Below are 104,875 nucleotides of genomic sequence, written 5' to 3'. Positions count from 1 at the left end.
CCACCCTCGGAGGTTGGGTGACCTTTGGGCCACCCTTAGATCTGGCCAGGGATGGCTGGCCATCCCTAGGCCATGGGGTGGCACATGGCCAACCCCCAACTGGATCTAGGCCCCACCTAGATCTAGGGTGGCTGCGCACTAACCCCATGGGCCGAGGGTGGCGGCAAGCCACCCCTAGCCACCTCCACCAATAGGGTGGCTGCCCTTCTATTTTATTTAAAAAAATATATTAATTAATTTATAAGTATTTTTTTAGTTTATATATTTATATATTTAATTAATTAATTTATTTTTAATTAAGAATGACTTATATCATCATTCTTGGTGATGGCGTGATACACTAATAGAATCTGTCAAGAATTTTGAAAGAATTTGATTACAATGACTAAATTGTTATTTTGGCCTATCCCAATAATCTCTAAATTATTTATTTATTTTTTATATATCACATGGATGGATTTATAATTTAGGCCAATCACAAGGATTGATTTTGCATTTATATATTTTTTACTCTAAGTCTTTTTTAACTGTTTTTAGTTTTTTTTTAAAAATAAAATAAAAAAATTATATTGACTTTTTTATTTGTTTAAATTAATTTTTAAGTGTTTTTTTTTTTTTTGTATATATATTTCTATTTTTTGTTTTAATTTTTATTTGGTTTCTTATTTTTGATTTTTTTTATTGAAACTGGTACTGGTACATTAATAATATAATTTTTAATTTGTTGAATTTTAAGGGTATTATATGTAATTTTTGTTTATAAAGTTAAAGTATTTGGGTAATTTCAAGTTTTTTAACTAGGCTGACTGATGGAATGAGATTTTTGGTAAGTAAATCGTAGTTTGATGTGGTCGGGTAATGAACGTGGTAGTTTATGGGGGAAAAAAAATGTAATTACCTCTTAATTTTTAAATATTTAATCTAAAAATTTATTATATTAATATTTAAAAATTAAAAAAGACTCCATTTTAACTTTTTGCCTTTAAGAGTTTGTTTTCATTGAGACGCCCTGCTTACCTTCCACTGAGCCGCCCTGCTTGACTCCACTAATGATGTTCGGGAGCACATGGAATTGAAAGTCGCTACCAATTCCATTTGTTTCTAAAGCAACCCAAGATTTGGGTTTGAAACTTCGGTCAATATTAAGATTTTGGGTATTGGATTTAACAAATTTTTGGTGATTTGGTGCACATATATATATTAATTGAATAAGGAAAATAGTTATAATGGAGTGTACAGTCCTAAAAACGAAAAAATGATGGACTCTCCTACAACAGACCCAAAATGAAATATAACAATGCGAAAATACATACAAATTATAGGAAACATGCCAAATAAGTGATTTGGTTATCCTAAGGGACCGCACAGGGCAATTACATAAATAAAAGGCACACAGATTAAGACGATTCTATTTAAACTCTTACTTGGAAACAACTACCATAAGGAGGCCGAAGCTGAAGATGCACTGTTATAGTCCGATGCAGGGACTGAAAAGTAGATAGGTACCAACACAAATCCGGCTACAAAAGTCTCCACAGAAAGATAAAATCGACAAAGAGATTGGAGCCAGTGACTCACAATACACAAATTAAAGTAGCTAAATACAAATAAAGCCGCAAAATAAAAGGAAAATAAATATAAAGGGAAAATAAAAATAATAGTAATAAACCCAACTAAGCAGCAACTTCAACAAAGAGCGAGGTGGAGGGAGACCGGTGGGAGAGCTTCTGGTAGCTCGGACAACATGCGCCAGCATGTGAGATCCATACGCATCCGCGTGGTGGCCGGATCAAGAAGATGGTAGCAGCGGCGAAAAGCTGGGAGGCTGGTGAACACAAAGGTGTAATGCGTCGGAGCTATGGAGGAACAAAATGCGATAGATCAGGCTTGAAAAGATCTGAATCTGAGATCCACCGTAGAACCATGAATGATGTGACAGCTGGGGATGGAACACAGCTAGATGACGTCGACCAGGCGGAGCGAAGAGGTCTGGTGAAGGACAGTGGCCAAAACGAAAGAAAAAAAAGAAGAAGATTGGTAACGGAGGGGGAGAGGAGACACGGCCACTAAGCGGAAGGGAAGAAGCTCTTCCCCCGGAAAAAACCGAACAGAAAGCGGTGGAAGGCCCTCACCAAGAGATGGAGAGGTTTCAGAGGAAGAGGAAAACTTCTCTAGGGAGAGAGAAGCAGCACGTGCTATTGTTTCCACGCTTGTGTGTTTGCACACTGGTCAAGTGATTAACTCATTCACAATATTTGTAGCAGATGGCTGGTCCCCTAACTGACTAAAAACACAACAATCTTATGCAAAAACACGTAATTCATATAAACTATAATAAGCTTAATTATGGAATAAAATGCATATATATATATATATATATATATATATATAGTTTCATCAAATCTTTTACTCTTCGCATGTGAAAGATTGGTGAGAAAAGTTGTTGCTCGAGTTCTCTTGGCCGTGTGGCATGGAATCTTCAAGAGGAACGTATGAAATTTTCTTAAGAAAATGGGGGTACGTAGCCGATCGAATAAGCTTGGGTTTTGGTGTTTGCTGTTTATAGAATTTTAATAAGGGGCCACAAAGATCCATCAAATAGTTGAACAATTATGGTACCCAACGACCTGTTTGTAAGAATTAATGATTCTCGTACACTTAATCCTCTTGGATCTAGATCCCCTCCAATCTTTTAAAAAATCGAGTTTTTTAAATTTCTAAATTTTGCTGTCCATTATATTTTAGAGTTAAAAAAATGTCACTTTTTTTTTTTGTCTTATTAAGGAAACAAAATAACTCATTTTCTTTCCAGAATACCCAAAAAAGAAAAAAGAAAAAAACAAGGCACAAATAAACGACAAACACATTCATGTCGAGAAACAAAATCATTCGTAGGGCTAGGTGAACAAGAACTTACCAGATTTGAAGTTGGATGGCACTTGAGCAAACGTACGTATATTCAGCTTTTTCAAGAAGAGGATTGTATAATAGTACTTATTTCCAAATTTTTTTTTTTTTCCTTCAAAATTTCTTCTGCAAAAATGGTTGGGCGTTCTTGAGAATACTCTTTAAATGTACGTATGTACAAGAAGAGGATTGCTTAATACTCTATTCTAGATTTTTATTTTTATTTTTTAAATTTCTCCTACAAAATTCTAATCTCCAAACATATGTATTCAGCTTTTTCTAGAGGAGGTTGCAAAATCTAGGATTTTTTTTTTTTTTTTTTTTTTTTTTTTTTTTTTTTATCCACTTAGACATGAGGAAGAAGAAGCATTGTGAGTTGTTTTTGTTTTGGGAGGGAAACGAGTTGTGCGTTGTGTTAATTTTCTTTTGACAAGGAAACAAAATAAATACATCACTTCTAAAAGAAATGGGAAGAAAAATGAGTTATTTTGTTTCCTTAATAAGACCAAAAAAACATGTGGATTGATTTTTTGATTTTTAAAGGATTTGGTTATTATCCGGTGTTTTGAATTTATTTATTAAAGTGTACCAGGCGTGGTGTGAGTTTGTGCCAAAACCCCATAGAAGCAACTCTCATGACCATATATACCACCATCACATTAATTAAGTCATTAATGCACACAATTCAATATATATATAGTCGCCTTCCTCCGCTTCTATGCCCATTTGGATCCATTTGGAGTTGTGAGCATTTTCGTGCTTCCTTTTTCCGGCTCAACAAATGTAGCAAATACGTGGCCAAAACGTCCTGAACCAGAATAGAATGCTCTTTTATGAGGAAAACGGTCCCGCAACCAAAAGGACAGACGAAATATGAGAAATGGGTTAGATTTTCGGACCGGATCCTCTTTCATTACTCAAAAAATGATCATAGCCGTCAAAAGCATATAATAATAAGGGTCTAAGGACAAACGAACCATCATAAATGGGTCAGATTTTCAGACCCAAATTCTTCCCTCCTATTACTCAAAAAATGATCGTAGCCGTCAAAACATATAAGAGTCTAAAGACAAACGAACCATCAAAAATGGGTCAGATTTTCAGACCCGGATCCTCTCCCATTACTCAAAAAATGATCGTAGCCGTCAAAAGCATATAAGGGTCTAAGGTATGTCACGTTTTCACGAGTATCAAAACCCAAAAACAAACACTATCACACTTGATTATATCAAATCTGAATTAAAAATTTTATTTATTTATTTATAAAAACAAAGGGGAAAAATTATAGTTTATCCTCTCAAAGTTGACAGCATTTTTCAATTCGAATATCAAAGTTTCCATTTTTGTAATTCACCCCCCACAAAGTTTCAATTTTTTTCAATTCGACCAATATCATTCCAAAATTCTCTTATTCATGCCCCTAATTTTTATTTTTTATGAAAAAAGAAATTTTGGGGTGCAAAAATGGCTAGATGGCCAACCACCCCAAAATTATTATTATTTTTTTTTTAATTTTTTATAAAAAAATAAAAATTAGAGGCAATATGTAAAGTTTTTGATATAATTTGTCAAATTGCAAAAAATTGAAACTTTAGGGGGTGGATTGCAAAAATTGAAACTTTGGTGTTCGAATTGAAAAATGTTGTCAACTTTGGGAAATAAACTGTAATTTTCCCAAAAAAAAAAAAAAAAAAAAAGAGAGAAGAAGCCACCCCAGTAGAGTGGCTCGCCACCACCGCCACCCATCTGGGATGGCTGCGCGCCACCCCCACATCTGTTGGGAGTGGCAATGTGCCACCCATTGGATGGGCAGCGGTGGCGGCGAGCCGCCCCATAGGGTAGCTTTTCCTCTTGTATTTTAAAAAAATAAATAAATAAATTTTTTAATTCAAATTTGATATAATCAAGTGTGGTTGTATTTGTTTTTGAGTTTTAATACAGGTGGAAACGTGGTATACCTTAGACCTGTAGATACTTTTGACAGCTAAGATTTCAAAAAATGAAAAACTCATTTTTTGAGTAATCGGAGGGGATCTGATCCCAGATTTTCAGATAGCATGGAAAGATCCATCATCCATATATATATATATATATATGTCTTGATTCATGCCCTCATTTACTTCGTATATTTCAGAGATTTTCTCTGGTGTGATTATTTGAATGAAAAGAAACCTTTCCGGGTGAAACCAAGAAGAAAAAAAGAGAGGAAGAAATCCAGGAAAAAAAAATCTCGGTTGAAGAAGAAGAAAAAAAAAAGTGGGAGAAAGAAAAATAAATAAAAGACAATGTTGATCATTTTTTTTTTTTTTTTACTATTTGTTAACTTAATTATTATTTGATTTTTTTTTTTTTTTACATGTCCACACAAGAGGGAGAAGAAAGATTCGAAGTAGTAACCACTGCTTCATAAGATGCGGTCCCCAGTCGATTGAGCTATCCCTTGGGGACTCAAACTATTTTAAAATAGAATAAAGGAAAATAGAAGGATAATTTGGGTTTTTTAGGGTTTTCCGTTAGGGTTTAACGGCAAAAACTAATAGAATGAGATAAATTGCATCAAATTAAAAGTTCGAAATGTGAAATTGTGTTTTTTTTTTTTTTTTGACATGTCCACACAAGAGGAGGGAAGAGAGATTTGAACTAGTAATCACCGCTTCATAAGGCGTGATTTTCAACCGACTGAGCTACCCTTTGGAGACTCAAACTATTTTAAAATAATTAAAAGGAAAATAGAAGGGTAATTTGGGTTTTTTAGGATTTTCCGTTAGGGTTTAATAGCAAAAACTAATGGAATAAGATAAATTGAATCAAATTAAAAGTTGAAAATGTGAAATTAAGAGTTTTTAGAATTTGAAAAAGTCTTCTAAACACAAGTAGTTTCGGAGTTTTTGTTCTCCAAAATAAAAATAAATAAATAAAAAGAAAGAAAAGTTTGTCTCCTGAACCCGGTAGCTATGACGTGTCACGACACCATTCATAGTTGACAGGTCATGGTTGATTTGCATGTAGCACACTTGCAAAAAGCCGACCCATATTTGGTGCTGAAATGGGCAGGTGATCATAAAAAAGGTGCAAAATTCTTCAACAACCTTTGTCCCTTTTCACAAATCTAGCATGCCATGCGTCCTTCAGGCCATGCACGTCTCCAAAGCAAGCCATTTGCCTGCAGAGCTTCACAAATCCTATAATTATATATATATATAATATCACTCTTTAAGCACAGATACACATGCAGAGAGAGATGGGCAAGGGTGGGGACGCTTTGGTGGTTTGCAGCGACAAGAGCTTGGGAATAGGCATAACAATATGGGATGTGGACACAGGGGATCATCTCCTCCACATTCCAACCTGCGCTTCCCCTTCTCATGGGTTATTATGCCTGAGAAAGCAGTTCCTTGTAGCTTCCCAGATTCACAGACATGGGTCTGTTGGTGGAGGAGCCATCTTCATCTGGGCATTGAATAAGGTAAATTCCCATCTGATCATTAATTGGGTTTTTTTATTTTTCTAGTAAAATTGTATCCTTTTCTCACAGATTGATCATTAGCCTTCCAATATGAATTTATTCAGTTCTTATGCATGTAATCCAATCCAGTTGGAATTTATGGTCGGTTTTTATCTAATCAATCGCATTCAGTTTCATATTTTGGTGAATGATCAATCTGAAACTGAAATCACCAATGTATGTGAATTATTCTTGCTGTAAATCGATCCGTATTCATGTTGTAGATTACTTATTAGGGTAATTGGAAGTAGGAATTGATCTCTAAAATGGGTTATTTTAATTCTCTTTTTCTGTACTTTTATTCTGCAAATACTTATACGCTTTCCGATATGCTTGAAGTTTTGGTCTTCCCAGTTAACCATTTTTTTACAAGTTGTTGGCAAAGTCTTGGCATGTGATTGAAGCTACATCAAACACTAGAAAAAAATTTAACACCCTCCAATCACGTGCCGACACGTGCCAACAAGTTGTAAAAGAGTTGTAAGTATAACATTTTTGCCAAGAAAAAAAGAAAAAAAGAAAAGGCATGGCTTAGTTGAGACTTACTATCCATTTCCAATGAGAAAATGCATCATTACATCGAGGCAAACAGTTAACCTGTTTGGATTTGCTAGAGATTTATCTGTCAGTCTGAAGTTTTTCATTTAAGTTCTGGCTGGACTTGTATTTTACAATCTTCCATATTTGTAATTCAATTTGAAACCTCAAGTGAGAAAGAGAGAAACTAAAGAATAACCAACTGAAGGTTTTTGTGCATCTTGCCTTTAAAACTCTGTTTTATAGTGGGAAAATTGCTTGGTTCACTCAAATTTTCTAATCTTCAGCCTCAACTGCCTCTTCGGAGTTATCCGGTGGAGGCCATTGTGCCGCTTTCTTGCACAAAGGATGGCATATATCTTGCTGGAGGGGCACTTTCTGGAAATGCTTATCTTTGGGAGGTTAGTTTATCAAATTGCCTATTCGTATAAAAATATGTTCTCTCCTGGTAAATGAGAAGTCAAAAACCTAGCTAGTTCACAATATCAATTCCTTTACATGGATATTTAAGCTCAGCAACTGCATAGTGATCTGCATATTGTGATATCTAGATATATTATGTTGCCCTTAGATTCCATATTTCTTAATTTTTGTTGTTTTTGGTGCAATGAATGAGTCCACTTCATTGTGGGATAAGAGGTACTAAACACTGTCCCTCCTTAGATTCTTATATGGTTGAGGTAATCCACAGATTGCTAGCGGAAGATTGCTCAAGACGTGGCAAGCTCATGACAAATCTTTGAATTGCTTGCTGTTTTCTAATGATGATTCTCTTCTAATTTCTGGGTCAAATGATGGTATGATCTGTGTGTGGTCTGTAATTAGGTAAATGGTGAATTCCTTTTCTGTTGACACTAAAATTAGATTTAAAACCTTTGTAATGATGCATTGTTCTAATTTATTTGATGGAAGTTTGCTAGACACGGCAGATTCTGGAAGCTTGCCTTCTTTGTTGCATTATTCATCAGAGCATAGATCCTCTGTTACTGGTCTGTTAAACACATCAGGCAGCTCAAGTTCAGTTCTAGTATCAAGCTCCCTTGATGGCACATGCAAGGTGAAGAAACTATGTAGTATCATATTCCTAGTATCTATATCTTTGAAATTTCTTCTTACTATAATGGATAATATTCCATATCTCGTAGGTTTGGGACTTTGTCTCAGGAAGGCTTATACAAACTCAAGTTTATCCAGTGGCGATAACTGCAATTGTTCTTGATCCAGGGGAGCAGCTCTTGTTCTGTGGAAGTGTGGATGGAAGAATTTTTGTCAACAGGCTTGATATTGGACTATTAGAGGACCCTTTCTTTGTTGCACAAGCCCAACCAGTTGTGCTAAAAGAACACAAGTAATGTATGGTGCTTGAAGTTTCCTGTTACTCAATATTGGAGATTGAATCTCCTTCTGTCACAGTAATAAATTGTTGAAAAACCTAGCGATCACTTTGACTCTCTTTTATATGAGTTAGCATCATTCCTGATTATAGTATAATACCTTTGTTGATTGGCAAACAGATTTTTATGTTGATTTGGCATTAAAATTTCCATGGAGATTGAATCAGTGACAAATTGGCTCCTGTTAGCTTTTTACTTAACTAGGTTCGTTGGCTTTGAAACCCATATTTGGAAACTTCACTGCAAATACTGCAGATTTTAGATAAATACTCACACACATAGGCAGAGAGATGCAATGACCATTGGGTGTTAAACTGTGATCCTCTTTATTTTTCTTGGCTAATTTGTAGAGACTTTTATTAAAATATTTGTGCAGTATAATCATTTTAAATTCCCATCATCCATGCAGTGGAGCCATAACTGCATTGGCCTTCAGTGAATCAGGCCTGATATCTGCATCTGAGGACTGCACCATCTGCATGTGGGATGTAGTCAATTGGGTGATCATCCGGAAATTCAACCATCGAAAAGGTAAGTGTAATTATTTTGTCTTTTATTTCTTTTTTCTGGAGAGAGCTTGCTCTTCACTTGGGTTTTGTATTTTCCAAACAACATAAGAAGTAATTTTCAATTTTCCTTTGTTTGCTCTGTATTTATTACTAACCAAGTAGATTTCTCACCCATTTGCCCCATCATATAAGAGAGTTGCATGTGAGAGACAAAACTACATGCAAACGTCTATATATAAAACCCAAATTTGAATTGATTCATTTGATAAAATACATATATATACAAGCATAAGATATCATACATATCTTCTAATACAATCTCCAATTTCACATCATCAAGATTGTTGTTTTCATGTATAAGCAGGGGCAGTAACTAATATGACAGTGATTCCGCAGTCCTCACTGCTTTCTGTATCAAACCATCAGAGAGTTTCAAACCAGCTCCAAGTTTCTATGCTTGACAAGTACCCTCAGCCAGCCAGCTCATCCAAGGAAAAAATTACTCTCCCTTCCTCATGCTGTTCCCTTAAAGAAAAGCAGATTTCCCTTGATTTCCGAAGTACTGATTCATTGAACCAGCATATATCTGATTTCCAGGTCTCTCTCTCTCTCTCTCTCTCTCTCTTGAACGGCATGCAATTGTTGACTCATGCACAAACTGTTAAAGGGTCACATAGAGATAAGTTTAGAACCTTATCTGTGAAGAAGACTAATGAGTCGCTTTGCCTAATTATATGGTGTCTGTCTAATGACTGCTTACTGCAGAATCACAGTAGGGAGGATCCTCTCCATTTCATTTTATGGACAGGATCTAAAGTTAGTGCATCTAACCGTGTGCATAATGCCAAGTTATTTAGATTTTTTTAAAAAGTGACATCATATACACTATTACATGCACCGACTTTAAATCCTAACAATGAAATATAAGAGAATAGAGTCATATCCAAATCTTAGTTGATTCAATGTTATGCTTTAGAATTTCCATTTAATAATGCTATGGTATATGCACAAGCAGTTGCCAAGATTCTCTTTCTCTGTCTTGGAATATGGGCAGAAAGATGGAACTCCAGCAGCAATGCAAATGAAGGTGGAAACTAGCATAGAGAATCGGATTTGGGCCACAAGAATGACAAAGCACGTGATGGAGATGAATAAGCATTTGCAGTCACGTTTGCTTGACTTGATGCAGTGCAGATTATTATGGCCTACTGAGATTGACACCCCCTCATCTAGAAAAAGAAAAATGCTGAAGATTGAGAGTCCACTACTACAGGGGGAGGAGGAACCACAATCCTCAACTTAATTTCTTGTTTAGATACTTCTTTTTTATTCTTCTTCTTTTATCTTCTTTTTTATGGTAATAAAGTAGAAGTCCTATTGGCAGAATCATTTCACAAAACAAGCAAACAGCTGGCTGAAAGAGGCCTTGTAAGAGAAGATGGAGGATTAGGTCTACATGAAGGTCTTATTAGGGCCTATAACCATTGATCCAAAAGTTTTAAAACTGTTGAATATTAATTTGGTTAAACCATTAACCCTTAAGATCGTAATATTTCACCACGCTTTTGAATTTAACGTTCACAAAGGCCTACCCTATCATAAGTAATCTATAATAGCCTTTCTCTTTTTGCAGCTTCTCTCACCTGTTAGTATTCAATAACTTAATTCTACTACTCATACATAACACTAAGACATTAAGGGTCCAATCATTGATTAAAAGCCCTAAACGGTCATGGATATTGATTTAGTAAAACCCTTGACCCTTATGCTATCTAAAGATGATTCCATGGGGTTGGGGAATCAGTGTCCACTATCTCTTGCATCTTAAATTTAACTTCAGCCTGCAGAAGCAAGCTCCTCTCTCAGGTTCATATCTGCAACTGAAAACAGTAGCATGTTGGACCCATTTACCAGCTTTTTTTTCTTTCTAAATATCCTCTTTTTTTCAAAAAAAAAAAAAAAAAAAAATCTTATTATTTCATCTTAAAATTGACCATTTTTTTATTAGTATTCAGTAAACCGATTCCCATGGTTAATTATAGACTAATAGGCCGCCATTCTCAACTGCCCTCCACCAGCCAATTGACGCTCTTTTGACAAGGAAAGGCCGACCCAACTTTACTGAGCCGTCCTTCACTGAGACTTGAGAGGCAACTCTTTTTTCTTTTTTCTTTTTTAATTATTTTAAAATTTTGTTTTTTATTTTAAAATAGACCAATTATTTAATGATGCATAGGCAATTGACAATGACATGAATTCGTGACTGATCTAACCTTTCTTGTCAAACAGGCAAGAGACAATCCCCGTGAACCAGAAATATATTTTATTCTTACAAAATATATATATATAATATTTTTGAAAAGCACCACACTTTTGAATTTGATACCACACACTTTTCATGTATAATTTCTCAGCCTGGTCAGTATAGGTCAAATTTGTGTCTTTCGGCTCCTCCTTAAGGTAATAGATCATCTCAAGTTCAAATGAACTGAATAACGCTCTGTTAGTTATAATATAAAGGTATTTTTATCTTTTTACTTTTTTAGAAGACAAAAATACCTTTTTATTATAACTTACTGAATATTATCTACTTTAAATAAAATTAAAAAGATCTTAATTCCCTTCCCTGAGGCTACGTCTCTAGGGGAAATAATAATAAATTTTTCCATCAAGTTTAACATCTTAATTTTTTAGGGTAAGTATAAAATAAATTTATAAGTAAACACGCCAAAAAGCTGATCCACTCTCTAGTTTAGTTTTTTTTTTTAAAAAAAAAAAAAAAAAAAAAAAATCCCCGCTTGCCACTAGAGGCGGCTGCGGGCCACCCTCCAGAGGTGGTCGATCACTCCGGGCCAAATTCTTTATTTGAAGATGAAGATCATGGCAGTGAAAAAGAGAGGGGAAAAAAGGAAAAAAAAAAAGAGCAAAAGCCATGTTATTGAGCTCTCATTGCTTGCTTCAAAAGGAGACCAAAGGAGTGGAGGAGACTGTGCAGGACTCAGGAGATTGAACTTTTCTTCTCCTTTACTCTCGAGTTTGAGTAATAATAGGTGTACATTACTCTCGTGTCTTCTTAAAATTTAACATTACTTTTAAATTATCATTGAATCAAAAGTGTAAGATATTGTTCATATTGTTCATGCATGAGTGTTTTTTGTAGTGCTTTTCTATCACTTATGACTTATGATATCAAAAAAAACACTAAAGGACAAGCAATTAATTTGTAGTGGATATTGTTCATGAATGAGTGGTTTTTGTAGTGCTCTTAACTCTATCACTTATGACTTATAATATCAGAAAAGAAGAAGAAGAAAACAGTCGGGGACAAGCTTTGTAGTGGGTATTGTTCATGAATGAAGTGAAAAGTTAGCTTTGGTATTGTGGAAGAAGATTGCAAATCCATTATCCATCATTTCCTTGTTGATGATGAGGATGGTGGTAGTGAAAAATAATGTGAACCCTTTTGACCAGAGAAAGAGAAGAAGAGAAAAAAAGCCAAAAGGATGGAGAAAAGATGTCGCATTATTGATTGGGATCATCAACATTGAGAGAAAAACATCTCTCTCCTCTTTATCTTTCCTGCAAATTGCAATGGGTTGTTTTGTAGTGATTTTCAATCACTTTTGATGGGGTGTTTTTCACTAATCTGGCATTATGGAAGAAGATTGCATATCCATTATCCATCTTTCCTTGGTGATCATGGTAGTGATGAAGAAGAATGTGAACCCTTTTTTGACCAGAGACAGAAAGAGAGATCTAGAAAGGTCGGATAAGAAGGTAAAAGAGAAAGAAAGCCTATGTGGTGTGGCTTTTAAACAATTATACTTTATATCGTATCAAATTCATCAATCAATTCATTTATCTTATCTTCTCAAAACTCTTTGTCAGCCACACCCAACACTTCTCTTCTCCTTTATCTTTCTCAAGTCCCACACATTTCTTGTCCAATGTATGTAAGTGAGTCTCTCTAGGTCTCTTGTCAAATCATTAACATGTGTCAAATTTTCTAGCAACATTTTCGACAAAATGCTAATGTATTAGCCATCTAATCGGATGAGAGATTTGGTCTGAAACTCAACGTGGTTGATAGTAGCTCTAAGCTCGAATTTCACAAAATTATAAACAATCTAAGATATAAAGCTCTAAGCTCTGATGTTGAATCCGTTGCTGGAACAAGCTAATATCATAATCTCTCTTTTAAGCCGACTCAATTTCTTTTCTAAAATTAGAATTAATAAAAAAACAAAAAAAATCAGTCTCAAATAGGCCCCACGTCCACTCAAGGCTGATTTGGCATCCAAGAGCACGGGAGAAAGGGAACATGGTCCCGCGACACGACAGCCACGAGACTGAATGGAGATTGGAGGGCACCGGCAAGGAAAAGGGTCAACAAGAGGAGACGTTTCTTGTCTGCAAATGTTGTCCCACCACCATGTTGAGACAGACAGCGGTTGAGCCGACTATCTGGTCAATATAATATAATTAAACCCACCGCTTCAACTTTAAATTATTATTTAATTGTTTTTAATTGTTACGCTTCATGTCATGAATGATCGGGGGAGTTGACGAGTGTTCATCAACTATCAACAGCGAATTTCTGGCTAAATACAACATATATATATTATTTAATATGAGTTCTAGTGTCGGCAGGTCTCATAATCACAAATTAATTGACAGGTTTCACCCTTGGTTATCCTGGCTATTAAGATTAGAGCATTATCCTGATCATCGGGTGTATGCTGATGGGCATTTGTGAGAGCTACTCTCAACCGGACTTATTTGCTCGGACATGTAGGCTCTTTTATTCGAGAAGTGAGTTGAATTGAAAGTCTCTTACAATTATATAGAGAATGTACGTGTTTTCTATTGAAAACTTGTTATTGTGCATAACAATGATAAATAATATAAAATTAAAAAAAGAAATAAAGAAAGAGTCGAGATATAAATTTACATGGTTCAACAAAATGTTTAAGTCCACAAATAATACAATTATATTTTATTATTAATAATTCAAGTTACAATATATATCCTAATTGTACGAACATAAAATCCAACTTATAAAAATCCTAATTGTACGGACACACCCGTGCAATTAAAACTTCTTTCAATTTCAAGAGATTTCTATAATCCAACTGAAAGGACATGCCATGATATAAAAGCAATATTAATAATTGTGGTTATGCCATGATACAAGAACAATTTCTGGTTTTTTCTGCAAGTTATGCTCCAAAAAGTTTGATGTGACCCGGAAATTGTATATACTATGATATTTAAGAAGAATCTAAAGCCATGCATGGAGGTCCTTTAAGGGGGGCCTGCAATACCAATCTAATCTTTATGCAGTACTGCTAGTGTTAGTGGAATCACTCATGATTTGCTAATTTGCTTTTCAAAAGTCTAACCATGCAAGAGAGAGAGAGAGAGATATTTGATTGGATGCATAAAGATTTGCTATAATTGGGATTATTTCTTAGCCTTTTCTTGTCCCTGTATGTGAAAGGGACTCTCCCTCTCCGAGCAAAAAAACTCCCATGATCTCAACAGAAGGACCCCTAGAGCAAGAGGTTACAGCCTCGGCTGCTCCTCTTCTTCGAACAAAAAAAAATATATAAGGCCGGGATCTAATTCTTCTGGATTGAGGATTGAGCTACTTTTACAACAAAATGTTCAATATCAGACAATCTTGAAGCGTTCAAGGGAGGCTTAGCTAGCTACAAATTAAGGTTGTCCTGCATAGGACAACTTGCCATGTTGAAGATAATACTGGATCACAACACCTGCATTTGACAATAAAGTGTAAGGTGTAGATTAAAAGACAATAAAGTGTGAGGTGGACCAATGCTGGACAGCATCATATTGTACCTACGGTTTTCCTAGTGTTAGAATTAGAATATATGTTTTCCACTATAGGTTAGATTATGTTTTTTTTGAAAGAATATTCACCATTTAGGGTTAGGGTTGCTCTATTCTCTCGAGCACTTATCATAGTTTTTTTTTTAATATTTTTTTTATGAACATTTGTATTGTAAAAATAATCATGTTAATGAGAGCACAATATATCCCTTGAAAAAATTTACAATGGTAAACGTAAATGTCTAACACAGAAGCACTTCAAAATTACTTGTCTTTATCAAAGCAACATAGTAATATTATGTGATATTAAAACACTACATGAAATGGGTCCTAACGAGGACATCAAAATTTGAATGGGGGAAACTATGACACATAAAAAAATTAGTCATACATGGAGTAAGTTGTACCACTTCACTTCAAAAAGCATAGATTAAATAGCGAAACCAAAGATACTGTTGTTGAACCCAATGAAAATGTTTGGTACTAATTAATTAAAGAAAAATTATTAGGATAAATTGGAAAATGATTGTCGAATCAATTACAGTGCAAATGTTAAAGTATGATTCCTCAATGGTAGAAGAGCGCTGAAAACTGTTAGATTTTATAATCCTAAGAAGACGCTAAAAAAATATTGGACTGCTTACCATGATTGTGCCTCAAAAAGAGGTTTATGGAATAAGGTCACATATGCAATTTCGAAACCCATAACAAAAGTTATGTTCATTTTATGATGCAATCAAATTTTATAAACAGCAAACGAATGTTCGAGGGAGACCTAATTAAGATGTAAAATACCAAACTTCTGAGCTATTTAAAGGCAATTTTGGGGATGGGGTTTCATTTGGTGCGACCCTCAACCCTAAAAAACGGCTTACCAGTTTCTAGATTGAGAAAAAAAGAGTTTCGAAGCTAAGATCTTAACATTCTTCTCTAGTACTTAATAGTATATCAATATACTATTAGATATACTATTAAGTAAAATCAACTGCTGGCAAAATCAATCAAGCAATCATACCATATAGGTGGACTCCCATTAAAAAAAAAAAAAAAAATCAAAATCAGTTCTAATATAAAAAAAGGGAAGAAAAAGAAATAATAATTAAAGAATAAAATTATCATAATCACGAGTGTCATTTATTAACCCAATTGGTAAACTGTCTTTATCGATGGAGTGAGTGAGGCCAAATTCCCTGAACTTAGGAGAGAATATAAAGCAGTCACGTTTGACGATGCAGTCCATTAATTGGATTAATCAACTTCCAATTAGACATAAAAATAAAGTTAATTAATGTATAATCATTTTGATTGATAGGCCCGTCGGTCGACAAAATCTTTAGAATCAACATTTGAATAATTGAATATCTCGGAATCTAATCAAACGCCAGTAAAGCACGTGGATATTATCTGCCAACCCGACAAGTGGCTGATTCTCTTGTCCACGAAAACGCTAAACTACGTTGTCGCCCATTGCGTTTAGTAAACCCCTTGTGGCCTTGTGCATGTCCTAGCTAGGGAGTTTGTTGGAGACACAGACACACGGCGAAGATATATATATATAGAGAGGCTCTCTCTGTGAGAGATTAATTAGGCATTGAGATTATGGCTCAGTTTGAAGCCATTTTTCGCCATGTTTACACGCAAACCTTGCTTTTCACCCACTCAAGAGAGGTATTTTTGGTTTGCTAGCTTTCTATTTTTTAAGTTTTAAGTTCTTTGGGGGCGGCTCAACTATCCCTCGTGTGACACCCAAGAGAGGTACCCTTTTGTTTGTTTTTAACTTTTTACGTTTTAATCGGGTGCCTAGACCACCCCTTGGTCAACGAGTGGCTCTGGCCTAACCATCCACATGGCCAAAAGAGTAGTAGGATTATCCTTAGTAATGATCCTACTAGGCAAATTACTTTTGATCGCCCAAACAAGAATTATTGCACCCGATACATACCTTAAAGAGGAATGCTAGGTGTTCAATCTCCTAGTATTCTCCTAGTTCTATCTAAAAAAGTACAAAAGAAAGTGACCATTATTTTTCTTACCCGAGTTTTAAAAAATAATATTCACTTAAGACCATAAGAAAACTTAGCATTTTTCTACCTTAGACATTAGATTGGAATCAATGATGTCAATTTATGAATGGAGAGTTGACAAGAGAAGAAAAATAGTCCATTAGTCTATTCCATATCTAAACAACGAATTTTCTGATCAAATACAACAAAGATTAAAAATAAAATAGCAACTAGATTAGAAATATAGTATTTATATAAATATGAATATTCTGGTGCCGGCAGGCCTCATAATCACAAAATAATTAATGAGATTCACTGTTTGGGATTCAGAATATACCAAGAACATGCCAATATGCCATGATACAAAAACAATTCTGGTTTCCAACAAGTTGTATATATATATATGTTGGACAAAAATTGATGTGAATGAGAAATTTTAGAACAGATTCGAATCTCCAACAAGTTTCAGGTGAGTGAGTAGTTCAAAGCTTGTTGGAACAAGTGAATCCCATAAAAAATTTAGACATTAAAATTAAAATGGTAAAAAAACTATAAGCTTTTAGCATAGTACGATATAAATAATTAGATGTTCTGACAAATTACATGTGTGTGGGGAAGGAGAATAATAGAGCTTGATTGGACCCTGTGCATTATTAATGTTACGGATTTGAAGCTGCATGCCTGGTATATATATAGCCAATATATACGACTTCTGGAGTGATGATAAAGGCATCTGATCAACTTGTCGTGCATGAGGCAAGTTGCCATTTTTTTTTTTTTTTTCAATTTTCTGAGCAGAACAAGTTGCCATGTTGAAGGTATATATAATTATATATTTAATATATTGGCGCAGTAAAATAGATCAAGTGGTCCCTGTATGAGCAATATCACTCAATAGTCGCATTTTAAATATGACATTAAAGTAGTGTAAGGTGAAGAAGGGCTGGACAGCATATATATTGTACGATTTCCCCATAAGTAATAACGAGGAAAAAGAAACACTGCTAAATAGCTTTTTAGCCCTACTTTTTTTTTTTTTTTTTTGGTAACAAACTGAATTTTATTAAAATATAAGAAAGTTAAAGGATAGACACATAAAGTTAAGTAGCCTAGACAGATTAACTCAATCTAAATAGACTACTAACTCTTCAAAGAAGGTGAAGATGAAAGACATTTGTGAATATAGTTCGAGAAAGCCCTTGCCGCGGCGCAATATGATAGACATAACCACCGGGAGTATGAATACTCTAGTGAAGCATCTAAACAGACTTTCACAAAAGCAATAGAAATTTAGATGCACAGTAAGAGTGGAAAAAATGTTTTCAAAAAGAAACCAAAAGGAAAGGAAAAAAAATTCCACAACACTTATGAAGAGTCTAAAACCTAACTGGATCGGGGTTAAAGGAAAGCAATACAAACATGTTACATAATAAAAACACAACAACGTTACAGAAATTAAAAGCAAGCTAAAAAAACAGAGTAAAATGTCCAAAAACCAGCAACTGCGGCGGAGTAGCCCTACTTGGCATGCATTTTTAATTCAATGTTTCTTAGTGGAAATGGTTCTTCTTATTTCACAAAAGCCATGATGATATATATATTTAATATATTGGAGCAGTAAAATAGATCAAGTGGTCCCTGTAATGAGCAATATTACTCAATAGTCGCATTTTAAATATGACATTAAAGTGTAAGGTGAAGAAGGGCTGGAGAGCACATATATTGTACGATTTCCCCATAACGAGGAAAAAGAAACGCCGCTAAATAGCTTTTTAGCCCTACTTTTGTTTTGTTTTTAAACGGAATTCTATTAAAATATAAAAAAGTTATAGGACAGACACATAAAGCTAAGCTAAGCAGCATAGACAGATTAACCCAATCCAAACAGACTACAAACTCCTCAAAGAAGGTGAAGATGAAAGACATTTGTGAATGCAATCCGAGAAAACCCTTGTCGCGGCGCATTCTAATAGACATAACCATTGGGAGTACGAATACTCCAGTGAAGCATCTAAAAAGACTTTCACAAAAGCTACAAAGATTTAGATGAACAGTAATAGTGGGAAAAAAAAAAAAAAAAGTTTCCAAAAAGAAACCAAAAGGAAAGGAAAAAAAAAAATCCACAACACTTATGAAGAGTCTAAAACTTAACCGGATTGGGGTTAACATTACAAAACAGCTGATGGTTTCTGACGTGGCAAACAGTAACCAAATTTTGCCACGTCAGTAATTATTGACGCGCCAACAAATTTTTTTTTGAAGTGCCAAAAATGGCACGTCAATATTTATTGACATGTTAGATTCAGCACGTCAGCATTTCCTGACGTGTTAGTATTTGACATGACAGTAAATTTAAATTCAATTTAATTTTTAAACATTTTATTTAAATAACTTAATATTTAAATATTTCTTGACGTGTCAAAGTGACACGTCAATAAATTTTGACGTGTCACTTTGACACTTCAATAAGTTTATATTTGGCACGTCAGAAATTTTTCTCACGTGTCACTTTTTGGCATGTCAGAAAAATTTCTGACGTGTTAGTAGAGGCACATCAGAAATTTTTCTGACGTGTTACTTTTTGGCATGTCAAAAAACTTTTGACGTGTCAGAAAATTCTGACGCGTTACATCTGACACATTAGAAATTTTTTGTTTCTAACACCCAAAATTTTAACGCCTGACACACGTTAAAAACGCCTTGTGAGAAAAAAAATTCTGACGTGTCAGACCACCTGACATGTCAGAAAACCCATGTCAGCAAAATATTCGTTTTTTGTAGTGGCAAACATGCTACAGAATAAAAACACAACAACGTTACAAAAATTAAAAGCAAGCTAAAAAGTAGAGTAAAATGTCCAAAAACCAGGCGGAGTAGCCCTACTTGGCATGCATTTTTAATTCAATGTTTCTTAGTGGAAATGGTTCTTCTTATTTTGTTTTTTTAAGTGTTATGCGAAAATTGTTTTTATGTTTATAAAAGTGATTTGGGTTTGTATTGTTTGTTAATATTTTTACTTTTTGAAGAAAAACAAAAATACAAAAGGCAAAAATGTTAACAAACTAAGCTTAGATTGTTTACGAATGACAGAGATGGTCATTTTCAATGGGTTTGACGTTGGGTAAAAGAAAAGACTTGGGGCATAGAAATCCTCCTTATATCATTATTTGCAATTTAAAGAGAGAAAGAACATCAAAGATCAAACACAAAATATGGGTGGAGCAACCCAACAACAACCTTAGAACAATCAATATAATGCTTAAAAACCTAAAAACTATTGGGGAATGGCAAATAGATTGGTTCTATCCATTAGGTTCTTGACTCAAAGGTCAAGAGAAAGGTTTCTTTAGATGACAGTTTGAAGGATAGTAATTTACTGTTTTGATATTTGTGTGTTATATAATTGAAAGATTGATTTTTACTATTACGTTATCTCAAGGGTAAATATATCTAAAGTCCTTAGATCAACATGCCAAAAATTTTATCTCCCTAAGTTTTTTTTTTTCGACAATTTACTATTTGGGTTAATCGAAATGCCAAAAAAATTCATACCTTCAAATTTGTTTAACTGCAGTTAAATTGGTTGAAATGCATCATTTTGCCACGTCAGTATAATATATTTTTTTTATTAATTTAATTAAAAAAAATTAATAAAAAAATTAAAGGGGTCCGGCCACCCCTGAAGCCACCAGCCCCTAAACCCAAGGGGTGGCTTTCAAACTACCCCTTCCATTTTTGTTTTTATTATTTTATTTTTTAAATTAAATTAATAAAAATTATTATTATGCTGACGTGACAAAACGGTGCGTTTTAACCAATCTAACGACAGTTAAAAAAAATTTAACGGTAAGGATTTTCTTGGCATTTCGATTGACCCAAGGAATAAATGGTCTAAAAAAAAAAACTTAAGAAGATAAAAATTTTGGTGTGTTCACCCAAAGGCTTTAGATATATTTATCATTCTCTTAATTATATAACATAATATTATTACTCCTCCAAATAAATCAAAAGCCCTATGCCCATTTCTTTTTCTCCTATTTTATATTAACTGCTAGCAAAATCAATCAAAAACAATCACTTCCTATAAGTCGACTCTCATTTAAAAAAAAAAAATCAATATCAGTTCAAATATATACCCAAAATAATAATAATAATAATAATTAAAGAATAAAATCATCATAATGAATGACGAGTGTAATTTAACCCAGACGTTGGTAATCTGTCTTAATCGTTGGAGTGAGACCAAGTTCCATGGACTGAGGAGAGAATCTAAACCAAACACGTCTCACGATGTAGTCAATTAATTAGATTAATCAACCGTAATAATAATTAACTTATAATCAATTTGATTGATGGAATGGGCCACAGGGACAGTAGTGGTCAACAAAATCAACTTTTGAATATCTCGGAATCTAGTCACCGCCAGCAATTAAGCACGTGGATCTGCCAACCTGACAGGCGGCTGATTCTCTCGCTAAACGACGTTGTCGTCCATTGGGTTTTTGCTTTGCCCACTTAAAAAAACCTCAACTAAAAACCTTAGTAAACCCCGTGTTGTCTTGTCTTTGTGCTCAAATATAGTCCTAGAGAGTTTCATTCCAGAGTTGGAGACACAGACACACAGCGATGATATAGAGAGAGGCTCTCTAGTCTCTGAGAGAAAGAGATGAAGCCAATAATTCGCCATGCTCACCCACTCAACGGTGGTATTTTCTTTTTGTTTGCTTCCTAGCTACTTATAAAAAATCTAATTGCTTTTAGGGTGGTCGAATCATCTCCGCCGCCGTGCCACCCAAGAGAGGTACCTTTTGTTTGTTTTCAACCTTTTAAGTTATTTTAATCATATCCATCCCTTGTGTGGCACCTAAGAGAAGTGTCTTTTCAAGTTCTAAGTTCAAATTGATTTAATTAAATTTGATATTATCTCAAACCTACTATACTTGTACTATCTTCATCTACCATACTTAATTATATTATCTTTACCTTCTCCAATTTTCATATAAATAAGAATATTTTGTATTAAAAACATCAAGAATTTAATAAGGGCAAGTTGTAACCCTTTTGAGCTCTAATCTCGTCTCCATTTTCTATTTTTTCATTTTATTATAAGCTTCTTATTTTGGAGACTGTGTTTATCACCTTTGTTCCATTAGTCTATTCCATATCTAAACAATGAATCTCTGATCAAATACAACAAAGAGGAAAAATAAAAGCTTTTTGAGACAATTGTCACTCTAGGTAGCGACCCGAATCCAAAGCTCAGCTAAGATTAAAAGAAGGATCAGTGATAGAAGGCCGCAAATGGAACGAGGATCAGACTAACAATCCAAAGTTCAAACAAAAACTATATATATATATATATATATATATATATATATAATAAACGGGTTTTACTGTTTGGGATTCAGAATATCCTGAGAACATGCCATGATCGACAAAAAAAAACAAATGTGGTTTTTTGTTAAGCTATGGTGGACAAAATATGATGGTGAGACAGAAATTCTAGCTAGCGTAGTAGTTGAGAAAACCTAATTAATACCATGTTGTTCCTTTATTGAGGGCCCTGCAATGCCCTTCTTTATGCAGTGCTAAGAAACTGCTGCTGTGGCTTGCATGTGAGCCGTTCGTTGAGGTTGTGATCTCAAATTACACAAATTTTGTGTGGAGAGAGAGATGATGATGATGAGAGAAATCTTTTAAATGTTTAGGAGGTTTTGGCACATGACAAAAGAAAAAAGGTTATCGTGCATGGGAATCTTGGCATGTTGAGGATAAAATATTGGACCACTACATATATATGACAATCAAGTGTAAGGTGGAGATAAAAAGACATTAATTTGTAAGGTGGAGAAACACTGGAGAGCATGATATTATTGTAGGGTTGCTGCTGTGTAGCTTTGAACCTTATGCAAGGGTGGGTTCCTGTCTTGCAGGTTATGTTTGGCAAGATGACGGACTGAAAAGAGGATCCATGACCCAAAACTCAAAAAAAACTTTTACACTTTTTCTTTCAAAATCAACTCCAACATTCTTACGTTTTACATCAAATTAATCATTTTTTTATTATTATTCAAATTTAAAAAAAAATCACTACAAAACAAAATTTTCACTTTTTTATATAAAACATTTTTATTTTTTTTCTCTCACATCAATCAAGTCTGCTACAGTACCGATCCGCTTCCTAAAGTCCATTCCATTGCCAAACATAGCTGCAATGTCCAAATTTAGGTTCGGTCTATTTTTACATTAAATGTTTTTTTATCAAAAAAAAAAGGTTTTTGGTTGATTATTATTTTTATTGATTTTTTTTTTCAAAAAATCATTTTATGTTATAGCCGCCTTAACGTACGTGTATTTCTAAGTAAATGCTTAGTATTGTAAATAGAATTTTGGATCTCATTTTCACTGGTTGTCTTACCTCGTTGGCTACTGTTACCTCTCTCCTAATTCTTTCACACCTCCTTATCACTGTCAAACTCTTATCCTAACACCTTTCTCATTGTTGTCCCATCACGCAGGGTGGCCAAACTATCATCTTTGGCCGGTTTGGCTGCCTTGAAAGTTCAATTAAGGGGTGGTTGAATTATCCATTTGGTCATTAAAGGTGGTTCAACCATTCTACGTGTTTGATGGGACAACTACGAAAATAGAGGTGATTGAGGAGCAGTAAACATGAGACGTAAAAAAATTTTAAATAACGTGACAAATCGATTCTGATCATTCACGAGTCCTCAATCCCATTGTTAAGTATTCAAATACATGTGATAGTACTTATGAAGTGAGGATCTCAATCGATCCCTTTCTCTTCAGGAATCAGGATTGTCACATGCATGCGTGACAGGAGTACTTCTCGAGTGAGGTAGTACTTAGCTAGTTACGAAGGTGATCATGAGACATGTTGAAATGTTGAGGAGGGCTTAGCCACAAAGGTTGTTGTGCATGGGACATCTTGCCATGATTAAGATAATATTGGACCACTACATATGACAATGAAGTGTAAGGTTGGGAAAAAAGACAATAATTAAATTGTGAGGTGAAGAAATGCTGGACAGCATATATTAATTCCACTGTTTTCCCATACAGAGGAAAAAGTGCATTTGAAACCTAATACATCAAGCGTGCAGGCAAACTTTAACCTTTTACTCTTTTATGTTCCTTGAACTTGTTTCCTTGCTAAAAATGGTCATTTCTTTTTCTGGCCATTACTTATTCTTTATTTCCTTAAACTGTTTTTAAAACATTTGTTTCTCACATTATTTTTTTAGGTCGTTACAAATAGTATCAGAGTAATTTAATAACATAATGTGATCGTAGAACATTGCATAACATTGTTCGTGAGACGAGAATTTTGGAGATTCGAGTAAAGGAGATTTTGACATCTCGATCAAAAGTTGGTTTCACATTGGATGGGCAGATTACTTACATTGAGTGAATGGATTATCAGGTGCTTATGAATGTTAAATGCTACATACATTTATTTTTTATAAAAATAAAACTGGACTCTATAAATGATTATAGAAAAAACGATTTTGAGCGATTCAATCAAGTTTCATCGCGCGGGTCGGTTACTTTTTTTAATGCAATAAGTTGGTACAAATTTTAATTACATTACATGCAGGAATAATTCTTAGATACCATTTTTATTCCTTTGTTATATTTACAAATAAATCCAAAACCCTATGCCCATTTCTCTCTCTCTCTCTCTCATATTTTGTATTAAATGTAAGCAATTAAAATCAATCAAACAATCACATCCTATAGGTGGACTTCAATTATTTTTTAAAATTCAAAACCAGTTAAAAAATAAATAAAAAACAGAAACAAAAACAACAATAAAATAATAAAATCATTATAATCACAAGTGTCATTGAACCCGAGCCATTGGTAAACTGTCTTTATCGTTGGAGTGAGAGAACCAAATTCCCTGAACTTGGGAGAGAATGTACAGCATTTTTCATGACGTTATTCCATTAAATTAGATTAATCAATTTCCAATATATATATATATATTGTTTTGTCTAATTGGAAATTGATTAATCTAATTTAATGGAATAACGTCATGAAAAATGCTGTACATTCTCTCCCAAGTTCAGGGAATTTGGTTCTCTCACTATATATATATATATATATATATATCTTTGAAGAGAAGGTCAACAAAATCTTTACAAGCCAATAACTACTTTTCTTGATTAATCAACCCCCAGTTAATTACACAAAAAAGAAAATATAATTATTTGGGGTCAACAAAATCTATTAGACTCGAATTGAGGTCCTTCTAATTAGAGAAAAATTAGAGATTCTCTAATTGTTAATAGTTATTTTTCATTTTAAATTTAACTTTTTGAAGATTCTGGGAATCTATTTCCAGCCCCGAGTCAGAAATATGTGGCCCCGAGTCAGAAATATGTGGATCTTTCAAGTTGACAAGGCGGCGGATTCCCGTGTCCCACGCAATCGCTAAACGACGTTGTCGCACAATTACGTCTTGGTTTTGGCCACCACAGAACCCTAGTAAATTGCGTGTGGGTGCCTTGTGGTTGTACAAGAAGGTTCCTATAAAGAAGAGGTCGGAGAGAGTTTCGTTTCAGAGACGGAGACACAGACGCCAAGAGAGAGAGAGCGAAAGAGATTAATCTCTGAGATTAATTATGGCCCAGCTGAAGGCAATTTCTCCTTGTTCATCCACAAATCTTGCTCTTCACCCACCCAAGAGAGGTACCCTCTTGTTTGCTTTCGAGTTTTTGAGTTTTAATTGACATTTTTTTTTGTTGTTCTTTGAAATTTATTTGCATTTTCCAATCGCATTTTTCTCTGACCATTGATTATCTAAGATCTGGGCTCTGTTTGCTCTGTGTCCATTTCCGAGGCACAGAGAAGAAAAAAAACGTATAAATCTTGCTCGCAAATGTTTTCTAACATTCTGGGCTCTATTTGTTTTGAAGCTTGTTTTTGTGAGCTTTGTGAAAAATTATTTCTGCTGATGCTCACACAAAAATCTTTCTTTTCACCCACCCAAGAGAGATACCTCTTGTTTCGTTTCAACTTTTTGAGTTTTAATTCATTTCTTCTTTTTGTTTTTCATTCAAATTTATTTGCATGTTTCAACCGCATTTTTCTGTGAGCATTCATTATCTAAGATCTGTAATCTGCTTGCTTTGTTGATATACGGTTCCAAGGCAAATCCTGGTTGCAAATGTTTTTTAACATTCTGGGCTCTGTTTTTCAAGCATGTTTTTGTTTTCCATGAGCTTCGTGAAAAAATATTTTTGCTGATGCTTACCCAACCCAAGAGAGGTGCCTCTTGTTTTCTTTCGACCTTTTTTAAGTTTTAATTGCCTTTTCTTTTTGTTGTTCTTTAACATTTATTTGCATGTTATATATATATATTTGCATGTCTCAATCGCATTTTCTGTGAGTATTGATTATGTAAGATTTGAACTTTGTTTGCTTAGTTGATACATTTCCCAGGCACATAGAAGAAAAAAAGTGCAAATCTTTTTTTTTTTTGTAAGAAAAAAGTACAAATCTTGGTTGCAAATGTTTTCTAACATTCCGGGCTCTGATTTTTTAAGCATGTTTTGCTGTGAAAAAATATTTCTGCTGATGCTCACCCACAAATATTGCTTTTCACCCACCCACCCCCCAAGAGAGGTTTGTTTCCTTTCGACTTTTTAAGTTTTAATTTTTTTTTTTTTATTTGAAATTTATTTCCAAGTTTCGGCCTCATTTTCTGTGAGCATTGATTATCTAAGATCTTAATCTGCTTGCACGTAGAAGAAAAAATACAAATCTTGGTTGGAAATCTTTTTTAACATTCAAGGCCTATCTCTTTAAGCATGTCTTTGTTTTCCATGAACTTTGTGAAAAATTATTTCAGCTGAAATATATCATTTTTTGGTGAAACCCAATAGAGAATTTACTCCCCACATGATAGAACGGCAGCAGTTTGATATTGAGTCAATTTTCACCCAATAATGTTATGAAATCAAAAGTCTGCTGCAAACATTAAATCCGTCTTTTGAAAGATAGAAAATGAAGATTTTGATTTCAAGTAGTTGAATTTCATTTTTATGTTTGGTTCTGTTATCTGCAATTGAATTTCTGAGATTATGTATAATGGATTCTAATTTTACAGGGTCATTGCTGTATAATGGCAAAGTATTCTGCCCCAGGAATTTGTCTTCGTTCCCAGAGGTAGTTTATTCGATTAAAAGTTAATAATGGTCTTTCCATGCCTCTTTATATATAATATTCCTTGTGTAAGTAACGAATTTACTTTGAGTTTTGTTGGCAGTTGGCAGCTAGAACGAGTGAGCTCCATGGTCATGCTATTGCAACTACTAGTAACAGCAGAAATATTACAAAGTCTCATAACAATCAAGGTGAGGTTGTTAGGTTATTGTATATGTTTATGCTATTATATTGTTTGGTATTATGGGCTAAGAACTTTTCGTTTTGGGAGTTAGTATCAGTCAATGCTTGCTATCTTTGGTTATTCTTTTCATGATAGTGTTTTTGAATGGATCGTGCTCCGGCTATCATGTTCCTTGATATTTGATAACATAGATGTCTTTCAAGACATTTTATATGCATTGTTTGAGATTTATCAAAAAAAAAAAAAAAAAAATCTTTGTCTAGCCTCTGTGGTTGTAACGCTTATGATTTGCCCTCGAGATGCAGTTATACAAGCAATTCTGCAGAGTGAGAGGGACATTCAAATTTCTGGAGCTACAAAGGTTAGAGGGTTACGTGGTCAACTCGATAAAGTTGTTCTAGCCTATAGTGGTGGCTTAGACACATCTGTCATTGTCCCATGGCTAAGGTATGTATCGTGTTTCATAGTCCCTTTTTTATTTTTTGGCTTGGAACATTCCCCCTAGTTTTTTATCAATCAAGTACACAGGGTTCTTTAGTTGTACTCTTCTTCCCAATTTAGCAGGTATTAGGATAGTCCCTGTTCTTTCTGGCTTGGAACATTCCCCCTAGTTTTTTGTCAACTAGGTACACAGGGTTCTTTAGTTCTACTCTTCTTCCCAATTTAGTCAGTATTGGAATACATTTATGGGAGTATGAAACTAGACATCACATGCTCTTTTCTTTCAGGGAAATTCACGTCCTTTAGTTTTAAAATGTTTATTTTATGAAAGGGGAGATAGAGCAGTAAGTTTAGAGGAGATAAGGTAGAACAACAATTTGCAGGCACTGTATTTTGGAGTAATGGAGATGACTTTCGTATAAGTATTCTGGTCTTGGAGGTTTTGCTCCCTTCAAGGTCCAAGGTTCAACACCTCTTGGGTGTAAACAATCCGTTGGGGCCACACCCCCTAGTGAAAAACCAACGATTTACCCAGTTCCATGTAGGAAAACTTCTGAGGTTCCCCAATATCAAAAAAAAAAAAAAAGTATTCTGGTATTGACTTTGGGTCTAAGGAACTGTTGATAATTTTGCCTGATCAAATGTTAGTTCTATGCTTGACATTTTCTTTTGCAGATTTTGTCAAATATTTACAAACAAAAAGAAACTTGTGGAGTGGATGCTTCTTGCTTTCTTTTTAGACGTTATATGCTGCTCTGATTATGCAAAGTGATTTTTTTCTTAACTTTCCCATTGCAGGGAGAACTATGGCTGTGAAGTTATTTGCTTTACTGCGGATGTTGGTCAGGTAACTTTTGGTGGACGATACTTTTCAATTCCTCCTGGCCGGTGGTATTACCGCCTTCCTTCTTGTCTTATTTGTGTGCTTTGTCCGAAATGCTAAAATTCATAGGGTATAGCTGAATTGGAAGGCTTGGAGAAGAAAGCTAAAGCCAGTGGGGCTTCTAAGTTAGTGGTGAAGGACTTGAGGGAGGAATTTGTACGAGATTACGTATTTCCTTGCTTGAGAGCTGGGGCAATTTATGAGAGGAAATATTTGCTGGGAACTTCGATGGCACGCCCTGTTATTGCAAAAGTAAGCTCTTACTTAGAAGTTTGTTACATTGTAGTAGTTTTTATATACAGTAAGCATGTGGACTTTCAAGGAACATTAATAATAACTGTTTGGAGCTCTCGTAGAAGTGAGCTTGCTTTTCCTCTGGTTTGTTCTTGTTGCCATTCGTTGTTTCTGATAGAGTGGACTTTAGATCCTTTATTTGTGCTTTTTTGTAATTTAAATAAATCAACAGTATTTTTTTGTTTTGGTTGAAGAAGCCGCTTCCTTTCTCAGCTATTTGTTATCAACTTTTTTTATTTTAAATGATACTCTTTCTGTCTGATCTTATATGTATTACTTCTTTAACAGGCCATGGTGGATGTTGCCAGAGAAGTTGGAGCTGATGCTGTCTCTCATGGATGCACAGGAAAAGGAAATGATCAGGCATGCCTCATGGTTGAAGTCTAGATTTTATGACCCCGTCAAGTATTTTTGTCTTATATGAATCTCGCTTGCTGTTTTGTGTAATCAGGTTCGCTTTGAGCTTACATTCTTTGCTCTGAATCCCAAGCTAAATGTTGTAGCTCCTTGGAGGGAATGGGATATTAGAGGAAGAGAAGATGCTATTGAATATGCTAGGAGGCATAATGTGCCCGTCCCAGTCACAAAAAAATCCATATACAGCAGGGACAGGAACTTATGGCACCTTAGCCATGAGGTAACATTCACGTCTCCTTTCCCTATTTTGCTATAGTGGTATAGAATTGTCCACTACATCTTGTGCAGTCATTCCTCTATTTTGTCTTGTGCCCCCAGATTTTTTTAATTGGTGTAGGTCTTGGGTTTGAGTATGTTGCTCAGGAATTTTTGTATGAGATGAGCTCATTTTTTGCTTTCTTTGTTTCCTTTAGCCCCTCTCTCTCTCTTTTTCTCTCTCTCACGTGTGTACATTCTATGCCATTAAAGGGCGACATTTTGGAAGACCCGGCAAGCGAGCCTAAGGAGGATATGTACATGTTGACAGTGGACCCAGAAAGAGCTCCAAATGAGCCAGAGTAAGTTTTCCTGTGAAGTTTTCAGTTTGACCCCTGTATCATTATCTATTGATGTGGATGCAATTTTTAAAATTTTCTTGTATTCTTTCTGATGACCTCGTTCCTTGTAGATATGTTGAAATTGGGATAGAATCGGGTTTTCCTGTTGCAATCAATGGGAAGAGGCGTTCTCCGGCAACTCTACTTGCTGAGCTCAACGAGATTGGTGGGAGGCATGGAATTGGCCGAGTTGACATGGTTGAAAACCGACTCGTTGGTATGAAAAGCCGTGGAGTCTATGAAACTCCGGGTGGGACAATCCTTTTCACCGCTGTACGAGAGTTGGAGTCTTTAACTATCGATCGAGACAGCATGCGATTTAAGGATGTGAATGCCCTCACATATGCAGAGCTAGTGTATGCTGGCAGATGGTTTGACCCACTTCGCGAGTCAATAGATGCATTCATGGAGAAGATTACCGAGACTACAACAGGTTCAGTTAGACTCAAACTGTTCAAAGGTTCTGTTACTGTAGCAGGCCGACGGAGCCCTAAAAGCATGTACATGCAAGATCTCTCTTCTTTTGAGGACAGCATGATGTATGATCAAGCTGATGCTGCTGGATTTATACGACTTTATGGTCTTCCAACAAAGGTTCGATCAATGCTTAAGCGGGGTATCTAAGGTGATCAGGCTGAGGCTGATGGGTTTATACAGCTTTACGGTCTTCCATCGAAGGTTCAATCAATGCTTAAGCGGGGTATCTAAAGCTTGTCCCCCTTTGTTTTGTCTTTCTGATCACCAATCCATTTGGATTAGTTTAATAACTGCTATTAGGTTCTTAGGATTTACCATCTATTTAGTGTTCCCTCTTGTGACGTGTTAATTTTGTGATTGATTTGGACAACAATGGAAGCCTTATTTATTCTTCTTTTTTCTTCTGTACTTCTGTTGGTGCACATATATTCTTCTACAACTTTATTGAAGCAACTTCAATAGGATGCCCATTAGGGGAAAGGAGATGAGATTTCATCTCCTTGAGGATGAACTTCATGGTTGCATCCAGTTATAAAGATGCCAATCCAATAATATCCCATCAGATTCAAACAGGTTCTGGCTTTTAATTCAACTTGGATTTTCTGCTAGGGCAATGATTTCAATATTGTAAATCCATCAAGACTATTTCCAAAAGCTCAGGGAAGAAGTCTGCATCAAGAATTCCTGAAAAGTAAATAGGTTCACTAACTGATATGCACTGTTATCATTGTCTAACAATTAAGCCCTTCTCCTCTACATGTTCATCCTTTCTGTAAGTTGCCAACATCTTCTGCTTTTTAATGGGACTCTAAAATAATGTGAAACTTTAATCTCACATGAATGTTTGGTTCTAAGCCATTGCTTAAGCCAGACTGATGCCTTCTCAAAACTATCGACCTTTCCAAGGAACAATGACATATAGTAGGAGAGAAATCTCAACAATGGCATAACAATATAGACTTGCATATTTTTTTAAAGTACGAAATCTCAATGTATGACAGAATTGGATGTTTTTAACTTTCTGATATTGACACATGGATTGTAGATACTTTATGGATGAAAAAAGTTGGATTAAGTTATCCTTCAAATTGGGTCGGAAAATTTTCTTTTACTCGATTTATTAAAATGACATGTGTCCTAAATACATATGATTCTCACGTGCTTTTTCAATAGAACATATTAAAAATGATCCAAATATTCCTTGATTCACAAGCCCTCTCCAGCTTTTTTTTTTCTTTCCAAATTTGACAATATGCCTTCATGATGATCCTTAATATGATGATTCAAAAGAACAATGCAACAAAAAATAACTTCCCTTGCTCTAAAATTGCCTCTTTTCTTTTAGGAAGACTTGCTGATTGGGATACTTTATAATTCTTATGGTATTTTATCATGCACAATTTTTTAAATTTCAATAATTGTTTTGAAATTAAAAATGACTGAGATTATCATGCACATCTGTAACTTATCATTTATTTATATTTTTTAAAATTTTCTTTAATTTAAGGGATTTATTTTATTTTATTTTTACACTTCTCATAGATGGCATTTTGGTATTTTCAGACCTCTTACTGGGGTATATTAGACATTTCATGCATTTACCATACAAATTAACCAAAAAAATAGCTTTTATTAAATAATATTTTATTTGTCCTTTTATGTCACTTCCAGACCCTTTTTACGAGCGTGTGGTTCCCACGAGAAATGGCGGGCAAGAGGGATGGCATTTGATGTAAAAACCACAGCAGAGTGAGGTCATTTCCACTATTCTCTCTCTAAACCCTCAATTCCATTCCGTTACAGATCGACTTACAGTTTCTTTCCCAAACGAACTCTCTCTCTCTAAAACCTCTCGCGTAATGATCGGACTAAGCCGCTTGATCACGGTGACAGCGACGCCGCCGCTGTTCCGGCTGGCGCGGCTCGCTCTGAGCCGATTCTATTCCCCCTCCGCCTCGGCCGCTGCTCAGCCTCAAGCCGACTACTACTACTACGGAGCCGAGAGCGAGAGCGAGCGGCTGGCGGCGGCTGCAATGGCGGATTCGGAGGGCTCGGGGCCGAACCGAGGGGTGCAGTGGGTGTTCATTGGGAACCCCGGCGCCAAGAGGCACGTGTACGCTGTGAGGCTCGCGAAGCTTCTAGAAGTTCCTCACATTTCAATGGCTAGCCTGGTCCGTCAAGACCTCAGCCCTCGCTCTGCGCTCTACAAACAGGTCTCTGATTCTCTGCTTTCGCTTTGTGTTTTTCGAAGTTGTTTTTTGTGTTTTTGCTTTGTGGTCACTGGTTTAGTTCTTTGATTTTGTGCTGAGAAGTGTTATTGGTTGATTTTGTTGATGATCTCTATTTTCAGGGTGGAGTTAATTAGATTTTAAGCATGATTAAAGGTGAAAAATGCTAAGATAATCTTGACCATTTGATTGAATAATGATTAAAATTTCGAGAATTCTAACGTAAAGTTTCGAATCCATAGTTGTTTGAATGAAGACAGAGATCAGGTCTGGTGGTTTGGGATTTGAGGGTGTTTTGGTCAATTCACTTTTTGAAGGTCATGGTAGATATGGTGCTTTGCTGGAAGGGCCATTTTTGTAAATGGAGCTGATAAATATCTGTCTTTGTTCAACTACATTATGCATTGTGAGTTTCTCTGCTATATACCAACCAAAAAAAAATCCTTTTTTTTAATTGCACGACAAATTTGCCTTTTTATTGTTAAAGATAAAAAATGGAAAAGATATTTACTTATGTGAAGAATCTTTCGGGATTTAACATTTCACCTGCAATATTTTGGGCTGTATTGTCTTCGGAAAATGAGGATAGGCGTATATATGTATAGTATTGTTGGAAAATATCATGGATCGTCACCAAAAAAAAAAAAAAAGAATCCCTATTCAAGATCAATGCAGTTCCTTTTTGGGTGGCTGTGGGGTGCTCGAAAGAAGTATTACAAATTGGCTTCTGGGTACCAAATAAGCAAAATGATTTACTTGTATGGTTCTAAGAACAAAATGGGATTGCTCGGTTGAATTATGCCAAAATACTAGGATACTAGAAGTATATCTGTGATCTGTCTTGAAAGACTTTACAATTGTTTAAATGAAAATGGATGGTGCAATTTAAGATGCAAAGCTTTTTGAAGTATATCTGTGAGACTGTGAACCAAGCTGGAAACTGTAGTTGGTCGATGAGGATCTGGAGGAGACATCCTTTTGAAGTTAGTGTGTGTACCATTACCAGTGTGTAGATGAAGTATTTTATGAGTATTCTAAAATAACCATTCCATGTTGGCATTATTACTGTATTATTGTCAATATTGTAAGGAATTCTAGAGCTGTGATTATTGCTGATTACATCAAAGCTTTCATAAACTAGTGGAGGGATTGGAAATTTTCTAAAAAAAATAAGTATGATAGTCCTTTATCAGAACCAATGCAGTATTAATATCCCACTCACTTTATATTATCTTTTTATATTTTCTCTTTCATGATCTGAAAATAGATTGCAAATGCTGTCAATCATGGGGAACTTGTTCCAGAGGATATAATATTTGGGCTGTTGTCGAAGAGATTGGAAGATGGGTATTACCAAGGTGAAAATGGGTTTATTCTGGATGGAATTCCTCGTTCACCAATCCAGGCTGTAAGTCTTTTATTACAGACACTTGACCTTCTTATGACTGGCCTAATGCACATTTCATCTGTTGTATGTACTTGACTTTGTCAGACTACTTAAATTTTGTCTTTTGGAATCTGCAATAATTGCTTTGGTTCCCAGATATTGTTATACTCAGATAAAAAGGATGCAAGGTTGGATTTAATTCAACTTTACTTCTTCCTCAGCGTCAGTATACCTGTCGAGATATTCTGCTCTAGGGTCATGCTTGCACCTCATTAGAAACATGCATTGATGATAACACAACTTGGACTAGTGCAGCCATGAACTCTAATCTTTTGTCACAGGGGATCCTTGACCAACTTGCGGAGATTGATCTCGTTGTGAATTTTAAATGCACAGAGGATTGCTTGGTGAAACACCAAAGAGGTAGTCTTTTTTCCCCCTATTGAATCTCATGAGATAAACAACTCCCAAGGTAGAAGTTTCTGGTATGGCGATGCATTTCTCTCAACCAAAATCCTTAAATGCTGATGCAGATGGTACCTGGAAGGAAAAACTCCAAGTCTATGCAAAACAGGTAATCCTCAATTCTCATATCTCGGTACTTCCCTTGCATTTTTGTAGATGCTTCCTGATCTGAACTTAATCATGAACGTCCATCTTGCATGGTATTGTTTTTATGTTTATCACTAGTGATGGTTTCCACTTTCTTTTGGTCCAGTCACAATTTTCACATCCCTTGGTGAAATTTGAAATGGGTGGGAAAATTTATTTATGAGTTGTCAAATCACCAATTGTTTCAAAAGTTTAAGTTCATAAGAAATAGTAAATCTAATCATTTAATTGAATATATAATATTCCCCCTCACGTATGGGTTCAAATTTCCTCTTAACAAGTGAGGTCTAACACATAGATATTTAACTAAAATGAGAGATAAATTGTAGAGTCAAATTTCGAACTTAGAACTTCAGAATATTATGTTAAATCACCAATTGTCCCGAGAGCTTAAGCTGATGATAGAAAATGTTGAATTTACTTATTTAATAAATATTCTAAACATGTATTAGGCAGTGAGACAAATCGAAGTTCCTGTTTTAAGCTTTGTACCTTTCATTCTAATTTGGTGCTAGAACTGTAGAAAGTGACATCATAGTTGTCTAACCGGAGAGAAGTGAAACAAAATTTGGGCAACACAGTTTGAGTATATCACACATCTTGAGATTGCTTTTTCTGTGACTTGTAATAACCCAACCTGGAATATGCCTATTTTGAGATGGTTAATTCCCTTTCAAAAAGTCAATTGACTATGGTTCTGCCAGCCATTGTAATTCATTGTGTTTTAGTTAGATTAATTAGTCAGAAAGGACTTCTATTATATATTATTTTTAATCCTAGGGCAGCTGAATTCCATTATGATATATGGAAAGCAAACTTCTTGCGTCATTCTGGCATTTGTCTCTGGCTAAGGCTAATAGTCCTTTAGGCTGTAAATTTTTCCTTTCTTTCTTCTTCTTATTCCTTCTGCTCATCTGCATGGTGACTCACATTTAGAGAGACAGACTTATTTCTCATGGTTCAAGCCCTTGGTTCCAAGAATGGATCATTGCTCTTCATTGGGAAAGTTCGTCATTAGAGAAAACTGATACTGGAAACAGCCGTTAAAAACTTTTGTGCTACATTGATACATTATTAATAACCTTTTGACGACCCTGCAGTGTGATGGAAAGCAATTTTTTTTAATTCCTTTCTGTGTTGGTGGGTTTTTCTGAGCCACGATGCTCATATTATATGTATATATAATAACATAATCAGAAGGGGAGGTGAGTTTTCATGATTTTTTTTTTCTTCCCAGAGCAAGCCACTAGAAGAATATTACAGCAAACAGAAAAAGCTTCTTGATTTTCAAGTTGGCAGTGCACATGGGGAGACTTGGCGAGGGCTTTTGGCTGCATTACAGCTACAACATATATACGCCGCCTGTTCTTCACATAAACTCACCACAGGATTCGATTGGCTTTAGTTTAGTGCTATGATTCTTTACCATGTTTTCTTTTTTTTCTTTTTTTTTTTCTTCGAGTTTACAGTAAATATGAGGCTTAGTTCTAAGATTCTCATCCATGTTTTGACTTCTTTACTGTAAATATGTGTAACGCGAATCACATTGTTAGGCTGAGAGTCTTGTAGCAAATGCTTTGAAATAGTGTTGAAATCTCTTGTACTCATCGGTTTATCAAGTGTAAGCAGTTCTCATCATTCAAATTGTAATATAGTTTTGGCAGCCTGGAAAACAACCTTTTTGAGCTTCTACAAACGACTTCTTTGTTTCTCTTTCCCTACAAATTACGCACTTGACCTATTTTCTCTCGGTTTTAACAAAAACAACTAACACAAAAGAGTTAAGTAAAAGGGCTAGGTAGTTTGGGGGGACATTAAAACTTTTTAAAGTTTGAAAATACGTTCCAATTTGTGTATAAGTTTGAAGGGGTAAGTGTAGTTTTTTTTATTTATTTTTGTTCATCTGTATTGCCCTTTGATCAACTTAGTGTAGCGGTGAACGAGTAGAATATTCCTTGGATCTAAAGTTGTTCTAATAGTAAGATATTGTAAAGTCCCCATGATTTATTTTAATCTATCATAATTTGAATACAAGTTTGTCAAGAAAAGAATTCTACCATTGATTTGGGACTAGTACTTCCATAGTTGATGAAATCTATTGAAGTTACCTGGTAACTGATTCTATATCAGTCATTTTACAATTACAGCACCACATGTCTATCAAGATCTATCAACTCTGCCCAGATTGAGGCACATTATGCCTTTACATGGCCTCAGATGTTTGTGATGTCTTCTAATCAGCAATGAAATGGGTATGTTCAGGAGCAGCTAGCTTACATGCACCCCAAAAAAAAAAAAAAATGGAAAAGAAAAAGAAAAAAGAACATTGATGTGATGCAGAGTCAAAGCCTATGATCACCATCACCTGTTGTTGACTGAATTTGAGCTGCATACTGTAAGTTCCAAAGCACATCCTCAATAGAGGGATGACTACATGACTCAAGAGAAATGCATTTGCTCATTATGGAAATCACAACTGATAAGGATTCTTGCGAGCAGCTGGCTTGCACAATTGGGTCAATTATCCTTTTCTGCCCATCTGGGGAGTTGAATGATGTCTGCAAATGAAGAATCTAATATCAGAAAACAATATATATATATATATTCTACAGTCAGAATTTCTGTACATACCATTTCATTTAGCAAGAATGCCTCTCTTCTAGCATGTATCGAAGGACCAACAAGTGCCTCAAGTAATATGAATCCAAAGCTATAAACATCATCCTCTAATTTTGTCATTTGCCTGAAGACATGGATACCAAATAGTTAAAATGTTAATCAACACAGACTAATATCTAGAGGTTTCTAGTCAGCACTTTGATGAATTTGTCCATGGTCAATTTCAGTCCAACCCTTCCAATAAGCTCCATGAGAATATGACATCTAAATAAACATCAATGAGTGACGCTAATCTTCGCACCCATTTCACACTAACTGACGTGTCGTATTTTAAGTGATTTCTCATGTTAGCGGAAAGCCATTTAAAACATGGAGGTTTAGCCGGTGCGAAATGGGTGTGAATAATGGCATTACTTAACATCAATTTATCACATCAAAACATGGCTTTGATTAAAGAACATCCTTACCATGATTTAAGGCCTTCTCCTTTTGCCTACAAACCAAGGGCACAAGTCAATAACCACTAACAATAATTTACTACATGGTGATCCAATCAATCGATTAAATTAAGCCTTACCCTACATTTGTCAGTTTCTTCTGAGATAATAGACAGCCCATAGTCACCTAACTTTGCCATCCAATGCTCATTGAGCAGGATATTATTTGTCTTCAGTCGGTTGCTGAAGAAACCTGGAATAACTCCAGTATGTAGGAAGTGCACAGCCTTGGCTACACCAATTAGGACTGCCAATCTCTCTGACCAATTGAAAACCTTTCTGCAGCTATTCTCTACACATGCAATGCTGCTATACTTAGAATATAATGAGTCTGCAGAGTAAGAGTTTCAAGAAGCACAAACGATGTGGTGAAGTGGGAGTTGGGAATCATTTATTCTTTTATCTTAACCTTCAATAAAGAGTCTATGTTAGTGCTAGTTCTGAAGGAATAAGGAGTCTATCTCGAAGTCATCCCAGAGATGGTCTTTGTTATCATACTCTGTTTAGTTATGTTCAAGTCTATCTCTTATGCATGTAATTGTTATTGGATAGGAATCTGTATCTCTTATGTGTGAGTCTATTTAAGGCAACATTCTATGAATAAAAAGGCATGAAAAGTTTTATCCCTCAAACCCTGTGTTTGGCAGAGGCCTAGGATTCTCTAATATCCTACCACTTTAATCTCTTTTCAGGAAAATAGGCAGGAAGATGAGGCTAGATCCTGCTTCTTTCTCTATTGAGAGGAGAATATCCTACTATTTTAATCTCTCTTTAGGAAAATAGGCAGGAAAAAGAGGTTAGATCCTGCTTCTTTCCCTATTGAGACGAGAGTGACCCAATCCCTTATGAATTCTTGTAACAATGCACATGTCTATAACCTTAATGAAAAAATATGGGAGCTGGAATCCTGTTGAAATTCTAGTTCATAAACCCCTATATCTGTCAAAACAAATGCAGCATTATCTCTATGTGAGGAAAGTCATGTCCTGATGATCAGATATTTGAAGAACTCCAGAAGACATAAGCTTCCAAAATTGCCTCTAATATAACTGCTTACTAAATATTCCAAAATTACCTCCAAGATAAGTAGGGAAACTCCCTCTAGGCACATATTCAGATATAAGAAAGACTTTGTTCCCAATGCAATCATCTCTTCCACCAACATCAACGCAGTGCCCCAAAAGGACAACCAAATGTGGGTGACGAAGCTTTGCAAGCAAATCCAACCGGAGTTTAAGATTTCGGATCGAATATTTCTTGGACAAAGGCAGACATCTAATAGCAACTGGGGTGCCATCCTCTAATCTTCCTTTGTAAAGCTGCAAGACAAAGGAGAGAGAGGTTATGGAAATAATAGCTTAGATGGTTGAGTCAATTGCTGTCACATGCAGTGTTCATAATGGTCACATACACATAAGTCCTTTTAATGAACTAAGTATAATAGCAATGCAGCTTGAAACAACAAAATACTTGGGGTTACGAAATATAATTAGGTTCATTTGACAAAACTTTTTAGATGGTACTTTTTACTTTTTGGTTGTGATGTGATATGAAGGCAAAAATAATTTTGGTGGTTTGTGAGTATTTTGTGTTTTGAGTTGTTTGTTAATGCTTCAAGCTACACTAAAAAACATTGCCAAAAGAACCCACATGTCATCATATGTCACATGCTATGCATGGTGGTATATAGTATATACCTATAATGTCATCAAATACAACCCACTGATAAGCGATAACATCTTGGGGTTTAGCGGTCTAAACTTTTTACCTTAATCTTCTAATTTTAGTCCTGTTTACAGCATTACACGCGTGATATGCCAAACCTACTACAGTTGTAACTATTCAAAAACTTGATAAAACCTAGATGACTATTTAAATTTGACCATACAATTTCATAAATATTTCTACAGCACCTTTCCACATGATCCTTCTCCCATGAAGGCAGAGTTATCAAAGTTGTTTGTAGCTTGTTTTATCTCTTGTAAAGTAAAAGACCGACAAACTGGAAGACCTTGCATGCCCAACTTTGCAGCTTCAGAAACAAATCCTAAACAAGAAAAAATGTGTTACCATAAATGTTCATTCATCAAATTTAAAAATCATGTCCAGTTGTCCGCATAGAAAACTGTTTTTTAGCTTTCAAATTCAGGCCATATTTAAGCACTATTTTCCTTTCAAGGGGAAAAACTATTTTTGCATTCTTGTTAGTAGATGACCTACTTGAGTTTGCTAGAAACTCAGAGGAGAACCCAGCTGCTGAGGTATTTTGCTCTGCTTTCTGCAATAAATGCTGCTCTGATATCCCTCGAGGGCAATATCTTCTACACAAAAATAGAAAGCCAAAAGCCAAAAGTGCCATAACTACGAAGATTCCAACAATTACACCAACTAAAATTGCTAAGTTTTTGCCTCTGGATTGTTTCTTCATTCTGACTGGCTCACAATATGGTTCTGCATGCTGATGCCTTATATCGATGGCTAAGCAATTCCCATCAAACTTGACAACTCTCTTTTCTGTCTTAGTGCTCAAACAAGAAGGCAATCCACCCATTAACCTGTTATTGGATATATCAACAAACTCAAGTTTTCTGCCACAGCTTAGATGGTCTGGAAGTGACCCACCAACCATATTTGATGCAATACTCAAGTAAGTGATATTGGGCAAAGAGAAAAGTGCAGTAGGAGGTTTCCCTCTAAGCATATTGGATGACATGTCAAGGTGTTGAAGCTGACTTAATCTGCCATATTGCTTTGGAATCTCACCCAAGAAGGAGTTATTGCTGAGGAAAACCATGATCACTCCTTCGGGCATTTCAGGCAGCATAGAGTGTAATTTGTTTGCACTCAAATCCAGAAAACGTAAGCTATTTAAGCTGGTAAGATGTAGTAATTCTCCAGACATGTCATTGCTAGATTTGAACTGATTGTTCCTCAAGCTTAGAATTGTCAGATTAGATAATGAATCAAACCAATTGGGGATTGTAGTATTGAAGAAATTGTCATCCAGTTTAAGAGTTTGAAGCTTCACCATTGTAGAAATCTTTGGAGGAATTGATCCAAAAAGAAAATTTGAACTCATATCAAGATATTCAAGTGAAGACAATCGATGAATTTTGTCTGGAAGTTGACCCCAAATGCCCAAAGATACCAAACTAAGAACTCTCAAGCTGGTTAGCCTCGCCAGGGTGGCCACAAAAGAATCCATAGAAAAGCTCTCTGATAGAGTTTGATTGGGAATTGAAAACCCATGAAAGTCACCAACTTTGGCAGCCTCATCACCCATAATTCTGAGCTCAGTGACAAAATTGTCTTGGCATGTGATGTTTACTTGTACAAATGAAGATAAAGAGCAAAAATCTTTAGTATGATCATTCCAAATCTCCAACTGCTTGGGGTACTCTAAGTGCTTTCTGAGCTGAAGAAGCACTTGGGTTTGAGAGGGTTGTAATTGATAAGTACCAAGAACAAAAAAACTCCATGTAAAACAGAAAGGTAAAAACAAGCAACTCCACCCCATGAAACACTCTCTCTCTTCGTCAATGCTTCATGTAGTTTCAGAAGACAACAGAGTAAGAGATCCCATATAAACCTGTCATTTAATAATACATAAAGCAGGAAAAAAAAAATATCTATCAGTGAAACAGAGACTGACCTTGCAAAGATCAAGCAGAGTTGTGGTAGTTTATATTGAAATTTTGGGTTTTCTCTGATTTTGAAGAAAACCCGGTAATGTAATGCAAGCTGCACAGATCCAAAAGCTGCAAAATTTACCTCACAATTTGAAATCTTGCATTGTTGAACAAGTTTCAGAGCACTTCCCAAAAAACATAAAAGAGACAGTTCCACAGAAATTAGGAAGGAGAAGCAGAATGAAAACAGAGACTGAAGTCCTTGATTGACAAACAGAACCGCTGAAATGTGATAAGTTGAATGCTTCAAGGAAGATAAGGATAACCCATGAAGGAAAATATGAGTAACGAACATGCATCGACTGTGTGATTTGTGAAGCGGTTTTCCTCTCTCTCTCTATTTTTTCTCTTTCTGATCAATGATTATATGCCAACAACTAGGGAGCACTAGCAATAAAGGTTATGCATGCTTTTCTGACGAAAAGTTTGGGATACGAGAAGTGGGGTTACCTGGATTAATGCATTTAGTGCTTCCACATGTTGTTCTTTCTTTGGAGACTGCGATCTCTCTCTCTCTAGCTCTCCCTCCCTCTAGCATTCCTGCATATTGGGTTTTCATTCATAGAATCATTGCTTTATTGCAAGTGCAAATTCTCCCACTTTTTTTAGTTTTTTGGTGCAAACGAATTCTCACTCTCATTGAGCAGTGAACACATAGCAGCAGCTCCAACTCAAAATGAAGTCAAATCTGTTTCTTTGCCTGTTCCTGGTCGTAGATTTCAATGTCTTTGCAGAAAGTTTCTGATACTGACCTTGACTTCCGTTATAATTACATTGTTGTTTTATCTTGTTTTTCTGTTCTTGTCCGAATTTTATTTCACTTTGCTGTTTTTTTTTTTTTTTTTTAAATAATTTTATTTCAGTGAAATCATAACCAATTGAAGGACAGAATGGTAATAACAATATAGACATCCTTGGAAAGTGATGTTGCTAGTTACCATAACTTGACAGGCTGTCTATAATATGATATCAGCAAATGCTCATTTAGCCCATGCAATCCTGTTTGGCAAGTTTAAGCAACAAGACATTTTAATATGGTCTGAGCATCCACTCCAATGAAACCTTCATGATTTGCAGTATTAGATCAGAAGATAAGGGCTTTAGCCATGTGGGCAGTATGTCCTCTACACTGAGTTCTGTACAGAACTGGCAACATAATCCTTTCTCAAATCAAGCCAAAGGAAGAGAACCTTCCTTTACTGTTGGTCCACTTGGAGATAGATGGAGCGCTTTTGGTGGTGTTGGTAAATATGGCTCTTGTGTTTCAGTCATTTTTAGTTGGTTCATAACATGTTTGAAATTGTATTTGAGAAATAAACTTAACGTTTTGACCATTTTTAAGTTTTTTTATCCTTAAAAGTGATTTCAATTTTTTTTTCCAAATAAGTATTTTTTTTCTTTAAACGGACTTTTTGAGTATTAAACGCACTTTTAAGCCCTTTAAACGTACATCCAAAAAAGCTATTAGTCAATAATAATTCTACATAATCCATGGCCTTTTGGACAAGGCTGAAGGAAAAATTTTGAAAATAGGGAGACCTCTGACCCCTTGATTCCAATTTCCATCCCTACATGCCAGGAGTCAGCCAGAGTGGTCCTGGACAGCCCTTAAAGGTCCTCAAGCCTTATCACCATCAAGAATACCAAGTAATTCCCCAGTTGGCATGGACAGTAAATTTTACAGCATATGAGCCTGTAAGAACCAGCATGCAGGCTTGTATATGAATCTCAATTATAGTAAAAACACTGAATATGACATACAACTGATAACATCTCTTTCATATTATTGAAAGATTCGTGATTGAAAATGAAAGTGGAAAAGAAAAGCACCACATGCATAAAGGAAATAAATATGTAGGCCATGCCATGAGGGCTCCCTAGGGAACAAGAGCTAATGGACAAGAGAGATAACAGTATCTATTATTACAAGATAGCTAAGGTTTTTACGTCCCTGATAAACTAGCGTGGAAAACCACACCGACACTTATTACATTAATTATTAAAATGAGACTCGTATTAGTAATAAATTCTACTAAAAGTTGTAGCATTCGATCCATTTCCTTGTCAGAATGACCCCACCCCTCATAATGTGTAACCCTGATTCTAGGGCAAGTTAGGTTTACCAAGAGAAATAGCATTAAAGATGTAATAAATAAGGAATGAGATAAGATTGAACAAGGAAGGTGTTGAAATGCAAAGAGGAAAAGAGGTCATGACAGAAGAGACTCTCACATTGAAGTGGCAATTTCTTTACTACAAATATGGGACCAACCATCTCATGGTTTCACCTTTAATCTCATGGTACGTCTTCTTCAAATAATTCATTCAACAAAGATATTATCACCATATGATATCATAGACGAAAGATGGCAACTTCCCCTTGCCCTCCTCTCTCTGCATTGAATTAAATAATAATAATAATAATAATAATAAATAATAAATAATAAAAAAAGAAAAAGAAAGGAAAGATAGCAACTTGCCTTTGCTTCTATTGTTATCATATAAATAAAGAAAAAAATTCCCAACCACTGAGATTGGTTGACATAAAAGATCTCCTGCATAGAGACCCATCATCTTTGCCTTTGTGCCTATACGCTATTTAAAAGTGATTCACGTCAATATTTTTCTTTAATATTTTTTTTATATCATCATACAAATTTAATAAATCAACTATTAGATTTGTGAGATCTACCATTGAATTTGTGTGGAGTTTACATAGTTCACAAATCTAATGAATGATTTATAAGATGAGATAGAAAAAAAGTATGAAAAAAATGATAACTTGAATCATTTCTTTAGACTATTTCTTTGAATATTGCTAAGAACATTCACATCTGGCTCAACAAAATTTTTGCTAAATTTATCCAAAATCACTTTTTTCTATTTTAACTATCAACTTTTTAAAAGTACTTACGCCCGACTTAGCATTTTAGCTATTTACTTTCACTATTCTATTTAAATATTATTTCTTTATTATTTCTTCAACAATCATATTTTTTAAACTGTCATTTCCTAACGATCATATTTTTTAAAAATTTGTCTTTTTTTAATGATCATATTTTTTATAAAAAAAATTATTTTCCTAATGGTCATATTTTTTAAAAATTTTGTATTTTTTCTAATTGTCATATTTAAGAAGAAAAAAAAAATGAAGCATTTAATACCAAGTTTCTTATTAACCATCATATTGTTCTAAAATAAAGCATTCAATAGCAAGTTATTTATTTTTTTTTTTTAAAACTGGATATTTTATTCCATAGCTCGTTCAAAAAATGATACAATCAGAGGGAAGGTGTAGTTTCCTCTCTCTTTATGATATCATAGATACACGGGGGTATTTCATTCCTCCACGTAATATCGACGACATGTTTGATGGCCTCCTTGGCTAAACCATGGGCTGCATAATTACCGTCTCTTGGGATAAATTTAAAGCACGAATCATAAAGGCCCGCCATACCCTCTTGGATATCTTCCACAAAGTGCCCATATCTACTGTTGCATGGTTGGCGCGAATTAACTTCATGTACAATCTGCTTTGCATCCCCTTCAAAGATTAACCCTTTGGAGCTCAACTCTTTGCCCAGAATCAGCCCTTGTACTGCTGCGATGGATTCTGCCATTGCCGGATCTACTTCAATCATTCTGGTTATGCTACGTGCTGCAATAACCCGCCCATTACAATCTCGAGCTATAACACCCAAGCCAATTCTTCTACAGTTTTTCCCCACAGCAGCATCCCAGTTGATTTTCAGCATTGACATTGGAGGGGGCTGCCACACTACTGATGGTAAAATTATTTGCTGCTTAGGAGCTGCCTCCACCATATTTGCTGCCTTGTATTCCTCCAGCATTGATATTGATTCTTTCAGCAGTTGATTTGGGTGCATGAAAGAACTTTCGTGTACCACCTGGTTCCGTCTTAACCATAAGCGTCTGGCAATTACCGAGAACAGTTCCACCTCTCCTATGTCACCATGTGCTGCCACTTCTTCAAAAATAGAGATGAAATCCCTCCCACGAGAGGCCAATTTCTGCAGCTTCCGGGTGGTTTTTCATTTTTATAGAAGAGAGATGATAAAATAGTTTTTTATTAGAGAAGAGATAAAAGAAATCATTTTTTTATTAATATATGATATACATTGTTGAGCTACAGTGCTCAACAAACTTGAGCTGGGATACATTTTTTTGTACTTGGCTCAACAAAATAGCAAAAATGTGAATGCTCCTTATACTAAGGTTACATGAGTCATTTTAACACGTGGACAGAATCTAAGAGTGCATCATGTCCAGATTGATCTGTAATTTGTGATCTAAAAGAAGAAAAAAAGAACAGAAAAGAAGAAGACAAAAACATGGTCCCATTCTGCAGTAATAGACAATGAATAGAAGCTTCTGCCAGTGGTGCTGCTAGAAAGACAGGATGAATACTACCAAGAACAAGGATGCATCATGTCCAGATTGATCTGTAATTTGTGATCTAAAGAAGAAAAAAAGAACAGAAAAGAAGAAGACAAAAACATGGTCACATTCCACGTGCAGTAATAGACAGTGAATAGAAGCATCTGCCAGTGGTGCTGCTAGAAAGACAGGATGAATACTGCCAAGAACAAGGATAAACTTCTTGAATATGTGTCAAGAATTCTTCAATTTTACCATGTGGAGTTTATTATTGCGATTTTTAAAGATTGAATTGCAATCTTAGAGACCAAATCACAATTTTATCAAATGCTTAACTGCGTTTTTTAAAATTGCATTTCCAAATTGCTATTTTTTAAATAGCACCCGAGAAATCTTTTACAAAGAAATAAATACCAAAATAATTTGGAATTTATTCATTGAAGATGATCAAAATAATTAATCAAAAGAAATGCTACAAATACCACTGAATAAGCTCTACATCATTTTGATACCCATTTCTTGGTAGAAAATTTGGTATCCCTTTGACCAGAAAAATGTTATTTCCAGTCGATTGCTAATCCACTGCCTCCTCTCAAGCTTGCTGCAGCCTTTCTCCTTCCTGGTTTAGTACTTGCAGAATCAACAGATCCCTGCATGTGAACCACCTTTACATATAAATGGTAGTGGGATGCGAAGAGCAAAGCTTAAAGAAGTGCAGATGAAATCAATACTTCATGGGACATAGCTAAAATGAACCGATCATTTCCATACAGCACAAAAGAAAGATCAAGATTTTAAAACAGAGACAGAGGCATTGATAAGTTCGTTGTTAAGTTAAAAAAAAAAAAAAAAAAAAATAGACAGCACAAAAGAAACTAAACTATTCTGGGGTCACTTCTAAAGAAAAGTAATAATGCTCAAAATTCATGGTTTCAGTGTAAAATCTGATCAAAAGGCCTCACACACCTGAACATCCTAAAATGCCTTGACACTCACCACTAACATCATCCTACATGTATCAGAGCATGCCCGGGTGTACTTCTCTTAACCTGTAATGTCAAATTTCCAGTGCCATACAGCTAACACTGTAAAATGGCACACACAGTATATTAGATTGAAGACACCAAGAGAGTTTTGGTTGTAATGTCTTACTTAGCACTTAGACTTAGTTCAATATATATAGGAGAACGTACATAAGGTGCAAGAGACAATCTAAAGGACTACAACTAAAAGGTTTACACAGAAATACTAAAACAATATGCTGAAATAAGCCTTGAATTAAGGAGGATTGAGGCCCCATGTTTCCTGTGATAGGTGACATTGTTTTCCCTTGAAGTCTGACAGTTGTAATAGATCCTTAGAATCTGGTTGTTGGGTTGATCTTCAATTATCAGCTTAACACGGTATACCGTATACATTAAAGGTTCTGCTCAACTATGACTAGTTTCAATTGCTGAACTATGGTGAACAATTCAGATGGATTAAACTAAATGAAGCCATTGTCGAACCTGAACTCCGTATCTCTTGTTGATGCCCTAAGCATTTGATGATCTCATGATGACTCACATTTTCAAATCAAGGGGGAACCCTTGAAATTCTATCTTGCCTTGGTGAGCTCTAACAACATCAGGAACCTCATTCTGATACTTGCACACAAACTTCTCCACAAATTGTTTCTCACTTATTCTCCACACATGAACGATGCTAGTATCTGCCTTAATCAACCCCTTTGACATCAAAAGTTGCAAAACTGAACACCTTGGAATAATCCTTTTCTCCAGGCTAAGCAGTAGAAGATTAGGATTCTTCGAAATCAGCGAAGGCTTCATCTTCAGTTTGTTCACAAAGAAACTCATCGATGTCTTGATCTTCTTCTCTGAAACACTCATAAACAATGGTTGGATTTTGAATGCTGAATAGATCTCATCCTCAGACAAACCACAACTTCTATAAGCTTTCACCTTTTGCTCCCACAGTGTTTTACTCATTGCCATGGAACGGATGGCTATAACAAATAGCAGATTGTTGGGATCAAAACCCAATTTCATAACTTCGCTAATAATCTCACTGAAACGAAAAGTCGACATAAGCAGTGATCTTGGTCCAAGAAAGAACAGTTTCAAAGCTAATGACTGGGGCACACCATGGCTTATCAACATCGACATGTTGGGCTTGAGCACTTTTTCCACATTAGCTTCAATTACCCTGCACTCTGCCTTTATAGCCTTTAAAACATTCTCATCAGTGCCAAGAATCCGCCTAAGCTCTTGAACACAAGGAATGATTTGCTTTTCGAGGCTCCTTTCTAGAATAGAAGGCTGCGTGGATAAAAGTTTTGCAATTTCAGGATCCGACAAGCCCAAAGATTTGAAAAAATCCAACTTCGGCTTAAAGTTCTTGTGCACATTGAATAAATACAATGGTGGACGCTTCATGGTCAAAGTTGATATTTGCTCATTTCTGAAACCATGAGCTCTAAAGAACTCAACCACAGTGTATGCATCACTTTCAAGCACACGTGGCTCACTGCTAAGCATTTTCGCAAGGCTAGTGCTAGAGAATCCCAAGGATTCAAACAACTCCATGTTGGGCTTAAGGGTATTCTCTAAATCAGCCAACAGCAATAGTGGACGACTGCTAATTAAGTTTCTGATGTGGGTCCGAGTCAAACCGTGAGTTCTCAACAGGTCCAAAACTGAGTTGGGGTTCTTTGGGTTCTCAATGTTGAGCTTCTTGGAAGCTGAAATGGCTGATTTCAAGGACAACTCACATGAGTTTTGGAGGAAAGAGACTGTTACAGATTGTGGGTCCTTGGAATTAGGGAGTTCTGCAATGGGTTTGAGAGAGGAAGTTGAGAAGAAGTGGCCATGGGTAAGGGATGAAGCTTTGTGCTTCAATTCCTGGGGCAGTTTTATGCAAATTAAACGAAGCATTTGATTTGTTTGAGAAAAAAAAAGCTCCTTCATTTAGGTGGAAAGAGTGAAGAATGGTTACCTGGGTTGAGATTTAGAGATGGTATGTGATTCTACTGCTCGATGCATTTGCTTCCTCCTCTTTCTGGCTTTTGTCCCCCCACCACAATCCCAAGCCAAGCCGGTTTCGCCTATTCCATCGCTAACGCACAACTCATGGCGCACCCAAAACTCTTTGCCCGAAGCGATAAAAGAAAACAAGTAGTTTTTAGAGGTTTAAAAAAAGAAAAAAAAAATTCACAAAACCTAATTCAACTTAAAAGCGTTTTTAGTCGCAAAGTTAATTTTAATTTTTTACGATGCTGCCCCCTTCCATTATAGCTTGGCATTAAATCAAATGGCAAAATGAGTAAAATAACCTTTTATATTCTTAAAAAATTTATAAAATTTCAAATTTACCCTTAATTAGAATTTAAGAAGAAAAAAACAATGACCTTGGGTCATAACCAAACCCACGGGTTTGCAGACCCATCAGTTTTTTTTTTTTTTTTTTTTAAATGAGGGTATTTTGATAATTTTCAAGGCATTTGATAGGATTTAAAAATTGATTTTTTGGTAATATTTTTATGACAAAATACATTTTACCTCAAAATTCAAAATAAACCAAGCCTTAGAGAAAATAACCTTTGATTCATGGCATTAACCATTGGTAGATAAAGTTAACCCCGGTTACATGTCATTAACCAATGGTAAGTGAAGTTACTCTTTGTTATATGCCATTAACCCTGGGTAGATTGATGACCTTTTGATGTAGGACAAACACAAGCTTGAGAAGAGATTTAAAAAAGAGCAGAAACCATGAGAACATAAGCCTACCAGAAGATGATGAAGCCCCAAAGAGGGGAAAAGAAGGGAGAAAGAAGATAAGAGGGATCGTTCAATTTTCTGAATTCATTTATAAGCTACTAAATACAATAGAAAACTAGGTTTAAATAGGCCAGAGAACCTTAACCTTAATGTCCCGCTAAAATATCAAAAAGTCCAAAATAAAATAAACACAAAAACACGAATTGTCAACCATAATTATTAGGGGAATAACTTCAATTCGGTCAAGGCAAAAAGGGAGGGTTTTCTGCCCACCACTCACAAGCTGACACCTCAGCTTAGCACATAAACTCAAAATGAGAACAAAACACCATATTATTCCTCCCACATTGACCTGCCGCCCACCTCCGCCTGAAGCCGCCGCCCCGAAAACGCCGCTTCCACTTCCGCCCTTTAGGGGTGGCCCGTAGCCACCCCAGCCACCACGGCGCGGCCACCCCGTGGCCTGGGAGTGGTCGCGCAGGCCACCCCAGCCAGATCTGGGGTGGCCTGCGAGCCACCCCATGGCCATGGGGTGGTTGCGCCGGCCACCCCGTGGCCTGGGGGTGGCCGCGCCGGCCACCCAGATGGGGCTGGTGGTTCCTCATTTTTGTCCTCATTTTTTTTTTTTTTTTGTGTTTTGTTCTCATTTTAAGTTTTTGCATTTTTCTTAAAATGTTGATGTGCCATGTTGTGATTGGTGGGCAGAAAACCCATGTTTTCTGCCACAACCGTATGGCAGCAGCTCTCAATTATTAGTACTACCCTGTACAAAACCTTAGTTTGGAGGATAAAGTGGACGTTTTTGCAAGCAAAAAATGAGATTTTAAAACAAAATCGTGAAGAGTATATAATTTAAAACTGAACTCCTTATCTTTTGTTGATGCCCTAAGCATTTGATGATCTCATGATGACTCACATTTTCAAATCAATGGGGAACCCTTGAAATTCTATCTTGCCTTGGTGTGCTCTAACAACATCAGGAACCTCATTCTGATACTTGCACACAAACTTGTTGACAAACTCTTTCTCAGTAATTTTCCAGGCATGAACAATGCTAGTATCTGCCTTAATCAACCCCTTTGACATCAAAAGTTGCAAAACTGAACACCTTGGAATAATCCTTTTCTCCAGGCTAAGCAGTAGAAGAATAGGATTCTTGGAAATCAGCGAAGGCTTCATTTTCAGTTTGTTCACAAAGAAACCCATCAGTTTCTTTATCTTCTTCTCTGAAACAAGCATAAACAATGGTTTCAATTTGAATGCCGAATAGATCTCATCATTTGACAAACCAAAACTTTTATAAGCTTCCACCTTTTCCTCCCACAGTTTCTTACTCGTTATTGCCATCACACGGATGGCCACAACAAATCCCAGGCAATTGGGATCGAAACCCAATTTCATACCTTCACTAGCAGCCTCAGTCAACCGACAAGTCCTCACAAGTAGCGCCGAGGGACGAATAAATAAACATTTCAAAACAAATGACTTGGGTACACCATGGCTTATCAACATCGATATGTTGGGCTGTAGCACTCTTTCCACATTACATTGAAGTATATAATAGCATGCCTTTATAGCCTTTAAGACATTCTCATCAGTGCCAAGAATCCGCCTAAGCTGTAGGACACAAGGAATGATTTTGTTTTCGAGGCTTCCTTCTAGAATATAAGGCACAGTGGATAAAAGCTTTGCAATTTCAAGATCCGACAAGCCCAAAGATTTGAAAAAATCCAACTTCGGCTTAAAGTTCTTGTGCACATTGAGTAAATACAACATTGGACGCCTCAAGGTCAAAGTTGATATTTGCTCATCGCTGAAACCATGAGCTCTAAAGAACTCAACAACAGTGTATGCATCACTTTCAAGCAAACGTGGCTCTCTGTTAAGCATTTTCGCAAGGCTAGTGCTAGAGAATCCCAAGGATTCAAACAACTCCATGTTGGGCTTAAGGGTATTCTCTAAATCAGCCAAAAGCAATAGTGGATGAGTGCTAATTAAGTTTCTGATGTGGGTCTGAGTCAAACCGTGAGTTCTCAACAGGTCCAGAACTGAGTTGGGGTTCTTTGTGTACTCAATGTTGAGCTTCTTGAGCTTCTTGGAAGCTGAAATGGCTGATTCCAAGGACAACCCACATGAGTTTTGGAGGAAGGAGACTGTCAGAGGTTGTGGGTCCTTGGAATTAGGGCATTCTGATGTGGTTTTTAGATTGAAGGTTGAGAACAAGTGGCCATGGCTAAGTACTGGTGAAGCTTTGTGCCTTAATGGTAGGTGCACTTCTTTGCAAAATAAACGAAACATTCGATTTGATTGAGAAAAAAGCTGATAGCTTTAGGCTTAAAGAAACGAAGAATGGTTACCTGGGTTGAGATTTGAAGATGGTGTATTGGTACGCGATGCTCTTGGGCTGCTTGATGAATCGGCGTCCCTCTCTTTCTGGTTTTCCGGTATCTAAACAGAGTATATTTAATGAACAAAACGTGAGTTCGACATTGTCTACAAGTCGACAAGGCTTGGGCTAACCAGCAGGCCCAGGAAATGTTCGGCTTGGTTTACAACAAAACACCAAATCCGATCATCTCTCATCCCAGCAATTCTTTCATATTTGAAAATCAATAAGTATTTTGATGAGGATTTTTTTAGGTTTGGTTACTACGGAAAATCAGAAAATATTTCTTATATTTTTATTTTTATTTAATTATATTAACTAATAAATATCAATTTTTATTTGTAACATAAAAATATTAATATAAAACAACTAAAAAAATCAACCTAAAAATTATATTTCTTTAAAATATACACTTATTTTATTGAGGATATAAAGTTTACAATTTTTTTGTTTATAAACTTTACACATATTTTAATGATTTCAGCTGGTATACTATATCTAATATGAAAAATTTAAGATATAAAGTTTACAATTTTTTATTTATTTTATTTTATTTTATTTTTTTGTTCTAAATAAATAAGGAAATGGTTATAAGAAATGATCATTTCCACTCCTGATCTCGAAAGGAAGAAGTGAGTGATCTTAATTAAAACCGAAAATGAGGTGGGCTCTCCAACAACAGATCCAGAACAAACTAAAGCAATGCGACAATAATTACATACGGTATAAAATTGATCAAACAAGTGACCTGGTCCTCTCAAGGGGCCGCTCAAAGCGGTTACAAAAGCAAAAACAACACAGATGAAGACGAACCTATTTGAACCCTCATTTGAAACTAGCAACAACAACTAGAAAGAGACTGAAGCCAAAAGAACACTGTAATAATCCACTATAAGGACTGCATTGCACATTAACAGACGTGTTGAGAGAACCTGCTGTTGTGGCCTATCTCTTATTTTCCATGTGCTATGACCTTGCAGCCTTGCCATTGGAAAGAACCGATACTTCATATACCTCTTTCACCAATCCATTGCCTTCTTTGTTGTTGGGGTTGGTTATGTTGGCACCTTCGTCCCCAACTTTGTGCAAAACTTGTTTGGCAAAGAATAATCTCAAGAATTACATTCAACAACCCACTTGTTCTCTCCAACAAAAGACAAAAATATGGGATTCGTTTGGTAAATTTTTTAGACGGTGGTTTTTTGCTTTTTGATTCAGATGTGGCATGAAGAAGAAAGTAATTTTGACTGTTTTATGCGTATTTTGTATTTTGAGTTATTTATTAAAGTAAAGACTAAAAGTAAAAAAGTTGTCTTAAAAAGCATCACCAAACGAGCCCACGGTTCCTCAAGAGTTTCTTTCATTCAAATTGTTGAAACAAGGAGAGGTCATTATTTTATTGTCAACAATGATTTAAATATAAATTGTTGCTACTGTTGACCACACCACCCAAATCCAACCAAGTGCGCCCGTAAAGACAAATTGAAGGGCACGGGTAACTTACCGAGGATACTAGCAGGGGACACTTTCATGCCCAAGTCAGTAAGACAATTTTGTAAATGACAGGAAGCTAAGCAAGAGAGGATGGCAAGCTGCAAGTAGGTTACGCTTAAGGGTTGTCTGGGTTGTCTTCTTTTATAGTACTACCATAAAATAATGTAAGCCAAATTCAGAAGGTATTGGAGGCAGCCTGATATGGAAGGCAGTGAGTCATTGCAAAGATCTTCTCTTCTACGTTCCCCTGCCAATTCCCTTTCTTATTGGGTTGATCTTTCCTCCTGGGATCTCGAGTCCAAAATAGACAAGATAGTTAAAGAAAAGAGTGATTTTCCTTATATACCTGAATCTCCATATGTGTACCTCATCCGTTATGTAGCCCTTCGAATGAGGAACCCTTGGTCGGAGGGCTCTCAGACAGGTCTCCTACGGTTAGTGGGGGTTGACATCCCATTGTCGATTGGTCATCGGCAGGGGGGCCATCGGTCCATCAAATCCCTAGGAACCATCGGTTTTCTATGGTTAGATGGGAATAGAAAAGCTAGTAAGAGGGATGCTGAAGTTGGCACAGAAAATTTTCAATTGTGCACGCCACAAATATTACAATCAAGTTTTGGCCAAAGAAATGGGAGGACATAAAAATATTTTATATATATATATATATATATATATATATATATATATATATATATAAGATATCATCAGCATTTTAAGTATGAGGATGAAGAAAACGAAAAGAAATTTTCAATCACTGAATAGATTTGAAGCAAAATGATGTTTGGAGAGAACAATATCACAAAAGAAAATATTTATAATTGCATCGTTATATTACAAAGAAGGCTGCTAGGCATCCCAACACTTTTTTCCAAATGATCTGATCCATTCAATAAATAAATATATTTATATTATTTTTGTTTCTTAAATGAATGTGTGGTTCAGATCATTTGGAAAAAGGAATTTGGGGAAAAGTGTTGGAATTTCTAATATTATTCTATCACAAATGAATTATAAAATTTCATTCTAAAAGTAAGCTGAGAAATTTTGGTTTGAAGGAAACTGAATATAGCACTCCTATCATAAATGAATCTTGACATTCTAGCAAGACTCTGGTCTTCCAAAATCAGAGGAAAAATGAAAAATAATCAAAATGTAATATCTACTTTCTCAGGAAATGAAGCACATCTCCCAGTGATTACAGCTAAAAGAATGTCAGGTTAGGAAAAACAGAAAAAATAAATAAATAAAAGATTGATGAATCCAGCGAAAAGTCACATTCACACAAACAGAATGACTAAAAGAATTGTCTCCTATATATTAACACAAGAAGGAAAAGACCAAAGTACATGGTCTTTGTAGCCCTGTTTGGAAGCCCTGTGACTAGACAACCTTAACCTCATTTCTTTCATACCATTCACCAGATGGGTTTCTATTAAAATGGAGTTCAGGAGTAATTTCTTAAGCAGACCACAGCATCCATTCCAGAGCCTGGCTTCTCCATGACAGACAAATAAGACATGGGTAGAATCAACCCACATACATTTACACCATGAATCCAATCATATGCTAAATGCGTGTTTAACAATACTTTTGCCATATAATGGCTGATAATCGCAAAACAACAACTAAAACTAACCATTATTATTGACCGATGAATGAAAGTAACACACAGGTGGATAATAATGTCAAGAGGGAAAAAATGTCACACCAAAAAGGTTTTCCTATATTTCTTTTCAAATGAATATATAGGCAAAATTTGGAATACCAAAACAAAAATATAAGATTAATGCAGTGAGAAAGATGTCTTCAGTGCTTTTCCTCACATATCTCAAAAAGTTATGATAAATCTGATCATAAGGCCTCGCACTCTTGAACATCCTAGAATGCCTTGACATTTGAACTACTTTTACAAATTACATCATCCTCCCGAGTAATCAGACTACTCTAGGATTTCCTTCTCCTGAACTGTAAATCTGTAATGCAAAACCTCTGGAATTTATTGCATTGTTGCATTCCTTAGATAAAGAAAACAGCCCACTGCCAACATAAGGAACTCATGATTTTTTGGCAATGCCCTAAGCATTCGATGATCTCATACTACTCACATTTTCAAATCAATGGGGAACCCTTGAAATTCTATCTTACCGTGTACATAAAAGGTTCAGCTCAAGTTTGATTAGTTTCTATTGCTGAACTATGGTGAACAATTCAGATGGATTAAACTGAATGAAGCCATTGCAGAACCTGGAATTTATTTCATCATCGAATTCCTTGGACAAAGATAAACAGCAGACTGCCAACATCATGAACTCAAACTGAACTCCTTATCTTTTGGCAATGCCCTAAGCATTTGATGATCCCATGATGACTCACTTTTTCAAATCAATGGGGAACCCTTGAAATTCTATCTTGCCTTGGTGTGCTATAACAACATCAGGAACCTCATTCTGATACTTGCACGCTAACTTCTCCACAAACTTTTTCTCTGTCATTGTCAACACCTGAACAAGGCTAGTATCTGCCATAATCAACCCCTTCGACAATAAAAGTTGCAAAACTGAACACCTCGGAATAATCCTTTTTTCCAAGCTAAGCCGTAGAAGATAAGGATTCTTGGAAATCATCCAAGGCGTCATCCTCAGCTTGTTCACAAAGAAGGCCATTGATTTATTGATCTTCTTCTCTGAGACAAGCATAAACAATGGTCTCATTTTGAATGCTGAATAGATCTCATCATTTGACAAACCAAAACTTTTATAAGCTTCAACCTTTCGCTCCCACATTTTCTTACTCATTACTGCCATCACACGGGTGGCCAAAACAAATCCCGGGCAATTGGGATCAAAACCCAATTTCATAACTTCACTAACAATCTCACTCAAACGATTAGTCCTAACAAGTAGCGGATTTGGACAACTAAAGAAACTTTTCAAAACAAATGACTCGGGTACACCATTGCTTTTCAACAACGATATGTTGGGCTGTAGCACTTCTTCCACATTACATTTAACTATAGAGTGGCATGCCTTTATAGCCTTTAAGACATTCTCATCAGTGCCAAGAATCCGCCTAAGCTTTTGGACACAAGGAATGATTTTGTTTTCGAGGCTTCGTTCTAGAATATAAGGCACCGTGGATAAAAGCTTTGCAATTTCAAGATCCGATAGGCCCAAAGATTTGAAAAACTCCAACTTTGGCTTAAAGATCTTGTGTGCATTGAGAAAATACAACTTTGGACGCCTCATGGTCAAAGTTGATATTTGCTCATCACTGAAACCATGAGCTCTAAAGAACTCAACAACAGTGTATGCATCACTTTCAAGCACACGTGGCTCTCTGCTAAGCATTTTTGCAAGCCTAGTGTTAGAGAATCCCAAGGATTCAAACAACTCCATGTTGGGCTTAATGGTATTCTCTAAATCAGCCAAAAGCAATAGTGGACGAGTGCTAATTAAGTTTCTGATGTGGGTCTGAGTCAAACCGTGAGTTCTCAACAGGTCCAGAACTGAGTTGGGGTTCTTTGGGTTCTCAATGTTGAGCTTCTTGAGCTTCTTGGAAGCTGAAATGGCTGATTCCAAGGACAACCCACATGAGTTTTGGAGGAAGGAGACTGTCAGAGATTGTGGGTCCTTGGAATTAGGGACTTCTGAAATGGTTTTTAGAGTGGAGGTTGAGAACAAGTGGCCATGGCTAAGTCCTGGTGAAGCTTTGTGCCCTAATTGTAGGGGCACTTCTTTGCAAAATAAACGAAACATCCGATTTGATTAAGTAAAAAGCTGACAACTTTAGGCGGAAAGAAACGAAGAATGGTTACCTGGGTTGAGATTTGAAGATGGTAAATTGGTACGCGATGCTCTTGGGCTGCTTGATGTATCGGCGTCCCTCTCTTTCTGGTTTTCCGGTATCTAAACAAAAAGGACGTGTGAGAGTCTCCATAGGACTCTTCTTATGGAGGTTTCAAGATGAAGATTTCACCATTTCCAATTTCTATTAACCAAATATAAAGCCTGGTTATCTGTGTGATTATTTCCGAAGGCATCGATATTTTGCTTGGTTGGGAAGACAACTCTTCCTAATTCTTCTATACTTTTTTATCTTTATCTTTTTTTTTTAGTTGATTTTACACCCTTTGCACTAAACTCAATTTAAAAATTTATATAATTTTTTAAAATCAATAAAATTATATATATATATATATATATATATATATATATATATATATATATATATATAGGGGTGGTTTGCTGGATCACCCTTAAAAGTCTCAAGGTGACCTATCCATCTCCCAAAGTGTGAATCAACCATCCTTGATTGGTTTTCGGAGGTGACTTGATCACTCCCATTAGTTTTGAAGGTGGTTGATCCATCCTAGAAGGTGGATTGGCCACCCCCAAAACTAGTTGGGCTGGCTTGGCCTCCCCCCATCCATTTCAAGGGTGGCCGATACCCCCTAGTGGTTTTTAGCCACCCCCGCCTGTTTTCAGGGTGATCAAGCCACCCCAAATTATTATTTTTTCTTATCTTTTTCTTTTTCTTTTTTGTAATATATATATTTCAAACAACTCAAACATAATCTAAACTCTTTTTTCTCCTCAATATTCGAAATTTTGAATTAAATTGAGTAGAATAGAAATAAATCGCAAACCCAAATGAACCCCCTGATACCAATTATTCTTATCATAGGCTCTCACCTCATATGCTCAACCATTTAAGGCTTGTTTGAGATTGCATTTGAAAAGCATAAAAGTGTGTTTAACACTCAAAAAGCCAATTTGAAGAAAAAAGTAGTGTTTGGTAAAAAAAAAATTGAAAAGTTGTTTGGTAAAAAAATTAAAAGCGTTTTTTAAGGGTCCAAAAAGCCTAAAAATGACCAAAATACACTTTTAGCAAAAGCTAAAAAATAAAGCTTTTGCCAAAAAGCATTTTTTAAAACAATTTTAATTAAAAGCTATATTTCTCAAACGCAATCGCAAACAAGCTCTTAGAACAACGTATTGATGACATACATAGGAAGCAATGCAAGCGGATAAGCAACGAGTAATTCTAGAAGTCCCTCTTATATCCCTCCAAGAATAATGTGGCTCATAAAATCACCATTTGATCAAAATCTAATAATAATCAATCACAGGCTCAATGGTGATTTTAAAAGCCACATAATTCTTGGAGGGACACAAAAGGAACTTGTAGCATTACTCGATAAGCAACTAATAGAGCACTCATAATAGTTTCACCACATTATAAAAAATTAACAAATAAATTACTTTCACTAAATTTCAATATAAATTTAGGCCATGTTTGTTTTAATGTCAAAATTTCTCTGAAAAATGTTTTATGTATTATTCTAGTGTTTGGTGTTACCAAAAATAATAGTTACATTAAAAACATTTTCGTTTTGACCAAAAAAAATTTTTAGTTTTGAAAAATTGTTTTTGTTTGAAAATTTTGTAAAATGAGTTTTTAAGTTTAAGTTTATCCTTCACAAATCATTAGACCATCGCAGAGTTCAACGAACCTCTGCTAGAGGTTGCCAAAAGTCGCTTACTATTTTTCATTGTCGCCCATTTTCCATACGAGCCAAACGTCAAAAAATATTTTCTAATTTTTTTTTTTTGAAAAATGATTTCATTAAAATTCTTTTATGATAGAATACATTTTACCTCAAAACAAACGAAACCTTAGAGAATAAGCTACTTTTTACTTCTTTATTCAAATGTATTATACAATGGCTTCTTTCTATTTCTCTATACCATTTAAATACTCTTTCTTTTCTTTTTCTTTATTCTTTTTTTATGATTATTTTAATTTTTCAACTAGTCACTTTTCTAACAATCATATTTTCCCACGGTCATATTATCCAACAGCTATATTATCCAATGGTCATATTCTTTCAATATATGCTTTTAGGTTTTTTACTACACTGTACTGATTGTATTGTGGTCTTTGTTACGCTGACCACCCATAATTTTCGTTTTCCCCTTGATGTTTTCCCCCCTCCCCTGTTTTCATGTACTTGCTTAGGAAAAGATAAAAAAAAAAAAAAACGACAGTCTTTAGAGCCGTGACTAAAGCCCCACATATAAACCATGCCCTAGGTCCAAAGAACAAGTGCTTATCCAGAGATCAAACTCTTATGATTATTAACTAGACTTGTTGAAGCTGTCAAGCTGAGTTTCTTTAATATGTTCCATTTCTCAAATTTGGTCGACATATATGAAGCCATGGGACTATTACAATTCTGAAGAAAATACTAGTAACAGAAAAATTACAATATAGGATAACCCACCAAATACAAGATCACTAAATCTCATTATAACAGCAAATAGAAGGATCACAGAAAGCTTAGATTTAAAACAGTGACCGCATAGGCATTCATCAGTCATTGCGAGTAAAAAAAAAAAAACTGAAGCACATACAGCACAAAAGAAACTAAAATTTTTGAGTAATGTTACACATACTCTCACATCCATTTCCTTACACCCATATGTAACTTTTAAAACAATCATTAGATTAAAATCCAATAAAGATCAATCACAAATTCAATAATGATTATAAAAGTCAGCTACGGGTGTGGGGAAATAGAAGTGTATGTAGCACTACTCAAAACATTTTGGGGTCACTTTCAAAGAATAGAAATAATGCTCAAAATTCATGGTTTCGGAGTGAAATCTGATAGTATGGCCTCACACACCTGAACATCCTAACATGCCTCAACACTTACAAATAACATCATCCACCAGTGTATCAAAGCATGCCAGGGATTGCTTCTCTTAACCTGTAATGTCAAATTTCCAGTGCCACACAGCTAACACTTTAAAATGGCAGACATGGTATGCCGTATACATAAGAGGTTCAGCTCAAGTTTGACTGGTTTCTATTGCTGAACAATGGTAAACAATTCAGATGGATTAAACTGAATGAAGCCATTGCAGAGCCTGGAATTTATTTCATCATCGAATTCCTTGGAAAAAGATAAACGGCAGACTGCCAACATCATGAACTCAAACTGAACTCCTTATCTTTTGGCAATGCCCTAAGCATTTGATGATCTCATGATGACTCACATTGTCAAATCAATGGCGAACCCTTGAAATTCTATCTTACCTTGGTGTGCTATAACAACATCAGGAACCTCATTCTGATACTTGCACACTAACTTCTCCACAAATGTTTTCTCTGTCATTTTCAACACCGTAACAAGGCAAGTGTCTGCCGTAACAAATCCCTTCAACAATAAAAGTTGCAAAACTGAACACCTCGGAATAATCCTTTTCTCCAAGCTGAGCGTTATAATATAAGGATTCTTGGAAATCAGCCAAGGCTACATCTTCAGCTTGTTCACAAAGAAAGCCATTGATTTCTTGATCTCAGATGGATTAAACTGAATGAAGCCATTGCAGAACCTGGAATTTATTTCATCATCGAATTCCTTGGACAAAGATAAACGGCAGACTGCCAACATCATGAACTCAAAATGAACTCCTTATCTTTTAGCAATATGCCCTAAGCATTTGATGATCTCATGATGACTCGCATTGTCAAATCAATGGCGAACCCTTGAAACTCTACCTGGCCTTGGTGTGCTATAACAACATCAGGAACCTCATTCTGATACTTGCACACTAACTTCTCCACAAATTTTTTCTCTGTCATTTTCAACACCGTAACAAGGCTAGTATCTGCCGTAACAAATCCCTTCGACAATAAAAGTAGCAAAACTGAACACCTCGGAATAATCCTTTTCTCCAAGCTGAGCGTTATAATATAAGGATTCTTGGAAATCAGCCAAGGCTACATCTTCAGCTTGTTCACAAAGAAAGCCATTGATTTCTTGATCTCAGATGGATTAAACTGAATGAAGCCATTGCAGAACCTGGAATTTATTTCATCATCGAATTCCTTGGACAAAGATAAACGGCAGACTGCCAACATCATGAACTCAAAATGAACTCCTTATCTTTTAGCAATATGCCCTAAGCATTTGATGATCTCATGATGACTCGCATTGTCAAATCAATGGCGAACCCTTGAAACTCTACCTGGCCTTGGTGTGCTATAACAACATCAGGAACCTCATTCTGATACTTGCACACTAACTTCTCCACAAATTTTTTCTCTGTCATTTTCAACACCGTAACAAGGCTAGTATCTGCCGTAACAAATCCCTTCGACAATAAAAGTAGCAAAACTGAACACCTCGGAATAATCCTTTTCTCCAAGCTGAGCGTTATAATATAAGGATTCTTGGAAATCAGCCAAGGCTTCATCTTTAGCTTGTTCACAAAGAAAGCCATTGATTTTTTGATCTTATTCTCTGAAACAAGCATAAACAATGGTTTCATTTTGAATGCCGAATAGATCTCATCATTTGACAAACCAAAACTTTTATAAGCTTCCACCTTTTGCTCCCACAGTGTCTTACTCATTACTGCCATCACACGGATGGCCACAACAAATGCTGCGCAATTGGGATCAAAACCCAATTTCATAACTTCACTAACAATCTCACTAAACCGATTACTCCTCACAAGTAGCGACCTTGGATGATTCAAGAACATTTTCAAAACAAATGACTCGGGTACACCATGGCTTATCAACATCGACATGTTGGGCTGTACCACTTCTTCCACATTATATTCAAGTAGAGAGTGGCATGCCTTTATAGCCTTTAAGACATTCTCATCGGTGCCAAGAATCCGCCTAAGCTCTTGGACACAAGGAATGATTTGCTTTTCGAGGCTTCGTTCTAGAATATAAGGCTCCGTGGATAAAAGCTTTGCAATTTCAAGATCCGAAAAGCCCAAAGATTTGATAAACTCCAACTTTGGCTTAAAGATCTTGTGTGCATTGAGTAAATACAATAGAGGACGCTTCATGGTCAAAGTTGATATTTGCTCATCGCTGAAACCATGAGCTCTAAAGAACTCAACAACAGTGTATGCATCACTTTCAATCACACGTGGGTCTTTGTTAAGTATTTTCGCAAGCCTATCGCAAGAAAACCCCAAGGATTCAAACAACTCCATGTTGGGCTTAAGGGTATTCTCTAAATCAGCCGAAAGCAGTAGCGGACGACTGCTAATTAAGTTTCTAATGTGGGTCTGAGTCAAACCGTGAGTTCTCAACAGGTCCAGAACTGAGTTGGGGTTTTTTGGGCTCTCAATGTTGAGCTTCTTGGAAGCTGAAATGGCTGATTCCAAGGACAACCCACATGATTTTTGGAGGAAGGAGACTAAAGATTGTGGGTCCTTGGAATTAGGGAGTTCTGCAATGGGTTTGACAGAGGAAGTTGAGAAGAAGTGGCCATGGGTAAGGGATGAAGCTCTGTGCTTCAATTCCTGGGGCAGTTTTACGCAAATTAAACGAAGCATTTGATTTGTTTGGAAAAAAAAGCTTGTTCATTTAGGTGGAAAGAGTGAAGAATGGTTACCTGGGTTGAGATTTAGAGATGGTATGTGATGCTATTGAACTGCTATTGCTTGAAGCATTTACTTCCTCCTCTTTCTGGCTTTTGTCCCGCTCAAGCACAATCGGAAGGCAAGTCGATTTCGCCTTTTCCCATCAGTGTGTGCCCGATGCGGAATGGATTGCAAAGACAGTAAAAGAGGGTTAAAAATTATATTTTATCAAATATTTGTTATACAAAATTATAATTTTAGTTTAAATTTGTGTATTTTCAAATGAACATCACCTAGCTTGTTTATAGAAATTGTAAATTTTTTTTTTTTTTTTAGATTAAATCTTTTTTAAATTACAATATCAAACGGCTTACGTTTTGTGATATCTTTTAAAAACACAAATTATTCTTATAAAATTGCAATTCTAAACGTACCCTAATAATTTTTAATTTTTTTTTTTAAAAGTGTTATGACGTGGTAAAAGCTTGCGAGTATTTTATGTTTTGATTTGAGTTAATGCAAAAGATGTAATTTTCCTAAAAATATATCTTTTTATGGGATAAACTTCTAAAATTAATTTGTACCTTCTAAGACGTTTTATTTTTTCTTAGTTTTGCCCACTTAACTAAAATTGTTTCGCCCTTCCTTGTGAGGGTAGCTCAACTCCCGTAAAATAGTTTGAGTGGCTTAACCAACTCTGTCGATGGATGGTTAGTCACCTTAGTCCCCTTTCACCTATTTTTTTAAAATTAAATTTTAAGGATAATTCAAGCATTTTCAAAAAAGAAGAAATCACATGTGTCCCCTTGTAATGTGTTTTTTTTTGGGGGGAGGGGGGGGGGGGGCTATATTTTAATTTTTAACACTAGATATTAATGAATGTATAATTTACAACAAAACGGTAATTAGAGGAAAAAGTGTGCAACTTTTTAAAATTTGTTAGTAAAGGGTAAATGGTATTTTCTCCGTATATATTCTTGTGGGTGCGATGGGGATGGAATAGGTTAAACCGAAGAGAGGAGGGGGCAAATGCTTCAAGAAGGCTTGAAGCAGTTCAATAGCACTACATACCGACTCCAAATCTCAACCCAGGTAACCATTCTTCATTGCTTGCACCTTAAGCAACAAGCTTTGTTTCTCAATCAAATCAAATGCTTCGTTTAATTTGCATAAAACTGCCCCAAGAATTGAAGCACAAAGCTTCATCCCTTACCCATGGCCACTTCTTCTCAACCTCCTCTGTCAAACCCATCGCAGAACTCCCTAATTCCAAGAACCCACAATCTCTAACAGTCTCCCTCCTCCAAAACTCATGTGGGTTGTCCTTGGATTCAGCCATTTCAGCTTCCAAGAAGCTCAACATTGAGAACCCAAAGAACCCCAACTCAGTTCTGGACCTGTTGAGAACTCACGGTTTGACTCGGACCCATATCAGAAACTTAATTAGCAGTCGTCCACTATTGCTTTTGGCTGATTTAGAGAATACCCTTAAGCCCAACATGGAGTTGTTTGAATCCTTGGGGTTCTCTAGCGCTAGCCTTGGGAAAATGCTTAACAAATACCCACATGTGCTTGAAAGTGATGCATACACTGTTGTTGATTTCTTTAGAGCTCATGGTTTCAGTGATGAGCAAATATCAACCTTGACCATGAAGCGTCCACGACTGTATTTATATGATGCGGACAAGAACTTTAAGCCGAAGTTGAAGTTTTTCAAATCTTTGGGCTTGTCAGTTCCTGAAATTGCAAATCTTTTATCCACGGAGCCTGCTATTCTAGAAAGGAGCCTCGAAAAGCAAATCATTCCTTGTGTTCAAGAGCTTAGGCGGATTCTTGGCACTGATGAGAATGTTTTAAAGGCTATAAAGGCAGACTACAGGGTAATTGTAGCTAATGTGGAAAAAGTGCTCAAGCCCAACATGTCGATGTTGATCAGCCATGGTGTGCCCCAGTCATTAGCTTTGAAACTCTTTCTTTTTGGATCAAGATCACTGCATATGTCTACTTTTCGTTTTAGTGAGATTATTAGCGAAGTTATGAAATTGGGTTTTGATCCCAACAATCTGCTATTTGTTATAGCCATCCGTTCCATGGCAATGAGTAAAACACTGTGGGAGCAAAAGATGAAAGCTTATAGAAGTTTTGGTTTGTCAGAGGATGAGATCTTTTCAGCATTCAAAAGCCAACCATTTTTTATGAGTGTTTCAGAGAAGAAGATCAAGAAATCAATGAGTTTCTTTGTGAACAAACTGAAGATGAAGCCTTCTCTAATCTCCAAGAATCCTAATATTCTACTGTTTAGCTTGGAGAAGAGAATTATTCCAAGGTGTTCAGTTCTGCAACTTTTGATTTCAAAGAGGCTGATCAAGGAAAATACTAGTATTTTTCATGCGATTGCAATGCCTGAGAACAAATTTGTGGAGAAGTTAGTGACCAAGTATCAAAATGAGGTCCCTGATGTTGTTAGGGCACACCAAGGGAATATGGAATTTCAAGGCTTCTCCATTGATTTGAAAATGTGAGTACCATGAGATCATCCAATGCTCAGGGCATTGCCAAAACATCATGAGTTCATCCAAGGAATGCAACAATGCAATAAATTTCAGAAGTTTTGCAACAGCTTCATATGCTTTAATCCATCTGCATAACAGAACTACATTTCAGGAGAAGCAGATCCTGGAGTAGTCTGATTACTCGGGAGGATTATGTAATTTGCAAAAGTAGTTCAAATATCAAGGCATTCTAGGATGTCCAAGCGTGCGAGGCCTTATGATCGGATTTTATCATATTTAACTTTTCAGCCCATGCGCCGTTCTCAGCCTCCGCAAGCCTTTTTCCGCCACTCCATCCACCGGATCTGTTGTTATTTGGAGTTTTAAGTTGTTTTCTTGTAAAAAAAAAAAAAAAAATCTTGTTTTGTTGGTTTTTCTGAACTTGTTTTTGGTGGGTTACTGTCTCCCAGATCGTTGGCATCTTGATTTTTTATTGGAAACTTTTGTAACTGATTTGTGTTGGTAGCTTTTCAGTCCCTACATCGAGCTATGATAGTGAATTTTTGGCTTCAGCCTCCTTCAGGTGGTTATTGCTATTTTCAAGTGAGAGCTTATATAAGTTTGCCTTAATTTGTGTTTTTTTTGCTTTTGTAACCGCCTACTTCGGCTCCTTGAGAGGATTGAGTCACTTATTTAACCAATTTTTTATCATTTGTAATTATTTTTGCAATGTTTTAGTTTGTTTTAGATTTGTTATTGGGAAACCCACCCTATTTTTGTTTTTAAGATCGTCCACTCCTTCCCTTCAGATCAGGAGTGAGAAGGATTCTCTTCTATAACTCTACTCTTATTCAATTAAAAAAAATAAATAATAAATAAAAAAAGATATGCGTGAAAATCGAGTAATGTTACAAGTCTCTCTTGTGTCCTTCTTGAGTCCCTCCAAATTAAAATAATGTGGCTATTAAAATCACCATTGAACTTATGATTGATCATTATTGAATTTTGATCAAATTATGATTTTAATAGCTACATCATCCTTGAAGGAACTCAAGAAGGACTTCCAAAATTACTCGTAAAAATCACTAAAAGCATCTTTCTCACTAATCTTACATTTGGGTTCTGTTATTTCAAATTTTGCCCACACAACCCTCTTGAAATTATTATGTACCTATGTCTGCTACTTTCATAAGGTGGCTACATTTCTTCTTCTTCTTTTTTTTCTTTTTTTAAATCAATAAGAAAGTCAGCTTTTACACCTGAAAAAGAAATTGGCGTTGCATGCTTAGTATTTGTTTCTTTGAAAACACAATATTTTTCAAAAAGTTATCAAATATTTTTCTTAATTGGAACCCACAAACAACGTTTTTTAAATATGAACCTCTGAAAACGCTTCTTAACTTTGTCAACTCATAAGGAAAAACCGTTTTCAGAAGGTCGCCAACTGTAAAGCTGTTTACAGAGCCCAATAGCTATGCATAGGGTGGCTCAGTGGAAGTGAAATCTCTTCGGAGATTCTTTGTTGAGAAGAGGGAAATCGGGTGTCAAGGATAGCTGGGCAGATTCGGTAGACAGTGAAAAATGGAGCGCAGGGGAGGACGCTTATGTCGGTGCTTTGGAGATTTTCAAGGAAAAAAAATAAAAACGTGCCAGGATGCTCGTGCAAAAGGTGGGGGGAGGGGGGGGGGGGGGGGGTTGGATGCCTAGTTCGTTGTGGGCAAGGGGATTTTCGAGAGAAAACAAAATCCTGCTAATTTAAGGAGGATCGCGCACAGGGGGGACGCCTGGTTCGTTCGGTGGGCAAGGGGATTTTCAAGAGAAAACAAATCCTGCTGAATTCAGGATACTCGCGCACAGGGGGGGATGCCTGGTTCGTTCAGTGGCCAAGGGGATTTTCAAGAAAAACAGTGGAAAAAAGCTAATGGACATGAAGCTTGTGCGGGGGGGGGGGGGGGGGGGGGAGGGACACCTAGCCTGATAGTGTGGGATTTTCAGTGAAAAAAATTCAATAACTGAGGGCGGCAATATGGTCAAAAGGGTGTGAAATTTTGAGGTTGAAAATTCAAAGTAGTCAGTCAACCGGTCAAATGGTGAACAGTATTTGGGCCAACACCTTTGCCAAACTGACCCCACTTTCATTGCTCATGGCACCCAAAAGAGTACGTGGCCCATTGTGTACTACATCGGTAAAGTGCAATTTTAATTTTTATATATATAAGTTTTTGGACTTTTTCTTTTTTTCGCAAGCCAGTTTTTTAAGGGTGAGATCTATAACACTTTAGTCATATGTTGAAAAGATGAGTTGTATACATAAAGTTGATGGTTTATAGAAAGATACTCATGGGTATTAAGTCGTACATTGTTTACTTACCACGTGAAAGTTTGCTTTATAATTGATTTTAGGAAAACGTCAAATTGATTAATCATTTTGGGGTGATAGTGTAGTTATGACTAGTGCTTTATTAGGTTGTTACAAATAATATCAAAGTCATTTGTAACACAGCGGTCCCACATTAGAAAAGATGAGAAGTAGATCATATAAAGTGGTGGTTTATAGAAAGATACTTATAAGTTTTAAGTCCCACATTGCTTACTTACTAAATGAACTTGAACTTTATAAGTAATTTTAGGAAATCACTAAATTTACTAGTCATTTTGGTATGATAATACAAATGCGGCTAACGTTTTTTTCTAATTCGTTACAAGTTCTACGTGAGATTTATATCATTTGAAATCAGAGTCACCACAATGCGTAGTATAAGACCGTATGCAATCATCGAGTATGCCATTGAATGGGTTGCAGGTTTATGGCGATCTATAGGTTGAATTAAAATGTTTTGGTTTTATGTGTGAGCATAATATATATATTTTTAAATACTGATAGATGAATGAAACCACCCAAAGAAAAATGATTACTATCGGATCAGTGTTGATAAAGTGGGTTATCGCAGACATCAGCTGCAAAGCATAATAATATGTTACAATCTTTTTTCTTTTCTTTTTTTATCGGTTAAATTTATATAAGTTTTCTGCATATTCTCCGTGCAAGCAATCCAATTTTTAAGATTATGTTTGGAATTATGTTAATGATCTTAAAAAAAAAAAAAAAATGCTTTTAGTGTATAAAAATATGTGTCAAGAAAAATGTGTTTATTTGGTAAAAAAAATTCAAAAAGTACTATATTTATTTTTTTGCTTTAAAAGGCCCAAAACGTGCTTTTGAAAGAAGCTTAAAAATAAAGATATCGAAAAACCAGAGAGAGATGGACGCCGATGCATCAAGCAGAGCAAGAGCATTGCATACCATCTTCAAATCTCAACCCAGGTAACCATTCTTCCTTTCTTTCCGCCTAAAGTACTAAGCTTTTTTTCTCAATCAAATCAAATGCTTCGTTTATTTTGCAAAGAAGAGCCCCTCCAATTAAGGCACAAAGCTTCACCAATACTTAGCCATGGCCACTTGTTTTCAACCTTCAATCTAAAAACCACTTCAGAATGCCCAAATTCCAAGGACCCACAATCTCTGACAGTCTGCTTCCTCCAAAACTCCTGCGGGTTGTCTTTGGAATCAGCCATTTCAGCTTCCAAGAAGCTCAACATTGAGAACCCAAAGAACCCCAATTCAGTTCTGGACCTGTTGAGAACTCACGGTTTGACTCAGACCCACATCAGAAATTTAATTAGCACTCGTCCACTTTTGCTTTTGGCTGATTTAGAGAATACCCTTAAGCCCAACATGGAGTTGTTTGAATCCTTGGGGTTTTCTTGCGCCAGCCTTGCCAAAATGCTTAGCAAAAACCCACGTGTGCTTGAAAGTGATGCATACACTGTAGTTGAGTTCTTTAGAGCTCATGGTTTCAGTGATGAGCAAATATCAACTTTGACCATGAGGCGTCCACGACTGTATTTACTCAATGCGCACAAGAACCTTAAGCCAAAGTTGGAGTTTTTCAAATCTTTGGGCTTGTCGGATCTTGAGGTTACAAAGCTTCTATCCAGGAGGCCTTCTATTCTAGCAAGGAGCCTCGAAAAGCAAATCATTCCTTGTGTCCAAGAGCTTAGGCGGATTCTTGGCACCGAAGAGAATGTCTTAAAGGCTATAAAGGAATGCCAATATATACTTGAATGTAATGTGGAAAAAGTGGTACAGCCCAACATATCGATGTTGATAAGCCATGGTGTACCCGAGTCATTTGTTTTGAAAAGTTTATTTATTCGTCCAGTGACGCTACTTGTGAGGACTTGTCGTTTGAGTGAGGTTGCTAGTGAAGTTATGAAATTGGGCTTTGATCCCAATAGCATGAGATTTGTTGTGGCCATCCGTGTGATGGCAATAACGAGTAAGAAACTGTGGGAGGAAAAGGTGGAAGCTTATAAAAGTTTTGGTTTGTCAAAGGATGAGATCTATTCAGCATTCAAAAGGCATCCGTCGTTTATGTTTGTGTCAAAGAAGAAGATCAAGAAATTGATGGGTTTCTTTGTGAACAAACTGAAAATGAAGCCTTCGCTGATTTCCAAGAATCCTGTTCTTCTACTGCTTAGACTGGAGAAAAGGATTATTCCAAGGTGTTCAGTTTTGCAACTTTTGATGTCAAAGGGGTTGATTAAGGCAGATACTAGCATTGTTCATGCGTGGAGAATAACTGAGAAACAATTTGTGGAGAAGTTTGTGTGCAAGTCTCAGAATGAGGTTCCTGATGTTGTTAGAGCACACCAAGGCAAGATAGAATTTCAAGGGTTCCCCATTGATTTGAGAATGCGAGCCATCATGAGATCATCTAATGCTTAGGACATTGCCAAAAGATAAGGAGTTCAGTTTGAGTTCATGATGTTGGCAGTCGGCTGTTTATCTTTGTCCAAGGAATTCGATGATGAAATAAATTCCAGGTTCTGCAGTGGCTTCATTCAGTTTAATCCATCTGAATTGTTCACCGTAGTTCGGCAATAGAAACTAGTCAAACTTGAGCATGGTATACGGTATACCATGTCTACCATTTTACAGTGTTAGCTGTGTGGCACTGGAAATTTGACATTACAGGTTAAGAGAACTGTAGCAAACTGTATGTTTTCAACTGTAGCAAACTGTCATCAAATCCCTCTAAAGCTGATTTGCCAGTAGTAAACGAATATGAGTGATCCATCCTACCACACTTACTAGGGAAAAAGTGCGGCCGGTGACTAAAAGATGAAAAGGAAAGGTTACAAACTACAATTACAAAGAGTGACACAATTGAAAAAGAGAATAGCAAGTACAGTGCAAACATGGATATGGAAGTTGCTCAATGTTGAATGTAGTTGGCATTTGAAAAAGAAAAGTACCTATCAACGGAGAAACACTATCAAATTGCTCAAGACTTTTCATTGGGTTTTTTAATTTTGTTTCTAGCATTATATGTTACTAGGATATAAAGAAGTTTATATATTTATATTGTAATGTTGGATTTTGGAGAGGCACTACAGGTGTTGTTGGACTTGCATTTTGTCATGTAATTATCTAGCTGTGGACTTTTATGCTTTCAAGCTGTTTTGTACAGGATGGGATTATCTAGCTGTTTGTAGTGATGACTGATGTTCCAATGAGAGAAGTTGCTCACATGCCCTCCACTATAATTGTTTGATGCCAAAAATATACTGGATTTGCATCCAGGATGGTAATTTTTTTTTTTTTTTTTTAAATGTTTTTAGTAAAGTGATAACGTTATTTAAGAGGTTTTATGATGATACAATATTGATGATGCAATGTTCAAGCAGTCACGCCTGGCACTAGTTTACCTGCTTTTTGAGCTGTAAACTCATTTTTTGACTTGTAAATGTTGTTTGCAGAGAAACAGTGCCAAAAATCACGATGATAGAGGTGGCTAATAGATTAAAATTACGAGTTAATGCAATAGCCAAGGAAAAAGTTGCATATGGTAAAATCTGATCACAAGGCATTCAAGAATGCCTTCACATTTGAACAACTTTTTCAAAACTACATTATCCTCCCAATCAATCAGACTACACAAGGATTTCCTTCTCCTGAACAGTAAGTTTGTAATGCAGATGAATTAAAGTATATGAAGAAAACAGCCCACTGCCAACATGATGAACTCAACGCTTTTTGCCTTTTTGGCATTCGATGATCTCATAGTACTCATGGTTTCAAATCAATGGGGAACCCTTGAAATTCTATCTTCCCTTGGTGCGCCATAACAACATCAGGGACCTCGTTTTGATACCTGCACACTAACTTCTCCACAAATTTGTTCTCAGTCATTGTCAACATTTGAAAAAGGCTAGTGTCTTCCTTGATCAACCTCTTTGAAATCAAAAGTTGCAGAACTGAACACCTTGGAATAATTCTCTTCTCCAAGCTATACCGTAGAAGAGTGTGATTCTTAGGAATTAGCGAGGGCTTCATCTTCACTTTGTTCACAAAGAAACCCATCGATTTCTTGATCTTCTTCTCTGAAACAATCATAAACAATGGTTGCCTTTTGAATGCTGAAAAGATCTCATCCTCTGACCAACCAAAACTTTTATATGCTTCCACCTTTCGCTCCCACATTGTCTTACTCATTGCCATGGAACGGATGGCTATAACAAATTGCGGATTATTTGGATCAAAACCCAATTTCATGACCTCACTTACAATCTCACTAAACCGACAAGTCGACATAGGCAGTGGATTTGGTCTTGAAAAGAAGAGTTTCAAAGCTAATGAGTGGGGGACACCATGGCTTATCAACATCGAAATGTTGGGCTTGAGCTCTTTTTCCAAATTGGCATCAAGAATGCTGGAGAGTGCCTTTATAGCCTTTAATACATTCTCATCAGTGCCAAGAATCCGCCTCAGCCCTTGAACACAAGGAATGATTTGCTTTTGGAGGCTCCTTCCTAGAATAGAAGGCCTCGCGGATAGAAGCTTTGTAATATCAAGATCCGAGAAGCCCAAAGATTTGAAAAAATCCAACTTCGGCTTCAAGATCTTGTGCGTATTGGAAAAATACAATTTTGGACGCCTAATGGTCAAAGTTGATATTTGCTCATTTCTGAAACCATGAGCTCTAAAGAACTCAACAACAGTGTATGCATCACTTTCAAGCACACGTGGCTCTCTGCTAAGCATTTTCCCGAGGCTAGTGCTAGAGAACCCCAAAGATTCAAACAACTCAATGTTGGGCTTAAGGGTATTCTCTAAATCAGCCAAAAGCAGTAGTGGATGACTGCTAATTAAGTTTCTGATGTGGGTCTGAGTCAAACCGTGAGTTCTAAACAGCTCCAGTACTAACTTAGGGTTCTTTGGGTTCTCAATGTTGAGCTTCTCGGAAGCTGAAATGGCTGATTCCAAGGACAACCCACATGAGTTTTGGAGGAAGGAGACTGTTAGAGATTGTGGGTTCTTGGAATTAGGGAGTTCTGCGATGGGTTTGACAGAGGAAGTTGAGAAGAAGTGGCCATGGGTAAGGGATGAAGCTTTGTGCTTCAATTCTTGGGGCAGTTTTATGCAAATTAAACTAAACATTTTATTTGACTGAGAAACAAAGCTTGATCCTTAAGGTGGAAACAATGAAGAATGGTTACCTGGTTTGAGATTTGAGATGGTATGTGATGCTATTGAACTGCTTGAAGCACATGCCTTGCCTCCGCCTCTATTTGGTTTTCGTCCCACCCAAGCACCATCCGCAGCCACTTCGGTTTCACCTATTCCGTCGCCAACTCAAGCCCACCTGATGGCACTCAAGAGAAGCTTGAATTGCAGCTTGACTAGCACTTCCAAGTAATAACCCAGATGTACCTATACATGGAAATTTTCTTCAAATTAGTAGGAGAGAAATATCATTAACCTCATTTAAAATAGTGCAAATTAAATTCTTAAAGTGATTAATAATAATTTACTAACTTAGATTAACATTTTAAATGTTTATAAATAATTTGTATTATTTTAAATGAGTCGGACGATATTTTCTCCCTAATGGTTTAGATAAAATTTCTATCTCTCTTTATATCGTTACAAATTGTATTAAAGCAACATAATAACATATATGATACTAAAGCACTGCATAATGTAATACTAACAAGGACACCGGGGACTTAAGGGAGAGGGGAGACTGTAACATCCCAATTTCACACTGAAAAAATGATTAGCCCACATGGAATTAGTGGATTATAAATGAGGTTATTAGTACTAAGTCTCACATTAGTTCCTTACTATATGATAATGGGATTTATAAGTGATTCTACAGAGTTTCAATTGCAACTTGACTAATATTTTTTTAATAATAGTGTATACAACATGATTAACGTTTTTTCTGGGCCATTACAATTGTAATTAGTGTCTTTACCAAACAAAGAGAGAGATGTTTTATCGTAACAAAAATGGCTTACATATTGTCAATAAGTTTTTTCTTCTTAAATTGTGGACTTATAAATTTTATTTGAAAAATTGTTAATTTTATACTTAAAGTCACATCGGAGGCAGACGGGCCTGAGGGGTACGAGACTAATACAACCCATAGATTTGTGGGCTCATAGCTATTGGGAGCTAAGGCAAGGGCTTGCTTTATGAAGACTTCAGGTTTAAGCCCAGTAGGCCTACGTGACATTTTGTTGATATATAGTTTTGGAACTCAAGAATAATAATAAGTTATATGTATACTAGTATTTTTTTGGTGTTTCAAATTTCAAGTTTAGAGTTTGTGGTCGTTGGTCCAAAGCCTTTTTCCTTTTTATGAATGACTAATATCATCCAAATTTTAAGCAAATTGTTTAGAGTTTAATTAATAGATTAAATGATTCAATTATCTCTCAATTTTAAGTGAAAATAGTGATAAATCAATTTACGGTTAATATTTTATTTAGTTTATTAAAATTTATAACAATATATTTACCACATAACACCATATGTATCATTAAAATCACATATCCCTAAGATGGAATGAGGATATCCCCCGCAGGTACAAACAAAGTTCAAGAACCTGTTTGGGACTACGTTTGAGAAATATAGCTTTTAAGTCAAAAAATGCTTTATGACAAAAGCTTTATTTATAAGTTTTTGTTGTGTTAAACGAGCAAGCCGTTCGCGAGTAAGCTTGGGATCGACTCGATTATTAAATAAGACGTTTTGTGAACACAAATACTGGCTTGAATATTAAACGAAATAAGCTCGGGTCGACTCAGTTAGGCTCGTGTAAGGCTCGAATTGATAGTTGTTCACATAGTTGCTCATATTAATATTAAAAATTGATGATTTTTTTTTTTCCTAATAGCATCATTTTATTATAAAATGATGCATATCCTCTATCTTCGAAACCAAGTGTCTTGCTGTCTTGACTCAGGCTCCATATTCGGGTAGTCAAGCTAAGCAAATGTCTATATGCAAGCTGGCTTCTTGAGCCGTTTTAAGAGTATTTGAAGTTTAAATTTATAATAAAAAATAATTAAATATAAGAGCTCGGCTTGGCTCAACTTATTATGAGCTCGAGCTCAATTTTTTTGGCATGTCCTTAAGCTCGGTTCGACCTCAAATTAAACTTAAATGAGTCGAGCTCAAATAAGGAAAGTTCGCTCAAGCTCGGTTCGTTTACACTCATTTTGTCAAAAAGTATATTTTAGCCATTTTTAAGCTTTTTGAATATTTAAAAGTACTTTTAATTTTTTTATCAAACAAATATTTTTTTATTCAAACAGACATTTTGAGAATTAAACAAAATACCAAAGACTCAACTCTGAACTTGGAAATAGATTTCCTAGGGCAAAAATTATTGTCTTCCAAACAACAAATAATAGCCTTTTTCTATCTCTATACACCATTGGATCGAACCCAGTCAAAACTTGAGTATTCGCATCTGACGCACACCATAACTAACCCTCACCACATATAAACCCTACATAGACATAACTAGAATCCCTCGCCTATATCTCGGAGAAAACCCTAAACCCTAAACGAAAATGCCCACTTCTCTTTCTCTCTCCATTCCCCGCCGATTCTCACAGCCTTAGAGCACACTCTTACAGATAGATAGAGAGAGAGAGAGAGAGAGAAAGTTAGGGTTTCAGCGAAGCAAAGACGCGAGCTTTCTTGTTGTCTTGTTCGATTTCGTTCAGATTCTTCAATGGCGTTGTATCTTCTGTACGAGTCAGCTTCTGGGTACGGGCTGTTCCTCGCGCACGGCCTCGATGAAATCGGGCAGAACACCGAGGCGGTACGGACCTCCGTATCGGACCTGAACCGGTTCGGGAAGGTCGTGCAGCTCACCGCTTTTCACCCGTTCGAGTCTGCCCTCGACGCTCTGAACCAGTGTAACGCAGTCTCCGAAGGTGAGCTTTGTTTAAAACTACAATAACTTCTTGTTTGGCTACTGGGTTTTGGTTATTACTGTATAAAGTTTTTTTGGGTTTTGCCTCTGATTTGTGATACTCTATGTGCTTTGGTGGTGTTAGCTTTATTGGGTATGTGTTGAATTTGACTGATAGGCTGGATGTTATATTGGTTAGCTGTGAGGAATGTGATTGTTTTGATCTTTTTTTTTTGTGCTTCTGATTGGTGTAAGTTCGTTTTCTCCTTTGTTTGGTGGATGGGAAAATGGAGGGAAAGCGAGTGGAGACAAGAATTAGACTCTTGTTTTTGCTTGTTATTTTTGTTGATTGAAAACTTGAAACGGTTGACTCAAGTTGTTTTTATTTATTGGGTCCTAAAGATGAAACATTTGAAATTGAATATTAGGATCCCTTTTGTAGTACATTTTCTTCATCTACCAAGCAGGTTTCTGTGGTTCCTGCTTTCTGATGTGTCTCGCAACCATTCTATATGTTGTTTAAGCTATAACTGATCTGCCCTTTCTAGTTTTCTGATTTGCTCTATTTTCTACTTTTGGGAATGTGGGAGTTTCATCTTTGTGTGTCTTGTTACTGTTTTTGTTAGTCATTCATTCATGCTTCGAACAGCTGGGCCCTGATGGAGCCATTTTGGGCTTCCTTTGCAAGCTGTGTATTATATTTAAAGCGTTCATATTTTGATTGGTGATTGCGTTGAGAATTGTTATAAATTGGAAAATTTAAATCTTTATTATGTTATTCACAATGTAGAATTGGGTTGATTTTCTGTTTTATGAGGATTTAAAATGATGAAAAGTACAGACTTAGAACTTCTCCTCTTTACTCGTAACAACTTGTGTTGTGGGCATTTCTTTGGTGCTTAAGGTGATTGGTTCTTTGCTTAATAGTTGTTTTTGGAATTCAGGGCTAATGACTGATGAGTTGAGGAGCTTTCTGGAGCTTAATCTCCCAAAAGTCAAGGAAGTTAAGAAGTCAAAGTTCAGATTAGGAATAGCGGATACTAAGATTGGGTCACACATTCATGAAGTGACAAAAATTCCTTGTGAAAGTGGTGAATTTATTCTTGAGCTGCTTCGTGGTGTGCGGCTACATTTTGATAGGTTTTTAAAGGACCTAAAGGTTTGCATTTCTCTTTGATCTTCTTCTGCTTTGGTTTTTATATGCATTTTCTTTTGTTCAAGTTATGAAATTATCCTTCTTCTGATAAACTTTCTTTCTCCTCGTTTTCAATTCCATAGCCTGGAGATCTGGAGAAAGCTCAACTTGGTCTTGGGCACAGTTACAGCAGGGCAAAAGTCAAATTCAATGTCAACCGGGTTGACAATATGGTGATTCAAGCAATCTTCCTACTTGATACTCTTGATAAAGATGTCAATTCTTTCTCCATGAGAGTCAGGTATGTGACATATGTGCTCAAACATTTTATGTTCTTGAAGCTTGTGTCTTTGTGATTCCATACATCATCCAAACTGTTTAGCCTTTTGTCTTCTCTTGGAAGACTTATTCATTATTCTCTTAATTCATGAGCATGCCCATGTTTGAAATATTTTGGAGAATCTGTTGTTTCGTGGACGTCTATAGTGGCTCCCCCCCCCCCCCCCCCCCCCCCTCTACCCATGTGATTATGGTCTGATTTATCACATCTATGCAGAGAATGGTATTCATGGCATTTTCCTGAATTGGTGAAGATTGTGAACGACAACTATTTATATGCCAAAGTTGCAAAATATATTGAGGATAAGTCAAAGTTGTCTGATGACAGCATCCCAGGCTTAACAGATGTACTTGGAGATGAAGACAAGGCGAAGGAGATTGTTGATGCTGCCAAGGCTTCCATGGGTAGAAATCTCAATTTTATATTGCCTGTAATCCTTATATTGTCCTTTATTCACTTGGTTTTTCTAAATTTTCTGCAGGTCAGGATTTGAGCCCAATTGACTTGATTAATGTCCAGCAATTCGCACAGAGGGTAATGGACCTATCTGAGTATAGGAGGAAGCTTTATGATTATCTGGTTACAAAGATGAATGACATTGCGCCAAATTTGGCATCTTTAATTGGTGAAGTTGTTGGTGCGCGTTTGATTTCTCATGCTGGTAGTCTCACAAATTTGGCCAAGTGCCCTTCTTCTACCCTTCAAATCCTTGGTGCAGAGAAGGCGCTCTTCAGGTGTTTAACTTATTACCTGGTTTTCTCTTGTATTTGTAGAATTACTTCTGAATCTTTGAGAAAGCTGGACTCATAAAATTTGAAATACATTCATTATCTTTCTCTTAGCTTGGATTTATATTCTATATCACTAAAAGCTTTCCCCTGTTAATAATGTCTTATATGGATCTCTTTACTTCCTTTGTCTTCATTTGACAGATGATAATATTTTGAAAGACAACTTTCCTAGAGTTATTTTTTAAGCCCCCTGTTTCCCTCATATGTTCTCTTCAGGGCATTGAAAACCAAAGGAAACACACCCAAGTATGGGCTGATATTTCACTCATCTTTCATCGGTCGAGCATCTGCCAAGAACAAAGGCAGAATGGCTCGTTATCTTGCAAACAAGTGTTCTATTGCATCGCGCATTGACTGCTTTGCAGGTGCTTTTTTAACCTTCCAGCAATCTCTGCGTACATATCACACGAGCTGCAACTTTTTCCCTATATAATTGATTTTGTTGCCTTATCTTGTGATGCAGATACTGCATCTACTGTTTTTGGGGAGAAACTTCGTGAACAAGTTGAGGAGCGACTTGACTTCTATGACAAGGGAGTTGCTCCACGAAAAAATATCGATGTGATGAAAATCGCAATTGGTAGTTCTCAAAACAAAGGTGTGCACGAAAGAGAAGATAGTGCCTACCAAGTCTTTCATTGCATAAGATACTAGGGTTGTATCATTTGGAGATGGGGCATGATGCTTTTGCTTGCTTCGTGGCCTCACAAACTTGATGTGATCATTCGCCCATTGAAAATACACCAATAATTTTGTATTGTTTGGGAACCGTAAATGATGTGATAACTTGTATCGTGGCATGACAAACTTGACATGATCCACCATCCCATTTTTAAATGGACCAGGAGTTTTGGTTGCCACACTTTTATCAGATTTTAGCAATTATTCTGTGGAGCGGCTAGATTCAATATATTCTACCTTGCATATTTCCAGTAAGTTATTGGTTTGCCCTGATGTTACCGCTTGTGACTGGTTGTAATTGCTTTTTGCAGACACAGAAATGGAAACCGAAGAAGTTCCAACTGAAGCTTCTGGAAAGAAATCCAAGAAAAAGAAATCCAAAGCTGGAGCTGCAGAGAATGGTGAGCCTATGGCTGAGGATGAGCCAAATATTGTTACAAATGGTGAAGCTGTGGAAAATACTAAATCCGAAAAGAAGAAGAAAAAGGAGAAAAGAAGAATGGATCAGGAGCTGGAGCAACAGGATGCTCAGAATGGGTTTAGCACCGAGCAGGATGGAACAGTAAAGAAGAAGAAAAAGAAGAGCAAGGATGGAGATGAAGATGGAGAGGACCTGCAGTCTGCCGTCGATGGTAAAAAGAAAAAGAAGAAGAAGTCTAGAAGTGAAGATGCTGAGTGAACTTAAGAAGAACTTCTTTGCTGATGCTGCTCTTTGTCTTGGTCCAATTTTGTGTTTGAGACCAGTATCTTCATCTTGTGTTTTTATTTTCCCCTTTAAATTTGAGAATATGTTTATAGTAGGAAACTACTATTTACCTTTTTGCAGTTCTGCTTATAGTAGGAAAATCTGAGAATGAACTTGAGAACCTTTTCTGTCATTTGAATTCTGCTTTGACATTGTTCCTACTTCGTATATATTCTCTGCTTGGTGTTCCCTTTTATCTCTCCATTATACTTTCATGGAGTAAATCGATAGTCTGATAATGGCGGCACATGGTAAGAGTTGACGGAACAGAGGTGGCCCCATGGACACAAAGAATAGTTGGCGAGAAGCCATGGGCCACAATTTGAGCTTTTGATTCCTCACCTAATTAAGCAGTGCGCCAAACCATCAAAAAGCTTTCAAAGGCTTAAATATGAAGAAAACCCTTGTTTAAGCAAACGCAAGAACTTTGTTAGGTGTATTATTATAGCTTTTATTAGACTGAATATAGAAAATAAAAAATAAAAAATAAAAGTGAGTTATTTTCTAAAATAAATAATGAGATGTAGAGTAATTTTTTAATGTGGTTATTCTTCAAAATAGAAAAATTGAGATTATTCTTCAAAATTTGAAAAAAAAAAATAAAAAAATATAAAAGAATTCGATATAAATGTTCTATCAGATTAATATAAAATAAATTCTGAAAGAATGCGATGTAAATGTTCTTACAGATTAATATCTGCAATTTTAGATCCAAATACAATGCGTGACAGTAAAAGTTGGGAGTTTGGGGAGCAGTTTCCTTTCAATGCACATTTAAGGGTGGGTACAACGGTCATTTCGAACACAAAACCAGGCAAGACCGCTGCTTGTTTGAAGCTTAGGAAGGTCCGAATTTCCGAAATCCAAACCAAGGTTCTCTTCTGTCTTACTCATAAAAATCTGTCTGTCTGTCTCTCTCTCTCTCACTCTGTTAGGTCTCTGCTCTGACCAAAAACCTAGAGAGAGAAAAACCCTAACCCTGACCGTAATGGCGACCGGTTCTGCGGCAGCGAACTTGGAAGATGTTCCCTCCGTCGATCTCATGACGGAGCTCCTTCGTCGCATGAAGTGCTCCTCCAAACCCGACAAGCGCCTCATTCTCGTTGGTATGCTAGACATGCGCGTTCGTAGAGACATTCATATGGGTTTACGTTATTTAAATGCCATTTTTTTTTCTGCTGTCAAATTTTGGTTCTTGACGTTGAAATCCTTTCAGATCCGAGAATATAATGTGTTTGTGGTGACAAAGTTGGATGCTTTTAGGGATTTTACTGCGTTTCTTAGGCTTTTTTGTTCGGGCAGGTGTCTTTTTTTTTTTTTTTTTCTTTATGCTACGGGTGCTCCTTTTTTGTATTCCTATGCTTTGTTTGGTTGCTGGGAAAATGTAGGAAGAGAAAGCGGATGGAAAAAATTGAATATCAGGGTTTTAGAGATGTAGAAAACAACCAATAAATAAATGAATAAAGCTGGAATAAAACAGTTAAGGTTAAGATAAATGCCGTTGTTTTGGATCTGGAATCTATGCTACTCTGTTTGTTTATATTGTTCTTCCCGCTGGGGTGGTGATTTTGTTTCTACCGACATTTCACTGTAATTCTACTTTCCGTAGTCTATTAGATGTTACTTTCTTTTTTTGGCAAGCTAGAAGCATACAAAACACTTGCAGATTTAGTATTAAACTCTTTTGCAAGTACAAATGGTGGTGCAGGTCAGGGAATAAATTTGTGGGTTGCAATTGACAACCCTTCTGGGACTAGCTTATCAAATATTAAGAACAGCAGCATGTTATCCACAATAGTGTTTGGGCTACAGGCATCTGCTAAATTTCTTCTTTTGGGTTTGTTTTATCTTTTTTAATCGATTTTTTCCCTTTTTTGGTTCCGTTAGTGATAAAAAGGTTTTGCTTGGATATTCTTGGGCTCCTATCAGAATCTTTGATGTCATGCAATTAAAGCAAAATTAAAAACTTCTATATTGTCCCTTTCTTATCTTGAGTTTTTCTGGGAAATGGATGTTTAGTTTCATCCTATTGATATTTTAGAAGCCAACTCTGTCAGTCATCCATGTCTGTTCTTAGGGAAAATAAAAAATATGTGCTAGAAAGAAACCTTAGACGTATTAGTCTTTTCCACTGTTAGGATTTAAGTAAAATACTATGGTGCTCCAGCCAGGTATGTCCAAGTAATTGCTAGATGTCAAATCTGCACTTTTAGCCTCTTGTAGGTGGTTATATTTCCTATTGATGTCCCACCTTTTACCCTCCCCGCCCATGCCCTGGTTGAAAAAAGAGAAACCAAAATAGAAGGAAAAGAAAAAAATTGAGTTTCAGTCTATTCTAGCTGGTGGATCTTAGAACTATAAAGATGTCATACTGTGTAGGTTTTTTTCAAGTATACTGTTTGTATACTTAGGGGCACCTTACGTTTTTTATATTATTTCCTTATCAAAAAAAAAGAAGTGTATGTTTTTTTCAAGGCTTTGAACATTTGTTCATCATTGTTGCTTGATTTTTGACAGCCCTGTTGTGAATGTTTAATTTGAAAGACACGTTTTATATTCACAATCATAAAAAATTGTATGATACAGGCCCTCCAGGATCAGGAAAGGGTACCCAATCACCTATAGTTAAGGATGAGTACTGCTTGTGTCACTTGGCTACTGGCGATATGTTAAGAGCTGCTGTTGCTGCTAAAACCCCTCTTGGGGTTAAGGCTAAAGAGGCTATGGATAAGGTAGAATCTCTTTTTTAATATATTGTTTTTCTGTTCGATTTGTTCTGTGTGCTTCTTACTAAAAGGATCTCTGCAGCTGATCCCAATAAGTTGTGTGTTATGGCTTGGTTGAGTTGAATAGCATCTCTAATAGTTTGTATTGTAGATTATTGCTGATAAGGTGTTATGCAACTGTTTTGCAGGGAGAACTTGTTTCTGATGACTTGGTTGTTGGCATTATAGATGAAGCTCTTAAGAAGCCTTCATGTCAGAAAGGTTTCATTCTTGATGGATTTCCAAGGACTGTGGTCCAAGCACAGAAGGTGTCACATTGTCACCTGGATATTGATTAATTTTGCCACTCCTTGATTTTTTTTCCCGTTCATATGTGTTTGTGTATACTTGCACTTTAACAATGCCTTTGTTTTCCTTCTTTATATAGCTTGATGAGATGCTGGAAAAGAAGGGAGTCAAAGTTGATAAGGTGCTCAACTTTGCAATTGATGATGCGATCTTGGAGGAGAGAATTACTGGTCGCTGGTTACACCCATCCAGTGGTAGAACCTATCACACCAAATTTGCACCTCCCAAAGTTCCAGGCGTTGATGATGTAAGGCTATTTCCTTTTCAATTCTTTTGGTTTAAAAATGTTATTGCCACTAGGAATCTTATCAACATTGAAGGAGTTCTCACAAGACACGTGCATAAAAAAAATTAGTGCTAAAAACACTTGAGGCTGTAAAAGCCTCTATTTATTAATCATCAGTGCGTTAATCTGGTTTAGAAGGCCATGTTGATTTTAATATGCTCACCATGATGATCCTTCTTATGAGCTCTGTTACTAGATATTAATCCAATATTTGAATTTTTCTTCATAAATAGTGTACTCTCCTTGTTTTGGTTTGTCCAAGGTTACTGGGGAACCTTTGATTCAGCGCAAGGATGATACTGCAGTTGTCCTTAAGTCAAGACTGGAGGCATTTCACAGGCAAACTGAACCGGTATACTTTTCTATATGCCCTTCCTACAGTTCCTTGAATTTGATTGCTTAGGTTCAGATGAATGGAAATATGAGATTTTACTATTTTGTGTTAATTTCAGTGATCTGCAGTCCTTTTAAAACTAATCATTTGACAATACTCACAATGAAGTTTGACCCTATTTTTTTTTTTTTAATTGTATATTGTTCCATCATGGTAAATATATTATAGTTACCTGATTTGCTTGTGCATTTTGTTTTTGTTTTTGTTTTTTTTTTTTTTTTTTCTGTGCGATTGGGGAGAGGGGTGGGGTGAGCATTGATGAAGTTATATCATTTTGACGGTTTTGTCGGTTCCCTTTTACTGTCATTTTTCCGTTGAGAACTGCAATAAGTCTTCTTTGATAATCAAATGAACCAAGACAAAAACTTGATGTTTGTCCTTGATATAATAAAAATTAATGAGTTGATAAGCTTTAGTTCTTTTACGGCAAATAACTCTTACTGAACTATCTTCTTGCACCATTCATCCAACTCTTGAAATGGTTATACTAGGATATGTAATGGATTTGTTCACATTTGGAATGCAGGTTATTGATTATTATTCCAAGAAGGGCATGGTTGCCAATCTTCATGCGGAAAAACCTCCCAAAGAAGTCACAATTGAGGTTCAGAAGGTGCTCTCTTCGTAAAAGCTGCTTCCCTCCACTTCACTTATAAATTGATTGCTTTCCTCAGAAAGCCTACTGTTTATTATCCATTTGCATTCTGATATACTGTTGAATTTTCTGACAAATTGCACCACTTCTTGATTTTGCAAACTGCATATGACGGCTGCTGTCAAACTTTTCGAGGTTTAATTGAGTTACCTATACACCATAATATAAAAAGCGTGAAAGTGCACGCTGATGACACATTTTCTACTCTGTTGACAATCTTGTCCTTCTCTTGATGTTTTATATTCTATATATGATCTTGATCTTTACCTGGAAATATACTAATAACAGCTTGCTTGTAGGGGGGAAAAAAGAAAAAAGAAAAAAGAGTATGTGCTATGGTGTTAGTTTTTTTGTTACTTTCATTTTGTAGATGAAATTGCAGCCCATTACATAAATTGATGCAAATTGTTTTCTAGAGTCTTGTGTTGAGTGATCGTGGTACAGATTGATTTTCTAGATTCTCTTCTACAGTTATTTTATAAAAAGGAATAATCACCAGAAAAAACAATATATATATGGTGAGAAATTCCTAAAACAAATGTCTCCCCTCCTTAAGGTTGTTTTTAGCTGACCGCCCTCTCAAAGGGCTTCCAATATCCCAAAAAAATCTTTGTTTCTTAATGACCACCATTGCCAATGGCCAAATCAGGAGGTGTTTTAGCCAATCCAGCAGCCACTTAAAATTATTATTATTATTATTATTTTAATTTGATGTGGGCACCCAGTAGGTAAGTATCAAACTATCAAGGAAAAATTAAATTTAGTCCCTATTAGATTTTTAGATTTTCTTCTAATTTTAAATTAGTCGTGTCAACTTAGTGTTGAGTGTGCTATGTAATCCCAATTAATTAATACCATGTAGCTCTCGATTGACATTAGTGTCATACGACATAGCTTAAAATTACAAATTATATTTATAATTTAACAAAACCCGTAAGTTGATAGAGTGAAATCAAGGAAAACACTTGGGACTTAATTGTCAAAATTGAGAATCTAAGAAGTAAAGAGTGTCGATCTCCCACCCCAATCCCCATACCAACCAACCTGTTGCACTTCCCAACATTGGAGCATTACAATACAATTTACTTTTGTCGCATTTCAGTGAAACTTCATTTTTACTTTGAATCTTTAAGATTATGAAAATCTTTTTGACCAACCTCTTGAAAAATTGAAAAATAAACCAATTCATTCAGTTAGAGGGTGTTTTTTTTTTTTTTTTTTAATTTAAAAAAATGTTTTGACGTCACATAAAAATATGAAAGTAGAAGAAGTGTTTTAGGTTGTTTGTTAAAATTTTTTGTTTTGAAAAGAGAAAACAAAAGGGAAAGAGAAAAAGTTTCATCAATCAAATTTTTATTTATTACAATTTGTTACCGTTTCACAATGAAAGACAGTTCATTTTTCTTCTCAAAATATGAACTATATATACAGTTTCCAATGGCCTTAAAAATTCAAACCCAAGGTGTGAGAGAAACGCATTTAAAACAATATGACAAGAACTTACATGGTTTGGAAGTGTCCCTAAGCGAATGGCTAAATCTTTCACTTATGCCAACTAAGAATAAGATTACTATATACTAGGACTGCTCATTTAACCATGGTTACTTCTTTGTTATTTTATTTTATTTTATTTTTTTTGAGCAAATACAAACAAAAGAGAAGGTTTACAAAGGGGGATCCTTTCCACTATTAATTCTAATGGAAGAGGAATTGGGAATGCTACCAAACACAAGGTTGGTAGCGGCCCACTTGGCGAGGTGGTGCGCACGAAAGTTTGCACTTCTAGAAACTTTTGTAGCATTCCAAACTTGAAAATGCTGAAGTTTCAACTGAATGTCGGTAATGATTGGAGCAATGGTCCATTCAGTGAAGAGATTCTGATTGTTAATGGCTAAGATGAAAACCAAAGAATCACCCTCAATCAACAAATTGTTGCAGTCTTGTAAGATAGCAAGATCAATCCTTGTAAGAACTGCCATGGATTCTCCCTTGCTCACGTTAGTGAAAATCAATTTTTTAGTAAATGCTGAGAATATAAAGCTACCATCTCTAACAACTCCTTATGAAAATTGAACCAGAGTCTTTGAAATGGAGCATATAATTAAAAGTTCATTCATAGATAAACCTTAATCCTCACTAAACTAAGAAAAACCCTGATTAGGGACCATTGCAGATATATAAGTGACCCAACATGTTATGAAATAAATTTCTCACAGCAACTTATATAAAAGAAAAAAGTGCCCTGTAGAATTATTTCAATATTTAAAATTCTGGGGGGTCTACTCTTCAGAATAAACCATTCACTATTTGTAAGGCTAGTAAAGTTTTAGACTTAGTTTTTAGGGGCTTCACAGAAGAAACCCCTCCAAAAATAGGCGTATGCCACTATTTGCGGCGCGCACACGGTATTCTTTAGTAAAAGGCGAAAGAATAGTTCGCTTTGTGCTCACCGCGTGGCTGCGTGATTTAATTGTTCAGCGCTTGGGTGTTTTTATAGTTTCCATCTTACGCTACTCTTTCACATCTCTTCAATGTGGGACGAAAATGCCGAGTCAGAATTACTACTATGCGGACAGCTTGCAGTGTGCGCATGCACGAAACGAAGGCCTCCCTTCTATCCAGCCCAGTGGACTTCAGTCCAACAATGTGTTGCTCAATATTTCATCCTTCCTTGCATGTACACACTTTCAGCTCAAAGTGTTTTTGGTACAATATCTACTACAGTTACTCTTACTCCAAAGTGCATACTGATTGACATGTTAATAAAAATTGTCATTGAATTTTGAATTAATTAATCTGTATATGATATATATTAATGGTAATATTTATGATCATATTAGGGACTATGCACTTGAAAATACATGTAGTATTCCTCATAATAATTCTCAAAACACTTCGTAATCACCAACATTACCACTATTCCCACATTCCCACCCAGCATGGGATGGGGCTAAAAGTGTGAACATCTTAGAAAGAGTTAACTTTGAAAGTTTCCCAATGAGTTTGGTTTGTTCCCAGTGAAAAAACACTTAAATCTCTTGTGAAAAAGAAAAAAAATTAAACAATGGAAATGGGATCATCAGGGGAGAACTCCAGTTATTTTTTAACTGAAGGCCATAACTACCATTTATTTTTTGATAAGAGGATCTCCAATGATTCTTTAACCAGAGGCAAGCCAAACTATTCACCTACAATTGCTTGATTGAAAAGTTGAAGCTGCAATCAAGTTTATGAACCTGCTTAACATTCCTCAAAATTATACTGTATCTATTTCTTTTGTATATCATTAAAGGGAAATGTTACATACTACATTTTTGTTCTACAAGTCTTCCACAATGCTGATATGACAGTTCTAACCAACCATTGATTTTTTTTTTTTTTTTTGGAAAAAATGCAGTTTACCCCCTGAAATTTCATGGGTTTTTCAATTTTAACCCCAAAGTTCAAAAATTGGCAATCTATCCCCTGAAGTTTCAAAAATTGGCAATTTAAACCTTCCGTTTAATTTTTCCGTCAAAATGGACGGAAATCTATGAAATTACATCATTGCCCTTAGGCTTTTTTTAAAAAAATTTCCGTCGGAAGGTTTAAATTGCCAATTTTTGAAACTTCAGGGAGGTAGATTGCCAATTTTTGAACTTTGGGGTTAAAATTGAAAAACTCCTGAAACTTTAGGGGGGTAAACTGCATTTTCTTTTTTTTTTTTTAATAAAAACTAATCCAATAGTTAGTTGAAAGTGCCTCATTACCATTGTAAAGTACTTGTGAGATAAAAATCTTGTTTTAAATCATTTCCATTTAACCGACTTGAAGTGCTATACTCGACTTTGTTTGATTAACATGACTATTCATCTTCTTATGTTCGAAAGCGATATTGTTACGATATGGGGTAACAATAGGACACCAATTCCAGAAGTGTTCTTACAAGCAAATATGGGGAAGTTTAAACCTTAAGAGATGGCAAGTTGAAAGATTTCCTTTGGAACTTTGTAGTGCTACAGAAATCTGATGCTTTGGTTGAAGCTGGACAAGAGTACGTGTAGCAAAACACAATTACTGAATGTGAAACACAAACAAGTAGCATTTGGAACTCAACATTTTAGGTTTCATTTAATTTTATTTAAAACCCATCAAGTATTTGGTAGATCCACTACAACATAATATTCCAGTTGATGCAACATTGTTTCACGTATTACATCACACCCCAAGTTTTAGATGTGTTTGGAGAGACAACCTACATGGGCATTGTAACTGCTAAAGATCATGAATAGAGACCTATATGTCAACTGTAATCTTTGCATCGAGTTGAGAGAATTCTTGGAAATAGGCCTTGAAATGTTCATATGAATGCTTCACGTCATCTACAGCACACATCTCTCGAATACTGTGCATTGATAGCTATGGCGCGCCAACATCAACTGTACGAATCCCCACATCACTTGCAAGGATCGGACCAATGGTTGAACCACATGCCATGTCATTGTGGACCACAAAATCCTGCATCATTTGTAATTTCCTCTGCTTTAATCATACTATACCACACTAATTCTCACACAGCAAGTCACCTTCTAAATTACCATAAAAAATAAAGATGGCTGCAAAAGGTGGGGGTTGTTGTGCTATGGACAATTTGTACAATTTATATGTTGCATTTTCTTATCTTCTTTGAAACATCTTACAAAAATGTTATTGAAAAGATCAGGTTCCTGTTATATTTTCAATTTGAAAAATAATTCCATCTCATAGAAATTGTGTTATACACATGCAGGGAGACACTGACCTGAATAGGAAGGTTATGCTTTGTTGCTATCTCTCTGAATATGAAGGAAGTGATTGCATTGCTAGCATAGCGTTGATTTGCATTGTTTTTAATGACAAGCCCTCCATGCAACTTGGGCTGATGATTATCTTCATGTTTGTCCTGTGGAAGAACCCTATATCAACATAGTGCAAGAAACTAAACATAGCCGATGCTGGTAAATTGTAAGAACAGTAGGCAACGCACCATATAATTAGGGTGTAATGCATGTGCCATGTCGGCACATACAAGGAAGCTCCTCTGAATCGCTTTCCCAAGCAACTGGAATTAAATCAAATTTAATGAAAACACATGAGTCACCGAAGTAAAACAAATCACCAAATATGTGTAAGAGGATAACAATGAACATCTTTTTTTTTACTTGGAACCCAGAATCATCAGAAGGATGTGGAGCAGTTATCACCTTAGAATCAGAACCAAACAAACTTGTAATTCGTGATAAAGCATTTAGCATGGCAGGAGACCCAGCACCTTGGGCTGAGTCGGATCCAACCTCCTCATGATCAAACAAGGCCACCATTCTAACACTAGTCTCATTCTCAAGACTGCTTTCAGAAGATGTAGCATCTACCAATGCCTGAAATTGAAATCATTAAGCATCATGTGCAAACCGGTTGCTATGACCTCAAATAACAAAGCATATAATATAGTAATCTTTTCCCCTATACAAAAAGGAAAATCAACAATATGGGAGAGCAACAACAGTGATATACACTGAGGTAGATGAAATATATCATAGGTTTATATGTTTCAGTTCCAAAACACGCAGTAGGTTGTTTGGGTGAGTTAGAGCTAAGGGAAGCAAAGCACTGGTTTCTGACAAAATGGCCAAGCCTCACATTGAAATCGCAGATGATGATACCAATGTGATTAGACATAATACCAAACAAGTGCTTTAGACTTACCCAGTAGCACTTATCACAAGATAAAAAGAAGCAGACAATACCAATAATTGACTTCATTCTTTGCACCCTTTGGGATAAGACAAGAACTAGGAGTTAAGAAGAGCAAACGCCAAGCCACATAATTGGGAGACTAAAATGCAACAAAATATAAACTACTTGGCCACTGGACCAAAAGCTCAGACTCAATGTGTATCTAGGACCATGAAATGTATTTGATAACTAGACCAACCCACTGACATCACAAAAGACGAAGATCAAGGTAATCTCATATATGATGAGAAGAAGACAATCAATATACAAAAACATTACATTCATATCAAATATATTAGATATATAAAATTTACTAGTGTCATAAGTCAACAAGGCATTGTAGCATATAAGTCTTTATCAGCTGTGAAGAACTTCAAAGGCTCCCCAATTTGACATGAGAAACAGGTCGAGCACAATATTTAGCACATTGCATAGTCAAGAAATTGGCAGGGTAAAAAAAACTCAAATATGCACCTCTTATTTGCATCTCAACAAAAGAAGAGAGCCTAAATACAAAGCCATACCTTTAGAGAGCAAAATGACATGTAGAGATTATCAAGCTGCCCCGAGAAAATGAATTCCTTTGTTACACCAGCCACAATACTTACTTGAGTATCACATGCTTGTAATTCAAAATCACATATATCATCTGGTTTATAGCCAACCTCACTTGTAATGAGTTAGAGAAAAGATAGAAAAAAAAAAAAAAAAAAAAAACAATCACCAACAAGCATACCCAAAAATATCAAGCTCCTAAAAGTGTAACAACTACATGTGATCATGCCTCTAACAGATTCATGTCATCTGAACACTACCCATAAAAGTAAATTTGCCCTACCTGTAATAGGAGAGAGTGATGCTTTGAATTATTAGTGGTAGTACTTTGATTAGTTTTCATTTTATCAGTCTGAACTCCACTTTGAACTGGACCATTTTTAGTGGTAGTACTTTGATTAGTTTTCTTTTTATCAGTCTGAACTCCACTTTCAACTGGACCATTTTTACTGGTAGTACTTTGATTAGTTTTCATTTTATCAGTCTGAACTCCACTTTCAACTGGACCATTTTTAGCATCCACTTTATTGAGCTCTGCCTGCAAAAAATAGTTCATAGGATAAAGCAAAAATTGGATCAAAAGGAGAAATATTCACTCAAACCTTAAACAAGCCATATTCGTCCAATGTTCAGTTACTCCTCTTTTCATTAGATCATAGATACATATAATCATGACTCAACATCCTAGACTGGTATTCTTAAAAAAAAAAAAAAATTGAACATCTCAACATCCAACTCAACCTAATGCGAGTACATTGTCAAATTCAACATATGAATTGCAATTTGAGTAAGGTGCAATCATTCAAAATCACTATATATAATTTAATGGCACTGACTTCATGTGCTAAGCACCGCTTCCTCAAAATCAAGTTCTATGAGTAATAAGCATTAATACAAGAGACATAACTTGACACCAAACATATAGCAAAACTATCAATTAAAAAAACATAAAAGGGCCACATGAATACAAAGAAGCATATAAAATGAATGTAATTCCAAGATTACCTTAATTGATGTTGCCAAGATAGGAAGAAGATGATTCTGTGTGTTGACCTCGAATCCATCATTAACACCCCTGTTCACAGAAGTTGTTCAACAGAAGGAAAGAGAGAACAATCACATAAAACAGGACAGCTTCAACACTACCGCTAGATATTTCAATCTAAATTGTGATCGCACAGCAGCTAAATAGGTGAAAAAGCATTTCAAACAGCAGGACAGCTTGTCCAAGTGAATCGCCAGGGTTGGGATCCGCATGATAGGCCTCTCAATTCTAACAAGACAATGCGAATATGAAACAGAACCATCTTTTTCCTCTCTGATTATCACCTTTCCTGCAACCGTTAGGTCACGGTCAAACCAAGTATGCCACAAGCCATCCCCATATGCTTGGACACCAGCCTCCAAATACACACCTTTAGTTACCTGCACAAGCCACCCATATTCCAAAAAACAAAAACAAAAACAAACAATTTCCCTTAAACCATCAATTCTACGTAAACTCATACTACTATTTCAATTCAGGTAATAGCAATGAAACTAACAGGCCACCTTCGTAACAGGCTTCAGTTTCAGACAAGGACTGTCGGTATGAGCACCAATTATAATGAATCCATTTCCGGCAACATACCTAAGCACAAGTTCCGCAATATCAGAAATAACGAAACTATATCCATATCAAATAATAGCCGATCCTGCTACAAACCCAAATTTCACTAAGCCGAATAGATGCATTAAGCTCAGTGAAGTGTGTTCTATGTTGTTAACTACACGTTCCCAATGGTAGAAACCATAAAAATTTCAAAATTAGATTCCTTTTCTGTTCCTACATTTTCTCAGTAACCAAACGGATCTACAATTCCACTAACAAACGATGAGAACGAATACAGCAAAAAATAAAATCATACTTTTTGCCGATCGCAAAAGCGACGATCGTGGAGTAATTACGAGTGAAGAAATATTTCTTCCCCGCCTCCAAATTCCAATCCTCTCTCTCTGAGATTTGCTTATACCCTTTTCCTTTCAACAACTTCTTTGCCACCTTTAAAACGGCAACATATCGACAAAACAAGCTTAATCAAACACTAGCAAGAAACGGACGGTAAAAGAGAGATACATATGAGGAATGTTTTTTTTTTTTTTTCCTCGGGGATTTTCCCGCGAAACAAATGGAAATGGAGAGAGAGAGTGAGAGAGAGTTACCAACGGCATGGAAAGCAGTTGGGGAAGAGTTCAGGAAGCTGATGAGCTCACCGATCTCTGGGCCCACTTGGGCTGCTTCCTGTTGGGCCACTTCCATTGATAATGTAAACAAATTTCCCATTGGTTGGGTTCAGCTTGACTGCCTGGGGCCTGGGCTGTATAGATAAACTAATCCAGCCTATACAAATAAATAAAAATAAATAAATTATGGTACAATTATTTTGGGGACATCGAGTCTCTCCTAGTATATATAATTGTTGACTCTCTTCTAGGATTAGATCGCCGATTGGTCAAGGAAAAACATTATGCTGATTCTAGGTGATATAAGAAGTTATTCCTTGTTCCATTTTTCAAACAACAATGTTTTCGTTAAAATTAGGTTAAAGATTTTTTTATTTTTTATTTTTTCAATTGAATCTACTTGAAATATGTTCAAAATGCTTCACATTAATTTTTAAAAATTACATACATTTTTTAAAATACATGTGAAATGTGAGAATTTCATGTATTTTGAATACATGTTAATTTAATAGATTAAATGCTTTTCTTCGTTCACTTTTCATTGATATTTTTTTTTACTTTATATTTGCTTTTTCTTTCTTGTCTTTCAATGTAAACGAAAACAATTTTTTCTTTTCGTTCAATGGATATTTAATCTTTACTTTAACCAATAGGTAAGTTGCATCGACTTTAGTGGTTTCTAATTGACAAATGTTTGCCGTTTTGCTTATAATAAGTATTTTTGCTTTTTCTTTCTTGTCTTTCAAATAATCAATGTAAACCAAAACATATTTTTCTCTTTTTTCTTTTGATAGATCGTTAATGTTACAAGGTAATTCTTTACTCCAACATATAGGCAAGTTGCATTGTCTTTATGGTTTCTAATTGACAAACAATCGCCGTTTTGCTTATGATACATTCACTAATAAGACAAATTGTAATAAGTTATCGGGTATTCTCACGAAAAAAATATTTGGATATGAATATTTGTTTTTCTTGGCAAATAGTACAACAAAAAGAGAGCAAAAGAAAAGTATTTTTGCATTTTGTTTCTCGTCTTTCAATGTAAACCAAAACAAAATATTTTTTCTCTCTCAAGGTAATTCTTTACTTCATCACATAGGCATGTTGCATTGTCTTTAGTGGTTTCTAATTGGGAAACATTGGTCATTTTGCTTACGGTACACTCATAAATAAGACAAGTTGTAATAAGTTATAGGGTATTCTCACGAAAGAAATCTTTGAATATGAAGATTTGTTTTTCTTGGCAGATAGTACAACTGGAAAAAAGCAAAAGATAAGAAGCAACACACTCAAAACTGAAAAGTAGGGGATGAGATCACTAACAGGAACCAGTGAACCACGGTCACGGAGGTAAAAACATAATGAGAATGCTTCCACTAGCTACACATCTAATGGAATGGAGAATCATTGATAGCATACAATGGTCAAGCATTTGGCAGATCCACCACAACATTCCAGTTGATGCAACATTGTTTCACGTATTACATGACAGCCATGTTTTGGGTGTGTTTAGAGAGAGAACCTACATGGGCATTTGGAACAGCTAAAGACGAAGAGAGGCCTATATGTCAACCGTAATCTTTGTGTCAAGTTGAGAGAATTCACGATAATAGGCTTTGAAATGCTCATACGAATGCTTCACGTCATCTACAGCACACATCTCTCGTATACTGTGCATTGATAGCTGTGGTGCGCCAACATCAACTGTACGTATCCCCACACCACTTGCAAGGATCGGACCAATGGTTGAACCACATCCCATGTCATTGCGAACCACAAAATCCTGCATCATTTGTAATTCCTCTGCTTTATCACTTATTATACCTTACAAAATTCTCACACCACAATTTATAAAATTCACATTGATCTAGTCTAAAAGATCTTACCCAAAGAAATATATTTTTAAGAGGAATGCAACCCGTACGTGCGTTTTACGCACTCTCCCTTACACCGTGTTGATGCGACATATCAGCGAAAAAAAAAAAAAGGCACACACCTTTTCCTAATTGGCGCCACCCCAACCACCAAGCAAGGTGGTCGTAAGTTGTAACTGCTAGATTTGGTAGTCCCAACTACCAGACCAGATATCACGGTTGTTGCAACCACCTCCAAAAATTCGGTAGGGATGTACCACCCATGGGAGAGGCTAGGCAAATTTTTTTGGGTTGATGGAAAATTTTATGGCTGGCATGGCAGTGCCACTTCAGCGCGTTAGCTAGCCAACGTAAAGCCCACATATGGCTAGCATTTTCCTATTTTCAATTTCAGCAATAGTTTATTACTTTAAAAATGGTTTACCCTAGAATTTTTCACAGCTAAAATATGCCAATGTAGAGAGAAACTGACCTGCATAGGAAGGTTATGATTGGTTGCTATCTCTCTGAATATGAAGGAAGTGACTGCATTGGTTGCATAGCGTTGATTTGCATTGTTTTTAATGACAAGCCCTCCATGCAACTTGGGCTGATGATTATCTTCATGTTTTTCCTGTGGAGGAACCCTATATCAACATAGTGCAACAAACCAAATATAGCTGATGCTGGTAAATTGTAAGAACAGTAGGCAACCCACCGTATAATTAGGGTGTAATGCATGTGCCATATCAGCAGATACAAGGAAACTCCTCTGAATCGCTTTCTCAAGCAGCTGGAATTAAATCAAATTCAATTAAAACAATTAAGTTTCCGGAGTAAATCATCACTGAATGAGTGTAAAAGGATTAATTGGAACCCAGAATCATCAGAAGGATGCAGAACAGTTATCACCTTAGAATCTGAACCAAACGAACTTGTAATTCGTGATAAAGCATTTAGCATGACAGGAGACCCAGCACCTTGGGCTGAGTTGGATCCAACCTCCTCATGATCAAACAAGGCCACCATTCTAACACCAGTCTCATCCTCAAGACTGCTTTCAGAAGATGTAGCATCTATCAATGCCTGAAATTCAAACCATTAAGCATCATATGCAAACCAGCCACTATGAACTCAGATAACAAAGCATATAATAATCTTTTCTCCTATAAAAGGAAAACCAACAATATGGGAGAGCAACAACAGTGATATACACTGAGGTGGGTGGAATATATCATAGGTTATATGTTTCAGTTCCAAAACATGCAGTAGGCTGTTGGATGAGTTAGAGATCAAAAAAGTACTTCTTTCTTTTTCTTTTTCTTTTTCTTGGTGTGGGGGAGATCATAGGCTATATGTTTCAGTTCCAAAATATGCAGTAGGCTGTTGGATGAGTTAGAGCTCAAAAAAGTACTTCTTTCTTTTTCTTTTTCTTCTTCTTTTTCTTGGTGTGGGGGAGGAGCTTAAACAAATACTTAACATAACTAAAGTTTCCCTAATTGTTGGGAATTCCGAAAAGGCATCTATGTCACGCCAATTTCATTTTGATAGCTTCTCGAATTCAACTCATCAAAGATCAAGGCTCTATGTCAAATACACTTGATTTAATTTTTTTCTATTAATGTTAAAAATCAACAAAGCATTGTAGCATATCAGCCTTTATCAGCAAGGCAGAACTCCAAAGGCTCTCCCAATTTGACATGAGAAACAAGTGTAGCACATTGCAATGTCAAGATCTAGACAGGGCAAAAAAGACCCAATATACACCTCTTATCTGCATCTCAACAAAATAAGAGAGCCTATATAAAAAGCCATACCTTTAAAGAGCAATATGACATGCAGAGATTATCAAGCCGCCCTGAGAAAATGAATTCCTTTGCCGCACCAGCCACAATACTTGGTTGAGTATCACATGCTTGTAATTCAAAATCACATATATCATCTGGTTTACAGCCAACCTGACTTGCAATGAGCTAAAAAAAAGGGAACAAAAAATAATACAATCACCAATGAGCATACCCCAAAATATAAAGCTGAGATACTCCTAAAAGCGTAACAACTACATGTGGTCATGCCTCTTAACACATTTGTGTCCCCCACCCCAATAAAACAAAAAAAGAAAAAGAAATAGAAGAAGGATGTGAGCCGTGATTTCAGAATTTATTAACCTGTAATAAGAGGGAGTGATGCTTTGAACTAGTAGTGGTAGTACTTTGATTAGTTTTCTTTCCATCAGTCTGAACTCCACTTTCAGCTGGACCATTTTCAGCAACCACTTTATTGAGCTCTGCCTGCAAAAAATAGTTCATAGGGTAAAGCAAAAATTGGATCAAAAGGAAGGCATATTCACTCAAATGTTAAACTGGCCATATTCATCAAATATTCAGTTACTCCTCTTTTCATTAGATCATAGACACATATAATCATAGCTCAACATCCTACACTGATATTCTTACACAAATAAATGAATATCTCAATATACTAACTCAACCTAATGCAATCACATTGTCAAATTCAACATGTGAATTGCAATTCCAGTAAGGCTTAGTCATTCAAAATCACTAAATAGAATTTAGTGGCACTGATTTCTCGTGCTATAGGGAAAACATTCCGCTTCCTCATAATCATGTTCTTCGAGTAACATCCATCAATACAAGGAACATAACTTGGCACCGCAACATATAGCAAACTATCAATTAAAATAAATAAACCAGCACATGAATACAAAGAAGCATAAAGATTTGTGTAATTGCAAGATTACCTTAATTGATGTTGCCAAGACAGGAAGAAGATGACTCTGTGTGTTGACCTTGAATCCATCAACGCCCCTATTCATGGAACACAATAAATTGTTTAACAGAAGGAAAGAGGGAACAATCACATAAAACAAGATAACATCAAAATTATCCATACGTATTCCAATCCAAATCATGAACACACGACAGCCAAATAGCCGAGAAAGCATTTTACACAGCAAGACAACCTGTCCAAGTGAATCGCCAGGGTTGGAATCCGCATGATGGGCTCCTCAACTCTAACAAGATGATGTGAGTACGAAACAGAACCATCTTTTTCTTCTCTAATTATCACCCTACCCGCAATTGTTAGGTCACGATCAAACCAAGTATGCCACAAGCCACCCCCATATGTTTGGACTCCAACCTCCAAATACCCAACTTTGGTTACCTGCACAACCCACCCAGTTTCCAAAAAACAAAACATAAACAATGTCCCTTAAACCACCAATTCTATATAAACTCATACAAGTAATATTCCAATTCAGGTTATAGCAATGAAACCAATAGGCCACCTTTGAAACAGGCTTCAGCTTCAGACAAGGACTATCAGTATGAGCACCAACTATATGGAATCCATTTCCAGCAACATACCTAAGCACGAGTTTCACAATATCAGCAATAACAAGATTAAATCCATACTGAATAATAATAATATAGTAAATAATTCTACAAATTTGCATTAAGCTGAATATTTGAATTAAGCTCAGTAAAGTGTGTTCTATGCTAACTAGGTCCTATCCGGGATTAAAAGCATAAAATTTTCAAAACTCAATTCCTTTTATTTTCCTACATTTTCTCAGCAACCAAATGGAACTATATTCCAATACAAACGAATGATTAATGGTGAATTCAATGAAAAAGAAAAGAAAAAAAGAAACAAATAAAATCATTCTTTTTACTGATCACAAAAGTGACAATTGTGGAATGAGTCCAATAACAATTAATACTACAACTAAGGCCATCTGCACTAAGACGAATAGTCGCATTAAGCTCAGTGAAGTGTGTCTATGTTAACTAGATGCTCTCAATGGCTACAACAAAGAACTTCCGAAATTCGAATCCTTTTCTTTTCCTACATTTCTCAGCACCAAACGGCTAGATTCCAATAACAAACAGACGAGAACAAATACAGCAATGAAATTACGGTTAATTTATTGAAAAAATAAACGAAAATCATACTTTTTACCGATCGCGAAAGCGACAATCGTGGAGTGATTCCGCGTGAAGAAATATCTCTTCCCGACCTCCAATCTCCAATCCTCCCTCTCTGAGACTTGCTCATACCCCGCCCTTTTCAAAAGCTTCTTTGCCTCATCTAAAACGGCATCATATTGAGAAAAAAAAAAAAAAAAAAACAAGCTTAATCACTCACCAACAAGAAAATGAGGGTAAGAGGAGATGAATATATGAGGGAGGGATTCCGATTTTTTTATGTCGGGGATTTTCTCGGGAAACAAACGGAAATGGAAAGAGATAAGGAGACAGAGAGAAGTTACCGACGGCATGGAAAGCAGTTGGCGAAGCGTTCAGGAAATTGACGAGATCAGAGACCACTGAGCTCGCTTCACCGGCCATGGCTTCCTCGAGCTTCACTGCCTATTTGCTTTGCTTATAGCGATATTGACTCTCGCTCGCTCGCTCGCTCTAGCTTTCTTGGGCCTTAGCTTGGGAATCAATCACGGAATGTAGAATGCAGAATAAATACTTTGGGCCATGGGCCCTGACTGGCCCATCACGGTGGATGTACCATGAAGGGAGCGATGCAATGTGAGCGAGCGTATATTGTATTCCCTTTGTCTCACACAATTGCATAAAAAGTTCAGGGTGCTTTAATAATACTACACACATATAAATATTATAGATAATTATTGAGTTGATAATTATAATCAAATTGATAAACATAGTGAATGTTGCATAGACAAAGTCTACATAATTTAATTTAAACATAATTGTCGAGATTTTAACATTAATTTTGTAAGGTAGAATTTCATAAGAAATTGGTGTGTAGAAAATTTGATAATGGAGATTAGAGAAGAATGTTGAGAATATAAATGTGCCATTTTGAGTGATAGGCTATTGCAAAATGCCGAGACAAATGAGCGGTAGCCTATGATTCGCGGCCGACAAGAACGACTAGAATGATTGTTTTCTTAAACGAAGGCATGTATGTGAACATTAATTGGTGTGCTATTTCCAACAAGAAAGCATTAGTAATCCCTCTAATATTGTGCATATCAAACGTGTCATTATTTTGAGCGTAATGAAATAGGTTCGGTACAATTGCAACTTGAATAGCTATTTTCGAGTGATAGTGCAGATATATTTAACAATTTTCTTAAATCGTTATAAATAGTACATGACTTCTTTTCCATCAGACAACCATTTGTTAAATCTGGGCCATTGAGGACCAGTCAAATGATCCATATTTCATCTTTGTTGACCTTCCTTATACAATTCATTTGTTTTTGGTAGAATTTCTACAAGATTTTGTACATGTCTATGTATGTGTCTGCACATATAAGAATTCTCAAAACACTACAGAAACATCAATATTACTGCTACTACCACATTCCAACCAACTTAGAATGGGGTGGCTATAAGTTTGGACCCCTAAGAAAGAGGTCACTAAAGTTCTAGAGGAATTGCTAGATAAACAGGTCGAAGTTGTGATCAAGTTCTTGACTTGCTTAATTCTCTCAGGTATAGAGAATAATATTAGAATACTAGTTGTTGGCCGAGTAGACGGAATGAATGGAGTGAAGCGATGTTTACGTTTCCAAAATACGTCTGTGCAATTAGGGTTTTCTTATATATATATTATGTTGTAACCTTGAATCATTAATAATAAAATATAGTCGAATTCTCTATGGACGTAGGCACCTTGTCGAATGTCGAATCACGTAAATCCGTATCTCGACTCTCTTTTTCAATTCCATATTATTTATCATTATTGGGCACGGTAACAACATTAATACTCCATTTTGTCCAAATATATTATTCCATTAACATCATCATATTATGGATTACAAGAACAATATGGCACACCATGATTTGACCCTTTTGTCTACGGTGCAATTTGTTGAAGTCTCAGCAGCAACTCTTACTCTACATTTATATCTACCTCTGACTTATCATCAAAATCAACTGCAATCCTTGGATCAAGATGAGAGAATTCATGGAAATAGGCCTTGAAATGCTCATATGAATGCTTCACATCATCTGCAGCACACATTTCTCGTATGCTGTGCATTGATAGCTGTGGTGCGCCAACATCAACTGTACGAATCCCCACACCACTTGCAAGAATCGGACCAATGGTTGAACCACATCCCATGTCATTGCGGACCACAAAATCCTGCATCAAATGTAATTTCCTCTGCTTTATCACTTACTATTCCTCACAAAATTCTCACACCACAATTCATACAAGTCACACTAATCTTCTCTGAAAGATCTTACCAAAATAATTTTTCACAGCTAAAATATGCCAATGCAGAGAGAAACTGACCTGAACAGGAAGGTTATGGTTTGTTGCTATCTCTCTGAATATGAAGGAAGTGACTGCATTGGTTGCATAGCGTTGATTTGCATTGTGTTTAATGACAAGCCCTCCATGCAACTTGGGCTGATGATTATCTTCATGTTTGTCCTGTGGAGGAGGAACACTATATCAACATGGTGCAACAAACCAAATATTGCTTATACTGGTAAAGAATAAGTGCAGTAGCCAGTAGGCAACACACCATGTAATTAGGGTGTAATGCATGTGCCATGTCTGCAGATACGAGGAAACTCCTCTGGATTGCTTTCTCAAGCAGCTGGAAAGAAATCAAAAGCAATGGAAACAAATATCTGTCAGATTAAAACATAATCATTAAATGAGTGTTTAGAAAGGAATATGTTTATGCATTCATCTGACAACTCTTGCCTAAGAGAAAGTCCTCTAAATGTGGTGGCATGGATTTGGGTAACAAATTATGAAGCAAATTAAATAAGCATCTACAGTATCTAGTTTAGAGGCATGGGACTAGTCAGAGGATAACAGTAAACATTTCTTTGTTTAATTAAATCCCAAGATCATCCCATGAGCATGGAAGTAGTTATTACCTTAGAATCTGAGCCAAAGGAACTCGTAATTCGTGATAAAGCATTTAACATGGCAGGAGATCCAGCTCCTTGGGCTGAGTTAGACCCAACCTCCTCATGATCAAACAAGGCCACCATTCTAACACCAGACTCTTCCTCAAGACTGCTTTCAGAAGATGTAGCATCTATCAATGCCTGAAATTCAAACCATAAAGTAGCATAGGAACTCAAACAACAACGTATTTAGCACATCACAAAAGTCATAAATTGGCAAGGTAAAGAAAAAAAAGACTATATATGCAGCTTTATTTGCATTTCAATGAAAAAAAAAAAAAAACCACACCTTCAGAGAGCAAAATGACATGCAAAGATTGTCAAGCCGCCCTGAGAAAATGAATTCCTTTGTGGCACCAGCTACAATACTTGGTTGAGTATCACATGCTTGTAATTCAAAATCACATATATCATCTGGTGTACAGCCAATCTGACTTGCAAGCAGCTAGAAAAAAAGAAGAAAAATAAAGCAATTACCAACAAGCATACCCAAAAACATCAAGCTTGAGATGCTTCAAAATTTTATTTTAACCTGTAATAGGAGCGAGTGATGCTTTGAGTTATGAGTGGAAGCTCTTTGATTTGTTTTCTTTGCATCAGTCTGAACTCCACTTTCAACTGCACCATCTTCAGAAACCACTTTATTGAGCTCTGCCTGCAAAAAGTTTGTTTACAATATAAAGCAAAATTTGATAAAAAAAGAACATATGAATGTGTATAGTTCCAAAATTACCTTAACTAATGTTGCCAAGACAGGAAGAAGATGAGCCTGCGTGTTGACCTTGAATCCATCACTAACGCTGCTGCTGCTCACAGAATAGCAAATTGTTCAACAGAGAACAATCACATAAAACAAGGTAGATTCAAAATATCCATATCATGACCAGAAAACAGCCAGAACAAGTGGTAGAGCATTTCAAACAGCAAGACAACCTGTCTAAGTGAATTGCCAGGGTCGGGATCCGCATTATCGGCTTCTCGATTCTAACGAGACGATGCGAATACAAAACAGAACCATCTTTTTCTTCTCTAATCATCACCCTTCCCGCAACCGTTAGGTCGCGATCAAACCAAGTATGCCACAAGCCACCCCCATATGTTTGGACACCAACCTCCAAATACCCACCTTTAGTTACCTGCACAAGCCACCCAGTTCTAAATAACCTCCAAATACAAGTAATATATTTCAATCCAGGTGATAGCAATGAAATCAAAAGACCACCTTGGTAACGGGCTTCAGTTTCAGACAAGGACTATCAGTATGAGCACCAACTATATGGAATCCATTTCCGGCAACATACCTCAGCAAAAGTTCCACAACATCAGCAATAAGGAAACCAAATTCATATCAAATAGTAACTAAGTGCAGTAAAGTGTTAAAAAGTCGATTCCTTTTCTTTTCCCACATTTTCCCAATAACCAAACAGAGCTACAGTAATGAAATCATGGTGAATTTAATGAGAACAAAGACAAAAATTCATACTTTTTACCGATTGCAAAAGCGACAATCGTGGAGTGATTGCGCGTGAAGAAATATCTCTTCCCGACTTCCAATTTCCAATCCTCTCTCTCCAAGACTTGTTCATACCCCACGCTTCTCAACCACTTTTTTGCCTCGTCTAAAACAACAATGTGTCGAGAAAAAAAAGCTTAATCACTCACAAAAACAGAACCCCATTTGAAATCCACCCCCATATGATCTAAAGGAGGGTGAATGGGTCTAACACATGCTGAGATAAGTATCATTGTATAAAAGATTCAATCATGAACAATATCATGCGCCAAATACAACATATAATATACATATATTTCATGGCACGTTTATTTGGAAATGGAGAATGGTAGAGAAAGGAGAGAGGAAGATATAGTTACCAACGGCATGGAAAGCAGTTGGCGAAACGTTCAAGAAGTTGATGAGATCAGAGACCACTGAGCTTACTTCACTGTGTGCTTCTTTCTTGGCCATGGTTTCCACGAGCTTCACTGCCAACTTGCTTGGCTTATATATGAGAAAAACTCTCCCACTCTCACTCTCACTCTCACTCTCTCTGTGTCGCTCGATCGCTTTATGCCTTGCGTAGGAATCAGTCGACAGTCTTGGACAGGACAGGATTTATTATGAAGAATATATGCCCATGATGATGCGTTTGATGTACGATGAAGGGAGTGGTGCAATGTGAGTGAGCGTACCGTACGTGTATTCTCTGGTTCTCACTCACTCGGCCATTGACGCGATCCCATTGGTCTGGTTCAGCTTCAGCTTCCCCCAGTTGCATACAAAAATTCACGGCGCTTGTCAATTGTAATCATGCTTGACTGCTTGTGTATATATATATGGTACAACTCTTTTAGGAATATTGAGTCCCTTCTTGGGATAAGATGCTGATTTTTGTGAGATAAAAAGTTATGTCCAGTTCCATTTTTAAATGATTTTGTTCACATAAAAGATACCATATATAAATATAAGTTGCTTGGGGGTTGAGAAAGTCTATATGCCTCTTTATTTTCACATGCCCGTTTATATTTTATAAAAATAGTATCGTGTCATTTTTTAATATTTTAGTAGTTGAAATATTAAATGTTAGGTAAACTGTCAAGTCAATTTGTAAGCATAATAAATGTTATGTATGTAAACGTTCATATTTTAGTGGCTAACATATATGTGATAAGTGATATGCAGACAATCGCTTCAATTTAAGATGATTATGAGTCCTTAAGGGATAGCTCAATCGACTGTGAATTACGCCTCATAAAGCGGAAGTTATTAGTTTGAATCTCACTTTCCTTGTGTAGACATGTCAAAAAAAAAAAAAAAAAAGATTATGCTTTTAAAGTAACACAGAGAGAGCATAGCAGAGTGGGAAGGAGGGACTTATCCCTCCCTTTTCCTGCCTCCGCCATAGATCAATTAGGGTGCATGTGTCAATGTTCCTCGGGTGCTTTTTAGCAGCACGTGATTGGCAGGCAGTAGCGCATAGAACGCGTGAGGGTGTGTTGGATTTTTGTTGTTTTTAAATAAAAATGTATTTTCTCTAGATATGATTTTAGTAGCGATCTATAAGGAGAAATTTTATTTGTTTTCTTAGATTTTGTTTTTACGAATCCTTAAGAATAAAGGAATTAGTTTTCTGTCGATCTTTTGTTTTCTTATGGTTCATTTTCTAGGAGCAAACCATAGGTCGATGATTGAGGAGTTATCAAACATACAGAAGAATTGTCACTATGGTAAAGGAAGTGAAGAAGAATGCAATTGATAAAGTACTAGTAGCGGAGATAAAAAAATCCAAGGAATCAATGACCTAGCAACGGTTAGAGATGTAATTCGCCGGAATTTGCTGTAGACTTTTCATAGATATTATCTTATAGTAACCCGAGAGACTATTGTGTATGTCATAGATAATGTTTGAGTTGTGAAGATTCCAAATTATATCTTTGACATTGTACGTAACATTTTGCCTCATTTAATTGTTATATCAATGAAGAGATAATTCGCTCAAAAAAAAAAAGAAAAAAGAGATGATTATGCTTATAAAAAAGTGTGAATTTAATCAATTAATTAATATTTGAATACTTTTAACTTATTTGTGAACTCAAACTTATAATAAATAAGATCCAATACATAGAATATATAACCCAATATGTGAAATATTTAACTAAAGAACAATTCTAAAAACTACATCTTTATTTTATTATAATTAATCTTCTATAAAGAGTCTTAAGGTAGCTCACAAGTCACATATATTATATGCATATGGTATATTATATTAATATAGTTTTTATTAGACTAAAACTTTTGGGTAATTAATATATAGTTAATTAATAAAGGTAAAAAAGTTGTTTTATTTCACCAAATATTGTCTTCCTTGATGAAAGGTGTTGTGAGTACATTTGTGAGTTTTGAGTTTCACATTGAGAAAATATAAAAGAAAATAGTACTTAATAAACCTAAGTAGACCTTAACCCATTAGCTTAGGCTTTGGGGCTAAAATTGTGTTCAACTATAT

At 36.1% G+C, this 104,875-nt stretch overlaps 14 protein-coding genes, 1 non-coding gene and 3 pseudogenes across 22 annotated transcripts; 7 read left to right on the top strand and 11 right to left on the bottom strand.

Moving 5' to 3' along the window:
* The first annotated feature begins 6,146 nt into the window (after positions 1-6,146).
* On the top strand, positions 6,147-10,404 carry LOC132176169 (protein ROOT INITIATION DEFECTIVE 3-like). Of its 2 annotated transcripts, none has more exons than XM_059588302.2 (8): positions 6,147-6,373; positions 7,237-7,350; positions 7,641-7,774; positions 7,862-8,006; positions 8,095-8,297; positions 8,753-8,874; positions 9,217-9,449; positions 9,907-10,404. In XM_059588302.2, exons 1-8 carry the CDS (start codon positions 6,149-6,151, stop codon positions 10,153-10,155), a joined length of 1,425 nt encoding a protein of 474 aa, XP_059444285.2. In that variant the 5' UTR covers positions 6,147-6,148; the 3' UTR covers positions 10,156-10,404. The 2 variants fall into 2 exon arrangements, with proteins under 2 accessions (XP_059444285.2, XP_059444284.2); XM_059588301.2 differs by having other exon boundaries at positions 9,868-10,404.
* Positions 10,405-25,244: 14,840 nt separating this feature from the next.
* On the top strand, positions 25,245-30,595 carry LOC132175078 (argininosuccinate synthase, chloroplastic). Its single transcript, XM_059586894.2, has 10 exons — positions 25,245-25,423; positions 26,844-26,902; positions 27,003-27,090; positions 27,389-27,530; positions 28,323-28,371; positions 28,477-28,659; positions 28,990-29,064; positions 29,153-29,338; positions 29,587-29,675; positions 29,786-30,595. Exons 1-10 carry the CDS (start codon positions 25,357-25,359, stop codon positions 30,336-30,338), a joined length of 1,491 nt encoding a protein of 496 aa, XP_059442877.1. The 5' UTR covers positions 25,245-25,356; the 3' UTR covers positions 30,339-30,595.
* Positions 30,596-31,814: 1,219 nt separating this feature from the next.
* Positions 31,815-36,129, top strand: LOC132175188 (putative adenylate kinase 7, mitochondrial). The gene is made up of 5 exons (XM_059587054.2): positions 31,815-32,404; positions 33,687-33,827; positions 34,148-34,229; positions 34,340-34,380; positions 35,656-36,129. Exons 1-5 carry the CDS (start codon positions 32,051-32,053, stop codon positions 35,821-35,823), a joined length of 786 nt encoding a protein of 261 aa, XP_059443037.2. The 5' UTR covers positions 31,815-32,050; the 3' UTR covers positions 35,824-36,129.
* A 543-nt stretch (positions 36,130-36,672) lies between these two features.
* On the bottom strand, positions 36,673-41,935 carry LOC132175167 (putative inactive leucine-rich repeat receptor-like protein kinase At3g03770). Of its 2 annotated transcripts, XM_059587015.2 has the most exons (10): positions 41,858-41,932; positions 41,674-41,763; positions 41,187-41,292; positions 39,755-41,076; positions 39,448-39,581; positions 38,610-38,853; positions 37,615-37,826; positions 37,505-37,530; positions 37,050-37,161; positions 36,673-36,976 (listed from the first exon to the last, which is right to left on the bottom strand). In XM_059587015.2, the coding sequence occupies exons 1-10, from the start codon at positions 41,877-41,879 to the stop codon at positions 36,761-36,763; spliced, it is 2,484 nt and encodes an 827-aa protein (XP_059442998.2). In that variant the 5' UTR covers positions 41,880-41,932; the 3' UTR covers positions 36,673-36,760. The 2 variants fall into 2 exon arrangements, with proteins under 2 accessions (XP_059442998.2, XP_059443002.2); XM_059587019.2 differs by lacking the exon at positions 36,673-36,976 and having other exon boundaries at positions 37,072-37,161; positions 37,620-37,826; positions 41,858-41,935.
* Positions 41,936-44,504: 2,569 nt separating this feature from the next.
* Positions 44,505-45,074, bottom strand: LOC148587126 (uncharacterized). The gene has a single exon (XM_088514498.1). The coding sequence runs from the start codon at positions 45,072-45,074 to the stop codon at positions 44,505-44,507; it is 570 nt and encodes a 189-aa protein (XP_088370624.1).
* A 956-nt stretch (positions 45,075-46,030) lies between these two features.
* LOC132173487 (uncharacterized) lies at positions 46,031-48,878 on the bottom strand. Of its 3 annotated transcripts, none has more exons than XM_059585000.2 (2): positions 47,188-48,878; positions 46,031-46,271 (listed from the first exon to the last, which is right to left on the bottom strand). In XM_059585000.2, the coding sequence occupies exons 1-2, from the start codon at positions 48,585-48,587 to the stop codon at positions 46,214-46,216; spliced, it is 1,458 nt and encodes a 485-aa protein (XP_059440983.2). In that variant the 5' UTR covers positions 48,588-48,878; the 3' UTR covers positions 46,031-46,213. The 3 variants fall into 3 exon arrangements, 2 of the variants coding, with proteins under 2 accessions (XP_059440983.2, XP_088370308.1); XR_015911676.1 differs by having other exon boundaries at positions 46,202-46,271; positions 46,588-48,874; XM_088514182.1 differs by having other exon boundaries at positions 46,031-48,522.
* Positions 48,879-50,312: 1,434 nt separating this feature from the next.
* Positions 50,313-51,747, bottom strand: LOC148587125 (uncharacterized). The gene has a single exon (XM_088514183.1). It carries the CDS (start codon positions 51,696-51,698, stop codon positions 50,313-50,315), a length of 1,386 nt encoding a protein of 461 aa, XP_088370309.1. The 5' UTR covers positions 51,699-51,747.
* A 3,168-nt stretch (positions 51,748-54,915) lies between these two features.
* LOC132173555 (uncharacterized) lies at positions 54,916-57,097 on the bottom strand. Its single transcript, XM_059585070.2, has one exon. The coding sequence runs from the start codon at positions 57,033-57,035 to the stop codon at positions 55,650-55,652; it is 1,386 nt and encodes a 461-aa protein (XP_059441053.2). The 5' UTR covers positions 57,036-57,097; the 3' UTR covers positions 54,916-55,649.
* Positions 57,098-60,511: 3,414 nt separating this feature from the next.
* LOC132173488 (uncharacterized) lies at positions 60,512-62,838 on the bottom strand (the record flags this gene model as incomplete). Its single annotated transcript, XM_059585002.2, has 2 exons — positions 60,512-62,616; positions 62,708-62,838. Coding segments are annotated over 2 exons (1,497 nt in total), but the record flags the coding sequence as incomplete, so codon positions are not given.
* Positions 62,839-63,680: 842 nt separating this feature from the next.
* On the top strand, positions 63,681-65,835 carry LOC132175060 (uncharacterized). Its single transcript, XM_059586869.2, has one exon. It carries the CDS (start codon positions 63,827-63,829, stop codon positions 65,195-65,197), a length of 1,371 nt encoding a protein of 456 aa, XP_059442852.2. The 5' UTR covers positions 63,681-63,826; the 3' UTR covers positions 65,198-65,835.
* A 2,584-nt stretch (positions 65,836-68,419) lies between these two features.
* LOC148587124 (uncharacterized) lies at positions 68,420-70,766 on the top strand (annotated as a pseudogene).
* Positions 70,767-71,007: 241 nt separating this feature from the next.
* LOC132173493 (uncharacterized) lies at positions 71,008-72,917 on the bottom strand (annotated as a pseudogene).
* Positions 72,918-75,047: 2,130 nt separating this feature from the next.
* On the top strand, positions 75,048-79,330 carry LOC132175287 (nucleolar protein 56). The gene is made up of 8 exons (XM_059587173.2): positions 75,048-75,466; positions 76,389-76,603; positions 76,723-76,880; positions 77,136-77,323; positions 77,401-77,653; positions 77,927-78,075; positions 78,174-78,308; positions 78,703-79,330. The coding sequence occupies exons 1-8, from the start codon at positions 75,262-75,264 to the stop codon at positions 79,068-79,070; spliced, it is 1,671 nt and encodes a 556-aa protein (XP_059443156.2). The 5' UTR covers positions 75,048-75,261; the 3' UTR covers positions 79,071-79,330.
* A 601-nt stretch (positions 79,331-79,931) lies between these two features.
* ADK1 (adenylate kinase 1) lies at positions 79,932-83,752 on the top strand. Its single transcript, XM_059586594.2, has 6 exons — positions 79,932-80,242; positions 81,723-81,868; positions 82,051-82,170; positions 82,290-82,457; positions 82,759-82,848; positions 83,417-83,752. The coding sequence occupies exons 1-6, from the start codon at positions 80,125-80,127 to the stop codon at positions 83,516-83,518; spliced, it is 744 nt and encodes a 247-aa protein (XP_059442577.1). The 5' UTR covers positions 79,932-80,124; the 3' UTR covers positions 83,519-83,752.
* Positions 83,753-85,887: 2,135 nt separating this feature from the next.
* LOC132176750 (U5 spliceosomal RNA) lies at positions 85,888-86,004 on the bottom strand. Its single transcript, XR_009439603.1, has one exon. It is a non-coding gene; the product is annotated as a U5 spliceosomal RNA (small nuclear RNA).
* Positions 86,005-87,682: 1,678 nt separating this feature from the next.
* LOC132173495 (putative aspartyl aminopeptidase) lies at positions 87,683-92,153 on the bottom strand (annotated as a pseudogene). Its single transcript, XR_015911700.1, has 12 exons — positions 92,061-92,153; positions 91,762-91,895; positions 91,406-91,484; positions 91,074-91,279; positions 90,860-90,929; positions 90,350-90,392; positions 90,140-90,223; positions 89,824-89,981; positions 88,768-88,941; positions 88,551-88,625; positions 88,326-88,466; positions 87,683-88,042 (listed from the first exon to the last, which is right to left on the bottom strand). The product of XR_015911700.1 is annotated as a putative aspartyl aminopeptidase (transcript).
* A 1,220-nt stretch (positions 92,154-93,373) lies between these two features.
* Positions 93,374-98,406, bottom strand: LOC132175619 (putative aspartyl aminopeptidase). 2 transcript variants are annotated; one of them, XM_059587619.2, is made up of 11 exons: positions 98,228-98,406; positions 97,911-98,046; positions 97,244-97,322; positions 96,917-97,119; positions 96,695-96,761; positions 96,102-96,224; positions 95,751-95,906; positions 94,846-95,019; positions 94,652-94,726; positions 94,427-94,567; positions 93,374-93,863 (listed from the first exon to the last, which is right to left on the bottom strand). In XM_059587619.2, exons 1-11 carry the CDS (start codon positions 98,304-98,306, stop codon positions 93,642-93,644), a joined length of 1,455 nt encoding a protein of 484 aa, XP_059443602.1. In that variant the 5' UTR covers positions 98,307-98,406; the 3' UTR covers positions 93,374-93,641. The 2 variants fall into 2 exon arrangements, with proteins under 2 accessions (XP_059443602.1, XP_088370639.1); XM_088514513.1 differs by having other exon boundaries at positions 95,751-95,891.
* Positions 98,407-99,688: 1,282 nt separating this feature from the next.
* LOC132175193 (putative aspartyl aminopeptidase) lies at positions 99,689-102,892 on the bottom strand. Of its 2 annotated transcripts, none has more exons than XM_059587059.2 (11): positions 102,744-102,892; positions 102,355-102,490; positions 102,094-102,172; positions 101,805-102,007; positions 101,605-101,677; positions 101,404-101,526; positions 101,161-101,316; positions 100,839-101,012; positions 100,475-100,549; positions 100,240-100,380; positions 99,689-100,086 (listed from the first exon to the last, which is right to left on the bottom strand). In XM_059587059.2, exons 1-11 carry the CDS (start codon positions 102,835-102,837, stop codon positions 99,832-99,834), a joined length of 1,509 nt encoding a protein of 502 aa, XP_059443042.2. In that variant the 5' UTR covers positions 102,838-102,892; the 3' UTR covers positions 99,689-99,831. The 2 variants fall into 2 exon arrangements, with proteins under 2 accessions (XP_059443042.2, XP_059443044.2); XM_059587061.2 differs by having other exon boundaries at positions 101,605-101,674.
* Between the last annotated feature and the right edge of the window lie 1,983 nt (positions 102,893-104,875).

Source organism: Corylus avellana, chromosome 3 (genome assembly GCF_965113065.1).
Source record: "Corylus avellana chromosome 3, dhCorAvel1.hap1.2, whole genome shotgun sequence".
NCBI lineage: Eukaryota > Viridiplantae > Streptophyta > Magnoliopsida > Fagales > Betulaceae > Corylus > Corylus avellana.
Note: the sequence above shows the minus strand (reverse complement) of the source record. Positions and strands in the feature narration are given on the sequence as shown.

Coding starts and splice junctions, on each gene's coding strand:
- LOC132176169 (XM_059588301.2), top strand. CDS start 6,149: ATGGGCAAGGGTGGGGACGCTTTGGTGGTTTGCAGCGACAAGAGCTTG. Junction 7,351..7,640: donor GAAATGCTTATCTTTGGGAG/GTTAGTTTATCA, acceptor GGTAATCCACAG/ATTGCTAGCGGAAGATTGCT. Junction 9,450..9,867: donor AGCATATATCTGATTTCCAG/GTCTCTCTCTCT, acceptor ATGCACAAGCAG/TTGCCAAGATTCTCTTTCTC.
- LOC132175078 (XM_059586894.2), top strand. CDS start 25,357: ATGGCCCAGCTGAAGGCAATTTCTCCTTGTTCATCCACAAATCTTGCT. Junction 26,903..27,002: donor ATTTGTCTTCGTTCCCAGAG/GTAGTTTATTCG, acceptor TTTTGTTGGCAG/TTGGCAGCTAGAACGAGTGA. Junction 28,660..28,989: donor CACGCCCTGTTATTGCAAAA/GTAAGCTCTTAC, acceptor CTTCTTTAACAG/GCCATGGTGGATGTTGCCAG.
- LOC132175188 (XM_059587054.2), top strand. CDS start 32,051: ATGATCGGACTAAGCCGCTTGATCACGGTGACAGCGACGCCGCCGCTG. Junction 33,828..34,147: donor CTCGTTCACCAATCCAGGCT/GTAAGTCTTTTA, acceptor CTTTTGTCACAG/GGGATCCTTGACCAACTTGC. Junction 34,230..34,339: donor CTTGGTGAAACACCAAAGAG/GTAGTCTTTTTT, acceptor ATGCTGATGCAG/ATGGTACCTGGAAGGAAAAA.
- LOC132175167 (XM_059587015.2), bottom strand. CDS start 41,879: ATGTGTTCACTGCTCAATGAGA. Junction 41,077..41,186: donor CTCTGCTTGATCTTTGCAAG/GTCAGTCTCTGT, acceptor AACTACATGAAG/CATTGACGAAGAGAGAGAGT. Junction 37,531..37,614: donor AAGAAACTGACAAATGTAGG/GTAAGGCTTAAT, acceptor CTTGGTTTGTAG/GCAAAAGGAGAAGGCCTTAA.
- LOC148587126 (XM_088514498.1), bottom strand. CDS start 45,074: ATGCTGGAGGAATACAAGGCAGCAAATATGGTGGAGGCAGCTCCTAAG.
- LOC132173487 (XM_059585000.2), bottom strand. CDS start 48,587: ATGAAGGAGCTTTTTTTTTCTCAAACAAATCAAATGCTTCGTTTAATT. Junction 46,272..47,187: donor TTCCCCCTTGATTTGAAAAT/GTGAGTCATCAT, acceptor GTTCACATGCAG/GGATCTGTTGATTCTGCAAG.
- LOC148587125 (XM_088514183.1), bottom strand. CDS start 51,698: ATGTTTCGTTTATTTTGCAAAGAAGTGCACCTACCATTAAGGCACAAA.
- LOC132173555 (XM_059585070.2), bottom strand. CDS start 57,035: ATGTTTCGTTTATTTTGCAAAGAAGTGCCCCTACAATTAGGGCACAAA.
- LOC132175060 (XM_059586869.2), top strand. CDS start 63,827: ATGCTTCGTTTAATTTGCATAAAACTGCCCCAAGAATTGAAGCACAAA.
- LOC132175287 (XM_059587173.2), top strand. CDS start 75,262: ATGGCGTTGTATCTTCTGTACGAGTCAGCTTCTGGGTACGGGCTGTTC. Junction 77,654..77,926: donor GCAGAGAAGGCGCTCTTCAG/GTGTTTAACTTA, acceptor TGTTCTCTTCAG/GGCATTGAAAACCAAAGGAA. Junction 78,076..78,173: donor GCGCATTGACTGCTTTGCAG/GTGCTTTTTTAA, acceptor CTTGTGATGCAG/ATACTGCATCTACTGTTTTT.
- ADK1 (XM_059586594.2), top strand. CDS start 80,125: ATGGCGACCGGTTCTGCGGCAGCGAACTTGGAAGATGTTCCCTCCGTC. Junction 82,171..82,289: donor CTGTGGTCCAAGCACAGAAG/GTGTCACATTGT, acceptor TTCTTTATATAG/CTTGATGAGATGCTGGAAAA. Junction 82,849..83,416: donor TTCACAGGCAAACTGAACCG/GTATACTTTTCT, acceptor TTTGGAATGCAG/GTTATTGATTATTATTCCAA.
- LOC132175619 (XM_059587619.2), bottom strand. CDS start 98,306: ATGGCCGGTGAAGCGAGCTCAGTGGTCTCTGATCTCGTCAATTTCCTG. Junction 97,323..97,910: donor GCTTTCGCGATCGGTAAAAA/GTATGATTTTCG, acceptor ACTCGTGCTTAG/GTATGTTGCTGGAAATGGAT. Junction 97,120..97,243: donor AGCTGAAGCCTGTTTCAAAG/GTGGCCTATTGG, acceptor TGGGTTGTGCAG/GTAACCAAAGTTGGGTATTT.
- LOC132175193 (XM_059587059.2), bottom strand. CDS start 102,837: ATGGCCAAGAAAGAAGCACACAGTGAAGTAAGCTCAGTGGTCTCTGAT. Junction 101,678..101,804: donor CTGGCAATTCACTTAGACAG/GTTGTCTTGCTG, acceptor TTCTGTGAGCAG/CAGCAGCGTTAGTGATGGAT. Junction 100,550..100,838: donor CCTTTGGCTCAGATTCTAAG/GTAATAACTACT, acceptor ATTTCTTTCCAG/CTGCTTGAGAAAGCAATCCA.